Below are 144,179 nucleotides of genomic sequence, written 5' to 3' on the forward strand. Positions count from 1 at the left end.
TTTTTTCTCTACCATTGAGTAACATCCTCAGTCCTTTTTATTTTTTCAGACAGGACGTCACTAGTTGCCAGAGGCTGGCCTCAAACTTGGAATCCTTCTGCCTCAGCCTTCCAAGTTTCTGGGATTCAGGCAGGTGACAAGCTCCTGCATGTTTCTTTAGACTCTCAAACTTCAGTGTGCTTTCAAACCATCTAGAGGTACTTGAAAAAATGAACCTCCCTGGGCTCCACCTTCAGAGATTCAGTAAGACTGAGGAAAGACCCCATGATATGTGTTTTGACCTACAAAAGCCAGGTGTCCTAGTGGTCTGCCGACCAGTCATTAAGAAGATATTAAAAAAGCAGTAGATTCACCATCAGAAAACCTTAATTAGAATTCTAGTGCAGTCACTTAGCAGTACTAGGCCTGTGGCTAATATATGAGAATTTGGGTACAAAGATGACAACACCTGACTACTCATATTAACATTTATTTAGCAATTAATATGTTCTAGGCATTGCTCTAAGTGCTCTTCCTGACATACCTTGTTTAATGTTCTCAATAAACCTGAAGGTTTTTGAAGAAATTGAGGCACAAAATGGACAGCACATAGAATTATACATAGCTAGAACATAAATTACATAAATAATAGAACATAGTAAAGCTGTGATTCAGATACACTTAGCCTGCTCTCTTTACCTCTAAGTGCATCATACTTCAAATTGTCTGGATCAGTTCATTTACTCAATAGTTCTGTCAACTCTGTAACCTTATTGGGTCCCTACTTCATCATAACTAACTATTGCATTTACAAATTCAATTTATTATATTTTTAATTTTTTGTTAGAAATTCATAATTATTTTAGAAGCAACTGATGCAAAGGAGTTCATGAATTATGAAATACCTATGTCAGAATTAGTTTTCTAAACTGCTCCTTGAATCTACTTTTGAAATAATATCCTTAATAGCTTCTAGGATGGAGTATGTTTAGAAGCTGTGGAAACTGTATTCACACAATCATATGGCATCTTTTGTTGTTGTTGTTTGTGATAATAAGTGGGAGACACATGGTAATAGCAGAATGTAGGGTGGTGCCAGCTCACAAAATGACTGTTTATGGTATTATGGTTATTCTTTTTTTCTATTCAGTTTCAGCCTCCACCAACCCACTACACCCCCCCCCACACACACACACATATACACATTCATGTTCACATTTGCATATGCTTCTGCTACCTGGCCAGAAGCTGGCCACCTGATCCATTCTGGACCAATCACAGTGCTTCTCCAACATGCTGGAAGGAAGTTTTTCTTTCCTGTGTTCTTAAAGTTGTTGGAATGTGAATCTAGAGTTGTTGGCAATAGGATCTATGTCATAGAAGGAAAAAAAGCCTGCAAACGGTAGGAGGGAATGAAGCAGTGATCACCATAGTGGCAGAGATGAGAAGATCCTCTTGGTGTTTGCATCTCTAGATATGTTGTCCATAAAGCCAGATACCATTCCTGACTTCCCTGAAATTTGGTTATGAAAACCAAAGCTGTCCTCTTGTCTTTCTTTTTTTCTGTATTGTGGATTGAATCCAGGGATACTTTACCACTGAGCCACATCCCAAGCCCTTTTAAAATATTTAATTTAGAGATGGGGTATCATTGAGTTGCTAAGTGCCTTGCAAAATTGCTGAGACTGGCTTTGAACTCTTGATCCTCCTACCTCAGCCTCCTGAGTGGCTGGGATTACAGGTGTGCACCATCACACAGGCTGTTTCTCATGAATGTTTGAGAAAACATTCTCATGAATGTTCCTGCCATTTGCAACCAGATGCTTACACTGGGCATGGAAAACAGATTTCCCAAAAAGATCAGCTGGTGAAAGTTAAGACTGATCAGGAAAATTCATTATATTTGAGCATCCCACAACATTTGGAGAAATTTGGAAAAAATCATTTTGCTCAAAGACTTACTCTCAAAGATTGAGGCTAAGCATGGTTGCGTATGTCTGTAATTCCAGCGGTTCAGGAGACTGAGGCAGGAGGATTGCAAATTCAAAGGCAGCCTTAGCAACTTAGCAAGGCTCTAAGCAACCTCATGAGACCCTCTCAAAAAAAAAAAAAAGGCGGGGGGAGGCGCTGGGGATGTGCTCCATAATTAAACACCCTAGGTTCAATCTCCAATACCCGCCCCCCCCCCCCATTAAATTATTGACCTGTGCCTGCTGGTACATGCCTGTAATTATAACTCCGGAGGATGACAAGTTTGGGGTCTGCCTGGGCAAATTAGCAAGTCTCTATCTCAAATTTTTAATAAAGGGCTGGGGATTTAGCTCCTCTGGGTTCAATCAATACCAAAAATAACCCCCCCAAAAAAAGGTAAATATTTGAAAAAAGTGAGGAGGGGGAGGAAAGGAAAGGGGACTGAATTGGAGTGGGTCACATTCCATGCATGCATGATTTTTTGGGATGAACACAGCTACCATGTGTAACTAGAATGCTCTACTAAAAATAATAAAAAAAAGAAAGTGACCTGAAATCTACAACAAAGAAATTAATTTAAAAATTATGATAATTGTACTAGTTTGCCACACCTGCTGAAACAAAGTATCATAAATTGGGTGGCTTACACAACAAGAACCTCAGTTCTGGAGGCAGAAGTTCAAAATCAACATGTCAGCAGGGTAGATTTCTTCTGATGTCTGTGAACAAAGGATCTGATCAGGCCTCTTTCCATGGTTGGTAGAATGCTATCTTCACATCATCTTAATGCTCTATATATCTTGTGTCCAAATTTCTCCTTCCACAGGTATACCAGTCACAGTGAGTTAGGGCCTACTGTGTGACCTCATTTTAACTTTATTACCTCTGTAAACAATGTTTCTAAAAAAGGTCATATCATGAGGTACTCTGGGTTAGGACTTCATATAAATTTTAGGGGAGACACATTTCAACTCACAAGCCAGTTCTATTCCTGGATGTATGTGTGGTTTTGTTTTAAATAAACTAATACTTAACTGTCCTCCAAAAGAAGTTCAACTTCTTTCTCAGGTAGTTCTTTCTATACTTCTGTTCGTCCCTCCTAAAACTATGTCTAATTTAGGAATATGATTGTATATGCTTAATGTCTTCTATTCAAAACTTATGGGTGTGGAAATGACTATGGTCGTATTAATTTACCTCCAGCAAACAGGTCTTTGGTTCGTATTACAGTGTGATTTTAATTTGCTTACCTCTCCACTTATATTGTAAGTTCCAAGAATGAAAGATCCATGTTGAAATTTTTTTTCCCATTTTATGTACCCCCAGAGTTTGAACAAAGATGGGGCTCAATTGATACTGAGGAAAAAATTTCTAATTTTACTCTCAATGCCATAGGCTCCAGGGAACAGAAGAGATGAGTAGAAGATCAAATCCTCCTTTTTATTGGGTGAGGCAGTGGCATACAACTATAATCCCAGTTACTTTGAAGCTGAGGCAGGAAGATCACAAGTACAAGGCCAATCTGGGCAATTTAGCAAGACTCTGTCTCTAAATTTTAAAAGGGGACTTGTGGACGTAGCTCAGTGGTAGAATGCTTGCCTTGAATGGCAGAGCCCTGGGTTCAAGATCCAATACACAGAACCTTTTTTCAACCCCATCAGATTTCTCCTTATCACAGTAATGTGTCCTTGGGTCATTCTGTGGGTAAGAATGTAAATTAGTAGCACCACTAGGGAAATTAGCATGAGGTCCCTCCAAAAAAGAAGAATGAAATCACCATATGAAGCTATACCACTCTTTGGTAACTATATAAAAAAAAAATTAAGGTCAGTATATAGATACATGCATACCTATGTTTATAGCAGCACAATTCACAACAACCAAGTCATAGAACCAGCTTAGGTATCCTCAACAGATGAATGGATAAGGAAATTTTGAGCTGTATACACACACACACACACACACACACACACACACACACACACACACACACAAACAGTGGAGTTTTATTCAGCCATAAAGATGAAATTATGCCAATTCCAACAAAAGTGAATGAAGCTGGGAAACATCCTGTTAAGTGAAGTTCAACTCAGAAGTCAAGGTCATGTATATTTTCTCTCATGTGGAAGCTAGAGAGGAAAAGGTGGAGGGAATCTCATGAAATTAGAAAGGAGCTGGACATGGTGGTGCATGCTGTAATCTCAGCTATTCTGGAAGCTGAGAAAGCTTCTGTACAGGAAACAATTAAGGACGTGAAGAGCACCTGGGATATTAAATTAATCAAATTGTTATGTGCATATTATGAACATGTCACAATGAAACACACTATTCTGTATAATTATAATAAAACAATAAATTAAAATAATAAGATTGAAGAAATGAGCATTCTTAATACTAATAAAAAACAATAAACAAGCTGGGTGCAGTGGTGCACACCTGTAATTCCAGTGACTCTGAGAAGCTAAGAGGAGGATCAAAAGTTCAGTCAGCCTTAGCAACATCGACTCAGTCACACCCTGTCTCAGGCACTCATCGACTCAGTCACACCCTGTCTCTAATATTTTTTTAAAGGGCTGAGAATGTGATTGAGTGCCCCTGGGTTTAATCTCCAGTACCAAATCAAACCAAACCAAAACCCACAACAACAACAACAAAACAACAGTAAATAATTTTGAATTTTTATATAAAGATTTTATACATGAAATGTTCTGGATGCTTTATTTGTAAAAGCAAAACAATTAGAAACAACCCAAATGTCTACCAACATGTGAGTGGATAAGCAAATTACAATACATCCATATGATGGAATATTATTCAGTAATAGAAAGGAATGAATTCCCCCATCCCCCGCCCCTTAGTAGGAATCGAACTGAGGGATGCTTTACACTGAGCTATATCCTCAGCCTGTTTTTAATTTTGAGACAGGGTCTCCCTAAGTTGCTCAGGTTGGCTTTAAATTTATGATCCTCCTGCGACAGCCTTTGGAGCTTCTGGGGTTACTGGCATGTGCCATAGCCCCTGACTCATCTCAACGTTTTAAAGAACATTAACTCAAGTAGATATACAGTGTAGACGATCCTGATAACATCCCAAAATGGAGTATACACAACTCCTTGGATTTCCTTCCCCAGGGATTCTCCTTCTCTGATGAATGTACCTTCTACTTAACCAGTTGTTTGGATCAGAGAGGGTAACTGACCCAATGCCAGCTAATAAATCAATTTTCCTGGAAAATACGGAATTGTATCTAAGAATCTAACAATAATCTGACTTCTCCCTTACACAAAAATAAACTTATACATTGTCTACCATGTGGACTAGGAAACAGAAATACAGTTGGAAGACTGAGAAAGAGGTAAGCAAGAGAAAAGCATAATTTCCTGGTTTTTCCCCAGTGTTGCAGTCTGGTTCCAGTCTGTTCTAGAAAAATGACCTTGGGTGTCATGATCCCTTACCACATGACTTTTCTAATAAAATTCACCCTTTGTGAACTTAGATGAATTTCTACCACTTCCAATAAAATATTGTTAAAACATATTTTATCGTTAAAAGAAAACACTGGGTCACTTCATATTGGAAAAGTAATTATTTATTATGACAAAAATAAAACTGTTGACTGAAAACAAATGAATGTTACACTATATTGCACCATGATTGTAAATGACCCAAAACCTGTTTAAAAGATGAACATTCCAGAGCAAATAGCATCCTTTTACTTAGATAAGTAGGCATGCAAGCAACTCATTATGACGTAATTGTAGAAATAATCATGAGAACCAGCCACCTGAACTTAACATATAAAATGCATTTCACAATAGTAATAAAGTATTAAAATGTCAAAAACATGTCTTTTAAACAACCCACCATCAGAAGAACATGCTTTGAACCATTTGCAGGAAGTGATGATGTGAATCATTAATTACCTTTGCAATTTTCTTGGTTAATGCTTATAATCTTGAACCAATGGCATACATTTCAGTTGCTTGGTTAGGGTTCAGAGCAATTTGTGGTGTGAAGGATATTTTTTCTTTCCTCAGAACTACTGCAGGGGGCCCACAGAGAGATCTGACTCAAAATTTTGACCTTATAATGCCATTTGTATTTGTTCAGGCTGATTAACTAAGATATACTGTTTATTGCAAAAAGCTTGAATCTTTATGGATACAATTTAAATTTTAAGAAATGAACATAAATATAAATACACACATTTTAATGTAGTTGTACATTCTGAGGCAAGAAGTATATTGAATATGGGACCTAATGCTTCCTCTTTAATGGTCTAAAGCACCAATTTATGTTAAGATGGCAATGTGTGATTATAATCATTATACTCTGATTAGAATAAGTGCAAGAGCAAGGCTGTAACTGCTTTTAGTTTTTTTTTTTAAATTATGCTCTGTGGACTAGATGAACATGATAAAGTTTATAACAATCCAATAACTGAAAAAAATAACAACAACCATCATTTCACACTTTCAATGAAACAGTAGCTCAACTTTTTAAAAACCAAAATTAAAAAATTTCATAACCCACACTGAAAGTTTACTCCAAGAGAATAAAAGAGGGGTTTCAAGTCCCTGAATTTCCTGAGGGAAAATGTAAGATTAAAATGATTATAGTCTTTTAGGGGATAAAACATGCAAAGAAACTGAGATCAAATGATAGTCATTTGCTATTTTAACCAATATTGACGGAAATATATTCACAGAATACTACAACCACTCAAAGGATTTTCCTTTCCCTTATTCTATTTAACTAATTAAATATTGAATGAGTATTGGCTCATTTGCTTTAATGAAAACTGTATGTGAATCTGATGCATCATGTTAGCCCTGCTGGTAATAAACAATTAAGAATAAAACAAAAATCTCTTAAGGAATGCGATTCCTTAGTTGTGAATTTTGCATATTTCAAACACAGTTTGGGTGAATGGGGTATTATGGGATGGTGTAACATCCCACAAACTTGAGCAAAGCACCTTGTGGACTGAAAAATGAGGTAACTTTTTAATTAAAAATTTACAAGTTGGTGCAAGAAAACATTTCCACTCTTTCAGAACGTTGTTTTCCTTTTTTTTTCTTTCTTCTTCCTTTTCTTTGGGGGGGGGTGAGTACTGGGGACTGAACCCAGGGGCACTGTACCATTAGTGACATCCCCAGCACCTTTTTGTTTTTTTATTCTGAGATGGTCTTAGGGTCACTTAGGGCTGGTCTTGAATTTATGAACCTCCTGACTCAGCCTCTCTCATGCTGGGATTGTAGGCATGTGCCACTGACCCTAGCCAGGACTTTGTTTTCTATTCCAAAAGCCACGCAGAGCACATTATATTATCTCTTCATTTTCAGGAGAACATTTAGATAGATTACTGGTTAAGGGGCGGGGGTGGGGGATAGGTGGCAAGGAAAAGATGCCTGTATGTGACTATAGTTCCAAAATCTGAAAACGTAACCAGTCTTCAATTTTTTGGTGACATTAAAAATAATACAGGTCAACTAGTTCTACAGTAAACTATTATATACTTTCTAGTAATTACAAGTGCCTTAAGTAGGAGGGGGAGAAATTCATTCTTCCATTCACATTTTCTTATCTAATATCCTTTTAAAGATTTTATATCTATCTTTAATTTCAAATATTCAGAATTTGTTTCTAATAGCATTCAAATTAACACTATCCAAACATTTCATCAAAGCACATATATTTAAAGCTGACTCTAGGCCAACTGAATACATTTCCCCCCGCTAAATTTAAAATGTAGAAGTTGAACATATTTTTCACATTGACCTTTTCTAAAATAGCTTTGGTTACCAAAAATTCTTAAACTATACATTTTTTGAGGAGGAGCCTAGCTTTTGGGTTGTCTTCACAGTTAAAATCAATGAATAATGATGAGACACTATTGGAAAATTTAACCTTCAATATAAAAAAGTTTCAAATTTATGCAGACATTTATAAAACAAGAACAGTCTGTCTACAGTATATTTTCAATACTAAAAAGTTAAACAGAATTGTAGTTTGGGGTAGCATTTATAGGCAATAAACTGAACTTCCATCCAATTAGTAAAGCCAGGAAAATGAGCGAGATAAATCTTCCAGAAGAAGGTATTTCCAATATACACCAATGTTTTTTAAGCAGTATATTATTTTCTATGCAATATGGCTTGTTTTCTCTTTTGTATTATCATTAGCCTTTAATTCAATTTAAGTTGAATAGTAGTTATTAAATTTCCTACTTGTTTGAATAATAAATGAGTGATAAGGGGGTAGGAATCAAATAATAAATGAGTATGATTTCAAAGTTTTTTGGTTCAAAGCCATAAATTAAGAATTTAAGAGAAATGCCAATAAAACTTATACATATATATGTACAGGACTGGTACACTTTCCTAAAGTACATTTATGGATTAAGTGAGTGCTATTCAGAAACAATTTCATCTATAATTTGTCCTACAACACTAGACCAAAAAGAAAAAAAAAGCTTCTATTGTTTTCTTCAAAATTTTCTTTGCTTTGAACATTCCATGGCTCTTCAGAGGCTACTGTAAATGGCATTGCATATATTACTGCTTCCATAAGAAAATAATTATTTTCTCTTTATTTTATAGATAATAAAAGTTCAATTATGCTTAATCAAAGTGATTATGGCTATAGGGGTGGTGACATTTAGAAATTTTCAGCACTGAAATTTGTATTATCTTTCCTCTAATGAATACAGAATAAAATATACCTTTAAGCATACTAACACAAGAACTTAAAAGCAAAAATTACATTTTATGTGTGTGTGTGTGTGTATATATATAATATTTCAGGTTTTAAGAAATTAAGTTACATTAACAATATCAAGTATATTCCCTTATTAAAAAAGGACAGTTAATTCTAAAAGAGTTCTCAAGTGAGTTTCAAACAGCAAAATCTCAGAATTAAGAAAGATACCATATTTGAACTTGCAAAAGCAAGTACATTTTAATTTTAACACAATGAAAATATTTTCCTTAAAATTTAAATTCTTTGGGGTTAGGGTAGAGTGCTTGCCTAGCACCTGTGAAGCACTGGGTTCTATCCTCAGCATCACATAAATAAATAAAAAATAAAGGTACTGTATCTATCTTCAACTAAAAAACAAAACAAATAAACAACAAAAAACCCACAAAACTTTAAATTCTTTATCCTCCAATTAAAAATAAAATGTATAATAATCTCCTGAAGGTAATGTGTTTTGGGTTTCTTATTTCCCACTTATTAGAAACTTTGCTAGGCAATATGTGGAGTGATCAGAGAGGGTAAAAGCTCAAATTATTCCCTTGTTGAACTAATTAGCTGCTGACTTCTAAAGAACAGGTATAATACAAAATTAAGAACTTATCTCAAATATGAATAAAGGCACTAATCACAAATTTACATTTTTCAAATAATATATGTTGGCTGTTTATAATGAATAAAATCAATGCTTCAGTATTAGATACTTGCTTAAGTAAAGACATTCTCTTGGAGTAAAGGATGATCAGTTTTTATACTATGTAACAGGAAAGATCTAACAAAAACCTTTTAAAAAGTTTTCTATGAACTTCCTAATTGAACTTTTCCCAATCGTTGGCACAAAGTCTACTTGAATGATGACTTCCTCCTCAACAAACAGCTAACACAGATCACTTCTAATCCAAAAATAACAAAACGGTTTAAAAAAATTACTTAGAAAATTAAATAGTGAATCTTAGACTCTACTAGTATAGCTGTTTGACAAAATACAATCAACTATTAAAAAACACTTTCAATATAATGCTGATGTGGTAATATAAAAAATAAACATGTAATTTGATAGAAGAGAACTGAACCAGCCAATCTTATTGGATACATGAAGGCAGATAATTATTTCATAAGAATACTGGAGTACTAAATATACTTTTTCTCTCAGGATAGGTTCGAGAATTTTCCTTAGTACTTATGGTAAACAACAAAACCAAGTAGAAATTCAGGCAAAGTGTGCTTTAGGCAAATGGTATTTTCTTAATTCCCATCTCCCTCCACCACCATCACTCACAACACACACACACACACACAACATACACACACCCCACAAAGCATCTGTATTGATTTATATCTGCTTTTCTCACTTGTTCTTGATTATGGGTTATATTAAAACTAAACTAAACTAAGCCACTACTTGGTATAGAATAATTAATTAAAAGGTTCAAAATAAAGTTAGTTATTTTCCAAAGTCCAGAAAGCTTTCTCTTGGCCATTTTTCTATTCGAGGGCATGCTACCACTAAACAACTCAGAAAAGCGTTATCAAGTTTATCTCAATTAATTAATCTCAATATAGTAAACAAAATATACCTGAAAACAGCAAAATTTAAATTCATTTACAAATAAAATATTAAAATTAAAATACCACTTTTGAACAGATATTTTGATACTCTTATGAACACTGAATCTTATTTTTGATCCAAAAGAAAAAAATACTGCAAGAATGGAATAATATTCTCTAAATATATGTTCTATACCTTCTTTAGAGCAAAATCACACATTTGAAATAAAAGAATTCAAATTCCTGTCCTCCCTCTTAATTGAAAATATGCAATGCTTACATATTCATACTAGACAACTGCCTCAAAACCTTTTTAATGCTATCCAATAAATAAACTTTTGATTATGACGTTTCCTGCACTTTGATTTCTGAATTTATGTGGTGTTAAGAATACTAACTTTGAGTATTATAGTAATATTATAAAAGCTAGAATTAAATTTAGCAGCTTCCTATAAGATTTTAGAACATGAAGTATACATAACTCAAAGATGGCAACTGTTTCAAGGCTACTCCATACAACATTCTCAAAAATATTTAAAGAAAGCCCCATGGTTTTTTAATATTCTGCTGGTGGCAAAAATGCTATTACAGACACTAAATTTTAAGGAAAATACAAGGACTATTCATACTTCTGCTTTAGTTACTGTCCAAAGCAGATGTGATGTTTTCTTCAAACAATAGCTGAAATTTTGTGGATAACAGAGTTTTGCAAATTGATAGTAAAATAGATTCAGATGTCATATTTTAATTTTAGTGCTGGTGTGGTTTAATAATTTGTGATTATTACCAGATTAATCCAACAGTATTTACCATCCATGCCAGGCTTTCAAATAAATATTTTACCTGGATTAGTTTTTACCAAATGTTGTAAGCACAAAAGTGAACTCAATTTCTTTACATAAATTAATAGTCCACTTAATTTCCATGCTAATAGCAACTTACAATTCTTCCATGAAATGCAATATGTGAGGGAATTAAAGGCAAATATTCATGATGGATAATCTTTCTTATATGTATCTTCTAGGCAGATTTATTTCTTTAGAATAAAGTCTGTCAAAAAGATAAATGATTCATAAAAAGAACAAATATTTAGTGCTGGAAAAATTTGGAAGTAGTACCTGATAATTTCCACTAAAATTCTGTCAAAACTGGAAGGAGGGAGTGGTGATCATGAATGGAAAGAAATTGGTCATAAAGGTTATAACAATACTTTTGAAAACATTAAACATATGACAAACATTTTTTACAAGGCAGTCACTGAATAATTAGAATACAGAATAAGCAGTCAGAAGAGTTCTGTTGCTGAAAACAGTTATGCATTATGTTCATCCAACTGAAGATTAGTGCATTTAAAAAAAGTTAAGAAAAAATCTTTTATGTTCCAGTTCAGCTGCACTTGATTCAAGTGTTGCTCATAGAGGTTTGTGTTGTTATAAATTAAACATGCTGCTGCCTCAGCAGCCAAAGGTACTAGGAAAAATGTTCATGTCATAGAATAAATAGAGCAGTCTCTTTCAAGCTAAAAAGTTATCTTACGCCAATCCGGGAGGTCATCCACTCTAGACCTTGGCATAACCTACACAAAGAAAGAAGTATTTTTAAAATTAATAAAAGATTCACTTAAAATGATTTTAAATCATTATGAGTCATTGTGGGAAACTGCTTTACTTTCATCTTGAAGATACAGCTTTGGCAGTTTTGACATGAAGACTACAAATGCCCCTCCCCTTTAACTGAAACCACTTGGAAAAAAAAAGGGCAAGAACTTCACCTTACCCTCTTAAACTCTCAAGAATGAAATACCTACAGACAACCTTAAAATCATGGGTCAAAGCATTTCTATAACACATCTATTATACTGCAAGCATTTCTAAGGAGAAAACTAAGAAGTTAGGTTGATATGAAGAAAAACAAGTTCCTAGATATAAACTATATAATCTATGTATAACACACCTTGGCTTAATATCCACTTTCAAATTCTTAGAAAAGAACACACCACAATGGCATTTATCTCAAATGTTTCTTGTCTAGAAAAATTTCTTGTCTCCCAAAAAGGCTTCTGATAATAAAGGAGATGTATACTTGTGAAAAACTGGAAGCTTGAGTTTAAGTCCTTGCATAAAATATATAATTTCTTTAAACATTCTGTTCCTTTATAGTTCAGGTGATATAATAGTTTTCTCTCACTCAAAAAAATTATAAAAATTAACAAATGAATAAAAATTTTGGACTGTGAAAATTTAATTCAAAACTTATTATTGCTAGACATGGTGAACCACACCTGTAATCCTGGTGACTCAATAGGTTGAGGCAAGAGGATTCAAGTTTGCTGGGTCAGCCTGTGTAACTTAGCTAGATATAAATAGATAAAATAAAAATTATTGCTTTTTTCTAGCTAAATATTACATTTACATTAAAAATTATAAAAAAGTTATAATTTTGTTTACTAAAATAATGCAACCCTCTAAGTCTGAGATACAGTATAAAAACCACCTTAATAACAGTAAAAGAAACAAAGATCCAAGAAGGAAACAGGTTTGCCTAAAAAAGTTGAAAGGACCCATATCTCCCCTCAGGTTGATTAACACTTACCCTTCCTCCTGTTAAAGCACAGCAAGACTGAATGTGCCATGGATGATCCTTAATTGAACTAAGGGTGAGGTATTTAGAGATTTCAGCTGCCCTCATACACCCTTTCATATCCTGTTTATTTGCAAAGATAAGGACTGCAGCTTTCCTTAAATCCTGCAATCAATAAAAAATCTCTATTATGTGAGATATTATTAGTCAAACTAAAATAATGAAGTAAAAGTGTAAAATATACTCAGCAGACAGTTATAATGGAATGTCCCTACTTTAAAATGATCAGGCACTAATAATTAATTTTAAAATTTTGTTGAAATAAAAATAATCTCCATCACAATTTAATGGCTCAGTCTAACAAAGACAGATTAACATAAATCAGATAGTTAAAAGTTTTATCTTTATATTTGGGCAAACAGAGTTAAATTAAAAAGAAAATATACAGATAGTCTTGGTGGTACACAACCATAATTCCAGCTTCTCAGGAGGCTGGGGCAGGAGGATTGAGTTCAAAGGACCTTCAGTAACTTAGGGAGGCACTATGCAACTCAGTGAGACCCTGTCTCTATTTAAATATGAAAAAGGGCTAGAGATGTGGCTAAGTGGTTAAGTGCCTCTAGGTTCAATCCCTGGTGGTGGGGGGGGGGGGTGGGATATACCAGAATCTGAAATATAGACATATGGCTAAATTTCAATGTTGTGAAAATAACTGAAATAAAAAAATACACATAATAAGTATAAGAGGTTTAAAGAAGAGGTACAGTAAAACACAGTAAAAGTATAAAAATAAGCAAAGAAATAACAATCACTACTTTTAGGATACTGGACAACCTCTGAGAGAAAAATCACATCAAAAGGTTTCATAAGAACATTTGTTAGAGGGGAGTTACGGGAGGCAAGGGAGTATGGGGGTAGGAAGGACAGTAAAATGAATCAGATATTATTACCCTATGTACATATATAACTACACGACCGATGTGATTCTACATCACCTACAACCAGAAGAATGAGAAGTTATCCTCCATTTATGTATGATGTGTCAAAACGCACTCTACTGTCATGTGTAACTAATTAAAGGAGAACGTTACAATGATCTCATTATTCATTAAATAATTTAATAATTATAATACTTGGGGAAAGACTAAAGGTTTTCTTTTTTCATATCTCACTTATCACACTTTATTCTAAGGCATGCATAAGAAATTTCAATGTGGAAAAAAACACTGCAGAAAGAGTAGTAGCCTATAAATTAATGTCAGGCTTTTTTATGTTTGCAAAAGTAATCAAATTTTGATGTCAAGATTTTCAATATGTACTCATGATTTTCTAATATATTGGAGTACCGATTTTCAAAGTAGCTTCTAATTATCAATTGTATTTCAAGCAATGTCTGTGGTGTTATTTCCTTTTCCACATCGGGAATTTTAGTAGTTTGAATATTCTCTCTTTTTCTTCATTAGCTTGGCTAAGATTTATCAATATTATTTATTTTTTCAAAGAACCAACATTTTATTTCATTGATTTTTTTGAATATATACTCAAATAAAATAGAAAATCATGAAGACATCAACAAATTTCTAGACACATGATCTTCCTAAATTGAATCAAGAGGATACAGAAAATTCAACACATAAATTTCAAGCCATCAAAAGCCTACCAGCAAAGAAAAGTCCAAGTCTAGATGGCTTCTCAGCCAAGTTCTACAAGACCTTCAAAGAACTTAAACAAATACGAACCCTTCCAAACTCACTCTATGAAGCTACTATCACCCTGATACCAAAACCAGACAAAGACACATCAAGGAAAGAAAACTTCAGACCCTATAAATATCCTTGATGCACATAGATAAAAAAAATCTTAAAATAATGGCAAATAGCATACAAAACATATTTAAAAGATACTGAACCATGATCGGGTAGGATTCATTTCAAGGATGCACGGTTGGTTCCACATACAGAACCAAATAAAAATAATATATTACATCAACAGACTGAAAGACAAGATCACATGATTATCTCAATAGATGCAGAAAAAGCATTTGATGAAATTCAGTATTCATTCATGTTCAAAACAGTAGAAAAACTAGGAACATATATCAACATTATAAAAGTACCTGTGCTACACCCACGGCCAATATCATGCCAGATGGAGAAAACTTGAAAGTATTCCCTCTAAACTCTGGAACAAGACAGGAATCCCCTCTTTCACCACTCCTATTCGATATAGTCATCGAAACCCCAGCAGGGCAATTAGATAGAATAAATTAAAGGAATATGAATAGGAAAAGAAGAGCTCAAACTATCCCTATTTGTCAATGACATGATTCTATATACAGAAAACTCAAAAACCTCCAGCAGAAAGCTTCTAAAACCCATAAATTATTTCAGCAAAGTAGCAGGGTATGCAATCAACACCTATAAATCAATTGCATTCCAATACACTAATGATGAATCAGCTGGAAAAGATCTCTACAATGAAAACTACAAAACACTAAAGAAAGAAATTGAAGGAGACCTCAGAAAAATGGAAAGATCTCCCATGTTCTTGGATACGCAGAATTAATATTGTCAAAAAGGCAATACTACCAAAAGCGCTATACAGATTTAATGCAATTCCTATTAAAATTCCAATTATGTTGTTCCTAGAAACAGAAAAAGCAGTCATGAAATTCATTTGGAAAAATAAGAAGCCCAGAATAGCCAAAACAATCCTCAGTAAGAAAAGTGATGCAGGAGGTATCACAATACTAGACCTCGAATTATACTATAGAGTTATCATAACAAAGATGGCATGGTATTGGCACAAAAACAGACATGAAGATCAAAGGAATCATACGTACAGTTTCCTCATACTTGACAAAGATGCCATAAACATACATTAGAGAAAAGAGCCTCTTCAACAAATGGTGCTGGGAAAACTGGAAATCCATATGTAGCAAAATGAAATTAAACTCCTGTCTCTTGCCCTGTGTAAAATTCAACTCAAAGTGGATCAAGGACCTAGGAATGAGACCACAGACTCTGAATCTACTAGGAGAAAATGTAGGCCCAGCTCTCTATCATGTCGGCTTAGGAACTGACTTCCTCAATAAGACCCCCAAAACGCAAGAAGTAAAATGAAGAATTAATAAATGTGATGGTATTAAACTAAAAAAGGAAACAATCAAGAACACGAACAGAGAGCCTACAAAATGGGAGAACATTTTTACCACCTGCACCTCAGATAGAGCATTAATCTCCAGATAAAAACTCAAAAAACTTAACATCAAAAAGCCAAATAACCCAATAAATAAAGGGGCAAAGGAACTGAACAAGCACTTCACAGAGTAAGAAATACAAATGGTCAAAAAAATATGAAAAAATGTTCAACATCTCTAGCAATTAGAGAAATGCAAATTAAAACTACACTGGGATTCCATCTCACTCCAGTCAAAATGGCAAGTATCAAGAATACAAGTAACAAACAATGTTGGCAAGGATGTGGAGAAACAGATACACTCAAACATTGCAGGTGGGACTGCAAATTGGTGTAACCACTCTGGAAAGCAGTATGGAGAGTCCTTAGAAAACTTGGAATGGAACTACCATTCAATTCAGTTATCCTACTTCTCTGTCTATAACCCAAAGGATTTAAAATCAGCACACTACAGTGACAGTCACTACAATGCTTACAGCAGCTCAATTCATAATAGCCAAGCTATGGAAACAACCTATGTGTCCTTCAAGAGATGAATGGATAAAGAAAATGTGGTATATATACACAACGGAATATCACTCAGCCATAAAGAACAAAATGATAACATTTGCCAGTAAATGGATGGAACTGGAGTATATATGCCTAAATGAAATAACCTAGTCCCCAAAAATCAAAGGCTGAAATTCTCTCTGACATATGGATGCCAACCCACAAGAGAGAGTGGGAGAGGAAGAATAGAAGTCCACTGGATTAGAGAAAGGAAGGGAATGAAGGAAAGGTAGGGGGAATGAGAAGGACAGTACAAATTAATCAGACATCACTTTCCTAGCTTTGTATTTGAATATATGACCAAGGTAACTCTGCATCATGTACTATCACAAGAATAGGATTCTAATCAAAGTAAGTTATAATCCATGAATGTTTAATATGCCAAAAGACACTCTATTAGTCATATATATCTAAAAAGAACAAATAAATTTTTCAATATGTAAAGTTTTACTAATGATGAAATAACCAATACCACTGTATACTAATCATTATAAAAAAGCAAAACCAATATACAGAGACCTGACACCATTATTTTTTGAAGATATGTTTTCAAAACTTACCTCATGAGCCAACATTCTGTATAATTCTTCTTTCGTAATAGCTAGTCGTTCCCTGTCAATACTATCAACAACGAGAATGATGAACTAGAAGACAATTAAAAAAAAAGAAAGTAAGTAAGTTGAATGTGATGGTGAAAAATTTTCTAATTTACTCAAGTGATATTAGTAGCTTCTTCACATAGCATCGTCATTCCTATAAAATAGATAGTGCTATTTTTAGTCACCAAGAGCTTACAGAGTACAAAATGTTAATAATAAGATGATAATTGATAATTTTAATAAACAAAAACTGTAACCAAGTTTATTTGTTAAAGTGCTTTTTGAATATATACTATGTAATAATATTTGCTTTTAAATGTGAATAAAATTGATTTATAAAAAGAAACAGTAATTTAAAGAATACTTTCACTAAAACATTACTCTATTATTCATTTACTAATAATCAGCTATATATTTATGAGACAGTCTCCCACTTATTGGAAAGAAAAAGTTAAAACACATTAAGAATAATACTAATGTATTGGGAAGGTTTGCATTTCTGTAATCACAGCTACTCCAGAGGCTGAGGCAAGAGGATCTCAAGTTCAAACTTAGCAAGATCCCATCTCAAAAAAAAAAAGTTTTAAAGGGGCTGTGGATGTAGGTCATGCATCATTTGCGTAGTATATATGAGGCCCTGCATTCTATTCAGTACCACATACAAAGAAAGTGCTAAACTATGTTAAATTATATGTATTGGTGTTAATATGCTAAAGGATCATGAAGGTGAGATGAGAGAAAGGCAAGAGAGCCAGAACAACTGGAGTAATCCATTGGTGAAGGTGTACACGAAAAAAAATTTGGTCTTGCAAACAAAAATACAAGGAACTTCAAACTAAAATAAAAACAAAGAATGAAAGTAACTTTGCTAGGTAAAAAAAAAGATAGTAAGAAAAGGCATCTAGCTCAAACACCTTATACAGAAGATAAATTTTAAAAATGAGATTATATGGTGCTAAAGATTATGTAAAGTAGGGTGGTAATCTAAGATAAGATAGAAAAGATGGAGTTAAGTTATAGAAATGACCTTAAAACTAGAGAGAGACAACTAGAGCAATCTAAATGTAAACTGAGAAGGGTTTAAGACAAAAGCAAAGAGAAAGAAATACAGCAAAGGAAGAATGGACAGAATACCAAGAATTACATGTGAGTTAATGAGAGGAAGATGTCAGGAATTAACTCCTTAGATTATAATGTACCTTTTGGATGTCAGTCACTTCAATGCAAAGAATTTTTAAAAGCAAGGGGCTGGGATTGTGGCTCAGCAGTAGAGCGCTTGCCTAGCACATGCAAGGCCCTGGGTTTGATCTTCAGCACCACATAAAAATAAATAAATAAAATAAAGATATCGTGTCCAATTACAACTAAAAATATTAAAAAAAAAAGCAAGATGACAAGAGTGAACAAAAAGATTAGTGAAATACCACACAGATCAGATCCCTGTCTGGAATCTAAGAGTGCAAATGCTAGGTGTCATGCTGGTGTTGCAACAAAGGCCTTTATTTTTCATAGTAATTTTGCTATTCTTACAGAAATAGTTTATTGAAAGAACATTTCATGCATATGGTATCAGTAATAAAATCTTTTTATGAACTAAGGGCAAGTCGCCTAGAGTTTCATCAATTTCAAAAACTACCCTTCTGAAGTGTTTTAAGTACACTTGAAACATCTAGAATTAACTTTGACCTATTTCTCAAAGGTGAACTGCTCTTTCACAGCTGAATTTAACTGAGCTTTGGAAAAAGTATTTATGCTGTTGACAAATGTATATTAATCTAACCTATAACAAAAATATTTGCTTATCTACTCTTCTGCCTCTCCTCACCCCCAACCTAAATAAAATAAGTACTACCACAAGTGCTGAATATTTGAAATAACTCATCCTGGTTTACTACTTACACACTGCATTAGAATACACGCACACATACAGTTATGGTATTACAATATACATCTTTTTCTTAAAAAGGCAACTTTGCACACCAAAAATTATTTCCATTTCACTTTCTCCCAAATCCAGTTTTTAAAAGGCTTCATTTTAGAAAATAATTCCTGAGGAGTACCTCTTTGCAAAGAAAAATTACATGGATTCTATTTACACTAGCATTCTCAAGATAAACCTCTCATCATCACTGTATGACTTTAAAGCAACAACAATAAAAACTTGGCCTCTAAGAAAAAATAAAGCAGAAACTGTAGATAGTCCAGATTTGTTCCACAGGCTATCTCTGAAGTAATAAGATAATTACATAAGTGATAAAGAACTCTGAGGGATGCTGCAAACTCATCTTTTTTTTTTTGGTTTTTAAACATTACAATACAGTCTCACCAAAATTTTAAATATTCATTTGATGCTATTTGAAAATCTTATGTTAATTCATACTTAAAAATATTTTACTCCTTCTTTAATCATGTCTTTTTATTTTTGCAAGATTTTGGGAAAAGTTGTATAATTTCTCCTAATGTTAAATTTCTCCAATACTTAGAGATATTACAATATTGCTAAAAGAATAAACTGTGAGTGCCTACTCAACAGTAAGAACTCAATAAATAATCACTCCCAATACTCTTTTCCTTGCCTTTTCTATTTAAAAAATCTGAATTCTGTATAAAAAAACCAATCTTATTAAAAGATAACTGTCAATAATCCTAATTTACATTCTATTTTCTGTTTCTTTTTCTTGTTAAAATTCAGAAGTATTCTTGGCATACCTCTGTGTTTGAGTAATATGTGTTCCAAGATGACCGTAGGGACTCTTGACCACCGATATCCCACATAAGAAAATGAGTATTCTTTACAACTATTTCTTCAACATTGCTTCCTATAGTTGGAGAAGTATGGACCACTTCATTCATTAAGCTGTTGAAAAAGACAAACACTATAAAAACTCTCTTGTACATTTTGAGAAGAAAAGTAAATTTTATCCCTATATTTTAAGAATGAATCAACCTTTCTCAAAATAAAAACCATAAGCATACAAAATAAATACTTGGAGAACATTTGTGCCAATAAAGATCTAGACAAATGGGGGCTGGGATTCTGGCTCAGCAGTTGAGCGCTCGCCTCACACGTACGAGACCCTGGGTTCAATCCTCAGAACCACATAAAAATATATAAGTAAAACAAAGGTACTGTGTCCAACTACAACTAAAAAGTAAATATAAAAAAAAAGATCTGAAAAAGAACAAGTACTGAAGACTTTTTTGTTGTTGTTTTTTGGTATTGGGGATTAAGCCCAGAGGCACTTAATTGCAGAGCTATATCCATAGCCCTTTTTCTTTTTTTGATTTTAAGATGAAGGCTTATTAAGTTTCTCAGGACCTCGCTAAGTTGTTGAGGCTGGCCTCAAATTTGTGATCCTCCCACCTCAGCCTCTGGAGTTGCTGAAGACTTTTGTTTTTTTAATAGAATGAGATGTAAACTTGATTTGGATAGAAGGGAACACTGTAGTGTGAGTCTGCATTTCTGTGGGAAAAAAATTCATATACCACCAATTTTTTATTATTTAGGTCAGAACCAATGCCTCATCCTCAACCAAGTTTCTAGGTGACTGACCACCAGTATCTGCAATGGCAACCATTGGAGAGTAGGCTATCCATACACATGGTGGTACACACCTGTAATTCCAGTTACTCAGAGGCTGAGGTAGGAGAATTAAAAATTCCAGGCCAGCCTGGGAAACCTAGCAAAACTTTGTATCAAAATAAAAAAATTAAAGGAGCTGGCGATGTAGTTCCATGGCAGAAAACTCCTGGGTTTGATTCCCAGTAACACACACATACGCACAAACATGCACATCAAAGGCTATGTGAGAAATGTAAGACCTAGGTCAGTCAAAAAATTAGTGCAGTTGGGTACAGTGGCACACACATCTAATTCCAGCAGTTTGGGAGGCTGAGGCACGAGGATTGCAAGTTCAAAGCCAGCCTCAGCAAAACAGAGGTGCTAAGCAACACAGTGAGACCCTGTCTCTAAATAAAATACAAAAATGGGCTGGGGATGTGGCTTAGTGGTTGAGTTCCCCTGAGTTCAATCCCTGATAACCCCCCTCCCCCAATCAGTGTAGTACAACCCAAATTACAGACTTAAAAAGACCATGGGCAAATAAAAATCTTACATAAAATGAACTGTATATTTATACTTCCTTAATCATTAAGTTACATTAATTATTTAATTCAACATGTGTTTGCTGACAATATGACAAAGTACTGTGTTGGAAGAGGCTTCCAGTTTTCTCCTGAGTTTTATATATATATTTGAGGCTACATGAAATTATAATAAAGATGAGAAATTTCTTAAATATCTACATTTGTTGTTTAAAGACTTTTAAAATATTAAAATACACAATGGATAATGAATGAAAATGTGTTAAAAGAAGCAGTTACTGAACTCTGAAACAAACCACAGGTAGTAAGTTTTTAGCAAAGTAACTGAAAAATAACATGTATTGCTTAAGTAAATATTTCTGGTGAGCCACAGACTGATGCACATTTGTCTTTTTATTTATTTATTTTTTTTTGTGAGGCTGGGTTTTGAACCCAGGGCCTCCTGCATACTAGACAGGAGCTGTGCTGAGCTATACTTCCAGCCCTAGATTCATATACTTTTAACACAAGATGTGGAGGGAAGAGGTGAGAGCTATGCAATCCTGTAAAGTACTTTATTATTATTTGTAAAAATGCTTCAGATCCTGATCCATTTTTGTAAGTTAACATCTCATTGGCACTGAAAGGATCACTGCATTAACACCGACAGAATAATAAGAGTTACTTGGATGAGTGAATTAAACTCTTAATTAAATTTCTTAAAGCATTAATATATTACTCTTAAAGTTTCAAGTTTCTCCCTTTTGTGAGCTAATAAAGCAATACTTTGATCATCAGTACTTCAGACAAGTCTGGTTATGCTAACTAATTCCAAAGCTATTAGTCAGGAGAGTAGTAAGTTCCCAGAAATATCAAGCTGGTATGAGAAGAACTAAGTGAAATCCACTTTATCCACTTAATATTGGTTCTTTCTTTTAAGGACAGAAAACAAAGTTCTTGTAGAAATATATATTTATCAAAACATGACAGCTTATTTACTTGCTTTTTTGGTAAAATGCTGAAAAAACATATATAAGTCTTCCTATTATATTGAAAAAGTGAATAAAAATGGCATCTCATTTTTGTTAATTACAAAATGTTTCAATAACTAAAATACTAAAAACTATTAAATATCCATACTTACAATTGATAAAGAATGGTGGTTTTCCCCGCATTATCCAATCCCACTATAATTACTTTGTGTTCTACAGAAAGAAAGCAAACCATAAACATTTAATACTGTTGCATACTACAACTACATGTATTCATACAATTACACATTTTCAACAATGATTATTACTTAGCCTGTTAATGAAAATTATTTACTGGATTTCTACTTCTGAACTACTAAAATAAATTTAGAAGCACCCGTCACTTTGGGTATAAACATTAATGTAGACAAAACATATGACTCTGCTTTACACAGCTACTTAAAGTCTCTGCTAATCAAGTTAGCTTTTTGTCAAGTTGTGTTTAGTTGTGATTTTCCACCTACATGTACCAGGATACTTTTCTTCTATTCACTTAAAAATCATTACCCTAAGTACATATATGAAGACCTGAATGGTGTGAATATACTTTGTACACAACCAGAGATATGAAAAATTCTATATGTGTAATATGAATTGTAATGCATTTTGCTGTCATATATAAATTAGAATAAAAAATTTAAAAAAACCCTCTTTTACCTGAAAACTGCAATAATTTCTGTTACCAAGACACACATATTCTTAACTAGTTTTTCACTGCTTGTACTAATTTAGAGAAATATAAGCAGTCACTCAGTCTAGTGCTTTTTTTCAATCTGAATTCAACAATTTTCCTGTGCAGATATTGTTTTTTGTACAACAAAAGTCATTTCAGTGCTTTTCTCCTTCTGGTGCCATGCACTAACTAGTCACTTCTTTATAAGCAGTTATTAAAGCCTGTCTAATTATTCTGGTAAGTGGTAGATAATCTAAGATCTTCTTTGAATGAAAAAGAGAAAACCTCTGGATACCACACAGAATATATTAAAGATTTCATTAATCCAGGGCAGAATGCTTAGAAAGCAGGATATGTATGGAAGCTGTCACAAGAACCAGAATACAAATTATTTTGAAGCCAACAATTTAGCATTTTGTATCCTGTTTCTCTTGATAACCTCTGATGAGTGTCAAAATTCTGATAATACATTTACCTGAATTCAGGTCATATTCCTATTCTAAAGCCTTAATACTGTATCAGTCAAAAAAAAAAAAAAAAAGAAGCTGCTTTGTAAAACAAAACTAAACCAAATGAAACTAGTTTACTTATTGTAAGTCACTATAATTCTTTTTCCATTCTTTTGGTTCATATCCCCTAATTTCTAATGGAGGCACTCTTGACGTGTTGTGCTGTTTGTTCTTGTTTATAATATAAGAATAAGAGCACTCTTAGCACAGGCATTTTAAATTTTGATAGCAGCTGAAAACTTTACTTCCTCAGCATCTGGAGACCAGTTAGAAGAAAGTCACTAATCAAAGGGTAAGCAAAACTTACAAGTATTTATGTATTTCTCTGAAAGTTTCAAGTCTTCTCTTTTGCAAGCTACCAAAGCAGTATTCTGACAATCATGACTTTAGATGATGCCATGCTACTCAGGAGTATCAGGGGAAGAGAATGGACAGACACTACCAAAATGAAGTGAATACCTGGAGCCATTTTCTTTCCATTTTTTTTTTTTTTTTTTTTTGCAGGGTTGGGACAGGAGGAACCTGGGATTGAACTCAGGGACACTCAACTACGGAGCCACATCCCCAGCCTTATTTTGTATTTTATTTAGAAACAGGGTTTCACTGAGTTGCTTGGTGCCTTGCTATTGCTGACACTGGCTTTGAATTTGCGATCCTCCAGAGCTGCTGGGATCACAGGCCTGCACCACCGTGCCCCACCCTGGAGCCATTTTCAAACAATTCTGCTTCACATTTTGATGATCATGACAACTAGAGTACTAAAAGGCCTAACAGTAAAAATCATGCATCATTTTGAAAGTTGGTCTCCCAAAGGTTGGTCTCCAAAGTGAATTAAGGAGAGACAAACTCTGAAGGTGGATAGCATATAGATTTCATTCAAGTTGTATAAAACTGCTTCTAGCCCACACTGACAAGGAATTCTGGCAATTAAAACACACAATTTCAACTCTTATGATGAAGGTATACACAATTATCCTTCAAATAAACTGAATTCTATCTTCTGATCTTAAAATTACCATCAACAATCTGAGTCTATCTATAAGAGAACATCAACTATAAAGGAATGCCTATGTGTTTTTAAAAAGCACAGAATAATAAGGTTTTAGATCTTTGTTCTGAAAAATATATTTATCATCATCTGTACAGTAAGAATAAAAGCAGTTCAAAAGTCATTGATTAAAAACCAATTAAAAATGCACTCTGTTGCATAAGAGTTGAAAATGTGTTTTAGGAAGCTACTAAATAATTGCTAATTGAGTATGCTGATGGTCATATGCTGGTTAGTAAAGTTTTTACCCATTCAAGGAAAAATCAATTTGCTGTCACAGAATAAAAGGTACCCATGCTCAGGGCAGGAATATTTGTGTTGGGGATAGAAATGTGAGTAAAAATAATTTTAGGTTAAGACATTACCATAACTATCAGAGTTACAGTAAATTAGAATGTTTTCTTTAAAAAAATGTGTCTGCATACCATGAGATCATTACCAAGGACATCATTTCACTGGAAATAACTTCCGGGAGAATCTCAAGTTCAAAGCCAGCCTCAGCAACTTAGCAAGGTCCTAAAGCAACTCAATGAGATCTGTCTCCAAATAAAATGTAAAAAAAGAGCTGGGGATGTAGCTCACTGGTTAAGTACTACTGGTTTCAGTCCCAGAAAAAAAAGAAAAAGAAATACCTTCCTGGAAACCAAATTGTGCTTCTTTCTCCAACAAGAAGCTGGGAGAGATTCTTCCAATGTTATTTATCTATGCATCTCCAGACCCCAACATAATGTATGCTTATTTGTACTAAATGAAGGAAAGCTTCAATAGCAAAGTTTTAATTTTGATGAACGTTTTTGTATTCTTGGCTATGGTGTTAGTTCTTTTGGATTTCTTTAAAAATCAGTCCACGTTTTTATTTTGTAAGTTGTACAGGGACACAGACTTACACAATGAGGATCCAAAAGAAATAAGTAAGAGCCCTTGCTTGTACACAGGAGCAGGTTAAAAAACAATGGCTAATAAAAATGAAAAAAGAAACTTCAAAGAAAAAAAGTGGGAGAAAATAAAATCAAAGAAAGAAAAATTTTCTCTTCGATTTTTAAATTTTACTCAGTGGAAAAAGAATTTATAGTTTTAGTATAGAATACCAATTGATGCCCAATAGACTAGCATCATGGGTACTAAACAGTAGTGGTATTAAAAAATAAATTGTAAAATGTGTCAAAATTTATTTTATCACATTAAAATTAATATTGTTAAAATATGATCAAATGTCCAACTTCTCATTTTAATGTGTAAGAAAGATATCATGAAATAGGGACTGCTACATTCTAGTAGAGCACATTTATCCCAATGCTATCATGTAACTAGAGCAAGTACTATAAATATAGTTTGTAAACAACCATAAAACCAAACAAAGGAAAAAAGAATAAAATTTAGTGATTTAGAAAATTTGGGATACTATATTTATAAAATATATGTTTGAATTATTGCAAAGGTGTAGACAGAAAAAAGTTAGACAGTAAAAAAGAGGAAAAAGCCTACATAGCAATGATGGCTGAATCTTGAAAATAAATATGCTCTCAAACCTTCTTTATCCCTGCTATATTAATTATAGAGTCATAAGATGTTATAGTTTAGAACAGACTGTAGAATCTGAGAAATATTTCTCTCTCACATACCTCATCTCCAAATGTACCTCTCCAAATGTACCTCTAATGAACCACCCCCCCAAAAAAAAATCACAAAATTACTGACATAAGAAAAGCTAGAACTTGTTTCTCTGTTAGGTTACACTATATTCACTTCCCTCTCCTTTCCTTTAACCACCAACAATAACCACATTTCTGGATGATTCAATGTTTTCAAACCAACAATATAGATATGATGATTCAACAATTCAACATTTATTGAGTTCACTAAATGCTTTGACTATGGGATATTCATGATTAAAATGAACAGCAAAAGACTTTAACCTCAAGAATCTTAAAAGTAGGGTAAACAAGCACTTAAAAAATAGCACCATTAATACGAAGTAATAGAGGTATAACATGGTAATATTCTTAAAGGTAAGAAAAAGCTAGCGTTCAACTTTCAGATAAGGAACAAAATGTCAAGAATAAAAAGAGATACTGAAGATTGTAATGTCAATAATAAAAAGAGATACTGAAGATTGTCATTAAGTATTTCGCATACATTATCTAGACCAATCTTTGTAATTATCCCAGAAGAAAGTGATATTATTTCTCATTTTACTGACAGGAAACTCGAGTCTTAGGCTGAATAACTTTCCCAAGGGCATACTGCTGCAAAGTAAACAGAACCTCATCCAGCCAGGTATTTGGTTCCAGAGAAGCAATTTTAACTAGTAAGGCAATATATTGCCTTCATGATCATATTTTAACATTATTAGCAAACTACATATACATAAATAAAATGCTTAAAAAGATCTTACTTTTAATTCCTCATATACACTATTTTTAAAGTTTAAAAACATTTAAATATATCTTCATGGGTATTTAAAACATAGTTTTATTTCAAGAAGTATAGAGCATATAGAAAAAGATAACCATGTTCCATATCTTTACTACTTCTCAATTTTTTTTAACAGGGATTAAATTTAGGGGCACACGACCACTAAGCCACATCCCCAGCCCCATTTTGTATTTTATTTAGAGACAGGATCTCATTGAGTCGCTTAATGCCTCGCTCTTGCTGAGGCTGCATTTGAACTCTCAATTCTCCGGCCTCAGCCCCAAGAGCCACTGGGATTACAGGCATTCACCACCGTGTCAAGCTTCTTCTCAATTTTTAAGTAACATTTTACTACTAAAATAGTAAATACAAGGGTATTCATTACTTATCATTTACTCCTTACTACTTAACTTATTAACACTTATTACTAAAATAGTAAATGTAAATAAAATAACAGGAAAAAATTTAAATAGTAGTAAATATAAGAAAACATTTTAGTAAAATGTGTTAATTTTTTCAAGTTTGGCTAATGGTTTCCCAATGTGATACTTACCCACTTTTGTGACAAAATTGAGTTTTATAGTGTTCTAAAAGTTAAAAAGAATCCAAAGATGTACTTCCCCAACTCACTGAATAATGATGAGAAGACTTTAACAAGAACATACTGAAAGAGAGCTGGTGGAACACACCTGCAATCCCAGGAACTATGGAGGCTGAAGCAGAGTCCATAAATTTAAGGCCAATCTCAGCAATTTAGGGAGATATGTCAAAATTTAAAAAGGTTTGGGGATGTAGTTTGGTTGCAGAGCATCCCTGGATTCAATCCCTGGTACCAAACAACAACAACAACACAAAACAAAATACTCTTATTGATCTAACATATTTAGTTATCTAGAAAGTTTAAATGCTGTCCACAGGAATGTAATGATTTGAAAGACAAATGTTAAGGGGCAAAGACAATCTAGTCCACAGCCTTTAAGCTTCTATGACCATGTTCAAAGTTGAAAAAATGTAAATCGTACAAAGAGTAAAAGAGATCACAGATGGGTCACTAAAAAAAATCTCAATAAATTTGAAATAAAATTGAAATCTTATAGAGTATATTTCTAACCACAAGAGATTACATTAGGATCTAAGATTAACCTATCTAAAAATCAACAAATATTTGCTTAACAAAACAACATACTCATAAGTAATCCATAGGTCAGAGAAGAAATCACCAAAAAAAATGGTAAAAAATATTTCAAACTGAATACTGAAATACAACACTAAAATTTATGGAATAAAGTTAAAGCAGTAGTACACAAGAGAGACATTTATAGCTTTGAAACACTTGCATTTAAAGAGAGAAAATCAGTACTACTATGTTTAATCCTTAAGAAGCGAAGTAGCAAAAAAGAGTAAAAATAAGGAAGTGGCAGGAATTAGTAAAATATACAACAAACAAACAATACTAAAATTTTCTATTTTAAAAGATTAACAAACAAAGTTGGAGAACTCTAGAGTACAAATTTCTAATTTTACCACAAAGCTGGGCATGGTGGCATATGTGATGTAACCACAGTAACTAGGGACACTGAGACAGGAGGACAGCAAATTCCAGGCCAGCCTCAGCAACTTAGCAAGGCTCTAAGCGACTTAGTGAGAACTAGTCTCAAAAATAAAAAAAATAAAAAGAGCTGGGGTCTAGCTCAGTAGTAAAGCATCCTTGGGTTCAATCCCTAGTACAAAAAAAAAAAAACCACACACAAAAATTACCCTAAAGTTATAGTATTTGAGATAGTGTAATATGGCTTAGGAGTAGACATAGACCAATGGAAAGGAAGACATATATGATCATTTGAATTTGGACAAAGGCTCCAAAGTAATCCATCTGTGGGAAAAAGTCTCAGAAAATTATGCTAGAACAGACAGATAGCCATGTGAAAAAATAATGAAACCCAATTCCTAGTCATATCATAACCCAAAAATAATCTGAGGTGGTTCACTAGCTTAATCTTCCAGATGAAAGAAGCAGGTAACTTAAAGATAAAAGTTATTGAGCTTTTGTTTGTTTAAGAAACAAAACTTCACCAAAATTAACAATTTCTTCTCAGGACAATTCCCATTAAGAAAATGAACAGAGGTGGAACAGGAGTGCACTTCAGTGGTAAAGCATTTGCCTGGCATGCTTATGGCCAGGGATTTGATCCCTTGCATTGCAGTGGGATGGGGAGGATAAAGTCACAGATTGGGGAAAAATATTCACGAAACATAAATCTGACAAAGAACCCATTTCAGAATATAGTAATAATTTCTAAAATTACAACAAACAGATATATATTGTTTTTAAATAAATAATGGATTTGAACTGTCTTCAAAGATATATATATATATATATACACACACACACACATATATATATATATAAATAAAATGGTAAGAACAAGGAAATTAGCATGCCCACCAGAAAAATGTAGCTTAAGGCTATAATGAGATACATTACACATCCAACAGAACAACTAAAATTAAAAAGACTGACAATGGCAAATGTTGGTAAGGATGTGGAACAAGCACAACTCTCAAACATTGCTGATAAAAGTATAAAGATAATATAAAACAAAAGATGAAGCAGTTTCTTAAGAGAAATAAAAATACCTACAAAAGTTTTAGGGGTAGTCATAGCATAGCCCATCAAAATGCAAATCTATAAAACAGTAGTTGTATTCATGCAAAGGAGAGAGCTATAGGTCAAGTTTCCATTGTGAAAGCTTAATTAAAAAATATAAACATAATATTAGAGAACAGAAAAAAAACCTCAAAGAAACTAAAGAGGGAAAAGACAATATTCATTGAACAGTGGCACAAAAACAGTAAGAAAATATTTAGCAAGTTAGAAAAATTTCTTTTATATATACAAAATATAGTAGCTGAACCAAAATATTCCATGGGGAGATTGGAAGACAAAGGAAATAACCCAGAAAATATAGGTAGGAAAAAAGGCAATATGGAAAGGAATCTTTGAAAACCAATCTAGCAATAATATAATCAATAATATTTCTAGGGAAAAAACCCTAAGAGAAAATTTTTAAAAATTTCCAACAGATGATGGGGTTCGGATTGTGGCTCAGTGGAAGAGCACTCGCCTAGCATGGGCAAGACCCGGGTTTGATCCTCAGCACCACATAAAAAAATAAAAAAATAAAAAAAATAAAGGCATTGTGTTGTCCATCTACCAAAAAAAAAAAAAAGGATATTCTCTCTCTCTCTCTCCTGTTAAAAAAAAAAAAAAAAAAAACTTTCCAACAGAGCTGTTTTTTTTGGGGGGGTGGGGTGGGGGGGGTAATGGGTATTGAACCCAGAGGTATTTTAACACTGAGCCACATTCCCCATCCTCTTTATCTTTTATTTTAAGATAGGGTTTCACTAAAATGTTTAGGGCCTCACCAAATTGCTGAGGCTAGCCTGGAACTTTGAATTCTCCTGCCTCACTTCCCTAGAAGTTGGGATTATAGACACACACCACCACCGCATCCAGCAAAAGAGCTACATCTTTATCTTTAAACTGAAAATGTCATGCCTATAATCTGAGCTACTCTAGGGGCTGAGGCAGGAGGATTACTAATTTGAGGAGAGCTGTGGCAATTTAGTGAGACCCTGTCTCCAAAAAGAAAAAACTAAAACAGCTTGAGATGTAGTAACTTGGTTTAAGGAAACAAACAAAAAACTGTACAATAATGGCAAAGACAAGTTCAAACCAGCAGAGAGGTAAATGTTGGATTTGGAGCAGGAACCTCTTAGCCAAACATGCAAAGAAAACTAAAACAATTTTGTAATTATTTACACTGGGGTAAAAATATTAAAGGAAAAACAGAAACAATTATAAGCACGCTATGGCCCAGGGGTAACAAGACTTTAGTCTTCATAAAAAGAGATTAAATTATACCAAAAACCTATATTATGATGATGAAGGAATCGAACAGGCATAATAGTATTCTCTTCTACCATAAGTTAGCAAATGATAATGTTTAAAATTTCCATACAGGCATAGTATTCAGAAATATGGAAGTATGTTACATTAGAAGAAAAGTTTATAGAGACATGACTGACATACTTATCAGTTTAAGACTAGAATTATTCGATTTTTTAAAAAAACAATTTATATGCTACTTTGATATAAAACTTCATGTTTGCATAAAATAAAGCAAAAAAATTGACAAAAATTAGCACCACCTATTTGCCAGTCACTGTAAATATAAGAGTGAATAAGACCAAGTTAATTCCACAAGTTTATTTCCATTGAAAGAAATAGAACAAGTAAGTAAATAAACATAATATGATTGTGGGTATAGAAAAATATTATTCAGAAAAACAGTAAAGACATAGAGAGTGTTAAGACAGGAAGAGTGCTGTTTTTAATAAAATGACAAAGAAAGTCTTCTAGGTAATGGGGTGATCAGAAATCTGAACAAATTAATGGACTGAACCTTGCTAAGGTATGGATAAACAATGTTCTAGAAGATTCTAGAAGACAGGAAGCAGACAGATAAGTTTGGTATATATGAAACCAGCAAAAAGTCCAGAATTACGAGCAGAATAAGCAAAGGGGGAAAATGTAAGAAACAAGATTTAAGAGGTTAGAAATGTACAGTAACACTCATAAAAAGATGGATATCAAGCTGGATATGGTGGCACATACTGTAATCCCAGCAACCCAGGAGGCTGAGAAGGGGGATCACAAGCTTGAGGCCAGCCTCAACAACTATGCGAGGCTTTCAGCAACTTAGTGAGAAGGGGAAAAAAAAGAATTGAAGATGTAGTATCAGTGGTAAAGTGTGTCTGGGTTCAATCCCCAGTATCCAGAAAAAAAAAAAAAAGAAAAAGAAAGCTAGATACTAATGCTCAAAATGATAACATGAAAATCACCAATGAAAAAGAAATGATTAATGAAATTAATGTTATTGTTATTTGATTATGAAAATGAACAACAAAAAACTTATTTCATTTGTCTTTCTAGATTACACTAGGAAAAAACTGATGAACAGTGTGTGCAATTGTAACAGAAAAAAAGGACCAGGCCTATAAAAGTTAAATGATATGTCAAACTTTAGACGTAAGTTTAAAGATAGCCCCCACAAGTATGTTTTATGAAAATACACATATACAAACACATAAATATATAAAATAATGTTTGCAAAGGCAATCGGATTTTGAAATTATTTCAATGATAATTCTGTCAAAGTATTAACCTTCTAGCTTAAAATTAAAATAATACAAATTTGCAAGGATTAATTATGTTTAAATTGCTTTACTTAGACAATACATACATGTTTTAGTATACTTATTCCCAAAAAGATATTTTGTTTATAAGAAGATGCTTGGGGCTCTAAAATGCTGCGAAACCAAAGAGGAAATATGGAAACAGAGTTAAGGGAAAGGAGTACATAAAATCAGTAGTTCTTAGCACTGCTTTGTATTAGAATTATCTTGGCACCGATGCCCAGGACACCCTCCCTCATTCTGATTTAACTGGTCTAACATGTGATCGTGGGCATTATTCTAATATACAACCCAAATTGAATACTTCCGGATCAGGTGTGTATTGTGATGAAAATGGAAGATACTTCGATTGGTAGTTTTGCTGATATAGTAAAAACAAAAAAACAACCCCACACTGGACTAAGATATAAGTCTCATCATATCATTCTGTTTTAAACAATTATCCAAAGACCAAACTCTTCAATGGCTCTCACTGCTTGCTCTACATATTGAGGCCCTACGTGATTTGGTTCCTGCTGTTAACTCTTCACTCTCATCTCTTCTAATTAAGCAACAAGCAAATCAATATATTATACGACCAAATAAAACTATTCAGCTTCCTTAAATGTACCAAAGTATTTCATTTTTCCCCTTTTGTATTAATTAGCTCTTCTCCAGAGAAGAGTATGCCCATTTTACCCAGCGTATCTAGCACGCTTCCTAACCTACTACTCATCTTTAAGTCCAAGTATACCTTATTCTGCAAAGTATTCCAGGAACCACCTAAGAAAAATTGATCACTTCATTCTTGATGCCACCTACATTTTTAGGAATATCTGGGAAGCAATTTACCATATTGCTTGTTCTATGTCTGTCTACTAATCTTTGAGTGCTCTAAGAGCATGTGAGGTTTGTATTTTTTTTTTTTTTTTGGTTTGTTTTTAATTTTTCTATCTCCTATGCCTAATTCCCAAGACTGGTTTATGGAATATGAGTAAATTTTGCAGAATGAGAATAAAATTAAATAACCATTAATTCTAAATTTTCAACAAGTAAGTTAAATAAAAATTCTAGGTAGAAATGGTGATTTAAGAGGCATAAGCAGTTCTGTGACTATGAAATATAGCCCATGAATGTCTTTTATTTTCTATACTTTATATTTTTTACTACTTTCCAGTTTCAGCCAGAAAGCCTCATACATGATAAATGACAGTAATACAAGAGAAAAGGGAGAAAAGAAAATGGAATAGGGTGCACAAGGAATCAACTACTTCAGTAATTTCTATTTGTTAAGCTAAGGGGAATGATAAACAGAAGTGATTATTAATCTTTATGCTTTCAATTATGTATTCCTTAACATAGTCATTTCTTAGAACAAGATTCAGAACATTTTAGCTGTCAAAATAATAAGTATTAAATTTGTAAATAATATCCACAGGTAGTTAAAATTCTGATCACTTTGAAATCACTTGAAGAGTGATACTTACATATATATGGGTACACATGTTGCATATATGTTATTTTATCTATATTTATAATCTGGAAAGATTAGTGTTCTTACCAGTTTAAAGAACAAGTGAAGCATCACACATTCTAGTTCATGACTTCTTAAATCCAGAAAAAGGATTTGTACATTAACTAACAAATTGCTACTAGCATAATAAAACCAAAATGCTTTAAAAATTATGCCTGGCAAAATGAAACTTGATGAATTTAAAAGTGGTTTCAATTACTAAGAAATCATTCTGCTAAAATAATCCTTAAAACTTTACTGTTGCCCCCCCCCTTTTTTGGTCTGGGTATTTGTTCTCTTCACAAGAAACCACATCTCATTCTGACTCAGAACAGGTTTTACAACTTCTTGCCCCTTTGGACTTGAAACTTCTACTTGTCTCATAACCTGTTCTCGACTAATTACGGACACGTAACATGTTACACAAAACCGAAAACACTGAGGGTTTTTTTGTTTTTTGTTTTTTTTTTTTAAAGCCTAAATAAGGTGGAGAGGTTAGCATGATTTCCGGAAACCGGTATAAAAGAACTCATTCCCTAGCGAAATCGGAGAACAAGTAGGTGCAAAGGCTTACACAGTAGGATGGAAAACAAAACACCGAGTTTCGAAGAAGAAAAAAAAAAAAAAAAAAGGAAAGATAAAGAAGTTTTAGGTTCCTGGGGGAACACTTATCCTGGGGCAAAATACAGACTCAAGGATGCCTAATTGAAATTGAATAGGCCCTCAAATATGCCTCTAGGCATCCTTAAGTGTTTTCCGCTTTGCTCCACTAAAATCCAAAAATACTGTCTGAATTCTGGGAGACCAGATGCCTTCTCTTCTGAGTCCCTCTTTCTCCCCACATGCCAGGTCTCTCCTGCACATTCTCCAGGTCTAAAATACCGAGTTTCTGCCCACCCCCTGGACTAAGTCACTTCTCTGCGTCTAAGAATGTTTCGGTCCACCAAAAGCACTGCCTCCACTGTCCCCTTTCACGGGTCGGACCCCGCTGGCTTGGATTCCAGCCGCTGCGCAGCTCTATCGCTCTCACCTCGGTTACAGAAGAGGCTCCACAGTTTAGCGAAGATCAGCCCCATCATGAGCACCTGGGCGGGCCGCGGGGTCCCTCAGCAGCAGGTGCCGCTGCGCGGGGTCCCCCAACGCGGCGCTGGCTGTATGGAAGCGAGGAGAAACCGGCTGAGACCGCGCCGCGAGGGCACTGGATGACCCAGAAGCCTCGACCCGCCGCTCAGACACTAACCAGAAGGTGCCTAGTCGAAACCCTACCGGATAGTCCTTTGTTTCGAGTCCGCTGAGCCCAACGCCGACCCGTAGTCCCCTCAGTCTGAACCCACCTACCCACCAAAGGCTCGACCAGCCCCAAGCCCCGCCTCCGCTCCGCCTCTCCCCCCTATCCCAGGACCACCCATCGCCGGAAGAACGACGCATGACGTCAGCGCGCTTACGTCAACCCACGCGTTCGACGTGGCGTTTCCTCCAGTTTCACTTCCGGTAGGCGGAACCCAAAGCGGTTAGAAAGTGGGAGATTATTGATTGAGAGTTGGGGATTTCTCTGGGTGCTCGCGTGTTTTCTCGTCACCGTTTGGAAAGTTGATGGGGCTCACTTTACTGCGTGGTCTAGAGTTTTGTCTGGAAACGAGGAAAGTCCTAAGTTTCCCTGATTTAGCAGCTACTGTTTTGCTATTCTTTGTTGCGCTGAAGTGAAAAGTTTTGTCTGTTGACTCTTCCCGTCACTTGGGCAGGCAGTGTTGGGGTTCTGCCACGATTCTTAATTCTAAATAGGATTGATTGGGAGACGAACTATGGAATACCAGCAATCACGGAGTTCAGTTGGTGGCTCCCTCCCCCAACAGTTTTGCCAAGCATCAGGTAGGTTCCTGGAGCCTAAATCGAAATCCGTGCCTAAAACAATTCAAAAGGAGAGCCTCAGCTAGAGGTGTAATTCAAAGGTAACCCCCTTGCTTACCATGCTCAGGGTCTTGGGGGGGGAGGAAGCCTGGAATGAGAGAAAACTGATTTTGAAACCATTTGACCAAGCAAGCTTTGCATAAGAGACTTTGAACTTTAGTCAGGAGGTAGGGTGGCCTTTTAACATGCTAAAATATTTGGTCACCTGTACTAGAAGAAGTGTGCCGTCTTCCCAATGCTAGGGTTTTAAGATCCTTTTAAAACTTCCATGCAGCTGGGCATGGTGGTGTGTTCCTGTAATCTCAGTGGCTCAAGGCTGAGGCAGAAGGATCAAAGTTCAAAACCAGCCTCTGCAATTTAGCAAGGTCCCATCGAAATATAAAAAGGGCTGGGAATGTGGCTCAGTGCGTAAGCACCCCTGGGTTCAATCCTTGGTACCCCCCCCAAAAAAAAGTAGTAATTCTTCAACTTTATGATATTAAAGGCAAGCTTCAACTTATATAGGAAAAAAGGGATGTGCTGAATCTTTGCAAATTAATTTTAATGACCATCCTTTTGACTATATAAACTATCGTGTGTTTGTAAACAGGCTTAATCCGTTCTATCCCTGAGTCCTTTATAAAGGACACTTATAAAATTTTAATTGAACAGCAATAATGTTTTCAGTTTTTATGAGTGTCATGTGGGACACCAGGACATAATGCAATGCGCTAAAGAGATATTTCTAGTCCTAGTTTCTTTGTTGAAACTATAACAGCTTCTTTAGTTGTTAGACAAGAAGATAAACCACATTTTACATATTTTCCCCCCTGGATTTCAGATTTCTAAAAAACAGTTACCTTTTTAAAAAGAACTATTTTTATATAAAGGGAGATCTTTCAAGCAAAACTTTATAAATTTTATTTTGTAAAAATTTTCATGATAGCCTAATGATATTTTAGAGACAGTAATATGAATTGTTCTTTTGTTTTTAATAAAATGGGATTAATAATTTGAGCAGTGCTGTTGTCATTTTTATTCATTTTAATTCTTTAAAATATTGGAAAATTTAGGCTCAGCGTGGTGGAACATGTCTGTAATCCTAGCAATTTGTGATAGGATAGCAAGTTCCAGGCCAGCCTCAGCAATTTAGCAAGGCCTTTATCAACTTACAGACCCTATCTCAAATTAAAAAATAAGGTTGGGGTACATATGTAGCTTGGTGGTAAATAACCCTTGGTTTCAATCCGGGTGGGGTGGGTGGGTTGGGGAAACAAAGTAAACTATTTGAAAATTTTGTTAAAAACTTTGTCGTCGTCTTCTTCTTCTTGGTGGGTGGGTTGGGGAAACAAAGTAAACTATTTGAAAATTTTACCACTGAATCAGCTCCCCACACCTTTTTAGTATTTTATTTTAGAGACAGGGTCTTGCTGAGTGGCTCAGAATCTCTCTTAAGTGCTGAGGCTGGTTTTGAATTCGTGATGCTTCTGCCTCAGCTTCCTGAGCTGCTGGGATTACAAGCCTATGCCACCAGGCCTGGCTATGTTCTGTGCTTTTAAAAACAGTTTTTGCAAAAAGTTTTTAAAATAGAATCTGAAAAAATAAACTTTAGACAAATTCACTTTAGCATAACTTTATTTTTTGATTTACTTGACAGATGTTTACTGAGCACTTATTATATGCAAGATGCTATTGTGGATGTTGATGATACAGTAGAAAAGTTTCACTAAACCACGCCCTTATTTCCTGGGGTTTCTAGTCTAATTGGAGAAGGAAATAAGTTTAATATATTATAAGACAGTAATGCTATGGCATTATGGAGCAAACTAAGGAAAGTAAGATGGGAGAGAAATGCTAGATTGTAATATTTTGGATTTTATGTGGGGTGGTCAAGAAGAGCTTTGCTGACAAGATGACATGTAAACAAATATAAGATTGTAAAGGTGTGAGCAATCTGAGAATTAGGAGAGCTTTCCTATGTGGTGCAGAGATCCTGCAGTGGAAGTCGCCCTTGCATGTTCCAGGAACAGCAGGAGGCCACCGTTTCTGAAGCAGAGTGAACAAGGGTGAGAAGTGTACCTAGGGGGCATCAGAAAGACAACAAGAGACTTGTTGTCTGTATAGGGTCTTGAAGGCCTCCTTCAATTTGACTTTGATTCTTAAGTGATAATGGAGGACATTGGAAAGATTTAGGCTGCAAGGTGACAAGTTTAGAAGGCTGTGATAATGAGAATAGATGGTAGGAGAGCAGGGAAGGAAGCAGGTAGTTGAATTAGGAGACTATAACTGTGATGCAAGCAAGAGATAAAGAAGGTTGGGCCAGAATGACAGCAGGGGAAGTATCGAAGTGGCCAAATTATTGATATTTTAAAAGTAGTACCAGTAGGGTTTGCTGATGGATGATGAACATGATAGAGGATAATCTATTCTATAAAGGATAATCTAAGGTTTCTAGTAGGTTTCAAAGGGTAGATAACAGTTCATTTCAGGACATGTCAGGTTTGATAGTAGCAATTCCAAGGAGGCAGATGAATATATGAGTACAAAATGCAGGAAGAAATTCTGGCCTAAAAATGTCAATTTGTGCAATTTGGGAGTGTTTAACCTATAATTGGTATCTAAAGACATGAAAGTCAGAGTGTTGGTCCATATAGGGTATGGGAGCTCCAAAGTAATGCATCTAGCCTTGAATAAAAGTATTTCATGCTTAATAATATGCCATAGAGAACATAATTTTAATTCTCCCCAATACTTGAAAAATATTGTACCTTAAGGCTATATAATCTTTTCAACTATTTCTGTGGCTTGGTGGTATGTCTGGTCTGACCATAGATTTCTTTAGGCAGTTCAGTTGTTGAAGCCAGGGGGTGTGCTAGTTTATAGCACATGCACTATAACATTGGCAGAAAATGAAGAACAAGTTGCCTGGGCCCTCAAAATGTTTCCTTGCCTTCAGCTTCAATCCCAGGTAAGAGTAATTTCATTTTATCCTCTCTGTAATCTCATGAATCACAGAAAATGAAGTGCAGTGTGTCATATGAGGAAACATGTCAAGTAAAACTTCTGACTCAGATATCATCATAAACAAGAATGTCTCTATTTAGGTCCATTTTAGATACCCCATAAGGAAATTCCTTATTCTGATGACAGTTCTTCCCTGGCTTTTTACTTTGTCATGTCTTAAAATGGCACAGAGTTTGGGTGTAATTTTTGTTACATGTTTATTCTACTTATAGGTGTTGTTCTATTTTACTTGGCACTTTGTTTCCAAAAAGGCTTCCTTCCCCTTTCCAGTCCTATATTTTTGTTATGAAATTCATTAAGAGCATTTTTCTCATGTCAAATCATAGCCCATACTGACTTTACTGAGGGGTATCAAAAGAGCAACCAAGAGAGAAAAAAAAAGTCATTCAGTATTATTGCTTCTTTATAATTTATTATATGAAAAATGTTAATTTTTAAATGTTCAGAGGTTTAGAGATCATAAAGCTGATTTTTATCTATTGCTTTATTGATAATAGTATTCCATTTATTGAGTGGTCACTTTATGCAAGACACAATGCTACCTCTATGAAGTTTCAGAACTAAGTAAATGGGACAGAGCTGCATGCAGTTTTATGGTTCTGTGAAGTTTAGACTTTTTGTAATTTCATGGTAATTGATAAGCATGTAGGACATGTTGGGTACTCTTGCATCAGATGACTATGTGTTATTACTTTCCCACATACTATATACAGAAAACAAAATTTACGTTTCATAAAAGTGAAAGGCATTTATTCACTTTTCTGTTCTTGGAAGATGTGGTAGGTACAACTTGATTTATCTTCTACCTTAAATTGTATCAGTCCTGCTTACTAATTACAGGGCATTTGTCCATATTTATTTGCTCCCAACAGGAACCACAGATTGGAGGAGAAGGAATGGTGGGAGCTGGCCTATCACTTGAACAATTGAAACAGCTGCAGCGATTTGATCCATCTGTTGTGCCATTATCGGATACGGACATTGATTCTCTCAGAGATGCCAGAATAGAAGACATGATTTGGCTGGCAAATAAGGATTGTATAGGATTTTTTATTGCAAAATTTCAAAAGTGCAAAAGCACATTGGAAAAGGAACCACCGAAATGAAAATTCCAAACATTTGCTGCTGTTGGGTATTTTTTTTCCCCCTTACATTGTTGTCAAGCCAACTGAATGATGTCCTGGTAGCTATGGTAACAGACAAAGCTGCCAGCAGTTTAACCAGAGATCTGAGAAAGAAAAAGTATGTGTGTTGGGGGAGGGGAGGCTGAAATTATATTATTGAGTTTATGAAATAATTTTTTCTCTGTATATTCAGTAGAATATAAATAAAAGGAGCTATGGATATCTGGAACATTTTCATGTAGGGTCTTAATTTATAAAGAATACTAGTTATATTTAGTATGAAAAAAGTGGATCAAACCAGTGGAATAAAATTAGCGATATTTAATGTGGTTATTTAAAAAGTTGTTTTCTGTTCCCAGGATCCTAACTAGTTGTTTCCTTAAGAATTCAGGGCCTGGGACATACAACATTTACCGTGTGCCAAGAACCAAGGGAAGTATTTTATCTTACTTTTTCTGCTTATTATTTGGTAAATCCTCTTTTAAATGAAGTTTGGCCTTTTCTAAATGATAGTTTTTAAACAAAAAAGTAAAATGAGTGTTTTCTTTGTGGGTAAAATAAATGAGAACATTTCACATTCTGGGTACCTTTATCATCTGTTGGACCACATTGTACAAGTTTTTAGAAAGTGCTTGGTAAGAATGAGAAAACCAGCTTCTGACAACTGGTTGTCACAGCTGGATCTTGTTCTACTGAACATAACCAGTTTCACAGGAAACAGTCTCAGACAACTATATTTCTGACTGATCAAGACAAAAAAAGACCACTTCCTATAAAACTTGAATTCATGCAAAAAACAAGATCACCATTCAAACTGCATAAATGACCAAACATAGTTCTGTGGTGGCCAGTGCATCTACTTCTTAAAAAAAAAAAAGGCTTGCTTCATTCTACCCAGGTGTTTCTGTGTGTGTTTTGGGGGATAGGGTGCTGGGGATTGAACCCAGGGCCTGGTGCATGCAGGGCAAGCACTAAACTCTAAAAATACTCAAGACCCAACCAGAGTTTTAAGGTTGTCTTATGTGTTAAATACATCAGACTATTTTGTTAGCTTTCATTCAAATCACTCAAATGTTACTGGGCCTTGGGTATAAGAAAGGAACTACTGGAAACAATTCCCTAATATTTGATTCTTTTTTTCCCCTCATCAGTTCCTTTAGGAATTTCTCAAAACTACTTATTGTATCCATAATGATTGCAAGGTCTCTTGGATCAGGTAGGTAAGGTCTCTCCCTTGAACAAATCTTTCTTGGTCACACTCTTCTGAGTTCTTTGTGTATACCTCTGGTACCCATATCTTTTGCTCTCAAGGCACCTAATACTTTTGTTTACCGCCATGTCCTGAGCCCCACTCCCATGCTTAGGAAACATGTTGGAAATGGAGACCCTTTTATATTTTTAATTGAGTCATAGCTTCAGAGTAGATGGTTAATAGATGTTTACTGAGAAACAACTTATTTCAAGCTTTACAGGATTCAAATATGTGACCCCTGCACACTCCTCATTTGGCCTTCTGTCTAGTAAATGTTATTTGAAAAAACATTATTACTTGTGGTACTTCTGTAACAGGACTCCACGTGCTCCCTCACATTTTAAATATTTCCTTTCATGCTGTCTGAAAAGCCTCAGCTGGGATGGATATGGTAGAAGAGCAGTGTAGCAAACTTGTATGAACTTTGGATCAATACCAGTAACTATCAAAATATAACTAATACCAGTGAAATAGAATTGGTATTTGCATATTTAAAGCAGTGAGAACAAATAATATTTTGAAAGTTTTCCTTTAACCTCGGTGGTTTTCAGTGGGTGTTTTTTCATCAAATAATTGCAAATTGGAAAATATAACTGTTCAATTTTAAGGAACACAAAAATGTAAGGAAAATCAGAAATGTATCTTTTAATATATTTTTTAAAATACTTGAATTCAACAGTATATTACTTTAAATCCTATCATTTTACTTTAAATCACAAAATGAAGTACAAATAGTTAAAAATAAACTTTGGCAGAAATTAAAGTGTTTTCTCTAGCAATGCGACTCCTGTTTTAATAAGAGCAGAGCATCTAAGACTAGTAGCAATACATCACTGAGCAAAAGAAAAAGGATGATAAATGAAATACATCATGAAGATGGATCTTCTTCTTAAAACGTAATCCCCAAATCATTGCACATATTAAGGCAGGAAGAAGATCACTCTGCTATAGCTCATACCTTAACAAATCCTTTACGTACTTTTATTATTATTATTATTTTAATCCAGGATAAAGGAACATCAAGTAGTTAGCAGTGCTCCTAAGGAAGATGCTCCACAATGGGAATTGTTGTTGAATATGTAACAAGTTCTTAACTACAAAGATCATTCCTAAAATTGGCAATTAATACTACTACTAATTAACAGTGCAGAAGCCAGCTCTTTATTTGTTTTATATGAACGACTTTAAACCAGGTTTTTTGAACAGTTCAGTGTAGCTGACAGTGCATGTTTAACAGGAATGCATAGCAGACCATGTTAAAATGTGGCATTGTCCCAAAGTACAGTATGACTAAGACATCCTACATTTAGCAGCACCTTTTTGTAACAGTAACTTAAATAAGCAGTAGAGAAAAGCATAGGAAAAAATTGAAATGGGTATGACAAAAACCAGTAAAGAACATTTCCAGCATTTTCTAGGTTGACTACAAAAATCATGATTGTATAAATGTATAGGTTAAGATTAAGCCTCTGCTGTGTGAAGACTAATTTTACATTCCACAAGTCAGTAAATATCCCATTGTTCTTGTGATTATTTCTTCATTTATAGATGTACTACACACATTTATGCATATGCCCACTATACAGTTTTCACATAAATGCTGTATCAGATTCTTCAATATATTTATTTAAGGAATACTCTAATTTATACTAATGTGTTCCACGGTCAAGTGAGAAACTAAGAATCAGGGACAAAATTAAAAAGATGAAATCTATTAGCACTATTGATAGCAGCAGGAAAGGTAAATGCCAGTTATACTTCAAGAATTTAAGAATTCCAAAGTTGTTAATTGGGATGAACTAACATGTAAGAAAGGAATGGATTGGTAATTAATATCTTAGTGTGTGTTTTAAAAGAAATTTAAATTGGAATATATTTTTTTAATCATGTAAAGTTATGTCAAAACTAATGACTTTATATTCTGTAAGTTTTTATAAGCAGTACAGAAGACTAATTCTGAAATTTTTCACTTAGCTGATAAAACTCCAGTATTCTTGGGTGTAGGGGAAATAATGCCCAAGAATATTTGGCAAGAACTTGGAATAATTAGGAAAGCAAAATAAATTACTATAATTATTATTGTTAAATAAATTAATGTACAGATCTATAGATAGGCATTTTCCTGGGACAAGCTTCAAGTGCTAGGTATTTGCACACCTAATACTGTCTTAACACTTGAGAGACAGAATGTTTTAGCATTAGCAAAATAGCATTGGAAGCTCCTATAGCAGTATAATTGAGGCATGGAGATAGTGTCTTCTAGATTCCCCTTCAGAGTAGATGTATGAAAATATTAACATTTCATTCACTTCAAGTCACCCCATTTTGCCCTGATAACTTCTGAAGAGCAGAAACTTTGGTTGTAAGAAGCACTTCTGGGTTCTGACAGACAGTAAAACTATTCAAGTTGGTGGTGGGAGGAATGGTAGGTAACTAGGAGATAAACAAAAAGATTAAAAGGCAAGGTTAGAAAATGAAGTGGGAGAAGTTATAAAAAATTATTTTCCTATGAAATACTTCCACAAGCTATGTAAACGTTTCTTACTAAAACAAATACTCTAACACACAAAGATTGTATATTTCCAGTGAAACACTCACAGTAAAAGTTGCCTGTATTTTTACTCTCTAGGAGCAAAAATAAGGAGCCAGCAGATGAATGCTTTCCTAGTTACCTTTGGCAGCAAGCTTCCTCACCTTCCCTGACTTCTCAATGGATTATTAAAGCAACATATAGCACGATTAAGTACAAAGCCAGGTGAGAATTCTAGATAGCAGACTTTATAGTTTCTTCATTAGTCTTCAGCATCTCAAACATCTCAGTCACTCGTGCACATTCTTACGTACAGACACATGCACACAGCAGGTTCCGGCTCATATACTCCAGTGCCGTGACTAGCTCCTAAGTATGTGTTTGTCACAATCTGGGTGAACTGTATGGAGTAGAACAATCTCTGGAGTTTGGTTATATTTACCATAATTTATGATTAAAATTATAAACTTACAAGGATGGTAGAACATTCAGAAATCAAACCTTTTTAAGTCAAGCAATCACACATATTTACATTATATACAGACTTTTTTTTAGAATGGGGAGAGGTGTCTAGACAACATTATATATAATAAGGTGTTTGCAGAAATAACATTTACAAACTGTCTATACAGTACACAGTACTAGTACATAGAAAATAGAATCTAACTTTATGATCCCCTTTGTATAAGGCAAGACTGAATCTATCCCCAAATTTAGTCAGCCAGAGGTACAAGCAAGAAACAGTGGTCCATGAATGAATGAATATGCCCATCAGGTATCTGGGTGTTAAAAATCTGGAGAACCAAGAAATTCCACTTTTTAATCTGTGCTGAATCTGGCTTGCTGGATGTACATCAACTACATTTCTTAAAACACCAACGTTGTCTGGACGGCAAAAGATTTTGTTCATGTGGCAGCTACCTCAAACAGGTTTTGAAGAGTCTAGCATACAACCAGAGAACTGCTGTACCAGGCCAGTTTATATAGCACTTCCAAAATAAAATAATGGATATTAATACTCTATTTCATGCTATTGCTATTTAAGCAACAGCAATACAAAATATACAAGACAGATCACATGTGATTGCAATGTAGACCCCAAAGATTGTTTGAGGGGACTTGAGGGAGGGGGAGACAAAGGGCAAAAGTCATTGGCGGATGTAAACATCCCTATTCCACTCCCCGGCATCATTCCGCTTTTTGGATATTACTTCTCCATCCTTGTCACAGTAGCGATCCTTGGATTTATGATGGCTTCGTTGTTTGTTGCACTCATTGTGGTCCTGCTCTCGGTCTGTGTCCCTCGACCGGTGCCAAGACTCCCTATGTCTGTGGTCACTGCTCCCATGGGTCTCATCTCTGTGGTTATGGTCACGATGTGGGGCATAGTGGTCCACATGTTCATGGGAATAATCTTCCTTTGGCTCCACATAGGCAGAGTCTCGACTCTCCTGGGTTTCAGAGTCAAAAGTCTCTTGCCTGGAGAGCCCTTGACTCGTACCACTGCGATGATTATGGTGTGTGGCAGAGGAGGAGGAGTGATGCTGGGATTTCTTGACTGGTTCCAAACAAGGTTCTTCTTCAGCTTGGGAAGCAGAACGGGCAGGAGCTGAGCGATCAGTCCTCTGATCACCTTGAGAACCCTGGCAGTAAAGGGAACATGCAGACATTAACCAAGGTGAGTGTGTAAAGAACTAAGATGCAAGGCCATTCAGGTGTAGTTCTTTTTACGTATCTGAAATGTTTGACCTAGGTATTAATTCCTTTGATAATATAGTTACAAACCTTATTAGTGACACTAAGCTGGACTTTGTTGTGTGTGGAAAAGCACACATACTTTTTTTTATTTTAATGACTAAATGAAGGAGGGAGAAAGTTTTTATATATTGTAGTTCCAGTGCAGGTCTGAGGTTTTTCTATATGTGGGTATACACATAACTGCCTCTGTTGGAGTACATGTGAGTGGATTAATAAAAAATTATGAAGTGCTCAAATGGGACATGCCTGCACAAATTTCCGAGGGGGGGGGCAGGGAAGATATGTTCACTTGCCCTTATCATTCCAAGTCCACTGAGACAAGAGCAATTAAGGAACTTGCCCAGGGTTGTCCAGGTGGTCTTTTAGGATCATGCAGTTAGTTTTAAAGTCTATGGATGTTGTGTTCATAGTGCTTCTCTTCAGGTACACAACTTGGTGAACCTGAGTATCCAAGTGACTCACACTTCTTGTCTTAGTTAGGATAGCATTAGTATACCACGGCAGTGGTGTCACCTTGGGCATCCCACTTTCTTTATACAAGATAACTCCCCTTACCTGTGAGTTAGAGGCTAGGGTGGGGCTCAGAGTTGAAGTGGCTAAGGTACGGCTAAGGAGAGGGTTGGGGAGGTTGCTGCTGGGAGGATGAGTGGCCTTCCAATAGGCCTCCAGATAGTCAGCAAGGTGCTCACAAGCATCTTCAAGCTGGTTCTCATCCAGGATCACATCAAACAACTCCTGGGGAGGTAAATATTTAAATAACACACTAACTCAGGACTGAGTTCCCACCACCCTCCACCAACTAAGGAGGAAGAGACTGATAAACCTGTACCACTTGATTTGCTTATGTGTTCTTCTTTTATAAGCTAAGACAGCCAACAGAAATGTGGCATCTCAACTCCTTGTGTAGAACACTAAGTGAACAGGTGTCATAATATTTGGTAAGGGTATAATAGTAGGTTTATCATCAATAATGAAAAACAGTGAACTATGATAGGAGAGATGAGACACAATAAAAATCTGAACAGTATAGGAAGAAGCCTCTTCTTGATACAGTGACTGCAGAAAGGCTTAATTTAGAAGTTAATGAGGTAATATCAGGATGTGAAATTTGACAAAAGCTGCTGAAAGCACTCAAATTGGCATGATTCAAACTTCATAGTAGTTTGTTGTTAATTTTAACAGTGAGGCATGTATTTTCTACAAACATTTTTAAAAACCTTTAATATACTTCAATCAACTTGATAACTTTTATAGCAGCACTTAATGGGGCAGGTAGAAGGGACTAGAAGAACTTTAATAGTTCCAAGGCAAATTATCCACTTAATGGATTAATAATTTGAATCTCCAGCCCAAAGAAATTGTTGGCTCACCATGGACTAACCTTCTGAACCTCGAGCCAAAATAAACTTTACCTTCTTTAAGTTGCTATTTTTCAGGTATTTTGGTACTAAAAACTCCTTGGGCAGTTAAGAGTAGACAACTGGCTCCCTGTGATCAGAAGCGAATGATAAACCAACCCCAAAGAGACCCGTCTTACAAATCAACTATGAGGCTGTAGTCTTGTAGTTGATATTTAAGTGAGTATACCATAAAGATGCACATAGCATTTTGTAAGCCATGATCATTATCTGGCTTATTAATGTGTTCAAAATGTGATCCAGGCAGACAGTTTTTCTTTGGAGAGAATATCACTGTACACAATGAAGATTCTCTTCCCTGACAAGCATTTATTGCCTTTTCAATGAAATTCCAGGTCTGATCTCTTCAACTGGATTCTACCATATACAGACAAAACTTACTGGAGGGCACTGAGCCAGTTTATCTGCTGCTACCATCTGGACATTGAGGTGTTTAGCTTGGGATTTCCCTCGAGATTTTATTAACCTTTGTAAAACCTGTAAAAGAGACAAGTTTTCAACAGAGAAATCTCTTCACTCAGGTAAACTACAAGGTACGTTAGTGACTCCTTTATCTAGGGACCTTTTTATATATAACAAAGATGTTTATAAACAGACTGAGCTATAAAAGACAATCTCTACAAAGTCAGTATGCTAACATAAATCTCACTTGCATCTTTACATACTTGCATAGAGCTTACTGTGTCCTTTCTAGCCTAAGTTTTCAAACTGTTTGCTTCATGACCTCTTCAGGTTTAAAAAAATCAAAACCCCCCAAGAGCTTTTTTATGTGAAATGGAAATATTAATAAAACAGCTACAATTAAAAAATTTTTTGTAGTTGTAGATTGGCAGAGAGACTTTGTTCATTTATATGTGGTGCTAATGATCGAACCCAGTGCCTCACACATACCAGGCTCAGAAGTGCTCTGCCACAGCCCCTAAAACAGCTATAGTTTTTGTCATAGAATACAGTTATTCTGTATGCTTCTACAATGTATCATTTTTGTTGAAATAGGCAAGAAAAATTTAACCTGCTACACAATGTAAATGGAGGAATATTTTAGTTGCACCCTTTTAGATAGCATCAAAGAATATCACCTAAAATTCAACAAGTCGTCTTGCCTTAAAGACTAGTTGACATGTATTATCTGAAACCATATCAATGAACTTCTCTCTCATTAAGTTCCACTGGTATGTTTGTAACATTTACTCATCATTTGGAAAATAATAGTTCACTGAGTTGATCAGATCTATCCAAAACTGTTGACATTTATATTGAATTAAAACATGATACAAATGAGCATATAACACGTAACAAAGGCTGTTGTTCTCCTTAAAGTGATTGGCTTATTGTGCTCAAGAAAATATTGACTACATACAAATGGTATTCCATGGGGGGAAAAATGTAGCTAACTTTGCTTTCCAAATAGAACAGGCTATGCCAAACAGAAAACACGTTTTAGTAAAATCTGGTTATAGAAAATCTAGCAGCAGTGTCCTCATAAATACTTAATTTTATTAAATTGTGGGTCTAGAATCTGTGTAATGAAAATTAACTATAATAGCATGATGGTAATACAATGACTGTTGGTGCTGTTTTACCCATAGTTGCTTTTCATCATTTTTGCAAATATCTTTAAGGTTTACCTCAAGTATCCACTGAAAGTGTCTCAACCCACCAGGGATCTATGGACCACACTTTAAGAATTACTGCTTTAACCCATTACAGTAGTGGTGTTTTGCTTATATCAATCATAAAAATTCCTAATAATATATTTTTCAACCTCCACACCCATCATAAAGGCATAGTCTGTTCTAATTGGAAAGCAAACATAAAACACATTTTAGTAAAATCTGGTTATAGAGCTAAGCTAACAGCAGCAATTCTCCTTACCTTAGGAGACGAAATCTTTACATACACTATGATAGGGGCCAAAGATGTTTTACTGAGTTGAGCTGGATGATTAATAGTATCCGCATCAAGAACTACCAGTTGCAATGTTCTTGCAAGTTCAAAGATCCTTTCGATTTCACTCTGAACTTCCGCTGTAAAAGGGTAAGCAGAGTTCAGTTATTTAAAAATGTCATTTTAAATGGTATATTATTTCTTCAACAGAAAGGTCAGATCAGCCAGTTTGTGTTTATAGGCAGCACAATTTTGATCAGTTATTTTTTGAAAAGAGCTATTTCTTTATAATACCTTTAGAATTTCTAAAATTTGCTTCAGCATAATACTGAGAGCCAAATGTTTTTGCTCTCTGCTGACTCATTTTTCATTCTGTGGAATCATAAAATTATTATATCTTTATTTCTAACCACTTCACCCAAGCAGTCATTGCATGAGCTGATGTACATTTGTGTCCCCTACGATCATGCTGTTGAGATTTTATTAGCAAGCTGAACCACATGAAAGGTACCTATTACAAACTGTCCCCATAACAAGAAACGGTCCTGCAACATTCCTGGTTTATAAGGGCAGTTATCTATTAGAAGAAGCACTCAAAAATCTAAGCTATCACCAAACATCTAAAAATCTACTTGAGTAGCTGGGGATAAAGCTCAGTTGGTAGAGTGCTTGCCTTGCATGCATGAGGCCCTGGATTCGATCCCCAGCACCATAAAACAAACAAAAGACCTACTTGCACTCCAAGAAAATTGCATTCAGCTCATCTACTACTCTATGATCTTTCCAAAGATTCTAAAACCTGTGATGATGAAAATATCCATGCTGCCTAGTATGGTAGCCTAGCTGCAGGGCACTTAAAATATAGCTATTATGAATAAGCAACTGAATTTTTAAAAGTTTGATTTTAATAATTAGCCAGAAGCTGCTAGACTGCATAGGCCTATAAAGTATAACTTGTAGTTTTCACTGCAATTATTGGAAGATCAATTCTATAAGACTCCTTTAAGCCAGCAAACTTGGTTCTATGAATACCTTTGATTCCTCTTATGCATCTGCATTCATACCAGAAGATTCCTAGAAATAATTTTAACTGGCATATTATTCCAGAAAAGCAAGTCATTAATCATCTGGCCTCACAGTGTTATAAATAGAGACCTCTTATTTACCTGAACTTCTTTAAGGAACCAGGGCTCAACATAATAGCTTTAAAATAATATTTGGTGACATACTGCTCACAATAAGGTCTTGCTAAAAGAAAAAAAATACACATTGGACTTCCAAATTAAATAGTTTGTAAGAAACAGATGCATATAAATTATCTCAGTGTAATACAGTTAGGAAAATTTTTACTCTCAGTGCCTTACAGAATAAGTGACAAGGAAAAGATTTATGCAAACCTAAGAGATCTGTGAACTATGATGTATAGATTTAATTTGAATCCTGATTTAGTCAAGTAGTAATTATAATGCACAAATGAAGAAACTCAGCAAATTATGTTTGAGATTTGCTTCTAAATAATCTAGGGATGGTTGTTGATGGAAGAAGAGGCAGGACTATAAATGAAACAGGAATAATGTCTTTTGTTTTGCAGCTACTTGAGAAAAGTGTTCCTGGCATGCTAAATACCACATCCATCATTCTGCTAAAATGTCACTTCCTCAGTGAGGCCTTCACACTATAAAATTATACCTTCCTTCTCAGCTTAACTCTACTCCCTGGCCTGGTACTACTTCAGGACTCATTATCCATTGACTAATGAATGGTCTGTAGGTTTTTGGCCTTATCTCTCCCATGAGACAAAAATCCCTAAGACCAAGAACTTTGTATCCTTCTATGTCTCTGGCACTTAGAATAATGCCTATCACATGGTTGGTTCTCAAGTATTTATTAAATGAATGGACACAAATCTCTACATGGTTCCCTAATACCTTAAGCTCCAAGCTCCTTAATATTTTACCTTTACCTCTTTCTGGTGTCACCTTCCACCTGCCTCTTCTTTCAATGATACACTTCAGCCACAGTGAAACATGGTTTTTTTAAAAATTTTTTTTAGTTGTTGATGGACCTTTATTTCTTTATATGTGATGCTGAGAATTGAACCCAGTGTCTCACACATATTAGGCAAGCCCTCTACCACTGATGTACTTTTTTCTTGACTAAAGTACCATGCATGCTTCAAGTCTCAGCTCAGACCAGCTTCTTAGAAAACCTTCCCTTATGGTTTTTGTCCTCTACTCTATTGAGCTCTTATGTTTTTCTTATTGCCATTAAGCTCTTAGGAGGAAGGGCTTTATCTAATTCATCTTTTTATTTGACTCTTCAACATTGTATTGAGTTAGATACCATTTAAAAATAATGTGTACACAATAGTTTTAGAGAGCGATGACAATCTAAATGCATCTCATTAATTCAATAGTAAGTCTAATTAGTTAACTATCAGTTGAATCTATGAAATGATCATTTTATAACAATTCCTGTGAGCACTCAATATTGAGAGTAGTTGTCAGATAAGGACTCATCAGTGAAGAATTGTTTGGTAAGGGATAAAACAGTTTTATAAAGTACCATAACTAACCTTTGATTTCTAGTAGTTTTTCTACTTACATAATCTTACATCAGACTAAACTAAAAACTTCTCTGTTAAAAGCTAGCATCTCAAAGAATTTATTTAATATATAAATGAAAAAGAACTAAAGGTTAAGTATCACACAACCCTTGGAAAATTTACTTTATAAAAATATAAACCCAACAATCTAGTAAGTTAAATGTGTAACAGTGATTAAGCACATATTTCAAAGAGAAGAAATAGTTGGGAAAGGTCTGAATTTAATCAGTATAGGTTAATAAGCAATTTTCAGAACTACTCTGTGAACAAATTAACCAAGACCCTATACTATTTTCACAAATAAAACAGATATTGGTATCAATGGAGAATAGCCCTGAATTTACTTCCTCATTCTCATCATGTATACAAATTACATTATTCTGAATATGATTTCATTATTGATAATTCAAATTCTCAGCTCCTATTAGTGAAAACAAACCACAACCAAAACATCAGTACTGATAGCATGTGGAATTTTTAACTTGAAACTGTAACAAATCTTCCCACACAATAAAATGAAGATTGTACCACTAGCTACTGACAACACATGCCCCTTTGTTTGTGCAGTACGTGGAAGCATCATCTGGCTAGATCTCTTCATTGTCATTCTTAGGAGAGCAATGTCCACATAGCTTCAGCTCATCAGTATTGCAGACTTACCTAAGCTTGATCTTGTGTTGGATCTTTCTATTATTGCATGCTTACTGGGATTGTTTAATACTGAGCGTTTGGCAAGGGAGATGTCAGCAGTGACCCTTGTGATAGATATCCTGTTGGAGAAAAAAGTAACAAAAGACCCTAAGGTTGTTAATCTTATAAAAGGGAATTGAACTATATGCCCAAAATTCATCCCAAGAATGAAATATATATAATGACCATATTTTCCAACCACATGTTAGGATACTTCATTGTACTTTTTTGCTTATCCTGTACTTGCCTTACTTAGCATTTATTGGTTGTATACAAGTGCCATATATGTACTAAGCACTTTACATGAATTTTCTGATTAAATTATTCCAAAAACTTTTAGGAGAGAAGTTTAGTGGGTATTTACTAAATATACAGATTTAAACCCAGACTTCTGAGCCCTATATTCTTAGGCCCTGCAGAATATATAATCATGAAAAATAAGATCAAGGCAAATCTGATCTTCCTTCTAGTGGCAGAGATGAAGAATAAAGCAATGAAAGATTATGATGATTATTGTGAAGAGAATATATAAGGTATTGTTATATTGAGTGAATTGAGTGGGTTCATTTTAGATAGGGTAGAAATGAGCAAAAAGATCTGGAAGTGGAAATAGTAAAAGATATATTCCAAAAAAGTATTCAATGAGTGTTCAAGTTGGAAGGAGAAAAAACTATGAAACAAAATTGAATGCTGACAATATCTTTGAAGAGGATGGTGAAGTTAGGACTGATTTAAAAATCACTTTTGCACCACTAGCTACTGACAGGCCCAATTTAAAAATCTGCTTCAGAATTAGAGCTCGCCACAAAAAGTGGCCAGGTGAGAATTCTTTTCCTATCTTGTATGAGACCACAAATTATCTGTAGGCAGAAAGAGTGCCATTTATCAGTGAATTTTGGTAGCCAGGCTTATGTTTATATCCTCGAGGTGTAAGAAAGGAAGATTGGGGGAAACTGCCAAATAATTAAGGCATAAAGTTGTGAGCTGGGGTTATGGCTCAGAGGTAGAGCACTTGCCTAGCATGTGTGAGGTGCTGTGTTTGAGTCTCAGCACCGCATATAAATAAACAAATATTTAAAGGCCTGTTAAAAACTTTAAAAAAACATATATATAGGCATAAAGATAATGTATATTGGATATCTTCTATGTAAATTATCCATCAAGATTGTCCTATAGGTGAGCATAACATCGGCAAACTCCACTACCAGCACAGAACTTCCAATTAATTAATTTGAGCACAGCAGTGTTTACTAGGCATCTTAGGAAAACATTTTACATTAGGGGCCACAACAAATAGAAAGGTCATCCATTAATAAGGAATTATTATCTATGAAACTGGAATAAAGTTGTTTAAAAACAAAATAAGATGTTTTAGAAATTAAAAGTGACAGTAGGAAGCAAAATTTAAAAGAAAGATAAGGGGATCTTTAACAAAAAAGCCAAAGAGATAAATAGAAGAAAGTGAAGAAAATTAGAATTGCCCAGGAAGTTCAAATTCCACAGATTAGGAGTTAAGAGAGAATAGGTAAAAGAAAATAATTCCAGAATTAACAGTCTGATTTTTCAAATTGAAAGCATCTAGTGTAGTGATTAAAAGATATACACTAAAATTTATAAATTTCATAATATTTATGGGACAAAGAGAAAACTAAAAGTTTCCAGAAGAAAAACAGGACAGGAGTTGAAGTGCTTTGTATTTCTTAAGAACAACAATGGAAACCAGAAGTTAATGGAGCAAAGGCTTTCAAAATTCTGAAGGAAAGCTATTCTAGTCAGAAAGCCCTGACCATTTAAGTCAACAGTTAAATGGGAAGGTTGATTATATACATTTTTAGGGATGGGGTTGTGGCTCAGTGGTAGAGTGCTCTCTTCGTATGTGCGAAGTGCTAAGTTCAATACTCAGCACCACATAAAAATAAATAAATAGAATAAAAGTACTGTGTCCAACTACAACTAAATAAATAGACATATTTTTAAAAAGATTTTTTTTTGACATTTTGGGTATACAGTTTCATGAGTTTTTACCAATTCATAGAATTCTTCACCCACCAGTGCATTCATGACACAGAATTATCTCATGACTCCACCATTCCCTTATGCTGCCCCTCTGTAGAGAATCCTTCCTCCTGTTCCACTCTGGCAACCATAAAACTAGTAACTGTCTCCATATGGTTTTGACTTTTCCAGAATATCATATAAATAGAAACATATATTTAACTTTTCAAGTTGAGCTTCTTTACCTAACAGATTTGAGATTCATCTTCATTGTTGTAAGTCTGCTTGATTTTTAAAATTTTTGTGCTTTGATGAAAATTTGAGCATTAAAAAGCACAACTAAGCCTGGGATTGTAGCTCAGCGGTACAGTATGTACCTAGTGTGTGTGAGGTTTAAGTCCTAGCACCACAAGAACAAGAAAAACAAAAACCCAATAATAAACCCATAAATTTAAAAAATAATTTATTATTTCAGAATGCATTCACAAGTGAAATCAGGCTAGAGGTAGGAAGAACCAGTGCTCAATGATTACTTTAAAATTCCTATTTACTTGGGGATTGGTGTGGAATGTAAAGGGAATTTTCAGCTGTATGCATGTAATAGGACTCCTTTATTTTAAACACCTGCATAGTGCAAAGATAGTCATTACTTTCATCCATATTTATGGAGTACCAATTATGTGTCGATCATTGTTCTAGGTGCTGTTATGGAACTTACATTCTTACAGAAGAGGCAGAGAATGGAGAGAAGCAAACAGATACCTGATGTCGGGTCATGATAAGTGCCGCTGGAAATGCAGAATAGTGAGGATGAAGATGGGAATGCTGTGAAAGTTTTAATTAAATGTTCAGAGATGATCTTTCAGGTAAGGGGACATTTGTTGGAGACCTGAGGGAGGGAGGGAGTGACCTGGTATATTATTATGGGATGGGGATTCCTAACAGAAATAAGAGTGAGTACCTAAAGTATTAGGCACTTGATTATTACAGCTGTTTGAGACCTGAGCACTGCTGATGACCAGAGCTCTAGTTATATGCCTTGAAAGAGCTCTGCAAACTTATGGGGAGCAGCTGCCCTGTGATGGTGACATCCTGGGGAAACATGACACTGCTCAGCTAGGCTTCTATTGACCTGCTTATGTGGTTATCTGCATATGCTACATGAGACAGGCCACTATCTGAGTTCTTAACAGTCATGATTTGGGCATTGTCTGCCAAGCAGCAGACCTTGAAGATCTAAATAGCAAAATTCATAGGAACAAATCATTTTAGAGCAGTGAGTCTCAATTCTCATGGTATGTCAGAATCACTATATATACTTCTACAGTTAGAAATCTCACAACCTGTCCCCAGAGATTTGATATTAAATAGACAAAAGTGGCAAAAGGCCCCTTGAGTTTTCTTAATGTGATTCTGATAGGTATCCAAACCTGTTTTGAAGATGTTTACTTACACCAGAAAAAAGTGATACAGTGTTTCCCAGGATTATTGATTTCCAATAAGGTTTACTCACACAAGATTCTGGCACTGGTATACAGTATCTTTATAGCAATTCAGTACACATTCCTAACACTTCAGTACTGATATCTGACATTTTAAAAGTCACTGGTGGAGAAAACAATTTGTCCCAAATGGTAGCTTTCCTTATTGTTCATGATTTTGTTAATTTACCTTTCATTGTCCTACAAGGTGAATCTGGAGATTATTTTGTTGGCATGACACAGTTGGTTAGGGGCTATTCTATTGTACACAACAAAAAGAGGATGATTTATCATGTCTTTTTTGACCTGACACACAAAACACTAATAACTGGAAGAGTGATTCCAACAATTCTCCAGAGCTGTTAAATTAACTAGGTTTATTAACAAATTAAATTAACTAGGTTTCAGAACAGAAAAAGAATTCCCAAATACCTAGAACCTTTATTTTCTCTCTTGTGGGCCTAAAGGAATAATCCATTTTTTCCCTTTTACAATATAATGGATACACATATAGCTGGCACCTTCTGATGATTTTCTACTTTCTACTGTTGTCTTGCCTTGCCAAAAACATTATATCTTTTGAAATTATACCTATGGACTTTTGTTACTTCCTTTGTGGATCTTTAATTGGTAGTGAACTCCAGCTCTATGACTCAAGATGGCCCAAGGCAGGTCCATTAGTAAAGCCATATGGAAGTTACTTCTGGTGAGAATCAGTAGATGATCCAACATTCAGATATTTTGTTTCCTAAATGAAATCAATCTGAATGATACCATAGAACATGGTTCCGAGATACACATCCTGACTGGAATTCACCTTCCAATCCAAATCATAGTAAGGGTTACTTAGAAGTGGTAAGTCAATAAATTCCATTCCATTTTAGGAGAGGGCAGTGAGTTAACATATTCATGACAGTACAGTTTCTATTTTAGCAGAATATTTTAGGTGTGCATGTTCATGTAGACAATTCCAAATTGTGAAAAATGACAGAACTGAGAATAAAGAAATAATTGGGCAGATTAGATGTATGCCTTTTAAACTTGGCCAGTGCCTGACAGTCCCAGGCCAAACCAAAAGCCATTTCCTGGCACTTACTAAATGGAACAATAAACATCTAATTAGTATTGATGTAGGTAGAAAAGAATATATATTTTTTTTTTATTTAGAGGAAAACTAGTTTCAATTCCTTTTAGATCTTTGCTTGACGCTTATTAATATCTGTCCAGCCATAAAAATTTCCCTCCCTACTCTTGCCTTTCCTGTCAAAAACCAATATAAGGGCTGAGGATGTAGCTTAAGCACTTTCCTAGCATTGTGAGGCCCTAGCTTTAATCCCTAGCACACCCCTGCCTTAAAGGTCAATGTAAATTAGAATGATAGGAGGAATAAGTATGATCTAGAAAATATTAAGAAATTTATTAGAACACTAAAAACTGTCTTTTGTACTTATATTATTAGGATCAGAGAAAGGAGTGTGGCAAAGAGGCAGCAAATTTATCTTATTTAGAATGGAGAAATATGTACTAGTCCAGCATGTTCCCAAGTCCCCTATAATCTATTCTTAAATTTTGGACTCCTATCATGTCTTTGATATTTCAGGAGCTAACTTAAACTTTACTATGCTACCCATTGATTCAAGGCTGTCTAAGTCAACTTCATGAAATTAAAGCCCTTGTCTGCTTTGACACCTCATAATTCTTGGTACATGGAATATACTCAATAAAGACTTGCTTAGGCTGCAGAGGCATCACAATACCTGATCCCAAATTGTACTACAAAGCTGTAGTAACAAATAGCATGATATTGGCATAAAACTAGATGAGGATCAATGACTAGAATGTGCAGAGAAATCCACAGGGACACAGTCATCTGATCCCTAACAAAGCTGTCAAAAACATACCTTGGAGAAAAGATCACCTTTTAGACAAACAGTGCTGGAGGAACTGATTTCCCTATGAACAAGAATGAAATTAGATTCCATTCTTTTCACCCTGCATAATAACTCAAAGTGGATCAAAGACCTGGGAATTCCACCAGAAACAGTATAACTGCTAGAAGAAAACATAGGGTCAACATTCCAACATATTGGCACAGGTAGTGACTTCCTTAATAAGCTTAAGAATAAAAACCAGAAATAAGTGCGATGGCATCAAATGAAAAATCTTCTGCACAGGAAAGGAAAAGAACATGAAGAGAACCTACAGAATGGGAGAAAATCTTTGAAAGCTTTTCCAAGGGAGGATTAATATCCAGAATATGTAATGAGCTCAACACCAAAAGGCAAATAACTCAATCAAAAATAGACAAAAGAATAAACAGTCACTTCTCAAAAGAAGAAATGCAAATAACTGACAAACATGAAAACATGTTCAACAGCCCTAGCAATGAGGGAAATGCAAATCAAAATTATACTGATATTTCATATCACTCCAGTTAGAATGGCAATGACCAAGAACACAAATAACAACAATTGCTGGTGAGGATGTGGGGGTAAAGATACACTTATATATTGTTGGAGGGGCTGCAAATTAGTGCAACCACTCTGGAAAGCAGTATGGGGATTCCTCAAAAGGCTAGGAATAGAATTCGTGTATGACCCTGCTGTCCCACTATTGGTGTATGTATATCCCAAAACACTAAAATCAGCATACTGTAGTGATATATGCATATCAATGTTTATTGCAGCTCAATTCATAACAGTCAAGTTGTATAACCAAGCCTAGATATCCACAAACAGACTAATGGACAAAGCAAATATGAAACACATACCCCACACCTGGAGTTTTACTCAGTCATAAAGAAGAATGAAATTATGTGATTTGCTAGTAAAAGGAAGGAACTGGGGAATATCGTGCTATAAGTGAAATAACCCAGACTAAAAGTTGAGGGTTGAATTTTATATGTGGAAAGTAGGGAAGGGGTAGCAAAAACAAAAAGAGCTCCCCAAATAGGAAGGAGACTCAATATTGCGTATAGGAAGGGAGGAGGAGAGTATATAGGGAAGTCCTAGGGAATGAAATTCCCAAATTATGCTATGTCCATGTAAAAACATGCTACAATGAGTTTATATATAAGACGAGATCAAGTGGATCAGGGAGAGAAGAGGGAGGAAAAAGGAAGGTATTAGGGAATGAGATTGATGCTTTATAATTATACATAATTTGTTCAATTTAAAAAAATACACAACATTGGCTTTATTGAAGGGAAGGGAAGGGGAGGAAAGGTAATGGATTGAGTCCAAGCTTACTGGTGTGCCATACTAGATACAGCTTCTTGCTTTGTTACTAATCATTCCCTGCATAGGTCCTTGAATACCTCTAGGTGGCTTACTTCACATACAGTACATCATACCCTGCTACCTGCACACTCTACTAGACATGCCCTTCTCCTCTTCCTCCTGGTTCAACTGGTAAGATCGTAGGTCCATTTAAAACCCCATACTATCTGGGGACATCACTAAATCTGTATTAATTGCTCCTATGCTACCTATACCTTGTGCTACACATACTGAGGTGCCCCTTCATCAGTGTACTGTTTTACTGCTAGACGTTTCAACTTATGGTATTCATATGAGTCCTTCATAAAGACAGTAGCTTCAAGATTTCTGCATTTCTTTAGCACAGAGTACACAGCAGACATTGAATCAGCATTAATCCATTCATTGTTCATGTCAAGTAGCATTTTAGGTACCACAGTTCACAAAACTTTAAGAACCCTTATCCTCCTGGAGTTTTTTCTAGTCAGAGAAGGCTGATAACAATATATAGGTAAAATACATAAACAGAGAAGGTAAAGAGTGTGTGTGTACATATGCACATGTTACCAAGGAGAATATTTGAGGAAAAAGTGTTCCTATCAGAGGGAACTACAAAGTGCATATACACTGATGTGGACATGGATCTGAGCTGTCTGGGGACATAGCAGTGAGGAAGTGAGTGGCTGAAGCAGAATGAGCAAGCGGGGGTGTAGTGAAAGATGAAAATAAAGGGTGTGTGCAGGGTTAGATCCCAGAGGTCATACAGGCCACAGAAAGGACTTTGGTTTTCAATCCGAGTGAAAAGTCACGAATGGAAGAATGGTGAGCTCCAGCCCACAGTTAACAGGGACATTCTGGCTGCTGAACTGAGAGCAGACTTTAAGGGAGCATTAAAAAAAAAGCACTAAGACAAATCTAGGGAAAATACGATAGTGTTCAGACCAAAAGGCTAATAGAGAGTAGAAGAGGTATGAGAAGTAGTTAGAGATGGATGTATTTTGAGGATACAGACAACAGCCTTTGGATGGAGGATGTAAAAAAGAACAGTTGAGGATAATTCAGTGATGTGGGGCTGAAGGGTTTGGGGAATGAAAGATGAAAAAGTTATTAAATCAGGTTAGGAAGACGGGGAGGTTTGGGGGGTTTGGAGGTTGAGTTTGAGAATTCCAGTAGACATCTTAGTGGTGATGCTGAATAGGCAGTTTGGTATTTGTGCCTGGAATTCAGAGAAATATCAGCAAAGAATGAAATGATCTTTAAAAGGAGTGAATGTATTTGGAAGAGAGAAAAGTCCAAAGGGTTTAGCCCTGGGCTCTCCAAGATGTCTAGCTGATGAGGAAGAATCGACAAAGGAGTAGCTAGGGCAATAGAAGGAAAACCAGAAATGTGGTTCCAGAAACCAAGCAAACTATTTCAAAGAGGACAAAATGGTCCACCATGTCATCTGTTGCTTGTGGTTAAGTAACATAAGGGGTAAGAATTCACCTCTAGATTTAGCAGTGTGCAGATCACTCTTGATCTTGACTAGTTCTTGTGACAGCATAACTGGAATAGATGTGAGAGAAAAAAGGAGAGCAAGTACAACATACACAAGTCTTTAAATGAGTCTTGCTATAAAGATATGAAGAAAAGACAGTTTGAGGGGAATATGAAGTCAAATATGAGGAGAAAATGCATTTTTTTATGTGTATGGAGTTTCCGTTGGAACAGCAAATACTGATGCAGAGATGGGGAAGGAGTGATAGTTTTTTATCTAGATAGTTTGAATGGGATCTAATGCTAAAGTGATTGTGAGGTGGGTTAGCCATTGCTAGAATGTATCTTAACACTAAGCAGAACATTCTGGTAGATTTACAAGCTGGGATAGGTGTGATGAGACCTACTGGATGTTCTCCTCTATTTGCCCCCATTTTCTCAGTGATATAGGATGCAAGTTCATAAAAAGAGATTGACATTAGAAAGTTTAAGAAGAGATGCTGAAAAGTCTTTGGGAAGAATAGGAAAGTGAATTGAAAGGAATATTTATTTATGATGTCTGGGCAGTGATATGAGAGCTGGTTGATCGTAAACTGAAGGCCATGACCAAGTTCAGCTTATAAATGTAAGTACAGGAACTAGATTTTCCAGGATTGCAGATGTAGAAAAGAAACATGACAAATATTTATTGATTCTGATTCAACTTTGAACAAAACTTATTTCTGTCATCATATAGATATTAGTGGGCAGTTTACCCTTGAGATCATATGCCTGTCCCACCACTGTTTGGTTATCATGAAATCAAAAATCCACAAAGGCCAATATTCTGAAATACTCACCGCCCTTCAAATCTGTGTTTTAAAAAAAATCAAACAATTCTTTTTGCATCATATCTGTGACCTGTGAGAAAGCAATAAATTATGATAAAATATTACTAATTTGATAAAACAATTTTTATAGCCATATCAATGTTTATAGCAGCACAATTCACAATAGCTACATTATGGAACCAACCTAGATGCTCTTCAGTAGATGAATGGACAGGAAAACTTTGGTGTGTGTGTGTGTATACACACACACACACACACTGGAACATTACTCAGCATTAAAAGAGAATAAAATCATGGCATTTGCAGGTAAATAGATGAAGTTGGAGAACATAATGCTAAGTAAAGCAAGCCAATCCCCCAAAACCAAAGGCTGAATGTTTTCTTTGATATGAGCATGCTGACTCATAATGGTGATGGCTGGGCAGCATGGGAGGAATGGAGGAACTTTAGATAGTGCGGAGGGGACATGGGGGTAGGAATAATGGTGGGATGAGTTAGACATCATTCCCCTTAGTACATGTATGAAGACACAAATGGTATGAAAATACTTTGTGTACAGTCAGTAACTTGAAAAATTGTGCTCTACAGGTGTAATATGAAATGAATTGCATTCTGCCATCATGTAACCAATTAGAATAAATAAATAATTTAAGAAAAATAAAATACGAAAAAGGAAAAAAATGAAAAGAACTCTTAAAATTACCTTAACTTTGTATTTGGAAAAAGAAGCATGTGAGGTTACGATATTTTTCTGTTTCTAAGTTCCAATGCAAAGATAATTCAAAAGAGTTCCCCAAACTTATCCTGATACTTTAGTGACAATAAATTAGACTGCAAATGGTTTCAGTTACTCTCCATTTAATATGATTTCCTGGACTGAGGAAACTGTAGCTAGCAGAAATATCCTAAGCAACAACCACGAGAACACACCAAACAACATATACCACAACTTGAAAAAAACAACATGCTTTGCTGCTCTGGGCTCTTTAAGTTCAAACTCCATAGTTTAAAGTGGGAGGTAGAATCACAAAGCAGTTTAACATGAGAAGGTCAAGTGTGCTACCGAGGCAAAGGCTGCTACTCACCTCATAACCCTTCAGAGAGGGGCCCACTAGGACCACTGGCCACATGGAAGGTACAACATCATAAGGAGGAGTGTGCTCTGTCTGCAGAGAGAGAACATGCATTTAGATGTTTCACAGACAGGGGAAACGTAGGATTTTGCATCTAATAAAATAACTTTGCTGAACTCTAATATGAGGCACTGGTTTTCCAGTCATTTAAATTTTTTTCTACTTGCCTCTTTTCTAAATAAACCCAATCAAAGGTTGGTGGGTTTATTTTCCTGAATTTCACGTTACTGAATAGTGCAGAGATTTTCTTGCTCATCTCAAGAAATGCTATTATCATAATAGTTCCAAAAGCATAAAGTGCCACTTTTGAACAAAAAACTAGTTGTAGAACAAACAGAAACATGCCTCATGCAGAATAGGTGCCATAGGCTTGACTGGAAGTTAATATTGCTTTTCAAATGCATTTGAGTTTTTTGAAGAATTGAGATGATCATGGTTAATTACGGAAAAAAGAAAAATTCTATTTTCTTTGTATCTTAGATGTTTGTCTTACCTGCATAAAGCCCAATTTCAAAACATTGTGAATCTCATTACCAAATACTTGAAAATTCTGTTTTGTGAGCATTTAAGTTGGCATGAATGTATATTCCAGTAAACAGTAATTATGAGCACTGTTTCCAGGTTAATAATTAATGCTTTTGGATTTTTAGTTTTTATATGTTGGCATTTAAAAACATAAATGTAAGATTTGTGTCTCAGAAGATGATTAATGTGTAATAACATTCGACAGTGCTTCAGTGCCCTCCAAAGATTAATTATCAACTTGCATATCTAATATACTTCTCAAATGTAGTTTAGTTAGTGTTTCTATTACATAACTAATTCATGTTTTTCTGCAGGAATTTGTTTCTTTTCTGGAAGTGTAGGGGAGGAGATAATTTTTGTTGTAATTTCTAAAACTATCAACATTTTTCAGCTTTCTTCAAATACAGTTTTTTCAAAATAATTATATATTACCTAATTTGATTACATTAAGACTGATTTGTTTGATAGTATTTGTATATTGTATTATTTTAATAACAGAAAATATTAAATTGATCCAGAAATAATCTTTTTAATAAAAAAAGAAATGCAGGAGAGCAATAAATATGGCCTTAGACACTGGGAAAGTTAATATTAATTTTTTCTCTATATAACTCTTTTTTGGTTAAGGAGTACCCTTCTCCACTAAGTATATATATTCATGAAAATATATATACTTAAAGAATTACATGTACCAAAAGAACAATGCTTTTTAAGTATTTTAAGAATTTGGTAAACTAATGTGCAAATGTAATTTTTGTATCAGCCTGTCATTGAAAAACATTTTATTGTTGCTTAAAATTGCTTATTATAAAGTTTCTCACTTTGTTTGAATTTAAGTTGCTTGTGGGAATGATTTAAAAAGCATTTCAAATTCAATAGTTTCTGTCTGAGATTTCACCAATATTTGTAGACAGCATGATCAAGGGGAAGAAAAATATTACTGTGACTGTGCTGTCATATTTTACTGATTAAAATTTTACCTAGCTCTTAAAATTAATTTTAATAGACACAATTAAGGTAGGATACATTTTTGAACAGAAAAAAAAGAGACAAACATAATACAGTGACAGCACCAATGCCACACAAGCACCACTCTAAAAGCAACCTAAAACACAGAAAACAGTCTTATTGTTGAATCTCAGGCTTTTTTTTTCCTGAGCTCTATGTTGAAAGTTACCACAGATTTGATAACATAAGAAGAATGAATACCAGTGCCGAAGGCATCATAAGCATACTTACTAAATTATTATGTTATACCACCTGGGATATTACTGAAAATGTTTAGAAGCCAAGTCCTTATAACTATGCAGTATAAGAACACCTTTCCCACCATCATAATTAGGAATATAAATTGCATGCATTTTTAATAACAGCTACCAAGAAATTTTATTTCCAAGTCTTTAAGTCTAAAGTGGCACAGTGTTTAACAGCTCTTTCGTTCCTCCAATCTGTGACTGCCAACTAGCAAAGGGTTCCCATGCTGGTAATCAATTGGCTTCTTAATAAGGTAGCTACAGAAATTACCTTATTTGATGGAATATTGGTACTTTGTCCCCTATTGATAAAAAGTATGTCTTTTTTGTGGGGGAAGGATGCCAGAGATTGAACTCAGGGGCACTCAACCACTGAGCTACATCCCTAGTCCTATTTTGTATTTTATTAGAGATAGGGTCTCACTGAGTTGCTTAGCACCTTGCTAAATTGCTGAAGTTGGCTTTGAACTCGGAATTCTCCTGCCTCCGCCTCCCGAGCTGCTGGGATTACAGGCATGTGTCACTGCACCCAGCCAAGAATACGTCTATTTTATCTTCCCTTTCCTACTTACCCTATTTTGTTTGAATCATTTAGTGAAAAATTTGTGATAAGCTCTTTTTAAAGTTGTGAAATTTAAGGGTAAGCAAACTTCAAACACTATCTTGACCAGCATCATGGTTTAAGTGGCTGTTCTTGTCCTGTGATGTCCAGAGTGGTTTACCAATGATGGTTTTCTAAGTTCCTAACCTGTGGACACTGCTGGTCACTTGGCTGCAAGATTTAGCTGTGATCAGAAGATAGGACCAGAAAGATAGGCCCACTGGAGTGGATGAATATTAAGTTGGGGCTTTCTGTATTAACACAAAAATCCAGGTGTTTTAAGTTTTGCCTTAAGTTCTGAGGTCTTCCCTTCTTAAGGTATCCTAAATTTATTTTTTTTAAAAAAACAACTAAGTGTAGGGTTCAGTATATGACACAATGAGTTAATTAACCTAGAGTTCCTCTACAGAGTAAAATACTTGTTTGCAGAGGAAAAGATTTTAGTATTGAGAAACTATGGGGCAGAGAGTATTCCCATGTTTGTGCTAGGTTGGTGACATTAGGAAATATGAGTCTAAAAGACAGCAGAGTAGCTTCTGGAAAGTGGCTTATAAATGAAGGGGAAAAAATGGAAATTTGGGGGTATGTGTTCCTTTAAAAAATAATACTTGAAGCTACAAAACATGCTGAAAGGAATCAGGCTATCTGGTATAAAGAGAGCTCAGGAATTCCCTGGAATTTCCAGTCAGGGGACAAGCAGCATCAGTGCGTAGCATCTTGGTTGGCCAATGGCAAAAGCTCTATGCATGGCCACCAGCCCCATTGTCCAACAGGTGAGATGCTGAAATCTGACTGATGGAGAAGGCAAGAACATTGGGAGAGTATTTATATATGACAATAGGAAAAACTCACAGTAAACTGCCAAAACAAGCCTGCAGTTTTGCACTGGTCTTGTTCATCTGCAGATTTTGTACCTAGTGGATTAGAAGTTTAAATACTGACTAAATTAAAAATTGAATCATCTTTTTTTAGTACAAGCTATGTATCTGGATATCATAAATCAGTATCTAATAACTGCTTTAATATGCTTGATTATTAGTTAAATTTCTGGAAAAAAGAAAGAAACAAAGACAGAATAAGCATGCACAATTGAGGTGCATTAGATGGAGTTGTCAGTGTTGGACATCCTTTGAATGCTGAAACAAATTCCCTTGGTGGTAGATATTATTCCATCAAAAAGAATAAGTACTGTAATGGTATTTTAACAGGCCACTGAATTTAGCCGGTTTGAAATGCATGGACTCAATTAGCTGTTGATAGGTTCTTTTCTTAGGACAGAAATTATTGTATTTAATAAAACTGTGAGAATTAATGCTAATGATGCCAGTGGCAGGATAAACACAGCTTATGTCAATGTAAACTTACCAATTTCTGCTTCTGCTTAGCTACAGCAGCGTGGAAAAGAAACAAAGAATAACAGAGCATGCATGTTATTGGCTTGTCAAAGGACACAGACAGTCAACAGGACTAGAAATGTGACACAGTGCAGTTGAGCGGGTGGACAACAGGAGCTGGGAAGTTCATGTTACCTTCTTAAAGAAGGGCATTCTTTTCTCTTTGGAGTGGGGTGACATTACACTGTTTGCACTGGGCTTAGGGGAGCGGTGGTTTGCTGGAATATCATTTTCTTCTGCATCTAAGCCAGTAGCATCTATGTCTATAGCTATATACAGACAAACAATTCAAAAATCATCAGGTGGACAGGAGAGGAAAAACAGGTTATAAAGAAAATAAAATGAAACCAAATAAACTAACCACTGTAAAAGAGCTATCATAAATAAGTGTTCAACACAGTACACAAAGAAAGTAAAATTTAAAGGTACAGCACATTAAGAACACAATGTAATCAAATCTGATAAAGCTGAAAGATACCCTTATCATATCTGTTTGCTTGAGCAAATCTATTCCATGTTAGATCTCTTGAATATTTTGAGAAATGTTTTTAATTTATAGTTTCAGATATAATGTTGCTATTCTCCACATAGATTATATAAAACTACAGTACAGAACATTCTGCTTCACTTTGTACAGTGTCTTAACCCAGCTTTTAGATAATAGGCAACTATATTGAAAACTTAACAGGATTTGCCTCATATTTCTAATTTTGTGGAAAATAGGGGCCATGTGAAAAGATTTACTACAATTGCAACAGGCATTTGAGGGAAAGAGAATAGAAAATCCTCAATCCAAACAGCACAGAGAGGGATTCAGGATAGACAGGATTAAAATAAATGGCAAGTGCACACTCAGAAAGGCCTGATCAAAGACTAATTGGAAAACACTGGATCTGATGATATCCCAATGAAGTCAGTCTAATAAAAACAATAAGGCTTGTGGTGACTTATGAAGCCACTGGTTATAACCCATTAGGCAGAATGGAGGGCACAAAGACCTAAGATAATAGGTCACTGTTCTTTTCCACTGTACAGTGAGGGTTTGGGATTGTTGCTTGACATCCTTCCATTTGAAATCATTCAACATAAAAATACTACTCTTAAAAAGTAGCAAATGGGAAAAGGATGCATAATCTCAGAGTTTATAAAAATGTTTCCACACGTAATTATGATACAATTCTTTCAACTATAGAAGCACTTAAAAATAAGAGGGTTGACGTTGATATAAGATTTAAAGGCTGAACTTAGAGTTTATGCTCTCAGTAATAACTCGGCAGGGCAGGACTCAACCTAGTTCTCCCATTGCAGTAAGTCCATTCTTGTCCCTATACCATGCTGCCCTCCAGTTCAGTCCTTCTCAATCTGGGCACACACTTTCAATTCCTTTTGCTTCTTCAAGGGGGTCATGTCTTTGGTATCAGGATTCAGGAGGGTATCAAGAGTTGAGCTCAGTAGAAAATTATTTTATAGTTGAGATTAGATCAGGAAGATGAAAAGAAAATTTACTTACCATGTGGGAAAACACCATATCATACATGTTAGCCCTCTAACAAAAACCACAGTACTTTCAGATTGAAGGAATGATTTACCATTTGGAACAACAGATTGCTTGGTGTTGCAACACATATACATTCCTGTGACATACAAGCTGAGTTGATGCTCACAATAGTCTCTTTTAACCTTCCAAAGAAGGGGAGATCATCTTATAGGCATGTTATTTTTCAGTTTTGTGGTTATTAAGGATTTTAGATCATTCAGCCATTTGGAAATTAGGATCTCATTTAATTTTTCTGTTTCATTTGATAAGGTCAAAAACCTGTGATGGAGTGAATACCTGGCACTGTTTGTACAGTGTTACAAATACCAGTTTGGGCTTGCATAATAGATCAGGTACCGTCTTCTATCAAGGGAAAGTAGTAATAAACTAAATTAATTCCACATATTTACCTAGTAAATATGTCTTTCTTTTTACTGTCTATGCATATGGAGTAACTAAAAGGTTCAGTGTGTGGTGTGCCAAGAAATTATAAAATGTGCCCAGGGCTTTGAACCTACCCTGGCTTTTATAGCACACTATGGTTAACCCTTTGCTCATATAGGTATGTTTCATTATGGGGTTTATTGAATGATTATCATGGGAAAAGTCTGAAAAATAGAAAGTTTTGAGGAATAATTTTTCTGGAATCCTAAAAAGGAAGACTATTGTTAGTACTTTTCTGGACTAAGGAGAGGATCTGGGCCATTATTTCATTGTTCCTGTAACAGGTCTTAACCAATATTAAATACATTTCCTTTCTGGCCATAGATTTACACATACTCTTTCTTTTTTTCCACCTCTTATTTGGCTTAGTAAGGCTCCAATCAAGGGACAGTTCCCTCTGAATGCCTTTCTGAAACTAAGGGTGCCCAATTGGAGGTCAAAGTTGATAGTACTCTGGGATGGCAAATTTCATGAACTGAATTTTATGCTTTGCCCACTAAACCCTGTCTGCTGTAATCATCAGATGAATTTGTTTTAAAAGGAAGAGTGGAAATGCATAAATGTTGTGATGTGCTCAGATATTTGGCTACCCACACACATAGCCTGAGTGAGGACTAAAATTTATCTTTATTTCAACACAAGGGCCCCATATCCCAAAGAGACAACTTTCCAACTTACTGGTTCTGAATTTAGTTAACTTAAGTCTAAAAGCATTTGGGTTTTCTTTATAACACTGATAATTCAAGAATATGTGGTCACTTTCAGAACACATCAAAAAGAGAATCTTTTTTTCACAGTTCTGTATAGTATGTTGGATTCACATGGTTCTCCTTTTACTAAGAGATGTTACTGCTTTTTAAATTCAGAACTGTATTTCCATACCTTGGCAAACATTAATATTTAGTTGGAAAAAATACTTTGAAAATAGCTTTTTCAGTCCTCCTTAGTAGCATTTATGTTTATATATGTGCATACATGTATATGCATGTATGTATGTAATTATGTACAGAGCCTTGGGAACATTTTTTGAAAGGTATATTTTGTTTTATCTCAGAACTTGGGTCAAGGTGAGCAGAGCTCAAGGGTGATGTGTCTACACACATGCAGGTGTGTGGCGTACTTCCCCATTATGCAAATGTGAAGTAGAAAGTTTTCCTTTCCACACCCTTGAGAACATCCATGCACATTTACTTCAGTCAGATGCTAATATTCCTTGGTCTAGCAATGATTGAGGGGAATTATAGATAGGGCCTCTGAGAAACAAAAAGATGAAATTATAGGCCAATCCACACTTGATAATTGGGGTAGTTGTTCCTGGATCCTCTAAAATTTTCTGAAGGTTTACCTTAGATCTATTGAGCTATTGATGTAAAAATTACCACAAAAAAGATATGCTTATTATTCATTTCACAGTTGATCACATCTCCAAGCCAGTCGGTCAAATGTTTTATTCTCTTGGTATTCAGAGAAGTTATTCCAAAGTCCTGTGTCTGTATAAAACTTTGGTGAAGTTTAAAGTCATCTTTATTTTATTATATTCTTCATGGAACTTATTTTTAGTAATGATAAACATATGACTATAAAATGAAATTTTATTTTACATATACACCAACTTATTCTCCAAAATGCATGCACTGGTTTTCATTATATGGCTAGAATGATTAGATGGCTACAGTCTGGTTAGAGGAAATGAAAGAACTGTACTGGCCAACAAAAGAGGGGCTTTATCACAATGTGATGTAGCATTTTTTTCCATCTTAAGAGCCTAGTAGCAGTCCTCAGGAATCCTGGAGATATTCTTTTACATATATAGGAAATGTATGAGTCTATGTAGGAATCTGTACAGCTTCACACATTTGAGTGGAGCAGGATTAGGTTCCTTTCTTCTGTGCATTCAGGGAAGACCTTCTTCCTAATGCTCAAGGGAAGATACAAGCCTCACATAATAGCTACAGTAGTTTAATCTTCCCTTCAACCACCCTGTTACTTCATTTTGAGCATCTTAGAATTGCTGCAAGTTATAAGCTCATTGCTTTTGAAATCAATATGCATCCTAATTTCTCAATGTGTTCAGATTTTACTCACTTAAAAAGAAATCTGTAGTTTTTGCTAAATCTCTAGTTTCTAAAAGCTGTCCACATTCAGGAACTTGGTATGATTATTAATAGAAGAATCGTGTTCTTAAGACACTGTAGTCAGAGTGCCGACAGTTTCTTACTTTTCTATAGATGCATAATTCTCTTTATGATTTTTTTTCTCATTTCCAGCTTCTTGGAAATCACACACAAGATCATTTTGCTATAACACTCTGGCAGCCAATCCTTATAATCCTACTGACCCCCAGTTATGTTGTATAAAATCCAAGGCACTGATTATGAGCTTTCATGCTAAGACAGTGAGTGTTCTATTGATATAGAAATGTAAGCTCTACTCAAAATGCTAGAGTTGCCACATAAAACAAAATACACTTAAATTTGATTTCCAGATAAAAACATTTTTTTAGTTTAAGTAGGATCCATAAATTTTCAGTGTTAAGTATTTCCCATGAAATACATACTTAGACTAAAGATTATTTTTGTTTACTTGAAATTTTCAGCTTTAAATGCTGTCCTTTATTTTGTTTAGCACTTATAAGAATAAATCCATTGCTTTGGAAAAAATAAGTAGTGTTACTCTGCCTACAAGAGTTTTTGTTGATATTTCTGTGCATTGTCTATGTCTTCCACAGAGCCTGTCTAGTGTTTCTTCTGAGAAGCTGATCACTCCATCTTCACTTAATTGTCCATTCCTCACTCTATTCTAAAGTTTGAATGCTATGTTCTCTTTTTATTTAATTCTGAAGCCCTACAACTCACACTATGCTGTGATAGTTGGTGGGCATTCACTTCTTTATTGCTATGGTCATCTATAGTAACTCAGAGTAAATTGACACACTTTTTTTTTTCACCCGAAGCCAGAAAAAGTTCTCCAAATTCTTGCTAACTCCACAAGTTAGTTTTTTATTTAGTTAGTTTTGATTTCTGATATATCTTAGCATTTGTAGGATTGACAGAGTGATTCAGTGTATGTGAATTCATGAAACTAGATCAGACTGGGGGAAGCATGAAATGCAGTATATACTGTTCAGCACTTATCACCTACTTACCAGATGATGGAGGTGTAGATTTTCTGGAACTAGGAACAATGTCACCCAAACTGGATGAAGAATTTCCTCCTGATTTACTGAAGTAAAGCAAAAACTCATATTAAATCTGATACTTATTTCAGATTCTAAAACATTCATACAGCTTAATAGACATGCTACTTGATTGTATTTTTATTGAACTTTAAAATGTATTTTCTTTTTTCTTTTTCTTTACAAGAATGTGAACAGTAATTTCCTGGTGGAGACTCTGGAGTACTTGAAATGATTATGTGATGGTCTCTGTTCACATTTTCAAATCCGAGATTTTATTTTAAAAAGCCTTCAGAGAATAGAAGCAAACTAGGATAATTTCTGCAGGCTTCAGGTTCTCTAGCCAGATCAGAAGTGACTAAACAACAGAGACTTCTTCTGCTTTTTTTTTTTAATTTGGAGGCCTTCTGAGTTAGTGAATACAAAGAATATTATTGCTAACACCCAAGTTGAATGTTTTCTTCTTGTTTAGTTCCAGCTCCTTTGTCTTAGCTTCATTATTTTTACTATACTAAGATTCAAAGTGCTCAAGCCTTCATGGGCAACCTATAAAAGTAAAACAAAGCAATTTTAAAGCTTGCTAACCTTTCACATGAAAAAATGTGAAACAGAGTACTTTATGATTTAATCAGCAATTAGTACCCAGAATATTTCATAAGCATAGTTAATATGGAGAATTAAACTGGGTTAATTTAGAAATGATCTGAAGAGCATATCCTTGAAAACCACCAAATTCTAAAATTTGATAGAAGATACATTTCTGCATCTTAGAACCTTTGGAGCTAATATTAAAACAATAGCATTGGCCGCTTGGTGGCTCATGTCTATAATCCCAGTGGCTCGGAGCTGAGGCAGGAGGATCACAAGTTCAAAGTCAGCCTCAGCAAAATCAAGGTGCTGAGCAACTCAGTGAGACCTCATCTCTAAATAAAATGCAAAATAGGGCTGGGGACCTGGCTCAGTGGTTGAGTGCTCCCGAGTTCAATCCCCAGTACCAAATAAAAAAGCATTTATGGTTTTCATCAGTGTACAAGAACGGCAATAACATATTACTCAAATTCACAAATGAAGATGGCAATCAGCATCTTTTTCTTTAAATATTTTTAGTTGCTGATGGGCATAGTACCTTTATTTTATTTATTTATTTTTTTATGTGGTGCTAAGGATTGAACCCAGTGTCTCAAATGTACAAGGCAAGCACTCTACAGCTGAGCCACAACCTCAGCCTGACAAGAAATACCTTAAAAGAGGACACAGAATTTGGGCAAAATGATCCCATTGCTTAATGTTTATTATGCATGAGCAAGAATCTAGTTGAAAGAATTCGTCACAGTGTCTGTGAATCAAAGGGCAATATTCACTATATTAATGTTATAGTGAATATTAATATGAAATCTCAGCAACAGTAAATAATAAAAAAACTGAATCATTGCTGTTATTCTAGCATTTTCATATATAAAACAAACATGACATATCAAAAACCTATTAAGTAACTACCAGGGGGGCTCTACATCTATTTTAAGTTTTTAAGAGATACTCCTTTATATTTAATAAGTAACCAGACAGTATGTAAAATTAGTAAGAAGTAGTATTTATAGAGGCAGTTTCTGGCAGTTATGTAAGGACACCTATTACCAAAACCAAAACATTTTCTTCCAGAAGTTTATTGTATTTTCTTTTTCTAAAACACTAAGTATAATTTCAGTTTAAGTGTGGGTTTATTTTACATTCTTTTTGCAGTTTAATAGTCAAAATATTATTTTAGCTGTGTAGTATTTTGACAGGTAATCCTCAGTTAAAATGTCCAGGATGCAAATTTGCCCTTTACTTTTTTGGGGGGACGTGGGGAGGGGTACCGGGAATTGAACTCAGGGACACTCGACCACTGAACCACATCCCCAGCCCTATTTTGTATTTTATTTAGAGACAGGGTCTCACTGAGTTACTTAGCACCTCGCTTTTGCTGAAACTGGCTTTGAACTCATGATGCTCTTGCTTTAGTCTCCTAAGCCACTGGGATTATAGGTATGTGCCACAGCACCCAGCCAGTCCTTAACTTTTACTTGTATAAAAAATGCCGAATTTGTAAACCACATCCAAGTGTAATCGCCTTTTCTGTCCGTTTTGATAGTTTACTGGAATTTTGAAACACTGCTCCAGACTCTGTCTTAATTTTTTTTTAATGTTAGGAGACAAATGAAAAAACCTACAAAGGCAGGAAGTGTTTTTATTCACTTAGGCAAGTTTGTGTTTAGAGATGGGGCTGAATCCTGAGAACTAAAGGAAAGATTATACTTCTATCTGAAAAGTTAACCCTGGAATTAATTATAAGATGCTATGAACTTGACAGTTGTAAATGCTACTTAATGAGGATGGCTATTCCAAACTGACACATTCCATTTCATTTGTTGATACTTGGGTAAAAATATCCTTGCTGACATTTAAAATGTTATCATTGACAAAGGAATTTGCATCATCATATGAACAAACAAGACATAAAGCATAGAGAAACAGAAACCAAGCTGTCCAAATTAAACTAAAATCTTGCCTGTAGCCCATCCTTCATGTGGGGAGAAGTTTGTCATGTATGTCCTTGGACTTGTCTGCATAGGTTTCAGTTTAAAATTCACCACCTGTCTGGGCAGCCCCCTAGTGAGTTGTCCAGTGAAGGGTAAATAACCTCAAGCCTGCTAGGAAGGATTATTCAGCCCCAGCCGATTACATAACTCACATAATCGCTATCTGCAAAGGCAGTTTTAACTTGTTTCATACCTAGTATCTCTTTAAATACTTAAAAGTGGATAGAACTGAAAATTGAGTTTCTTAGGTGAAAATGAAACTAACAGATGACAAGAACTGCTATTTGCCAATCATGTCTGAGACTGTCATCTCTAAAACATCTCCCTGCCATGCCAGGCAGCTAAAGACACTCAGATTAGTCACCACGGCTGCTCTGTGCCAGAGTATTTTCAGCAAATGATTAGGACTTCAGATTTCCTCTGCACTGAAGCTGGAATTTAATACTGTATGACCTTAGCTATTTTCATTAATGATCATATTTAACTTTAGTTCTCTACCAAATGGGATGAAGTTTTTAAAATGCAGTATTTATGCTATCAATAGACCATATCACCAGGCTACTTTCAAATACATAAGACTGTAGAATACAAACAGTATATATATGATGTTATACTCTGAACTTTTTCACAAACTCTTGACATTTTTCTCATACCTGGAGTAGAATTTCCCTTGCTTGGCTCTCTGCTCATGCTGTAGCCTCATGTTTTCTAGTTTAACTGGGCTTGGAATGAATCTGATTTCACAGCCTTCTTTAACCAGTCGCCCTATCCACCAGTCATTATTAAATTTCTAAACACAAAATCAGAAGTGTTAAAATCAGAAGTTCAAATCTTTGAATCCTTTTTCTTCCACATTAACCATTTTCAATGGAGAGAGAATGTGACAATTACAATGAACTATGCCTTAAATATCAAAACTCAAGAAGCCCTTAGGTTTATGGGTTTAATGCGTTTGGTGTGTGCAGCAGTCCATTAAAGGCTTTACGCTTTCTTCTTTTGCTCGGTGCTTGCTGGCTCAGATTCCCCCTGGCCCCCGGGGCTTGGCGCCAGCCCTGGTTTCTTGTGTGCACGCCAAAGAGGCCAGCTCCCAAGGCCTTGAAAGATTTGTGGTTTCTGTTTTCATATTTCAGCCTATAACGGTCATGTGGGAACGTCCTGACCTGCTTGGGTCTGATAAGATTCCTGGTTGAAGGCTTAGTATGAGTCGACAAGAACCACCTATTCCCCTCCGTCCTTGCTCCCGCCTACCAGTAACTTTCCATTCTGTCTGCAAGAAATATATAAGTATGAGCTGAGATAATAAAGTCAGTCTTCCCTGGATGAAGAACCTTGGTGTCCTGTGAACTCTTTTAACCCCGACGTCTCTCGCCGGACTCGGTCCATTTCGCCGGACGCGGCAGGTGCTGCCTTTACGATGGGGTAGAATTCTGTCACAGTTGCTGTTGTCACCATGAGTAGGACAGGCTTTCTAGGTTCAGAGATTAATAGCTCTTCCTAGTGAAAGACCATCAGGAACTAGGAAGAATTAGAGATTTTTCCCTTAAATAATCAGATTAACTAGAAGAATTAAGAGTGAGATAAATACCGGAATCTATCTGAAATATTTTGTGTTTGTAAAACTGCACAAAGGTAAATTTTGCTAACAGAATTCACACATGATTTTTCTTTATGTTGATGCTGATACTTTATCTCCTATAGGTAGAATATTTATCTTTAGTCTGTATAATTTAATTTCATTTTCCTCAACTGAATAAGTCTATTCTGGAACACTTCAAAAAAGAATATTCATTGTTTTCTTTTTCTTTCCGTGGTAGAAAGAGATTCTCCTCTGAGCACTATCCATCAAGAGGAGACCTTATGTTACTCTAATTTCTTGTTATAGTGAGGTTCTAGGCACACTACTACTTCTGAAAACTTTTTCTGTCTTTTCTATATAACCAATATTTTATATCTCTTTTATGTTACTTAAATGATAGTCTTTTAATTGGCACTTATTACCTCTTTATAATGTTTAGTGCATTGATAAGTTAAATTTACATATGTAAAGTGTTACACTATGACATATGTAAAATGCTCCAATTGTAAATCCCTCCAGATCCAAGAAAAATATCATGTGCACACACACAATATTATGTAGGGGGACTTTCTGTCACTTAATAAAATGTCCCACATAGCAGGCATTTCATACATGTTGAGTCCAAACAAAATTTAAACATAAGGGTGAATTGTTCCAATTTTCACATTATATTGTTATTAACTGACAGGTAGAGACATATGGCATAGAGGAAAATAATTTTCCTAATATCTCTTTCTTGCCTCACTGGCTCCAACTTCTGCCATTCTCCCTTTCACTACAGAAATTTAGCACTCAAGGGGGGAAAAGGGCACGCGTAATCTGAGTTTAGACATTGTCAGCAGAGAAGAAGAGTCATGAATTCTGGAAATTATTAAACCTTCCCCTGATGGCTAAACTTCAGACATCAGAAAAATCTACACATAGTCAAGGTTAAACCTTAAAAGAAAAAGTAGAGGTTAAGCATAAAAAAGGATCATCTACTGTAACAATTCCTGATATCTGGGCCACAGAGCCCAAGGGAGCCCTGAAGTTATTGCCAGAAGCCCTTGATTCCTTTCCACTTTAAAAATGTACATTTATATCAGAAAAACTTGAGGGTCATTGATTCAGTGTATATTATACAACTGCAGCTGTATACTCAGGCTATTTCACAATAATAAGAAATGAAAAATGATGTTTCAAGGTGAAAAATAAAACTGATAGAAATTAAAATTATTTTCCTTACTTCCTTAACATGCAGAAAATCTTTTGCTTCAAACGAAATGGCCATGCCTGGCACTGGAACATCATCTTCATGGGCTGCACTATAGCTGACATTTGTCTGAACTGCAAATGCAACGGGTTTTGTCTAAGGAAGAAAAGGAAAAAAAATTAAGGAAAGAAACAATCGCTCCCTTCCAATCTTCCCCATCAAATAAAAGACACAATGAAAAACTGTTGCAATCATTTTCTTCCCCTTTTGTTCTTTATCACATTACAACTTGTTTGTATCCCCAATGCATGAAATAGTTCTCAGCTATATACCACCCATTTTTGAACTAGAAAAAGGCCATTGTTCTCTTTGAAAGCACTACAAGTAATAAAGGTGAAGATGATCTGAAATGAGTGTTTACAGAATAACAGCTTATAGTAATTGGACATCAGGAATCACAAACAGGAATACAAATGCCCAGTTCATTAGTTTGGGAACTGGAAAAGACAGAGTTTGCCTCCCTACCCCTACTTTAAAACATCTAATATAATTAGTAAAGACATGATTTCTAAAGACATAATATTTTGACAAAGGATCAGAGAATATATGTAACAACTTTAACACTATTATTCATGGCTACAGGGAAGTTTGAAAGTGGTGACCTTTCATTCTCTTTTCCCCCTTGAGTTCACTCAGCCACTAAAGATAACATTAATTAAGTCATCCTTCATTATTTGATGTCTTGAGAATTCTCAGATAAGCAAGTACTGCTGATAGAGGGCAAATGCTTATCCTCAAGATGAACAAAGTAAGCAAGCTCAGAAAGGATGAAAAAGGGGTATTGTTCTAACTGGTATCTGTATTTCACATTGTGGACAAGTGGATGTTTTCTGAACAGTTTTGCCCTACTCAACCAGTGCCCATCTGGACCTGCCAGGAAGGACAAGGGAGAGTAAAGTAGAGATCTGTCTTATTTCTGAAAAATCCACAGTTAATCTGTGCTGTTACTGTCTGGGTTGGGGACTAAGCTAAGAGTCCTACTCAGGTCCACTCACAGTTTGCATAGTAGGAAAAGAGGCCCACACTCTGGATATAGGCACAGTAGACACAAAGTGAACTGAAATATCTGACAAGCCAATTTTTGGTATCCATTACGAATTTTAATGACACAAGGGCTACTGCTCCTTAAGTCGAAATTTAAAATACATGCTTATATATGTGTATATATTTTTTTTAATTTGTAAAAATAAGTATCACCCATAGTTCTACCACTGAAAATCTTTTTAAATTTTTTTTTAGTTGTAAATGGATCTTTTATTTTATTTTATTTATTTATTTATTTATTTATTTATTTATTTATTTATGGTGCTAAGGATCGAAGCCAGGGCCTCACACATGTCAGGCAAGTACTCTACCACGGAGCCACAACTCCAGCCCCCTGAAAATCCTTGATAGCATTATGCTACTTCCATTTTTTTCTTGGAATTTTCCTAAATATGTAAATTTTATTCCAAGAACAATAATCATAATATATTTCATTTTTATCTAGTTTTTAATTTGACATTTTTCATGTGACATATTTTGCTATATACCAAAATAAATATATAAGTAAATGTTTCCCCACATTTATTCCTCCTCTTCTAAGGCCCAGCACAAATCACTTCCTTGTACCATCACTATCTTTAGACTGAGATAATTAGCACCTCATAGAAATTAGTGGATCTAACTGATTTTTGTGGCATAAACATTTTGAGGTCAGTAGCCATTTATATTCTCATCTTTCTCTCCCCACTCACACCCCCTATCCCTAAAAAGGAAAGCAATGTCCCCAGAGCAAGAACAGAAGTCAAGAAACCTTGGCCCAACAGAGGCTTCCTGGGGACACAGAACAGAGGGGAGTATGGCAATAGATTGACAACTATGGGTCACTAATGAGGTGTTCTAGATCTTGAGGGAAGCAAAGCTCCTGCAGACCCCAAGACCAAAAGTAATGATGAGCTCTGAAATCTGTGATAAAACTGTCCTTCCCCCCACCCTCTATTCCAAGGTCTTCCAGGTTTTCTGGATGGCTAGAGGAAGAGGAAAGAAAGAAGAAAGGAATGAGGCAGAGGTATAAAAAGAAACACTCTTGAGGAGGGAATGAGACAGCCCTCCAGCCCCATTACAATAACTAATGGCTTGTTAACTATTATGAGTATGTGCCTTTTGCTAATCTCTCACTTGCTTACTCTAAAACCATCTAATCAGCCTCAAAAGTCAGGTGCATCAGTAAAGCCAGGAAATCCTCATTGTGACTCTCATGACAAAGAACAATGGTGGAGGAGTCACCAAAATAGCAAATTCCCAGGACTCTTAACCTGTTGCTCACGTGATTTGTTTCCTTCCCCCACCCTACATATGTGTTGTCCTCACAGCTGCAGCCATGCATTCTTATCCCAAGGCAAAGAAGATTCTACTGAGAGAGATGTAACATTTGGCTGATTGCGCTCCTCCAAGGTTAATGTGTGTGCACAGTGCCCACAAAGAAAACACCTTGGAAGATGTGCTCAAAGTCAATTAAAATTCCTAGATTCTAGTATATCCCTGTGTTCCTTACATGGGAATAAAAACTAGCTACCTTCTTTGTTTGTAGGTCAGTTTGATACTCTCAGTCAATGGTGTATCTCCTGCTCAAGAAAGATGAAAGAGGGCTGGGGTTGTAGCTCAGCAGTAGAGTGCTCACCTAGCATGTGTGAGGCCCTGGGTTCGATCCTCAGCACCACATAATAATAAATAAATAAAGGTATGATGTCCAACTACAACTAAAAAGAGTAAATATTTTTTTAAAAAAAAGAAAGATGAAAGAACTACCAGTAAAGAGTCTTGTTCCTCAAAAAGCTAAACACCAAAAAAAAGAAAGAAAGAAAGCCCAATCAATAAATGGGCCAAGGAACTGGACAGACACTTCTTAGAAGAGGATATACAATCAATCAACAAATATATTAAAAAAATGTTCAACATCTCTAACAATTAGAGAAATGCCAATCAAAACTATCCTAGAATTTCATCTCCAGTCAGAATGGCAGCTATTAAGAATACAACAATAACTGTTGGTGAGGATGTGGGAGAAAAGGCACACTCATACATTGCTGGTGGGACTGCAAACTGGTGTAGCCAATGTGGAAAGCAGTATGGAGATTCCTTGGAAAGCTGGGAATGCAACCACCTTTTGACCCAGCTATTCCACTCCTTGGTTTATACCCAAAGAACTTAAAAACAGCATCACTTCAGGGACACAGCCACATAAATGTTTATAGCAGCAGAGTTCATAATAGCTAAACTGTGGAACCAACCTAGATGCCCTTTAGTAAATGAATGGATTAAGAAAATGTGGTATATTTACACAATGGAATATTACAGCAATAATAAAGAATAAAATCATGGCACTTGCAGGTAAATGGATGCAGTTGGAGAATATAATGCTAAGTGAAGTTAGCCAATCCCCAAAATAAATGCTGAATGTTTTCTCTGATATAAGGAGGCTGATTCATAATGGGGTTGGGAGGGGAAGCATGGGAGGATTAGATGAACTCTCGATAGGGCAGAGGGGTGGGAGGGGGAGGGAAGAGGCCATGGGGGTAAAATCAATGGTGGAATGAGATGGACATTATTACCTTAATTACATATATGAAGACACAAATGGTGTGAATATACTTTATATACAACCAGAGATAATAAAAATGTGCTCTATATGTGTAATATGAATTGTAATGAATTCTGCTGTCATATAAAACAAATTAGAATACATTTTTAAAAATGTAAAAAATATTTTTTAAAAAAAGAGTCTTGTTCCCATTGAAGTTGTACTTTTATCTGCTTCTTCTGATGCAGAGCACAAGAACCCACTGATCCTGTAACAAATGTGGTCCATAATACCACTTTCACTTAACTCTTTTAGTAACATAAGGACTTTATTCTCACATCAGTATAACTTGAGTCTACATTTGCTGTCTCTTTCTACTTAGATTCCTTATAACTTGTTTTGTGGCTATAGAGGAAAAGGCACCTGAGGTCAAGGTGGATTATTGTACTAGTTTTTGCTTCTCCTGCCTCATGCCATGATAAAATACAACTGATTTCTTTCCCTGCTTTGGGTACCTTCTCTTTGTCAGGTGGGCATGCGCTACATAGCAAGTCATATGCAATAGTCATTCATTCTCTCCTGTAACAGCATTGGATATACTGGCTCAATACACTGCAATATCAGGATTCCTTAGAGTCCATCTGGGTGGCTCAACTGTAGAAACTCATATAGTTCTACTTGATATATGACTTTTAGGGTGGGCTTCTTCTGATAAATGATTATACTTAGTCATAAACAGAGCAATTTAGTCACCTTAATGCTGAGGGCCATTGCCAAGTAGGAATGACGCATCGGAATTTCCTTGCCAGCGTACCCCATGTTAAATGGACTTGCCTTGGAATTTCACTGTTGACATTGCATGTAAGGTGACCTTGCTCAAGGACCAGGGTGGATCCAGGATTAGGGTGTATCCTGCAGGTTTGAGGAAGTATCCCGCTCCTTGGGTTTAAGGCGTTCCCGGTTTAAGACTATGGGTTTTAGGGAAGTTCGATGTTGAGGATTATTGCTGCTGGAAATAGGGCGTTCCTGCTACCTGAGCTCCCTTGGAGTTCTCGTGAGATTAAGAAAGTATTGGAAAAGAAAAGCCTCGTGGAGTAGGTGATTGGGGCGGCAGCAGAATGGGATTGCCCCAGAATGTGTGTAGAGGCCGGTGTGAGTTTGGGAATAAAGATTGCTGTTTGAATCTACAAAGCTGTGAGTGGCTCGTGATCTTGTGCCCAGCCAAGACTGCGGCACCTTAAAAATGCTGCTGAAGACCTAGAATGCCTGGCTTCACCACTTTCCTTCCCACCTGGACTCCAATTCTTTTTTTTTTTTTTAAGAGAGAGTGAGAGAGGAGAGAGAGAGAGAGAGAGAGAGAGAATTTTTTTAATATTTATTTTTTTTTAGTTCTCGGCGGACACAACATCTTTGTTGGTATGTGGTGCTGAGGATCGAACCCGGGCCGCACAGATGCCAGGCCAGCGCGCTACCACTTGAGCCACATCCCCAGCCCCTGGACTCCAATTCTAATAACATTTGGTCTGAAGACCTGAAAGGATGATCCAGAAAAAACATGTATTCAGAAACATCTATCCGACTTTCCAAGTTCTAGATGCTTCTGCTGACTCAGGCATTGTAACCCCTACCTTCAGGCCTTAATCATACTGCCATATGCTCCATTTTTTCTACACAGATGCCAGACCAGTCATTAACAGATGTGTATGTGAGAGGGCTGTCTGGCATGTCCATGAGGGTATCTGTGGACAGCTGTGTGCATACAGGACTTGTTTCTTCTTACATCCAAAGGAAGCTCTGTTAGCTCTTCAGAGGCCTGGCCTGTGGAAGCCTGTCAAAGATGTATTATAACAGGAGCAGTTTTATTTGCTCACAACCTTCTAGAATCACTAAGACTTTGTCTGTTTAAAAAGCTATCATTATAAAGAGAAAACAATTAACTTTAAAAATATCTCTGATCATGAAGTAGAATAAACAGATTAGCACAAATTCATGGTTCCATTTCTAGCTTTCTTTCTAAACAATAACTCAACAAGTAGTGAAACTAATAATTTGAACAAATACAACATAATGTTTACTTTAAGTTTACTAAAAAAATGTGCAAGTAGCAGAATATCTACCATTAAAAAATCAAAGTGAAGCCAGGTGTGATGGTGCACATCTGTAATACAAGTGACTCGGAGATTTAGGCAGGAGGATTACAAATTCTAGACCAGCCTCAGCAACTTGAGAAGACCCTCAGTAATTTAGCAACACCCTGTCTCGAAATAAAAAATAACAAAGACAGAGGATGTAGTTCAGTTGTAAAGAACCCCTGGGATCAAGTACAGTATTAAAAAAAAAAAAAACCTAAGTGAAATTCACTTAAAAATTAATTTCTGATCATGATGAATGAATAAATAAACAAATGATTAATAGTTAGGCCAGGCCCAGTGGCTCAGGAGGCTGAGGCTGAAGAACTGTGAGTTCAAAGCCAGTCTCAATATCTTAGCAATGCGCTAAGCAACTTAGTGAGATTCTGTCTTTAAATAATATTAAACTGGCTAGGGATATGGTTCAGTGGTTAAGTGACCCTGGTTTCAATCCCCCGTATTTAAAAAAAAAAAAAAAAGTTAGTGTCCCATGTATTGACTCCTTAATTTCTTATTACAAAGATTTACTATGTGAAATAGCAAAGCATGCATTCTCATTTTCTTTATTAAACAATATAAAAGAAACAATATAAAATGATATATATTGGATTTGTCTTAAATATTAACTACTCCCAACTTGCAATCTTTTTAAGATAAACTTTAAAAATATTACCCAAATATCTATTAGACAATAGAAAAGAGGTTTTAAAAAAATCTTAAGATTTTAACACTTATTTTCTTATGGTATATCATAACTTATTATAAATCTTAGTCTATGCTTCTAAAATTTTACTCTATTGTATTTTTCCCTAAAACAGTCATATCCTTTTGAATTGCTAATTGCAGCATAACCTAAATCCATCACAGAACTGAGACAGAGTCTTTCTAAATTGCCAAGTCTGGCCTAGAAATTGCAACCCTCTTGCTATAGCCTTCCAAATTGCTGGAACTACAGGCTTGCCTCATGGTATTTGACCAGGATTTTTGATTATCACAAGTTGCAAAATGGTACTGAAAAGTTGTAGAGAAGGACTCTGTCTCAAAATAAAATAAAAAAAAGGTTAAAGATGTAGCTAAGAGTTGAATGCTCCTGGGTTCAATCCACAATACAGGGAAAAAAAATCCTTGTAATATAAGAAATATTTCAATTTTATTTTATCCCAGGTAGATAGGCAAAAGTTTCTACAATGTGTTGTGAAAAATCTTACCTGGAGTTCTGCCAATCATTGAACTTTCAAAAATCTTTGCTTTATTGATTACAAATGATCAAAGGCAATTTTAGAATTCTTCTGATGGCAAAACATCAAATCATAGGGATAAAAAGAATGTAACAATTACTTTTGTAACCTGATAACTAAACACTGAGTCAGACTGAATAAGCAGATAATCACAAAAATCATAAGATAAAAATTATACATGCTGCTAACTGATTTGAGAAATCCAAATGTCTTCTCCAGAATTCCTTTAACTAATATTTACTGTACATGCTATAACTGTCTCAAGTCACTGCCCTCACGCAACCTGTAGAAGAGATACTGTAATTGATATAATTTCCAATAACAAAGAAAGTGAACTAAAGTGATGTGAATAGAGAGTAACCATGGAGAAGGGTGGACAGGCAACTTGAAATGGAGTGGTAAGGAAAACCTTCTTTGCATTCTCCTGTGAATCCATCCATCAGTTCATTCATTCACACTCATTACTCATATATCAGACACTGTTTGGGCCAAGTTTGAAATATATCAGTGAATGATTGATAGCAATAGATTCCCTACCCTCTGGAGCTTACATTCTACAGGGGAGAGGTGGATAAGCAAATGCAGTATATAACATGTTAGAAGGCGATAAGTGTTGTTGAAAAAAGGATGAATAGAAACACAGTATGGAAATTCAGGATGCAAGGTGAGAAAGGAAGTGTAATTTTAAATGAGGAGTCCAGGCAATCTACATCAAGGATATTTGAAGAAAAGCGCAAAGGTAAGGGAATGCATGTATCTGAACTCGAGGCAGAGGGGACAGCCACTGCGGAATGGCTACAGTTGGAGCAGGACAGCTGAGTTTGCTTCTGAATGGCTGAAGTGGAGAGAGCCAGGGAAAGGAATAAAAGATGACAGTAAGAGCTCTCGGGTCATAGACAAGATGTTTGGCATTTTTTTCCAAGTGAGATGAGAAGTAGCTAGAGGCTTTCAAGCAGAGAAGTGATTTGGGCTGATATGTTGACAGGACTAAGAGGACTATGAAGTTGAAAAGGAACATGACAGGCAGGAATGGAAACAGATTGCAGGCAGAGGCTACCACAGTAATCCAAGTGTAGAAATGATGGTCACTCAAGGCAGAGGCAATGGAGTAGTGAAAAAAAGGTGGGGCTATAGATACAGTTTCAAGATAGAATCAACAGGATTTCTCAGACTTTATGTGGGTGTGAGAGTCAAAGATGTTGTCACATGTTTTGGGTCTGAGCAATCTGAATGATTACCCATCAAGGGATGTGGAAGATTTTAGATGATGATGAGGCAAACATCAGAAGCTTTGTTTTAAACAAGTAAGAGATTGTGTGCAACATTTATGTAGAGTGTGGCAGAGTCCTCAAAGTGAAAGTTTGGGAGGAAAATCTGGGCTACAGACAGAAGGTTCTAAGTCTTAGGCATAGTGATGACATTTAAAGCCACGAGTCTGCTTGAGATCACCAAGGAAACAAGCACACATAGGAGCCCTCCAGCCTGCAAGAGAGGCTCAGAAGGCTCAGCTGTAAGGAGAATGACTTCTTAGATTAGGAAAGACAGTGTTCCAAATAGCAGAAAGCAATCAGCTGTGTCAAATACTACACAGTATTTGTCAAATAGGTCAAAAAGATGAAGGCCTAGAACTGCCACGTTGACTTGACAAGCCAGAAGTGACTGTTGATTCAGACAAAAGCCAAGTCAGCAGCTAGCAGGGCATGAAAGTCCTACTGGAGTGAAGAAAGGAGGAGAAGAATTGAACTTGGTGGGTATAGGCGATTCTTCCAAGGAGGAGAAAGATATGGAGTAGTAAATGGCAGGGAAAATGTTGTAACGTTTTTTTTTTTCTTTTACAGTAGGAGAAAAAAACAGCTTATTTCTATGCTGATGAGGATGATCCAGTATTATACAGGATAAGAGAGGACATGATACGGGAAAGAGAGGACAGAATTGTAAAAGCAGTGCCCCTGCTGAGACAGGAGGAAGCAGTAGGATCCAACACACAGGTCAAGGACCAGGTCTTAGAGGGAGACAGAGCATACACATACATGCACAGATGGTCATCACTGACTGATTGGTAGGCCATCATCTTCTAATTGTTTTTAGTGTCTCTGCAAAATAGGAAGGTGGAATTAAAGTCAGGGAAGAAGGTATTAGGCATTGGAGGAGACAGGAGGTGATACAATACAGACTTGTAAGAATGTGGAAGATTAAATGGACTAGTGAATTACTACGGTTGCTAGCCTGGCAGCATCAGAGGCCCCGGGAAGAGGCAAGGTCATGGATTTATAGTACGATAGTCATGTCATGCTAGAATGCAATGAACATCATCACACAGGTAATAGGCATAATCTCTCACTAAGATAACATGGCTGGAAAATCACCTTTTCCTATTTCACTTTGAATTTTCTACAAATATATTCTTTCTGCGTTTGAGGGCATTTTTATCCATTTCCCTCGATTTTTTTCTGAAGTAGGTTATTAACCCCTTTCAAGCAAGTGATTTATACTCCTTTTTGCTTTTTATCCCAGCCTCCAAGTATTTCCTATAGTGCTAGATGTGCATTAGTAACTGCTATAGGAATCAATTAAGAAATTGATTCCTTTCTGTTAGAAGAACTGAATGTTAGGCACCAATTCAGTAACTACTCTGTGCAAAGCTCTGGGACAAATGGCAAAATCACCATAAAAATCAGGTTGGTTTGCTCAGGATTTTGTCTCAGAATTAACATTCACATATGTAAATGCAAATGTACATATATTTATTAAATTTAAAGTAGCTACATTCATTAGAACTTTAAAAAGAACTAAATATCTAAATGTTTGAAATCTGATCACTCTAAAAGCATGAAACTTAGAAGTCAATGTTGTATATGAAGCAAAAAATATAAATATTTTATAAAATTATAAATAAAAAAATATCCTACATCTTTTTAAATAGATGATTTAAAAGGAGATAAAAGTCTTGCCAAGTTTTTTCAACGTAATGACTAATAATTCTTCAAAACTGTAGTAACTCTAAAAAAATACATTTGAAAGCAAAAATAAAGGCGATATTGATGAATGCAGAAATCAAGATAGTGCTTACAGTCACAAAAACAATATACACGATGAATCGAACTTGAATAATGACAGACATAAAGAAATGTAGCCCAACTCTTTCCTTCTGCCTATCAGAATTAATCAATCATTTTTAGGTCTGAGCTCCTCAGCTGAGGTATACAAAGGCTCAACTGGTAGTGGCTTTAGACTGCTTATGGTAAAACCACACCAAACCCTGTTTAAAAAAAATTATTGATTTACCTTAAACAAATTAATATGATGCTTCATATTTCTAGGGAAAAACAGATCTTTTATTTGTATTTTTTATATCAAAGTTGTTAATAACCAAAGATTATTTCTTTATCTTAAATTCTTATGTGCTTTTTTGGAAAAAATTAGGCAAACGTCATGTCAATAAAAATCTCCTCCTCCTTTCAACACACATCAACTTAGCATCTATTAACATCCAACACTGAAATGACAGGACAGTGCAGGACTTCCTTTCTTATGATCCTTGAGACCCTATTGGGGGAGTTCATGCCTGTATCACTTTAAGACAAAACACTTAAGCTAAAGCTTGGATTCCCATATGTGGTTGAGTTCTCTAGTATTGGTTGGCTGAACCATTTCTGTAGTTGCTGCCTCCAATTCTTAAAAAAAAAAAAAAAAAAAAAAAAAAAAAAAAAAAAACTTTTCATTAATATTCTTTCTCTTTGCTTTTCTAGTACACTTTGTCAACTTAGCTGTCCTGTTTCTTAGGTGGTTTTCCCTACTATTGTTTTTATGTTTTGCAAAGTACATAAAAACTCAAAAAAGCAAAAAGAGGAGGCTGTTTCTTAGGCTCAGGTGGCACCATTCTTTGAAGTCCCTTGGCCTGGCACTCATTCAGACCCTCAAGCACTGAGTAGTTTTCCTTTGCCATCTTGGTTTCTCTCCATTTATATTCTGTCACAAAGATGGAAGAATTAAGAGAAACCAATAATGGTATCCCTTTTAAACTACTGCTTAACATTTAAACTGCTATAAAATGTCTATTCTGTCCTTATTTAGAAAATTACACACTGCAAAGAATTTTCAAAGAAGCATTCTTAAACAAATGCAAGGAAAGCCTTTACAAAGTACATGCTGACAAACACAGGCAGACACATTATATTTTGTGTTAATTCAGTAATCTTCACTTGCTCCTCTGCTCCAACAGCTGCGGACGTAGTCAAGTTCACAGACTTCCAGTGATTCAAAGACATGCAGTTTTGGGTACATTTGTTTTATTGTTTATTTTGCATTAAGTGTCTTGTTTTTCTTAAACCAAAAATACTAAGCACAGTATCTCCATGACCAAAACCTTTTTTTTTTTTTTGCAGGAAATAAAATTAGTCTCTTATTTTTCCAGATGAATTTCATGATTACCTTTTCTATTTCTATGAGGAATGTCATTAGAATTTTGAGTGGAATTGCATTAAATCTGTATAGTGCTTTTGGAAGTATGGTCATTTTGATAATATTAATTCTAAGAGCAAGGTAGATCTTTCCATCTTTTAAGGTCTTCTTTGATTTCTTTCTTTAGGGTTCTGTAATTTTCATTCTATAGATCTTTCACCTCTTTCGTTAGGTTGAAAATAAAGTAGTTTTTCTCATTTCCCTTTCTGAGGATTTGCCACTGATACACAGAAATACCTTTGATTTATAGGTGTTGATTTTATATCCTGCTACTTTACTGAATTCATTTACTAGTTCTATAAGTTTTCTGGTGGAAATTTTAAGGTTTTCTAGGTATAGAATCATATTATCAGCAAATAGTGCCAATTTGAGTTCTTCTTTTCCTATGTGTATACCTTTTTCTTTTGTCTAATTGCTCTGTCTAGTATTTCAAGAAGTATGTTAAATAGAAGTGGTGAAAGAGGCCATCCCTGTCTTGTTCCAGGAAGAGTGAAGCAGGTGGTATCACTATATCAGACCTTAAACTATACTACAGAGCAATAGTAACATTAACAGCATGGTATTGGCACCAAAACAGACTGGTAGACCAACGGTACAGAATAGAGGACACAGAGACTAACCCACAAAACTACAATTATCTTATATTAGACAAATATGCCAAGAACATGCATTGGAGAAAAGATAGCTTCTTCAACAAATGGTGCTGGGAAAACTGGAAATCCATATGCAACAAAATGAAATTAAACCCCTATCTCTCACCATGCACAAAACTCAACTCAAAATGGAACAAGGACTTAGGAATAAAACCAGAGACCCTGCGTCTAATAGAAGAAAAAGTAGGCCTTAATCTCCATTAGTGGGATTAGGCCCCAACTTCCTTAATAAGACTCCTGTGGCACAAGAATTAAAATCAAGAATCAATAAATGGGATGGACTCAAACTAAAAAGTTTCTTCTCAGCAAAAGAAACAATCTGTAAGGTGAATAGAGAGCCTACATCTTTGGAGCAAATCTTTACCCCTCCCACCGTGGATAGAGCACTAATCTCTAGGGTATATAAAAAACTCAAAAAGCTAAACACCAAAAAAAATAACCCAATCAATAAATAGGCCAAGGACCTGAATAGATGCTTCTCAGATGATGATATACAATCAGTCAACAAATATATGAAAAAATGTTCATCATCACTAGCAATTAGAAAAATGCAAATAAAAACCACTCTAAGATTTCATCTCACTCCAGTCAGAATGGCAGCTGTTATGCATACAAATAACAATAAGTGTTGGTGAGGATGTGGAGAAAAAGGTACACTCATACACTGCTGGTGGGACTGCAAATTGGTGTAGCCAATATGGAAAGCAGTATGGAGATTTCTTGGAAAATTAGAAAGGGAACCACCCTTTGACCCAGCTATCCCTCTCCTTCGTCTATACCCAAAGGACTTAAAAATAGCATCCTAGAGGGACACAACCACATCAATGTTTATAGCAGCACAATTCATAATAGCTAAACTGTGGAACCAACCTAGATGTCGTTCAATAGATGAATGGATAAAAAAAAATGTGGCATATATACACAATGGAATATTACTTGGCAATAAAACAGAATAAAATTATGGCATTTGCAGGTAAATGGATGGAGTTAGAGAAGATAATGCTAAGTGAAGTTAGCCAATCCCAAAAAAAACAAATGCTGAATGTTTTCTTTGATATTAGGAGGCTAATTCACAGTGGGATAGGGATCGGGAGCATGGGAGGAATAGATGAACTCTAGATAGGGCAGAGGAGTGGGAGGGGAAGGGAGGAGGCATGGGGTTATTAATAGTGGTGGAATGTAATGATCATTATTATCCAAAGTACAGGTATGAAGACAAAAATTGGTGTGAATATTTTATATACAACCAGAGATATGAAAAATTGTGCTCTATATGTGTAATAAGAATTGTTATGCATTCTGCTGTCATATATAAATAAGAAATAAATAAAAAAATAAAAGTAGTGCAGACAGTTGTGGGTGGCAAGTTCAGAACATGAGACCCTGTCTCGTTGCTCACTTTAGAAATTCTTTAAAATTTCTGCAATTACCCTTATTTCAGTATCCTGAGACACATTGCAGCAAGGCTTGGTGACTGATTGACATTCTCCTTGAGAGGGCAGAACAAGGTCTATAGGATCAGACACCAGAGAAAATCAGGTGAATAGAGGAAGAGTTGTCTAATAAGGATACATGTTCAACAATGACTAAGTCATATTTTTAGATGCTAACTTATCATTTAAACACCTACAAATGAATTCTGGTGGCAACTTGTAATGATTTTAAAAGGTTAAAGATGTTGCAAATATCCCCCAAATCATCTGTGATCAAATTAGGGGATATTTCCAAATTCCTTATAGATTTCTGTGAATTAAGGTTTCAAACAAAGCAATTAGTTACTGTAGACAAATCTGAGGAGTATCAATTCCAACTTTGAACAAATCTGTAGCACTTACAATGGTATGAGTTAGCTTGGTACACACCTTTTTCCTGATATTATTAAAAAGTGGTAATTAATAATTATATTAGAGTACTTGCTTCATATAGAATCACTGCACTTAAACATATTTAGTTCCCATAAAATACCTAAATTGTATGGCGTTACTTCTAATTACTACAAAGAAAGATTGGGTCACCCATGATCATGTGTCTAGTGAATAAGAATCCAGAATTCAAACCTAAGGGTTCTTTTTTGTTGTTTTGTTTTTAACTATAAGAGCATATGCTCTCTCAGAGCCACTATACTGTCATTAAGAGAGATCACAGCTTCTTTGGTAATACTTTACTTTCATTTATTTTTACATATTTTCCAATTTTTACAAAATTCCTACTATATGCCATAAAAACTAATGAAAATACTGTGAAGTTTACAATTCATAAGCTCTTATAAAATTTTACCAATTTATATTTATGGTAACTCTTCAAAAAATTTTAATTTACTGTTCCTTGGTTACAGCTTTTACATTATAACCTTTTATATTTTCCAGTTGAAATTCTTATAGAAAATATACCCAACTGAATTTTCCCTTAAAAAGTTAATAAAAGTAGAAAATTTAGGAAATGCAGGAAATCAGAGAAAGAAAATAACATCTGTGCTCTCATTATCTAGCTAAGATTTCAGAAATTATATACCTGGTTTTAAAATAACAAATACAGGATCATAAAATAGACTTTTGTAACAATTATCTCATTTAAAAAGTCACTGCCTCCCTGCCCCTCGATTTTTCTTTTTTTGGTACCAGAGATTTAACCCAGGGGCGCTTAACCACTGAGCCATATCCCTGGCCTCATTTTATTTTGAGACAGGGTCTTGCTAAATTGCTGAGGCTGACTTTGAACTTGGGATCCTCCTGCCTCAGCCTCTGCTGAGCCCATATCATTTTTAAAGACTGCACTGATCTGTATCTCTTTCCAGAGATAACACAGCTTCTTTAACCAATTAGACAATTTCTCAGTTCCCCGGGATTCCCCAGGAATCAAAAGCAGAAGCAGAAGCAGGGGGTAACAGTTTAAGTAGGTATGCAACTGCAGGAATGGAAGTAGTGGCAAGAGGAGGAGGCAAGAAAGACAATGTGAGCCAGTTGCAGCTGGGTATGATTGATTGCTTATCCTTCTGGACTATCCTCTGATGAGCCATGTAAACCATGCCTCAAGACAGTCTGTTAGGGGAGATGTCATTTATCAGCCCAATCCGCTAGTCGAAGCTTTGCCTATTGGCCGCGACTCCCCTGTGCATCTGTGTATTCAAGGGCCATGAGTGGAATCCTAAGAGGGAAGACCTGTGGACCCTGGTTATGGTAATCGCCACAGAGATGGGTGGCCCCAGAGGCAGGTGAGGCCAAAAAGATTTCAAGAGGTCTATTCTGTGATTACCATTTTTTTTTCAAAAGGTCAAAAAAGCCAGGCACTGAGGGGCACGCCTGTAATCCCAGGGGTTGGGAAAGCTGAGGCAGGAGGATTGAGAGTTCAAAGCCAGCCTCAGCAATTTAGTGAGGCCCTAAGCAAATCAGCGAGACTCTGTCTCTAAATACAATATTTTTAAAAAGGCTGGGGATGTGGCTCAGTGGTTAAGCGCCCCTGAGTTCAATCCAAGGTACCAAAAAAAAAAGGGTCTAAAACTTTTTATCCTTATTTCCTTAGACAAATTCTTAGGATCGCAAGGTGTGAGATTTTAATATGTGTTACCAAATTTCCTCCCAGAAAAGTTGACTGATTCTGATGCTCCTCAGCAGGGGATAAATTTACCTATGTTCTCTTTGCCCTAAACACAGCTCCTAAGCTCTAGCCAAATTGATAGGCTGGAAACATAACAGTTCCGGATTCTGCTTTCTGTGGTTGAACTAGTTATGTTTGGTAGAATGAGTTCAAAAATCAAATCATTTTCTCTTCATCATATGTTTATTAAGTATGTCTTCCATGCAGGACACATTCTTGGCAATGGAGAGATGGAGTTTGTTCTGTGAGGCTGGTACTCTAGCAGGAGAGAAACATACTCAACTGACAGCTGCGTCATTCTTGCACTTGTGCTTGGTTTTACAAAGATAAGTTGCAGAGGATGGCACTGGATTGCCTTATTCTGGAAGGGCAAGGAGAACCAGCTTTTTAGTAATCAGCGTGGCAACCAAAAGAGGGGGAGAAAATTCACACTTCTACTGTAAAAAATTCATGCTCTTTAAATAATTTGAGTAATTTAAAAAATCAAGTATATACAAACTTATCAAAGTCAATGTTGGTCTTTTCAAAAAGGTATCCTTGGAAAAACACAGATATATTCCAGGGTTGCTTCACTGTTTGAAAAAAAATGAATTTTAAATAATTTTCAAACATCACCAGAACTAAAGGCATAATATTTTGAATGCCCTAAACATTTAGTTCATTTTCCTTGGAGAAAAACTTCACTCTCTGAAATAGCCCAGAGTCATTCAAAGCCAAGTTCAATTGATGAGGCCTATGATCAACCTGGGAGATAAGCTTTTTAAATTAAAAACATTGCCTGACTTTTAAGAGTAATGAGCCCCGTCTTCCTTGGGTACTTAATGAGCCGTCTTCCTTTGGTACTTCGCGCGCTGTCTTAAGACAGTCAAACAATGTGTCAACATTTTTTTGAGAGAATGTCAGGCCCTTCTAGGGGGTCCCAGAAGTTTTCTTAAATCTTTTATGGTTCCCATAAAGTTGTGCTTCTGAAATTTTTATGAAGAACTGCAGGTACTCCTACAGTAATTTCTCAGCACAGATCTGTCAAGAGATAGTATCCTGGAATCTATGGTCCTTTGTGCTCATTCTTGGCAGAAAAACAAGAAATGAGGGAAATGGTTTCAGGATATAAAAGATATCACGTCAAATATATGTTTATATATCACAGAATCTATCTTTGCATATACACACGAAAAATATGTATGACATACAAAACCAAGTTTATCTACTTTTTAAAAGGAATACTGAATATTAGCCATAATCTTACACACCCACGTAGTCAAAGACTTCTAGAACTTTCTCCCCTCCAATGCAGAATAGTAGTTGGAAGAAATACTAACAAAGGAATGTTCTACAATTCAGTTTTTTCATTTTGTATATCCTGCTCTCTATTTAAACTCAGGTGTCAAGCTAGGTCTTTTGTCCCTGGTTTGGGCTGATAAACCTCAGTGATCTGTAGTGCTCTTGAGTAAGAAACAACCTTGATGACCATTTTTCCTGATAAATGGCTCTGCTTAATGGGTGGGCCCACTATGAACTCCAGAACAGATATCGATGTTCCTGGATCAAACAAGGACTTAGAGAAGCTGCCTTTGCTAACAGCAGCAACTCTTCCTAGTCCTGAAGAAACCTAATGGCTAACTGAAAGTAGGAACAGCCCAGCACCTCTGCCTTTATTTTGTATCTGGCTTCTTTATTACCTTAAATTTTGTGAACTACTCATCTCTCTGCTCACAGCTAAAAAACGAATAATACAAAGTTTATTAGCCCTAAATTTTCCTATGCCTATATCATTCCCCTTCAATACTGAGACACAATTTGTAGCATTCTGTTTCAGACTCCTGGAAGTCATTGGTCATTGGCCTACACCTTCCAGGAAATGTGCCCCCTATACAGAAGCAATCATTTGATGGGGACTGAATTACTACTCCTGCTGGGTTCACAGGTCTGGCAGATAAACATATTGAACAATAAACAAAAATTGCCCCCCTCAAGTGACTCTTACTTTTCTAGAACTGCCTTGCTTAACCAGAATTGAAATGTTGATCATCCTGACCACAGTCTGACTGAGAAGGCTAAATCTTGCCTATGACTCACTCCCTGTCACAGTTCTCCATCTATTGAAACCTGTAGCTCAAGTCAACTACCTGAAGACAGAGCTGGGATGCTGCATCTCACTCTGCCTTCTCAGTATGGCCAGATTAACTAAAGTTTCCTTTTCTTCTTTTCACCATTATCTATTCTGTTTGCTTTTGGGGGCAAGTGGCCAGACCTGGTTTGTTGGGATCCCCAGAGTCAGTAACAGGGAGGGATTTATTTTGTACAAATAAAATATCAATTTTTTATTGATACATAATAATTATACATATTTATGGGATACAGTGAGTTGTTTTGATACATGTATACATTGTACAACAATTAAATGAAGGCGATTATGTGATCACTTCAAACCTATCATTTGTGGTGAGAACATTCAAAATTCTCTCTTCTAGCTATTTTGAAACATACATTATTGTTAACTGTAATCTCCGTCTGAGCAAAAGAACACCAGAAATTACTCTGGAGAGAAATTTTCATCTGAATCTTGATTGCAGACAACAAATGGATTAAGAAAAAAATGGAAGTCTCATTATAGAATTAAATCCATATGCAACATATATAATTATCCTTGTGTTACAGCAAGATAAGCAAATTATAAATGGCTTATTTCAGAGTTTTATATTAGTTGCCACTTACTCCTGCCTATGATTCAGTGGCTCACAAGTTGTCTTATCCTGATCCAATACAGAACTTCCTTTCTCACATCTCAGGGTTCAGCTGGTTCATTTCTGCCCAGATGACAGTCTTTGCCTACAAGGGTCCCTTTTTACTCATGGCAGCCTGTCTGCAGCTGCCTGAAGTTCATTATAAATATGTACTTTATCAGTTTTATTCAAAGGATGTTGCTTTCCATTAGTGGTTGCCATAAGACAAAAATCTGATGCCAATTTGTTGAGGAACCTAAAAATAACTTTCCTTTCTAAGTCAGTGGCCCCTTAGCTTTCTGTGTCTGACTGCTCTCTGCTTGATGCTTCTGTGTTCCTAAAGTCTGCCTCAATCTTAAAAGTGGCCCAATTTGTATCCATACTTTGCCTCTCATGGTGGAAAGAAGAACTTCCCACAAAGGCCCTACGTGAGTAAAAAACATGGATACCACCATCACTGGGCTCCCAGCCAACATGCTGTCCTTTGTTTTAGCAGATTAAAAAGTTCATGACTTATGTATCTCATGTTTAATACCAAGTGGCCACACCAATACACCACATATTTTTATTATATGCATTTTTAAATATTTTTAACAAGTTCTGAAGACCTCACAACAGAAAGCTGTTCTTAAGGGAAAAATCAAAACCACAATATCAGAATTGAAAATTGTGGTCAAATAGAAGTCAGGGCTCTACCCAGTGACTCGGTGAGAAAGCAGATGAGAATGCCGCCATTGTTTGACTAAGCCCTGGGTGACTCCAACCTTAGCCCTGGACAGGCTGTGGGAGCAAGTGCAGCTAAACTGTTTTAAGCTAGTTTCCTTCCCCTTAAAGGGGCTTTTGTGAATGTGTAGTAAGGCAAGTCACAAAAAGTTGTCAGCATAGTGCTGGAACAGGGATATACAACAAATGGCAGCCATCAATACATGAAATTTCAGAGATCCCTTTCTAACCAACCTTGAGTTCTGCCACTCCAGTACTAGTAGATAAGTAATAAGATTTGTTCTTTGGGAGGGAGATTTAGGGGAAAGATCAATGAGGTATCCCTGGAGCCAAATCAATAATAGTCCATACTCAGAATGTGGTCCAAGGGTGAGCATAAATTCATCTACTGTGATAGAGTAAGAAATATATTTTTGGAAAGGGCCCCTACATCCTGAAATACATTTCCTAAAACTCACATATAAAAGTGTCTTTTATATGCTAATGAGGCTAATGAAGTGATCTATGGCCAGTGGTGCTGGTGTGTGTGGTTCCTTAGCCTGAAAATGTGGGGTGGTCACCAAGGATTACCAGGGGAACCCACCAGTGAGAAAGGGTAAACTTTCAGCTCCACCCTCTGACCCTGCAGGAGGGGCAAAGGGGTGAAGACTGACTTAATTACTAGTAGTAATTTAATTAATCATGCTCAAGTAACAACACCTTGAGAAAATCCCAAAAGGAAGGAATTCAGAAATCTTTCAGATTGATGAACACATGGAAATGATGTACCCAGAAAGGCATGGGATCTCCACAACTTACCCTGATCCCTTACTTTATGCATCTCTTCCATCTATCTGTTACTGACTTGTATCTTTTTATAATAAACCATGTTCTGGAATTCTGTGAGCCATTCTAGTAAATTCCAACCTGGGGTGGGGAGGTGTTGTGGGAACTTCCAGTTGATAGTCATGTCATGAGAAAGTTGTGGATAACATGGAGACCTGCCACTTGGGGTGGGTGTCTGAAGTAGGGTGCAATCTTGTGGGACCTGAGACTTTAGCCTGGAGGGTTTGCACTAACTCTAGTAGATAATGCCAGAGTTGAATCAAACTGCAGGACACTATTATGGTTTAGATATAAGGTGTCCCCAAAAGCTCATGTGTGAGTCAATGCAACAAAGTTTAGAAGTGAAATAACTGGGTTAGGAGAGCCCTAATCTAATCAGCACATCAATCCACTGATAGGGATTGACTGGGTAATAGCAGTAGGCAGGTAGGGTGGGGAAGGAGGAAGCGTATCACTGGGGATGTGCTTGGGATCTATATGTTGTCTCTGCTGAGTGGACCTCTCCCTCTGCTTCTTGGTAGCCACGTCCTGAGCTGCTTTCCTCCTCCACTATCTTCCACCATGATATTCTGCCTTACCTTGGTCCCCAAACAATGGGGTTGATGTCTATAGACTGAGACCCCTGAAACCCTGAGTGACAAACTTTTCCTTCTCTACGCTGTTCTTGTCAGGTCTTTCGGTCAGTGACACAGAGCTGACTAAGACACCAAGCTGATACCTGCAGAAAACTCTCCAGTTTATAGTATGCTTGGTATGCAGAAATCCCACATCTGGTACAAAAGGTGCAGATAGTAGCAGGAGGTGAGGGAGGAAATAAGACTTTTCTTTCAGCACTCCACCCTAGGCTAATGTGGCCAGCACTGAGTTTGATCTTTCAAAAGGCAGTAAATGCTTTTACGTGCTTCACAGCTTTAAGCTTATCCACCTAGGCCCTCTGCCCAAAAGTCTGAGCTGTTACTAAGTGCATGAACCAACAGGTCACAACTCCCAGGAAGATAGATGCAAAATTGGCATCTCCACAGGCCTTTCAATTCTCATGTGTGGTCACCTTGCAAGCTGTGGTCATTCAGATTTGCCATGTTCCCCCTCCCAACCACAAGAGTTCCTTCCCACCCCTAAGTACAATTCTCTCTTCTGTGTTAGCAGTGTCAGTGAAGTATCTAGAAATGTTATGTCTTATCATTTTGACTATTAGATCCAACAAATAACAGCCATATGTAATAAATGTGTGTGCCTAATGGCACACACTTAGAGATTGATTAATGGCATCTTACTTCATGAGCCCAGCAAAGCATGGGGCCTGCTGCTAGAAGATGGCTAATGAACCAGAGTCCATTGGTGCTTTCTCTCAAGCAGCTGGCTTCCTTGTATGTTAGATGAGGGGTCTGCAGGGCGCCCTTCAATTCTAATATGTTGTCATTCTGCAACCTCTGGTCATGTTCAGATTTGCAATGTTTCCCTATCCTACCGTGAGAGCCTCTTCAAAAAGGCCCCTTTTCCCTGTGAGCAATTTCAGTCAAATATATGGAAACATTGTGTTTCAACATCTTGACTATTAGAGCCAGAAGAGCCCTTCACCTGAGAATCCAAGCTTTCATTGTAAAAATGAAAAAAAAACAAAGCCTAGCAATTTTGACTCACTCAAGGTCATGGAGAAGAACAAGACAGGGAACTGCACTTGGGGCTCTCTGCTTCTTGTCCAGTATTCCAGTATTTTCTCCAGAACCCTAAGCCTAGTTCTGCAACATGAAGCCAATTATTTTTCACTTTAGAGGACAGCTTTTAATTGCTACTTTACAGCCAGGAAAAGATAACATATTTTAAGAAGCAGGAACAAACTTAAAGTCAATCTCGTTCTCCACTTGGGCTCTTTAAAGCCAGTTACGTTAATTCACCAGTGACTGATAGGAGAAGGCACACCAGTGCCCCAGATGAGTATTGACTGATCACTCCAGACACTAATAAGTCCAGAGTCTGTTCCTAGGAAAATGTTTTGCATGTGTCATTAAGGCTATTTTTGGCCTTGCTGTCTTAAATTGAATGTAAACCAGCACCGGTGACTCTGAATTTAAATGTGATTTCAGTGAGGAATGGAGAAAGCACAACATTACTTTCAGTGTTTATGCTGTGGCAATATATATATATTTTTAAGGCTGTAGTAAATCTATAGACTTTCATGGGACTTTTTCTAAGTCCTGTGGATAACTCAAATATTATCTTTACACTTATCAATTATTATCCTAAACAGAAACGCTACTATTCAAAACATGCATTTATTTCTGTTGCAGATGTATCTTACCATACTTCTATAATTAAGATTAAAGCTCAACTATGAACAGAGCAGGGAGGAAGAGCAGGAAGAAAAGATTAACATTAAACAGAGACATGAGATGGGAGGGAAAGGGAGAGAAAAGGGAAATTGCATGGAAATGAAGGGAGACCCTCATTGCTATACAAAATTACATATAAGAGGTTGTGAGGGGAATGGGAAAATAAACAAGGAGAGAAATGAATTACAGTAGATGGGGTAGAGAGAGAAGATGTGCGGGAAGGGGAGGGGGGATAGTAGGGGATAGGAAAGGTAGCAGAAGACAACAATTACTAATAGGGCATTATGTAAAATTGTGGATGTGTAACCAACGTGATTCTGCAATCTGCATTTGGGGTAAAAATTGGGAGTTCATAACCCACTTCAATCTAATGTATGAAATATGATATGTCAAGAGCTTTGTAATGTTGTGAACAACCAATAAAAAACAGACTGTCTTGTAAAAAAAAAAAAAGATTAAAGCTCTTCCAAAAGCTCATGTGTTAGAGGTTTGCCTGCCAACCTATAGCACTATTGGGTAGGTGGTAATACCTTTAAAAGGTGGGTCCTATTAGGAGGAAGTAAGGTCATTAGGGGTGTGCCCTTCAAGGGGACTTTGGGACCCCAGCCACTTTCTCCCTTATGCTTCCGTTGTTATATGATCCCTACTATGATATATTGCCTTGTCACAGGCCCAAAAAGCAATAGACTAACTGACCATGGACTGAAACCTGAAACTATGCATCAAAATAAATCTTTCCTTTTTATTTGATTATCTCAGGTATTTTGTCACAGCAACAGAAAGCTAACACATATACCAAATGTAAATCATCTGTAATTTTTTTTTCCTAACAGAATAAGGGAGATAGGACCCACCTGAAAGTAATGTCCTGAATAACCAGTGAGTGGGTGAATGCAAAGGATGAATATTTTGCACTGATGATATTAAAAGCACCACAACTGATTTTTCATGGATGTCTTTGATTAATAACAACTGATACAACAGAACAGCCATGAAAATTCTGCTGAATCACTTTAACATCTCACCAAGTTTAGAAACAATGTAGTGACACTAAAATTTTATTTTTTCATTTGATTCAGCCACAGTGCTGAATATTCTTAAAAATGCAGAAGGCAAGTCTCAGCCCTAACCTAATAAACTGAAATTATGTCACAGAGGTGGGCTCAGGTACCTAAAAACTACATTTTAATAAAGTTATACAGAAAATTCAGAAGCACACAAAACCTTAAACCCCAAACTTCTGGAAGCTTTCCTAAAGGTCCACTTGTTTTCCAAAGATCAAACAGAAAACAGTAAACCAAGAAGTTAGTTAAGGAGATGTTGTGTTAGACACAGTTCTAACCTAGACCTAAATTTAAACCAAGGGTAATAAAGCTCTTCTACCAAGTCTCCAAACCCAAATTTGGGGAGGTTAATATTTGGTTAAATAGGTTGCTTGTATCATGGCACCAAATTAGGCAGTTGGGTGGAAGGATGGGTTGGGTGTCAAAGAAATTGATTCTCCTATTGAAGAATGGTTTGTCTGGTCGACTGTGGGGTTCAAGAAAGACAGAAAAGAAAGTGAATCCAGGGATATCTGATCCACAGAAGGAAAGTGAAGGAACATAAACCTCAGAGCCACATTCAAGATGGAACGAGGGCTGTGAAGAGCCATGCAGAGAGAGGTCTAGACTTAAAAAGGGAGATCCTGGAGCTAAGCCTTTCTGGGGTGAGACACATCATTCCTTTATGTCTAGGTACCCTAAACTCAGTTAAGCAGAAAACAAATGAGTGGTGGTGTCATGATGTTCAGTGACTAGTATTCAATATTTGATAGGAATTCATAATTCATAAACCACATTTAAGACATTTCATCTTTTACTATATACCTGTCTCCACCTACCAATTTCTTATTTACCTCAATGATAAAATGAAATATTTAAGGTCCTTTTTGCATGATAAAGCCAAATACTTTCAGCAGGTACATTAGGCATGTTTATTCCCACTTTGGAAATGAAGAAAATCGGACAGTAAGATCCAAACCAGATGGTTGTATGTGCAGAAACCCTAACCCATAATTCCAACTCCAGTACCCCATAATTTCAGCTCCAATTTTAGGCTCTGGCTAAGTGGTGCTCCAGAGGAAGTGGAAAATCCAAAAGATTGGGGGCAGAAGGGTAATGGCTTCCTGTGTTTGACAAAACAACACTTACCAACAAGAATGAACTTCCAATGTATCAAGACAAACATTTTATTAAAATTTTGGGATTTAAAAAAAAAAGTCTTTGTTTTTGTCATGGGTAAATAATTTTCCAATTTTAAGGTCTTCCAGGAATGTTCATTGGACAGATTTTCCAATTCTGTGTAGCACTTTATATTTGACCTAAGATGGCATCCACCATAATATCAATGCTCTAGTTTGGAACAAGAGAATGGAAACCAGTGTATTTGGCTCAAACATTCATAACCCTTCCTGCCTTGGTCTCTGTAACCAGACTGAGTTCCTTTAAGGGTAGATGGTGCTTCCTTTATTTGTTTATTCTGCACCACCACCATTTACCACCTCCAACATTCAGCAAATATATGAACAAATATTTGATTGCTTCCCAGGGGCCAGACACCGAACACTCTGAGCTGAATGCTCAGGTAGAATCAGTTTAAAGGAGTACACAGACACAGTGTGATAGGATCTCATGAACTACATAAATCTGTTGTGAGCAAACTGAAGTAAGTCTAGAAGAGAAGATAGGAAAGAGAAGAGAAGACAGGAAAGAGATAAAGACTATACACTTTTTGACTACATAAGCCTTTTGCAGTTGAGAGGTTTTTATTTTTTATTTTTGTTTTTTTGCTGGGGTACCAGGGATTGAACTTGAGGCTCTTGGCCACTGAGCTACATCCCCAGTCCTATATTTTGTATTTTATTTCGAAACAAGGTCTCACTGAGTTGCTTAGTTCCTCACTTTTGCTGAGGCTGGCTTTGAACTCATGATCCTTCTGCCTCAGCCTCCTGAGCCTCTGGGATTACAGGTGTGTGCCACCATGCCTGGCCAAGAAGTTTATATTTAATAGATGTAAATATATACATTTGTATATTATATATACACATGCAAAAATCGTGAACATGTTTAAGCACATGAAACTAAAATACTGAGCATTTAGTTTTTTAAAATCCAACAACTCAGAAGAGGTAACATTGTTATTTAGCTTTCCCAGGTATGGTATTGGCATTTTAGCCCCAGAGGATGCTATCTATCTCTTTTATTAGAAGTTTTAAGCCACTTATTATTGTATTTATGATAGACCCATTATATAATTTTAAAGTTTTTTTCATGAATACATTTAATAATTTTTTTGTATTCATAGAATGGGCAGAATGCCTTTATTTCATTTGTTTATTTTTATGTGGTGCCAAGGATTAAACCCAGTGCCTCACAGATATTACGCAAGCACTCTGCAACTGAGCTCCAGCTCCAGCCTCACATTTCTTTTTAACTAGAAATCTTTTGACTAGTGCAAGCATCTGGCTTCATTAAATAAAGATGACAATATATTTTCATAAATATATTTCCAAGCAGCAATTCCTAAGATGAATGCTCTACTGAAAATATTTATGATTTACATATTTATTATTAATTGAAAAATAGATCTGTAGCATGACAAGAAAAATACTTTGAGCCAGTTTTAAGTTTATGGGCTATATACAAAAATGAACAGAACCAGGACCCTTAATCTCAAGATCCTATGATTTGTCAGGGTGGGGAAAAAAATCTTTAAATAAATAAGTATAGATGTGATTAATTATGTTTTAGTTTAAAAGCAGACACTAGAGAAACTGTATCAACCATTACTTGTTTTTTTCTTAATAACCAGATATTCCTTCTATGGATGTTAAGATTTTATAGTGATTGCTGGCCCAAACCATGAAAACTCTGTTGAATTTGGTTTATTAATAACAACTCTCCCATCTCAGGTCACTACGTCTCCCAGAACTTCAGTTTGCTTATGTTTAAAAGAAAAGGTAAGAATCAAACTTTTAGTAATCTCTTCTAAATAACTTATTCTACGAACCTCCCATTTAAGGAGTCAAGATTTCTAGGTTTGGGTGTTGTCTAGAAACTTTATACCATTAAGCAAGAGAGAATTGAAGCATCTAAAATAAAATAGCCCTTTATAAAGTTCCTGAAGTCAGGACTGTAGCTCACTGGCAGAATGCTTGCCTAGCATGTTAGAGGCACTGGATTCAATCCTGAGCACCACATAAAAAAATAAATAAAATAAAGGTAATGTGGTCATCTACAACTAAAAATATTTTTTAAAAAAGTTACAGAAGTCCATGAGATTGACATCATTTCAAAATATAGTTGCTAATAAGCCAGGTGACCTGTTGGGCTTGCCAAAAACATTAGAAGCATTAGGTAGGACGGCAGAGGAGGCAGGACAATATCAGCTACTGAACAGGATGTCAGGAGACAGAATAACTGAGAGTCACAAAGGAAGGAATGAGACCGCGTGAGGTTTGAGAATTCCTGTTCTTTGCACTATTTATTCTTCTTTATTTCTAATCCCTGTGTACCTGGTAAAGATATGTTACCTGTTGATTTTTAAGTGCAGGGTTATAATCTTCCCTCAGGTCCTACCTCATATCTTGTGTATTCATTTTTTTCCTTTAATTATTCATAAAAGAAATACTTAGGGGGGACACTAACAATATCCTCGGTACCATGTTAAGCAGTGGTGGGGATTCAGAGACAAACGTACAACATTTGCAGTCTCAAGGAAGTTGGAATCTTATAGGGAATCTTTTGGTTGGAATCTTATAATATACTCTGAGGGCTTCCATATAATTAAGGAGGACTAACAGAAGCATTACAAAGAAGGGGTTGATCAACTGTGCCTGAAGAGGAGGAGCAAGTTGCTGGGCATGATGGTATATACCTATAACTACAGCTTCTAGGAAGTGTAAGGGAAGAGGACCCCAAGTTCAAGGCCAGTTGGAGCCACTTAGCAAACTTTATCTAAAATAAAATGAAGAGGGCTGGTGTCGTAGCTTAGTGATGGAGCACTCACCTCATATGCACAAGGCCCCAGGTTCAATTGCTAGTGCTACAAAAATAAATAAACAAACAAGTAAATAGGAGAAGTTGGCAGAAAAAATGCCAAAGCGAGAAGTCATTTGAGTTGAGTAAATATACATAGGGGTCCTGGTTTTCAGGCTGCTGCTGTTGGGTGGACACCAGTAAATTATTCTCCAATTATTTGAACAGCCTATCAGAGGCTCCCTTCTTTAAAGTCCTGAAGCACTTCAAGTGTATGCTACTCAACTAGCATATGTTATATACTAGTTTGTATTGCTATGTATCTTGAATGTGGGTTTTATCTTAGCCAGACTGTAAATTCACCAAACTGAAGGCTTTCTGAGGTAGGAACAATCTCTTATTTATCTTTGTTTTTCCAATACCTGGTATACACTGGACACCAATTGATATTACTTGACCTCAAAGTTAGACTCTTAAGATTCTTCGAGAATACAGATGATATTCAAGTATAAAGAATTCAACACTAAAGTTTGAACATAAATGCTAACCACAAGCAGTAAATATTTTAATGTTGTAGCAAAAGGTTAATGCAAAGAGAATTTATCACTTCAATTAAGACTACGGAACAGATTATTTGATACTCTTCCAAAACTAAGAATGCCTTTCTATCTCATCTGATTCTATTTAAAACATATATTCCATATTATTTGGACCTTACTGAAATTTTATCTAGATTTATTTCAATCTGGTAACCATTTCATTAACACACATTTCTAATAGTTGTTTGTCTAGAACTTATCCAACCACCAGCTAGAATTTTAGATCAACTGTGCAGTACCATTAAATTGAGGGCAATTGCTAATATTCGTAATGGATTATAACAATGACAATAAAGGAACCTAATTTTCTTCCTTCTCCCAAAACACCAGGACAAAACATTATATGTAGGACTTTCATACAGTTCATTAAATAGGGACGAGAGGTGCGTGGAAATGGGAGAGAGAATGAGAATTGCACGGAAGATGGTAGGAGATCCTCATGGTTATGCAAAATTACATATAAGATGGTGTGAGGGGCAAGAAAAAAGAGAGAAACATGTCACAGTAGATTGGGTAGAAAGAGGTGATGGGAGGGAATGGGAGGGGAGAGGGGATAAGAAGGGCAGCACAATACAATAGACACTAGTATGGCAGTCTGTATAAATGTGGCTGTATAACCAAGGTGATCCTGCAATCTGTACACGTGGAAAAATGAGATTATGTACCCCATTTGAATCAAATGTATGATATGTTAAGATCATTGTAATGTTTTGAGCAACTAATAAAAAAATTTAAAAAAAAAAGATTATGGAGGAGAGGGGGGGGAGGAGGGTGGGGAAAATAAATGCTTAATTACATGTCATTGCACAAAAAGGCATGTAAATTTTACAATTTTAAGTTAATATTTCAATTGAAATTTTATAATTCTCAATTGATAAGAATTCTCTTTATACCAATAACAAATTTGCCTCGATTTTTCTGTGTATATTCATTTATGTAAATTTCTTCCGGAATTTTTGGATAAAATACCAAAATACAAAAGTAAATAAAGACATTAAAATATGCAAAAAAAAGAGTTAACAGCCATGGTCAGAAAAACCAACCTCGTTAGAAGTATAGGTAACTTTCCTATGTTCATATATGAATATACACGACCAATGTAACTCCACATTATGTTCAATCACTAGAATCTGATCCTAATTAGAATAGTTTTACTCCATGTGTATGTACGTCAAAAATACTCTACTGTCATGTATATCTAAAAAAGAACAACAACAAGAAAAATAGAAGTGAAAAAACAGACTCCAGTTTTGGTGCCTCCTCCATGTTGTAATTCTACCAGGATGGTTGGAAGGAGAATTCTAAGTAGATGGCTGAAAGGTTTTATTTGCTGCTTTGGGATTCTTGGCTTCATGGGCCATCCACTAGAATGTCAGATAAGTAATCACCAGGGTGGGGAGGTGTGACTGTATTTGTTTGTCAAGTGTTGTACTCTCTTGCTGGCTCCCGATAACTGAAGATTATCAAGGGTCAAAATGTTCAGCCACAAAACCTTTAATAAGAAGGTGGACGTAGGTGCTTATCATTGTGAACAACAAGACTGAAAAAGACATGGGGCACTGTGCTTCCTTTTGTGTGTATCCTGAGAAGGGAGTGACTGGGGTAAATGAATATGGTGCAGAGCTGTGAAGAGAAGAGGAATGAATGCTTGGCTCTAGACAGAGACTAGATGGGAAGTACAAGAAGTCAACCTGAGGCTGACAAGCAGGATTGACACTTATTTTTCCATGGGTACTTTTTTCCTTGGTGATTTTATCTATCTTCATAACTTCAGGTATAACCTGTAATGGATGATTCCAAAGTCTATACATTTAGTCTTCAAGTCTTGGTTCTAGTTGTGTATATACAACCACCTCCAAACATATCCATTTCATCAAATGGAACAGACATTTCATAAAAGAAGTACAAATGACTAGTAATCATATGAAAAACTGTTTAACATCTATAGACATCAGGAGAATGCAAATCAAAATTGCATTGGGATTCTATCTTACTTTAGTCAGAATGGCTACCAAGAACTTAAAAAAAAAAGAATTAAGAAAAAAAAAGAAAACCAGTTAATTCTGGTGAGTACTCAGAGGAAAAAAAGATACCTGTATGTACTATTGGTAGGAATATAAGCTAGGCAGCCATATGGAAATCAATATGGAGCTTCCTCAAAAAAAAAATAGGACTACTATCTGATCCAGCTATAACACTCCTGGGTATACACCTGAATTAAGTCTATATATTACAGACATACTTGCATACCCATATTTACTGTGGAAAAATTCATAATAGCCAAGCTATGGAATGAGCACAGGCATTCATCATTAGGTGAATGCAGAAAGAAGATGTGGTATATTTATAAAATGGAGTATAATTCAACCATAAAGGAAAATGAAATCATGTCATCTGTAGGAACATGGATGGAAGTGGTGATCATCCTGTTTAACAAAATGTCAGACTTGGGAAGTCTAGTATCATGTTTTCTTTCATATATGGAATCCAGGGGATAAAAGACAACATGGAATTAGAAGGGAGATTGTCAGAGAAGAGGAAGGCGCCCAGAGTAAAGTGTGTGGGGAGGGTAGTGGGAGTTATGCGGGGGGTAAAAATGATCAAAGTACATAATACACATGTACAAATATGCCACAATGAAATACATTATTCTGTATAATTAATATTCATTAAAAAAGAAATAGACATTTGATGATCCTACAGCTCAACAAATCCAACAACTAAGACTTCAATTCAAAACCTGGCCTCTTGTAGGTTCGGATCACTTTTTTGTATATACCTGTAATCCCAGAAACCTGGGAGGGTAAGGCAGGAAGATTCCAGATTTGAGAGCCAGTCTGAGCAACTTAGCAAGGCCATCAGCAGCTTCATGAGATCCTGTCTCAAACAAAAAACCTGGCCTCCACTTCTTTCCCACTTGTTTCCTATCACCCGGATTCCTTCCGCATGGTTCTTTCCCACTTTTCACTGGTTCAGTTATGTTGAAGTCTGTGTATCCTACCAGCTAAATACATGTTTTTGAACTGCATCTCCTTATCCCTCATTCCTACAGCCCTGCTTAAATACAGTTGTTGCAACTTTTCTCCAATTTTAAATATTAATGTGGTCAATTTTCTCCAACTTTATTTCTTTAAAAAACTGGAAAGGAGTGAGAGTAGAAGCTGAGCCCAGATGAGAGATGATGGTGGCTGGGACTCATGCCATGGTGATTAAGATGGGTAGGTTTGGGAAATAAAACTATGGAACTTATTGATGGCAGGACCATTAACCAGAAGGGGAAGCATGAAAAAAGAGGAACCTGTTGAGGAACATAGGTGAGCAAACAGTGCTGTGATTTAGACAAGTTCAGTTTGACATTCATGGGAATGTGTAAGCAAGAAAGCTACATAAGCAGTTGAACAAACAGACAAAAAAAAATCGAAATCCAAACAGTGGGAAGTTAGAGAAAAGATAGGCAAGTTCTGAGTGCCAAAGTATCCTCAATTTGAGCAGTTAAATAGAAAATGAGGAGTCTGTCTCCCTCTGTCATCCCAGAAAAAGAAGAAAACACAAAACCCCAAAGCATCCAAGCTGGCATGGGATGGCCAGAGAACATGAAGTCACAGGAGTCAAGAGCAAAGAACATTACAAGTTGGAGGGAGGGGGCAGCTATTTTGAATGGTGTTGACAGCTTGAAAAAGATAAGGTAAGGTTTATGATTTACTTGACAGCACAGAGATTGCTAGTGACCTTGTTGGGAGCAATTTGTTGGAGTTATTGGGGTTTATGGAGTTGTTGGTCTGTTTATGAAGAGGTGAAGAAGGGAGAGGTTAAGTGCAGACCACTTGTTTATGAAAAAATCCAGCTGGGAAGGGCAGTAGAGGCTGGAGCTGATGATCTGATGAGGTCTTTTTTAGGATGGGCAACTCCATAGTATACTTTATGCTTGGAATGATCCAGGACAGGGGGAAAGATTGGATGCTGCAGGATTACAGAAGATGACTGAATGCGGGAAATCTTAGGAAGTGAGAAATATAGAAAAAGAGGACCAGATAGGAGGAGAGAATGCTTTTCTTTAAGATCGGGTGTCGGGAGTGGCAACCGAATTATGAGTATTGAAATTGTCCTGTAACAGAGGTGATGGCCCTCTGGAGAATTCTTGGTGCAAAAGTGCCCATGGAGATAGCCCAGTTGCTATGGTAACAACCTGTGCAATTGTGGGTTCTATGCCAGTCAGAAATATTATGTTCTTAACCTTGGGTTTAAGATGCCAGCTGCTTGGGGTAGAAAGTTACGGGCACAAGCTGATAATCATAATTAGGCTGCTCATACTCATGACCTTGGCTCTGCTTGTTTTGGAGAGACTTCCCCACAATATCGCTTTCTATGATAAAAACTTACATAATAAATGTGTTGATATGACTCGTGTCATTGCACTCCATCTGAGTGTGGTGTTCATGGGATATCCCAGGTTTTTCTCTATTTGTGTGTGTGCTTTATTTTCTAATCTCCCATTGCCCCTTGTCCAGTTTTCTGAATTAATGGTCATGCAGTTCATGACAATGGGGGAAGCGGGAGAACTCAGGAGATGGAGACAGGTTCATAGACTTGGTGGGGACAAGTTGAGTGCATGACTGTTTTTTTAAGCTTTTATCTTCCCAAATGGAGGAGGAGATAAGGCCAATCAAATAAATGAAAAATATAATGAAATACTAAAAGTGAATTACTTTTTTGTTTTTCTGAAGTAAAAAAAGAGATACTAAAATAACAAAGTGAAAGAAAAAGAAATTTGAAGAAAAGGTATGAAAATCATCTTGAACCACAGGAAAGTAAGCACAGGTTGTTTAATACACAGATCCTATTTACTATCTATGGACAGTGTGAGAGCTATTTTTAGACATCTTCATAATTTCTAACAGTAAATATTCTGTCCCAGGATCCTTGGAAATTCTGCAAAGTTATGAAGAGAGGCTGGGAAATCAAGGTTGAAGAGAATCTCATGAAAGTTAAGTTTCCATAGATTGAAAATGACTAAGATGGAGAACCCATTCCCCAGAAATGGATGAATTTTTGCCTGAAAGAGAAGCATCTCAGATATCTTTCTAGAGCTCTGGAAAGATTTCAGTATTCTGAGGTAGCCATGTCCTAGCAGGTATTGGGTGAATTCCCTTGAAAGGCAACAATGGAGAGATTGGGAGCCTCCAGCACTTCCCAGGCCTACTAGCTGAGAGTCACAGATGTGGGTAGAGGTACATTGTCCCAAAATAGGGAATTTTTTTTTCAAAATGTTAAAGGATGTATAGTCTGAAAATATGGAATGTTTTTGGTAGACTCAAGGGGGAAACAGTGTCCCTGCATCTAAAGAGAACTGGAAAGGGAGAGGGCAATCAAGGAAGTTAAAGCCTGAAAGGGGATCAGTGCAGAGCAACATGTCCATAAACAGAACATTCTGGACAAAGTTCAGAAGATAAGTGCAGAACAATCCTCAGCACCTCAAGGACAGTGGCTTACAGAACTGAGGGTAATTAAAGAAGGCACTCTGGTCTTGAGAATTAGAAGAGAAATCTCTTTTAGGAGAGGGTTTTAAAGGCTTTGTGATCTTCAAAAAGAAAATTCTCCCTACAACACTCACTGAACACTCCCTCCAAATTTCTGCATGTCAGACTTCTTTCAGAAAAGAAAATGGTGAATAATTTTGAAATATTCCTACAGATATAAAAGAACCACCAGTCCTGCTTAAGCACCGGAGTTGTGTGTATACATTCTGTAAAGTGATAATTGATTGTTGAGTTTAGGCCAGTAACATTCAGGGTTATTACTGAGACATGATTTGTATTCTCAGCCATTTTTGTTTATTTTTAGTATTTAATGTGACTTGTGGTTTCTCCTCTGATTAGATTTTCCTTTACTGTAATCCCTCCCTCTGCTAATTTTCATCATTGTTTTTAATTTCCTGTTCTTGGAATATTTTGCTGAGGATGTTCTGTAGTGCAGGTTTTCTAGTTGTAAATTCTTTTAACTTTTGTGTATCACGGAAGGTTTTTATTTTATCATCAAATCTAAAGCTTAGGTTTGCCTGGATATAAGATTCTTGGTTGGCATCCATTTTCTTTCAGAGCTTGGTGTATGTTGTACAATCTCCTGGCTTTGAGGTCTGGGTTGAAAAATCTGCTGATATGGGTTGGTCTCCCCCTATATGTGATCTGATTCCCCTCTCTTGCAGCTTTTAAGATTCTATCCTTATTCTGTATGCTAGGCATTTTTATTATAGTATGCCTTGGTGTAGAACTGTTGTAATTTTGTACATTTGGTGTCCTGTAACCTCTTGTATTTGGTTTTCCGATTTGTTTTTCATGATTGGGAAATTTTCTGATATTATCTCATTGTAGAGATTGTGCATTCCTTTGGCTTGAAACTCTGTCCCTTCCTTTATCCCAATGACTTTTAGATTTGATCTTTTGATGCTGTCCCATAATTCTTAGATATTCTATTCATGGTTTCTTTCTTCACTGTGTGATCAATTTTATTTTCTAGATTGTATACTTTGTCTTCATTATCTGGTGTTTCTTCCAAGTGATCTAGTCTGTTGTTTATGCTTTCTATTGAGTTTTTTGATTTATTGTATCCTTCATTTGAAGGATTTCTGTTTCCCCCCCCCCCCAGAGTGTCTCTCTCTCGGAGTAATATTTTGCTACTTGTATTTGCTCTTATCTCATTGTTGGAAGGATCAATTTTTGCTTGTATTTGCTCATTTAGGTCATTCTTTAATTCAAAGATTATTTTATTTATTTATTTATTTTTTGAGAGAGAGAGAGAGAGAGAGAGAGAGAGAGAGAGAGAGAGAATTATCTTAATATTTATTTTTTAGTTTTCGGCAGACACAACATCTTTGTTTGTATGTGGTGCTGAGGATCAAACCTGGGCCGCACGCATGCCAGGCGAGCGCGCTACTGCTTGAGCCACATCCTCAACCCAAGATTATTTTAATTATGAATCTCTGAACTGCTTCTCTGACATTTCATCAACTTCACTGATATTATGGGTTCTGATATTATAGCATCCTGGTTTGTTTGGGGGCACTTTCTTCCCTTGTTTTTTTATGTTGTCTATATGTGTCTGCCTTTCTTGCAGTGTGGATCTGAGATGTTAGTTTCTTTTCTATATTTTTGTCATACCTGTGCAGAATGTCTTCACCTCACCTTGATGTTGGGCTTCCAGACCCTTCTGGTGTCCTCAATAAATGCTACTACATCCTGGATCTGGGTCCTGCTTAAGTTGGAATGGGTGGGTCTGGGCCGCTGGGCTTGACCTCCTGTGGTAGTCTGCTGGTTGGAAGGGGAAGTCCTGCACCAAAGGCTAGACTCTGGTGGTGTCTGCACTGCTTGTGGAGGAGTAAATCAGGACCACTGAGAGCAGGGATTCTGGGTAGGTTGGTGTGGGTGGATCTGGGCAGCTGGGATTATAGGTGGCTTATAGTACACTTTAATGTTTTAATATGTACTATATCACAACTTGAAAAGTTTAGTAATTATTTGTGTATAATTGGTTTTCTTTGGAATCATATGTATGTGTATATATATATATATATATATATATATATATATATATATATATATTGTCTTTAAAAGCATTCTGAAAATCAGGATTGATAGCTTTGGCAGACGGCTAAAGAGATCCATGTCAGTGCTCCTGTCAGTGGTCAGGAGCTGGGATTTACTATGTAATAAGCATGAGTTGGTGGGTCAGGGTAGAGCTCAGTGGTAGAGCACTTTGCCTAGCATGTGTGAGGCACTGGGTTTGATTCTTAGCACCTCATATAAATATGTAAAATAAAGGTCCATTGACAACTTAAAAAAGAAAAAAGTTAAGAACCCTAGGCAAAGCTGCTCTGTTAGTGAAGTTTGATTTCAGTTTTGCTTTATGGTGTTATGGCTTGAAACTAGGGCCTTGTGTATGCTAGGGGAGCACTGCAGATTTAGTTTTTAAACTATAGACTATTGAGAACTGCTGTTGCTAAGTACTTGTCCATCTGCTCTTTTTTTAATTTTTTAAAATTCATTCTGATTTGTTATACATGATGGCAGAATGCAATTCATTTTATATTACGCATGCAGAACACATTTTTTCAAGACACTGGTTATACACAAAGTATTTTCACACCATTCATGTCTTATACATGTACTTAGGGTAATGATGTCTAACTCATTCCACCATCATTCCTATCCCTCTTGCTCCCTCCTCTCTTTTCCCCTCCCTCCCCTTATGTCCATCTGCTTTTGTCATGTGTCTACAACAAAATAGTCCTGAATGGCAATCATTTTAGCTTCTGGTTCTTACCCACAACTCTCCTCCACTTCCACTAGCTGTTTTAGGATACTTTTGCTATGTTTAGAAATCCTCATACTGAAGCCCAGCTGCTAATATTGAAACTTCCAAGAATGTACAACTCGTTACTATGCTTATTTGTGTTGATCTAAATCATAGGACATCAAAATCCTCCAGACATCAGCAACAAATACAATTCCTGTTTTAGTGAGTTGCCATGTTATTGGAACACTCTAGATAAAGAAACAACATCTGTGACAGCTTCCCACTCTGAATTGTGTTGGACAGCAGGAATTCTGTTTCATTCTGCTGAAATCTAATTAATAAATTTAGATTATTTGAGCTAAATGATTTTTGTGTCATAGTGGGCCACAGATTGTAAAGACATACCGTTAGATACATGTAAAACCAAATGTAATTGAATAAATATGGCTTTTAAGAAATATTATCCTTAGATATAAGTTGATGGAAAGGCAGAGGGAAAACCTTCATAGAAAACCCTAATATACAATTATATGAGGACAACTTTCTGTTTGAATCCTAAGGTCTTGCGTATTTAAGATAAGTAATTTATGAAGATATGCACCAGGAACTATATGGCTCAGTTAAAAATGAAGAAGTTTCAAATATAGTGTGGTGAAAATGGTGAAGTCATTTTTATTTTCAGTGCTTTGACAAAATACCCCATAAAATTCAAAACTTCTACCATTATACAAAAATAGGTGTCTACAAGTGATATCTTCTGTCTTCATCACCAGTAGCAAATATATTAGGCAGAAACATCTAATTTCAGTAGCCTTAAATGAAAAGTGCAGGACACCGCAAGCTACACATTCAGCAGTATCATATCGGCAAAAGTTTAATCTTTTCACCCATTTGATAAATACACAAGGTTTATAATTTAATCATTTAAATTAACATTCTGCAAATATACATGTAATTTAGTGATTATTGTGCATGAATACATACACAATGCTTGTATGTACAAATTCCAGTTTGTTTTCATGTGCAAGAGATCTGATACAATCATAAGCTGTGTTTGTTTTGGTCCCATTAAATATTCACAATATAAAAGCACAAAAGAATCTTCGATTTACAAAAGAGAATTTGTTTAAAATCACTTCAACTTTTGATGTTTTTAAAGTATTATCTTCTCATACCACTATGAAATGTAGTAGTTGAACCTGTAAGAGAAAAACAAGACATTTTGCATGATTTTAGATAACAAAAAAATTACTCTTAACTCTCCATCAGAAAAAATGCCCTTTGTTCCTTAAACGTCTTATTTATAGTTCAACTGATTTTTAAAGAGATTTTGACTATACTTATAAGTCATCAAGAGTGGTTCTAAAGCAAGGAATCAAGACTCATGCTAATATAAAGTGTTCTAAAGGTTGAAGTTCTATATATTTTTAGTATATCCTAAAAAATATTTTGGTCTTCAGATTCTGGGTCTTGTGAAATTTGGACGCTTAAAACAAAACAAACCTTTAACCAACAAACAGACTTCAACTATAATAATGAGAGTTTCCTAGTACTACAAGTTACTTGTGTTAAACACATGAATTTTTTGAATGAATGAATGAAGAGATAACTACTAACTCAATCTGATATTAGTCCACAGTTTGTGGGACTAGTAGGAAAAGAGAATCATTAATAAAAGTTAAAAAAACCTGTAAAAGTAGACTGAATACAATTCAAACTAAAATGATTCAAAATCTCTGGATCAGAAGTGAACTAAAGGAAGACAGGGTAAAGAAGTTTTCTCATAATGAATAGAAAATCCACTTCTGTTATCAAGTATGACACTTTAGGTATGTTTTTGAGGAAAGAAAAGTAAAAGATCATTGTTAGGATTTTTTTTTTTTGGATCACTCTTAAAAGCACCAGGCAGTAGTAGGGATAATGGTTGTACTAAGTGATCAATCCTCTTCCTCACCAGTATCTGTATGCCTCACCACTTTCTACCATGCATTACCTCAGAGCACCTTCCCACATTAGTCTTCAATCATGTATTTTCTATGAGCAATCTACTGAATGAAGAGGTAGTAGGGGAATTATTTTGGGGTGGGCAGGATTTGAGGTGATAAATCATGTCTTGAATACTCTAAAGTTAGTTGTGCTGCTGGTTACAGTTTAAGCTTTACCTAACTTGGTAAGTGAAGTAGATTTTATTCTAAACAATGAGGGTTAAGGAGTTTCAAAATGAGGAGAGCTGTGGGTCTAGCACTATGGCACTACCAATAAGTGGTTAAACTTAAGCACCTGTCTGTACAGTTCCAAGTCTTCTTTGTAGTGCCTCTAGCCAAGTGATATAATCTGCCAGGGCTCTATCAGGATCATAATTCTGAAGGTGAGAGCATGCTGTGGAACCAGGATTTAAATCAGCTAGGGTGCCTGGAGACCTAAGGATTAAAAGCAATGTACATATACCAAATTACCCAGAAACAATGCAATCACATTACACACCTGCCTCCTCCCCCACCCCCGAAAGGCAGGCCACGTACATATTATATGATCTATATCCCCAATGCTTCTAAGTTTGGGATGGGAAAGAAATTGGTCTTCAATAAATTCAAAGAAGCTAGGGCTTCATGAAAATGCCAAGTATAAACCCTGTCAGTTTGTCAGTAAATGTTGGATATGTAAAAATGCATCTGTCATGCAGACTAACATTTTCTCTAACGGCCAGGGACTTATCAATTTTAATCAACACTTTTTCCAATGTCTAACTATGGCATATAGTAAGCAACATTTGATCAGCTCTGTTTCCGTTAACCTTAGAAACCATTTACAAATTTAAAACCTAGCTTTGATTCTGGGCTATAGGTTAAACAAATTACAACTAAAGATGTCCATCTGCCAAAGTCCTATCAGTGTCCATCTTTCTCTGTTAAATATTAATACATTTAATTCTTACCTATTTTGAAACGGTAAAAGGCACCTAGGAGAATCCAGATCTGATCTTGAGCGGTATGTTGTATGTCTTGGTTCTCCATCTAGCTCTAGTTTATCAGAAGAATGATAAAATGGGTCAGTCTTTTCAGCACCTTAATGTAATGCAAGATGTTAAGAAACAAAGCAAAACACACCAAAAACTAAAAACCAAGCCCTTGAACATTTCTACAAAACAGTATTATACCATGTGTATATAGTGTATTATACCATGCTGTCTTACTTATAATAATAATTTTCAATTATTCTTGCTAAAGAAGAGAACAGTACAGATAAAACTTAAGCTTTCAATATTGTTATTGAAATTGAGTATTTCTGATATCTGAACTATGCTTCAAAGAAAAACTACTGAATTGGAGTATTTTATTTCTAAAAGACCTCAATCTTAGGGTTTCTGAATGTGTTATCATTTGGGGGAAAAGATAATGTGGATAAGAAAAATTAGACTAATGTAACCAGATCCTTTATGACTCCACTCTCCTTTTATAGGAAAAAAAATGCAATCAAGATTTGCTAATTTTTGGTATGACAGAGATAAAAATTTCTCAGTGCAAGCATTTATATTTCAAAATACTTTCATGGAAATTTCCCTTTTCTCTGTACTCTGTGCTCTCCCGCTTTTGACCTCATCCTTATATCCCAAATGTTCAAGCCCTAATGTTCTTTCTACTTCATTCTAGGTGTAGAGAGAAGGAATTTTAACTGTTCTTATTTTTATACAATGTAGTAGTAAACTCAAATGATTCGAGTGTTATTAGATCATGAAAACTTCAAACCATAACCATTTTACATGACTAATAGCTATTCTCTCTTGAACCCAGAGCCTTAAGTGCCCCTACAGGGCAGCACTACTGGGTAATCTGGGACAAATACCATGTGTTTTCCAGTGCTCAATTTTTCATCTGTAAAGTGAGAATAATAGTAATTGTGATTACATCAAATTGGCAGAATATATGAAAAAAGCAGGGCTTAGTGTAGACCAGCGCCCACAAAAATCAGCAATTCTTATTCTCTTTAAAACAATGAAGTCCCTAGCCTTGTTAGTAATAAGGTCCTTTATCTTTGGAAAACACTGGCTCCAGAATTTGCTATTTGGAAGATATTACATTTTCAATAATTTTAGAGGGCTGTAAATGTAGAAAAATGCTATTTTGACTTTACCTGGATTCAGTTCAAAGTCATCCCTGTTAACATTGGTGGAACCAGAACCTGTGACTTGCTGCCACCGTTGAACCAAAATTTTCATTCTAAAAAAAAGATTCCAAGATAAGACATCACAGCATATCTATAAAGATCATAAAATATACCGTCTACAAAAATCATTTAAATATGAACACAGATCAGATTTCAACATAATCACAATTTCCTAATCCAAAACTATGTACATGCGCTTGGGTTGATGGCAAAATTAACTGGAACAGAAGAACACAGTTGTAAGCTCCCCTCACCTCATTTTCAAGGGGAAGCAGAGGTCTTTGGTGTTGCCAGAATCAGGTTCTAGCTTTACGGATTAATGAGACAGGAAGAGATGGAGGGCAAAAAATACACAGAAAGAAAGTAGCTGCAGGAAACAGAACAGTGGATGAAAGGTAGATGAGAGGAAAAAAGAATAAAAGGACCCATAAGAGGGAGCTGGGAAAGCTGGAGGATGGGTGAGGCCATGTGACCAGGAACAAAAAACAATGCTGGCTTTAAATGAATGGGGGTATTAATGTCATCATATAGCTGCATTAGGTTTGCTGCATGGCCCATCTTGGCTTAGAGAGCTTTCTGGAGTGCCAGGGCTCTGTCAGGATCATAATTCTGAAGGTGAGAGCACACTGTGGAACCAGTCTGTTTCAAGACTCAATTTTAAGAGAGTCAAAATATAAGTCTCCCCAAATTCCTCTAATCAAAATGACTTGTCTAACTCCTGAGACTTCACATGAGTGTCTCCTAAGTTCTGTGTATATGGCCCTTCCCCAACATAAAGTGAGCTGTCTTTGGATTTTAGGCAGGTATTACATCTTTTTCATCAATGTATCTGCCAGTGCTTACCCTTTGTTTGCCAGACACAAGGTGACATTGGGAATGAGAAGTGGGAAAGGAGAAACTGGAGTGTGAGACTACAATAAGAAGAAGAGGCAGGCACAGTGGAAGACAAACAGGCCAGACTTGAGCTGTTTTTAGAGAGCCAGCATGGGTGCAATAGAGAGACCAGGCTAATTGTCCCTACTGGGTTTATAACCCCTCCTTGTCCCATTTTTTTCATTTGTGAACTGACATTTGGAACTAAGGAAACTCAAGTTTCCAGTTTAAAAACACAGAAACAAAAGCAAAACTCATATTTTTCAGAAGAAAAAAAAGAGCAAAATCCTTTGAAGAAGCATCAAATGTGACCTGGCAAGAACTACTTTAAGAAACAAAATTCCTTTGGGACTCTGCTGAGTTTCAGAGAAATAAAAAGGAGGGTACACATGGAGAAGCCTAAGTGTCTGAGTGATCTTTTTAAAATTTATTTTATTTTTTTAGTTGTAGATGGACACAAACCTTTATTTTTATGTGGTGCTGGGGATCAAACCCAGTGCCTCACACATGCTAGCCAAGCGCCCTACCACTGAGCCTCAGCCCCAGCCTCTGATTATCTTATCTACTAGTTAAGAGGACAGTAGTGGTTCATGACTACAAGGTAGTTTCAACCACATATGGAATGAATGCCAAAGTTCCTAGCTTGTAACTACTAGGAAAAGAGTGACAAAAGCACTAGCAGAATCCCTGAAGGCCAACCTTGGACTTGAATGCAGAGGTAGAACAGGGCTTTCCAGAGTTGGGTAAAAAACAGATTATTTTAGTAGGAAAGGAAGACAGATGTATGCCGGCCTGAGGTGTGATTTTTCAAAAAAAACTTTTCCTTTTTATGACCTCTCTTATGTCTATGTATGTATAAGCTAGTTCATGGGTCTATTCAAATTAAAAAATGACAATTGGACTGGATATGCCAGCTTGAGTCACCAGCTGCATGTACCTAAGCAGGCCCTTTCCAAAGGGTATATTTACACAGAACAGAATAAAGAATCCTTGCTAAAAGGATGAAAACCCAGAGAGAAATTTATATTTTAGGGATGGCAAAGAAATACTATACAAACTTTTTTTTTTCCTCCCTATGGTACTGGAGATTAAATCCAGAACTGCTCTACCACTGAGCCATATCCCCAACCTCTTTTGCTTTTTATTTTGATATAGTGTCTCAATAGGTTGCTGAGACTGGCCTCAAACTTGCAATGCTCCTGCCTTAGCCTTCTGAGTAGCTAGAATTACAGGACAAATATCCCTTTAGAGGGTCTCTGAATAAAATCAATTTTCTTTGAAAAACTTTACCGTGAAATTGCAATGGACACTCTGACAGCTGAACGAAATCTGGATAAGCCCTTTGGGTGGCTGATGAACTCCAGATTGGTGAAGGCTGGCTGACCCCCCATCCGGGCAAGCAGCGTTATGGTGGCATCCTCACATTCTTGGAATTCGCCCAATAATTGCAGCAGGTATTTCTTCTGATAAATGAGAGCTTTTCGAAAACTTTCTGCCCTCAAGTATTTACCATAAGTCCTCTACATTTAAAGAAGGGAAGAACATAAAGTCATTATTAAGAAATCATTCAGATGTTGAGAGGGGAAGATGGCGGCGGGAAGTGAGTAAGCCGCTCCGTGCTCCGCGCCGCCGCGTCTGAAAAGATGAGGTAAAGATCATTAAAGGAGATCTGTCAATAAAGACCCAGCACCGTGTCAAGAAAGGGGCCTAGGTGGAGTGAATCCGCCACGACTCCAGCCAAGGTGGAGTGAGTCCACCATGACTTCAGCGCGAGCAGTAAGGCTGCAGCCCGAGCTGCCCGGCTCCCTCGGCCCCTTCTCCTTCTCCTGTCCGCCTTTCCGCTTTGCTTCTCCCCAGCTGTCTCTCCTCCCACGCTCAGTCCCTAAATCTAGATCTCAATTTCTTTCCCCCACCCCGCCCGCACTCCTGCATGTCCAGTACCGGCCCGCGTGGCCCCGAGGCGCTGCCTCCCCTCCCCCAGCCCGCACCCCCTCCCCGGGTGTCCCGAAGGCCACAGCTGAGCCGCCACCGCCACCTCCCACGGAGCACCATAGAGCAGACTCTTCACCGTGCGAGTGAGCTGCTGAGTTAAATGGAACAGCTGATAAGATGAGTGACAATTTAAAATCTAAGTGATCCAACATGGCGGCGGACGCAGAGAGATCAAGTATCTAACCCCTTCAGCTGCGCGAGCATAGGGAGAAGTAAACTGTCAAAATACTGTTCGCTCAGGACCACTAGGCACTGTTGAGCTGAAGGGGATCCCGGGCAAACAGTCTGCCCCTCTCAGAACACACCGAGCCCGGATTGGGCTGCATTCTAGTTCTGGTTCGCCTGCTTCTAGTGACTCAGCACTAATGATCCCGCTGAAATAACTAGTCGGCCCACCTGAACTCACAGAGGTAAAAGCCAAATGAGCAGGATAGTCAGACCCAGGGTATCCCTCTGCTGACAACAGGTCCCTTACACCAGCTACCAGGGGAGTTGCTACCTGAGGGCAAACAAATTTGCTGGGGGTCCTCAGCCCCAAGCCCTACAAACTTAGGGTCTGAGGGAGGCAAACAGAAAGGGTGTGCCCAGGCATCCATGGAAACAGGGCTCCCAGGAGCAGCAGACCCGGCGTGTAGCCAGTATTGTGGCGAGCTTCACAGGTGAGCGGGGCCTGGCTTAAGGAACCACAAGAGAAGGCCCTAGGCACTCAGGATTGGAGACCCGCACAGTCTGGGAAGAAGAGCTGAGGAACAGTGATTGGTTCCCACCCATCAAGAAGAGAAGCCTGGCCCAGTTCCCACCTACTGGAATAGAAGTTAATTGAGCTCTATGACTGCATTTAATATTATTATTATTATTATTATTTTAAATTATTATTATTGGTATTTTTTTTTTATTTTCACTTTTTGTTGTTGATGTTGTTGTTGCTCTTCAACTTTCTTATTAATGGTTTCAATTTTTAAAATTCTTTTTATTTTATTATTATTACTATTATTTTTTAAACTTTAATTTCCATTTGTTTATTATCATTATAATTTTTTTTTGGTTTTAAATTTTTATTTTTTCATTTTTTCTTTCTTTCTTTTCACTTTTTTCTTTTGTCTTTTCATTTCTTTTCAATTTTCCTATTCCCCCTTTCTTGAATTCTACCTGCCTACACTCACTCTCTTTAGTGACTTCTTCCCTTCCCTTCTAATACCTCTCCTCCCAAGCATCAAATAAATTTATAAGAGTAAACAGTAACTCAGCAGTCAAACAGAACAAGAAGTATCATGAGCATAAAAAAGCAAGGAAGAAAAGGAGTACAAACAATGAAGGACAGCCTAAATATTCAGGAGGACCTGGAGTCATCAGAAAAATGGCCACATAAAGAACTCAAGGAACACCTTAGACAGATGGAAAGGAACCTTAAAGATCACATTCAAAATGAATTACATAAACAGATAAAAGAAGAAGTGAAGCATCTTTATCAGGAGATAGAGATTATAAAAAAAATCAAACAATAATTCTAGAAATGAAGGAAATGATAAACCAAATTAAAAACTCAATCGAGAGTATCACTAACAGAGTGGAGCAAGTAGAAGCCAGAACGTCAGATAATGAAGACAAAATATATCATCTTGAAAAGAGTCTAGCCAACTCAGATAGGCTGGTAAAAAATCACGAGAAAAACATCCAAGAGATTTGGGATAACTTAAAAAACCCAAACTTATGAGTCATCGGGATAGAGGAAGGCACAGAGATTAATGCCAAGGGAATGAGTAACTTGCTGAATGAAACAATTACAGAAAACTTTCCAGAAATAAAAAAGGAAACAGATATACAAATTGTAGATGAATACAGGACACCGAGCACACAAAATCACAGTAGACCAACGCCAAGACACATTGTTATGAAGATATCCAATATACAGAACAAAGAGAAAATATTAAAAGCTACAAGAGAAAAGAGGCAGATTACATTTAGGGGTAAACCAATAAGGTTAACAACGGATTTTTCATCACAGACGCTGAAAGCGAGAAGATCCTGGAACAACGTATTTCAAACACTGAAAGACAATGGATGCCAACCAAGAATTCTGTATCCAGCAAAATTAAGCTTCAGATATTACAACAAAATAAAAATCTTTCATGATAAACAAAAGCTAAAAGAATTTGTAGCCAGAAAACCAGCATTGCAAAGCATCTTGAGCAAAACTCTACGCGAGGAAGAAATGAAAAACAATAACCAAAACCATCAGCGGGAACTGCCTCGGTAAAGACAGAGGACGGGGGGAAAGATAATCATGGAGAAACAAACTAATTTTTTTTTTAAAAAAAGGATAAATAATCAAACATGGATGGAAGTACAAACCATATATCAATAATAACTCTAAACGTTAATGGCTTAAACTCTCCAATAAAGCGACACAGGCTGGTAACATGGATTAAAAAAACAAATCCAACAATATGCTGCCTCCAGGAGACAATCTTATTGGAAAAGACATACACAGGCTCAAGGTAAAAGGTTGGGAAAAAATATACCACGCACACGGTCCTCATAAGCAAGCAGGGGTGGCCATTCTCATATCGAATAAAATCAACTTCAAGACTAAGTTAATCAAAAGGGATAAGGAAGGGCATTATATACTGTTAAAAGGAACCATTCACCAAGAAGACATAACAATTATCAATATTTATGTACCAAATAATGGCGCTGCGATGTTCATAAAACAAACTCTCCTCAAGTTCAAGAATCATACAGACCACAACACAATAATTATGGGTGACTTCAACACACCTCTCTCACTATTGGACAGATCCTCCAAACAAAAGTTGAATAAAGAAACTATTGACCTCAATATCACAATCAATAACCTAGACTTAACTGACATATATAGAATATATCAACCATCATCAAGTGGATATACTTTTTTCTCAGCAGCACATGGAACCTTCTCAAAAATAGATCATATATTATGCCATAGGGCAACCCTCAGTAAATATAAAGGGGTAGAGATAATACCATGCACTTTATCAGATCATAATGGAATGAAACTGGAAATCAATGATAAAAGGAGGAAGGAAAAATCCTACTTCACATGGACAATGAACAATACGTTACTGAATGATCAATGGGTTACAGAAGACATAAAGGAGGAAATCAAAAAATTCTTAGAGATAAATGAAAATACAGACACAACATATCGGAATCTATGGGACACGATGAAAGCAGTTTTAAGAGGGAAATTCATCGCCTGGAGGTCATTTCTCAAAAAAAGGAAAAACCAACAAATAAATGAGCTCACACTTCATCTCAAAGCCCTAGAAAAGGAAGAGCAAAACAACAGCAAATGTAGCAGAAGGCAAGAATTAATTAAAATCAGAGCAGAAATCAATGAAATTGAAACAAAAAAACTATTGAAAAAATTAACAAAACAAAAAGTTGGTTCTTTGAAAAAATAAATAAGATCGACAGACCCCTAGCCATGCTAACGAAGAGAAGAAGAGAGAGAACTCAAATTACTAACATACGGGATGAAAAAGGCAATATTACAACAGACGCTTCAGAAATACAGAAGACAATTAGAAATTATTTTGAAAACCTATCTTCCAATAAAATAGAAGATAGTGAAGACATCGATAAATTACTTAAGTCATATGATTTGCCCAGACTGAGTCAGGAGGATACTCACAACTTAAACAGACCAATATCAATAGATGAAATAGAAGAAGCAATCAAAAGACTTCCAACCAAGAAAAGCCCAGGACCAGATGGGTATACAGCAGAGTTTTACAAAACCTTTAAAGAAGAATTAATACCAATACTTTTCAAGTTATTTCAGGAAATAGAAAAAGAGGGAGCTCTGCCAAATTCATTCTATGAGGCCAACATCACCCTGATTCCGAAACCAAAGACACCTCAAAGAAAGAAAACTACAGACCAATATCTCTGATGAACCTAGATGCAAAAATCCTCAATAAAATTCTGGCGAATCGGATACAAAGGCACATCAAAAAAATTATGCACCATGATCAAGTAGGATTCATCCCTGGGATGCAAGGATGGTTCAATATATGGAAATCAATAAATGTTATTCACCACAACAATAGACTTAAACATAAGAACCATATGATCATCTCGATAGACGCAGAAAAAGCATTTGACAAAGTACAGCATCCCTTTATGTTCAAAACATTAGAAAAACTAGGGATGATAACAGGAACTTACCTCAACTTTGTAATGTTGTTCTTTTTTTAGTTTTTTAAAAATATATTTATATATATTTATAGGTGGACACAATACCTTTGTTTTATTTTTTTTATGTGGTACTGATAATCGAATCCAGTGCCTCACGCATGCTAGGTGAGCACTCTACCACATGAGCCCCAGCCCCAGCTCCAGCCCCCAATGTTCATTTTAAATCTTCTTGAAGTATAACAGAAGGGCTCCTGGTACCAGGAAAGTATTCTTTTTACCCTTCTTTAAGAGGAAACAGGAACCAAAAAACTACTTTAGTATTAAACTGACATAACTGCCCTATTTATCAAAATGTGTGTGTACTAATTCATATCCCAAAAATATGGTGCAGCAGAGCAATCTGTCTGCTTCCTTGGATGTAACAAAAATTTATCGTACCATTAACATTTCTTCATAATTCAGTTTAGATAACACTACAACAATATTCAACACATACAAGAGTCTAAGGTTGTCATTTTTTTAAAAATATCTTTTTAGTTATAGAGGGACAGAATACCTTTATTTATTTATTTTTACGTGGTGCTGAGGTTTGAACTCAGTGCCTCACACGTGCTAGGCAAGCGCTCTACCACTGAGCCACAATCCCAGCGATTAAGGTTGACATTTTATTTATTTATTTATTTATTTATTTATTTTAAAGAGAGAGTGAGAGAGGAGAGAGAGAGAGAAAGAATTTTTAATATTTATTTTTTAGTTCTCGGTGGACACAACATCTTTGTTGGTATGTGGTGCTGAGGATCGAACCCGGGCTGCACGCATGCCAGGCGAGCGCGCTACTGCTTGAGCCACATCCCCAGCCCAAGGTTGACATTTTAGACAGAGAAAAATCTCAAGAGTTTAGAGTTTCCAAAAATAGAAGGGCAAAGAGAATACCTCAAGTTGTTCTTTATCACTCTCTTCATTGCGTCCCAATTTGGCTTTTTCCTTCTCTAAGGCCCACTGGAGCTCTCTTGATTTTTTCTGTTCACTTGCTAGTGTATCATTAAGCAAACGTAGTTTATCGGTCTTGTCTTTTACTTCCAATCTAAATAAAATGAATAAATGAACTTTCATAAAACTATTCTATGTATTGAGAGAAACAGGCAACATTTTCACTAAAGGGCTGAGGCATATTATAAACTACCTAATAGAAAAATATAAACTATTTAGAGATTAAGGATTAACTGTGGTTTATTTCAAATTACCTGTTCCTAGTAGTACAACTACCATTATTTACCAATGTAACAATTATTCAATCTGTTTCTAGAAAAGAATATTAACAAAACATTTCCCTTGTCTTTTACTGAACATGGGAATTGTCATGCATTTTTACAAACAAAATACCTTAGTATTTACACCAACAAATATATCCTTTTCATAAGCGTTATATCTTCAAATACTGTGTATTTTAGCTAACTAAATTCTGAAACATATTGAGATCATAAAGGTTAAGTTCATATTGGCTGCAGGTAAAATAAAGATCACAAGTATATCTTATACAAGTCTCAAATAGAACTGAGGGCCACAATACAGATTGGGCCAAAAAAATCTTAAACTTATAATTTGGAAAAATTGGGGATTTTCACCCTCTACTGTAGTTTTTTCCTATGAATAACAAAATCACATGCTACTTAAACAACATGTATTTTATTTTTATAATATCTGCATAATATTTATGACAAATTTACTCCAATTCCTTCACTAATACATGTTTATAATAAGGAAGTGTTGTATACCTGAATGCTTCTAATTCCTTTAGATGCTTATGCTGTGCCTTGAGTGTTGTTTCAAGTTCCGATTCCGTTTGCACAAGTTCATTTTTTAGTTCAGCAACTACCATTTTTTCTGAATTCAGGTGTTCTTGAAGTTCACTTGCTTTGTCTTTCATATTGCTGAGCTCCACTTGCATCTCCAGAATTTGAGACTGCTTCTGCTGCACAGTATATTCCAAAAGTTCTAAAGAAAAAATGATCAATATTTATAATTTTACCTAGTAACTCCTATTTGGTTTATAAATATTTTATTGATAAGAACTGATTTGTAGCATAGGAGATAACTGCAAAGCAATTATGAAAGGATTACAGTCCCCAAAGTTTAATACAAATAAACTTTATGCATGTTTTCCTCATAGTGGTAGTGGCCAAGATTTCAGAAGTATTTATGAAAATAATAAAAGTTTAACAACAGGGGCTGGGGTTGTGGCTCAGTGGTAGAGTGCTTGCCTAGCATGCATGAGGCACTGGGTTTTATCCTCAGCACCACGTAAATGTAAAAACAAAGATATTGTGTCCACCTAAAACTAAAATATATAAAAAAATAAAAAAAAACCCAATTTCTTTATTTATTAATTTTAGTTGTAGATGGACACAATACTTTTATTTATTTATTTTTATGTGGTACTGGGGATTGAACCCAGTGCCTCACACAGTTAGCCACAACCCCAGCCCTCCAAGAACTTTTGAAAATCGCACATAGTACTTGTAGGAGTCATTCATGTATCTATGACTATAATGGTTGCTTCTTTTGTTCAGCCTCTCTTTGCAGACAGTCCTTAGGAACTTTACTTTTATAATTGTTCCAGAAATGGAAGTCCAAACTCCAGTTGAGATCTTGTTTTTTTCAATAAAAACGAACCAAAACCTCCATAATACACATTTGTTACAATGAAAACAAACTCAAGAATTTAAATCTCGGCCAGGTGTGTGGTGAAAGCCTGTAATCCTAGTGGCGCAGGAGGATCATGAGTTCAAAGCCAGCCTCAGGAATGGTGAGGTGCTAAGCAACTCAGTGAGACTCTGTCTTTACATAAAATATAAAAGAGGGCTCAGTGGTTGAGTTCAATCCCCGAACTAAAATCTTATACATGTTAAATAAGAACAGGTTACAAAATATGCATCAGGATCCTGTTTTTATGACAAAAAATATACTTATGTACATATGGACATTGAAAAGGTCTGTAGACATATTTACTTGGGTGTTAAATAGTCATTATTTTAGGATTTATGTGACTCAAGATGTGATTTTTACTCTCTTGTTTTTCTATCCCACCATAAATATGTAACACTACATATTTAATAAGAAAAGTTTTTACTTAAAATTCTAGCAAAGTTCATCAATAGACATTACAATTAGTAAGAATGATATTACAAGAAGGACATAACATTGACTTTAGATGATAATCATGTTAATTTAGCTTTGAAAACTATTTCTTAGGGGTAGAGGTTAATAATTTACACATATAAACATGAATCTACAGAGATAAGACTTCAATAGCATTCTATATAAACAATATTAATTACCTTTAAAACTTTTCAATTAAGCCTTTGTCTACAGGGATATGTTTAATTTAACTTATTATACCTGTTTTCTCTGAAGAATTTTAACATGATTCAGCTTTTCAATGACAAATTTTGAGCTTGTGTTGTGATTTTAAAGTCTGCAAAAGCACAGGTGTTTCTATCATCACTACATGAAACAGTTACTAAAGATGCATGTGTCCTCAATAGATACGATAAGAATTTAATAACGATTTCCATTTATAGTTAAATTAAATAGACTTTTATCAGAAAGTGGGGAAAAGATCCAAGCAAGTGTATCACAAAAACAATAATCCAAATAGTTGATAATCATATGAAAAAGCACTAAGCCACCTGAATAATTAAAATAAATTAAAACTACAATTATGTACTGCACACCAAACGGATTGGAAAGTTGGCAAAGTTGTATATAACATAACTCTCACATACTGCTAGTGCATGCACAAATTGACAAAACTACTTTTTAAAAAAATATTTATTTTTTAGTTGTAGTTGGGCACAATATCTTTATTTTATTTATTTTTATGTGGTGCTGAGGATCAAACCCAGGGCCTCCAATGTGCTAGGTGAGCACTCTACCTGTGAGCCACAACCACAGCCCCTAACAAAACTACTCTTTAAAATAGTTTGGTGTTCTCTAATAAATTTAAAGATATGAATCCTATGACCCAGCAATTTCACTCCTAGAAAGACATAAGCACAACTGCATTAGAAACACTTTGCAACAGTGTCCACAACAGCATTGACTCTAATAGCTAAAAAGCATAAACAATCCAAATCTAATCAACCACAGAATGAAATATTATATAAGTTGTAGAATATCCAAACAAGAGAATTCTATATGGTAACAAAAATGAACTATAGATAAATGCAGTAAGTTGGGATAATTCAGGAAGGTGACAGAAGCAAGACATAAAATATACAGATAAAGTTCAAAAATAGAAAAACTAACATATATGATTTTGGAATATATAAATTAGTAATAAAACTAAAGAAAAATCAGGATAACCTCTAAGTTACTAAAGAGGGGGCGGCTTTAGGATGTGGGCAATGTTCTACTTCTTAACACAAGCAATGTCTCCTCCACAGACATTCATATAATAATGTTATACTGGGGCTGGAGTTGTGGCTCAGCAGTAGAGTGCTCGCCTAGCATGTGCGAGGCCCTGGGTTCAATCCTCAGCACCACATAAAAATAAATAAATTTAAAAAAAGGTATTAAGTCCAACTACAACTAAAAAATAAATATTAAAAAAAATTTAAAAAATAATGTCATACTGAAGAGTTGAATTGTTCACTTTTCTGTATGTTGTTATAGTTAAATTTTTAAAAAGAGGGATTAAAAAAGAAATGACTACTTTCATTATGGATTTCCTTTTCCTTTAGGTAGTTATCCTCCAGTATGTAAAACACCTTTCTTAATGTACAGCTTTAAGAGAGTTCAACATCTCTAGCAATTAGAGAAATGCAAATCAAAACTACTCTAAGATTTCATCTTACTCCTGTCAGAATGGCAATCAATCATCAAGAATACAGGCAACAACAAATGTTGGCGAGGATGTGGTGGAAAAAGCATACACTCATACATTGCTGGAGGGACTGCAAATTGGTGCAACCACTATAGAAAGCAGTATGGAGATTCCTCAGAAAACTGGGAATGAAACAACCCTTTGACCCAGCTACCCCATTCCTTGGTTTATATACCCAAAGGACTTAAAATCAGCACACTATAGTGGTGCAGCTGTATCAATGTTTATAGCAGCTCAATTCACAATAGCTTATCTATGGAACCAACCTAGGTGTCAATCAACAGATGAATGGATAAAGAAAATGTGGTATATATACTCAATGGAATATTACTCAGAGCTTTAAAGAAGAGTGAAATTATGGCATTTGCCAGAAAATGGTTGGAGTAGGAGAATATCATGGTAAGCAAAATAAGCCAATCCCATAAAACTAAAGGCCAAATGTTTTCTCTAATTTGTGAATGCTAATTCACAATAAGGTGGGGGTTAGTAGGAAAGAATAGGGTTACCTTAATTAGGTAGAGGTAAGTGATGGGAGAAGAGGGGAAAAAATTTGGGGATAGGAAAGATAGTAGAATGAAACAGATATTATTACTGTATGTATATATGTGACTACATGACCAATATGATTCTTCAACATGTATACTCAGAAAAATGAGAAATTATATCCCATCTATGCATGATATATCAAAGTGCATAAATGAATTCTACTGTCATGTATAACTAATTAAAACAAACAAAAAAACAAAAAGAGACCATGAAATTAATTTGTTTAACTTGGTCAAGGTAAGGCTACTGTATTTAAAATTAGATACAGTTGTTTAAAACCAATTTGACAATCCTCTAGCCACTACAGTAATCAATATAATTAATGTTATGAAAATGAGAAATCAATACACTAAAAGGAAATGTTTTAACTGAGTAATAATAATGTAAAGTGAAATATTTTCACCCATTTGTGTAATTATATGAGTCTGTTTTGTAACATACCTAGGTTTGGTTTATCATTTTCTTGTTCTCTTTTCAAGGTCATTTTCTTGTCATTAATTTGAGCACGTAGTACTTCAATTTCAGATAATAAGCTTCTTCTGTCTATTTTTTGGAGATATTCCATAGCTGCTTGATATTCAATACCCTTTTTGTAACAAAGGAAAAGAAAAAATCAAGTGAAGAGAGTTGTAAAGATAATAAAATTAACAACCAGAAGTCTGAAGAATAAATGAACCACACATGCTAAAGTTTTTTTCTTTTAAAAATTTCATTATTTTTCTTGTCTAAAATGTGGGAAGATTTCTTGCAGATAGATGCTTCTTTACCTCTAAATACTGTAGTGTATTTCCTAAAAATAAGAGCATTCTTTTACATAACTGCAGTACAATGATCAAAAGAGTAATTAACTTATCATAATATTATCTGGTATAGAGAGTTTATTCAAATTTTGCCAAAAGTTCTTTAAGAAAAAAAAAAGTGATTCATTCCTTTGTCTTTTGTGATCTTAAATTTTTTTAAAGAGTACAGACAGGTTATTTTGTTACATGTCCATTAATTTAAAAAAACTTTTTTGGACTAATGTAAGTCAAACTACTTGAGGGGTTCAGCCAGCTTTCCCCAATAATAGCTTATATAATCAGAGCACATTATCAAAACTAAGAAACTGACATGGATAAAATTCTATTTAAACTATAGGTTTTAATAAAATTTCATTTGTTTACATGTACTCATTTTTTCTCTTGGCATACAGTACTATGAAATTTCATCACTTGAACAGGTTCATATATATGTACCACAATAAGGGTACAAATTATTTCAATCACCACGGAGACTACTCTGTAGTCCTACCCTCTCTCCCTAATCCTAACCTCTGGCAACTACTGATATGTTCTCTATCACTATAATTTTGTCATTTTTAGAAGTTACATAACACACAGGAAGTTTAGGGTATTGATTGTTCCTTTTTTAATTGGTGAATAGTATTTTATTGTATGAATATATCACAGTTTCTCCATCCATTCACTTACTGGAAGACATCTGGGTTGTTTCAAGTATTTGATTATTACAAAGAAAATTACTGTGAACATTCATAAATAGGTTCATAAATAGACACAAGTTTTCATTTCTGTTGATTAAATATCTACAAGTGTGACTGCTACGCTGTGTAACAGATGTACGTTTACCTTTACAAGACACTGCCAGATTTAGTTTCCAGAGTAGCAGTCCTAGTTTACACTGCTTACCAGCAATGTATGTGACATGCAGTTTCTCTCCCTCTTTACCAGCACTTGGTGGAGTCACTATTTTTTATTGTGCCCAGTCTAATAGATGCATGGTGGCCTCAGTTGGTTGTGGTCTCATATTTCCCCAAGTGGATTCTGATTATGCATTTCATAGAAGTACAACAAATTAATTCCTTCGTATTAGGAAGTACTCGATGTCTTTCTTTCCTCATTACTGGTAATATTGATTCTGATCATTTGGGTGGGGTTTGCAAGGTTTCTCCAGTGTAAAGTTACTGTTTTTCCTTTTGTAGTTAAAAATGCTCTTTTAGGAATTTTACTTTTCTTATCAACTTTTTCACATTAGTTTTAGCATCCACTGTTGATTATTGCTGAATTGATCGTTACTATATTGTTGAATAAAGTATGATCTTATAATTCCTTTGTTCCTTCTACATTTAATAGCTGGCATTCAACTGTGATAATATATATCCATCTATATGAGCTCATGAATTCTTATTTTACTCTTAACTTTAAAATCTGTCACTTTCATTTTGTTTGATCTTTTAATTTTCTAACTTTGGCCAGTGAGGGAACCTTCAACAGGCTTCTGTGACCTTCTGTCATATTCCCTTATTTCTTTGAATAATTCTTTACATGCTGGCAAAATGAGGGATTCCAGGTTTACCTTATTGTCTTCCTACTCTATTCTTGGAATCACCAGATTCAAAAGGATTCCTAATTCTTTTTAATGGATAATATATTTAAAAAAAACAAGTCCTGGGTACTAAGTATTGTGAGAAGATTTAAAAAAATTTTGTTTTAGTTGTAGATGGACACAAAACCTTTAACTTTTTTTTTTAAAGAGAGAGTGAGAGAGGGGGGAGAGAGAGAGAGAGAGAAAGAATTTTTAATATTTATTTTTTAGTTCTTGGCGGACACAACATCTTTGTTTGTATGTGGTGCTGAGGATCGAACCCGGGCCACACACATGCCAGGCGAGCGCGCTACCGCTTCAGCCACATCCCCAGCCCAAAAACCTTTAATTAATTAATTTATTTATATGTGGTGCTAAGGATCTAATCCATCAATGTACACTGAGTTGCAACCCCAGCCCTGTGAGAAGATTTTTAACTACTGATTTGATTCTGTTGTAGGTCTTTTCAGGTATTTTATTTCTTCCTGCATGAATTTTGATAAGTGATTTTTTTAAAATTTCACCTCAATTTTTTTATTTTTATAAATAAAATAATTTATAATATTTTGTTATTTTATTTGTTGCATGTTTAATTATGATCTCATCTTCATTTATAACATTTAAAAATCATACTGAATTCTCCAGAAAAGATTTTCTTATTAGCATTTTCAAGGAACCAATTTTTAATGTTTTATCCTCTATATTGTACTGGTTATACTTTATTATAGTTAATCCTCATTATTAATGGATCCTGTGTTTTCAGATTTGTCTACTTGATAAAAAGTTTTTGTAACCCTCAAATCAATACTTGTATTGCTTTGTCAGACATAGTTAGAGTAGTAAAAAATTTAAATTTCCTCATGCACATGTTCCTGGCTGAGTTAAACAAGGGCATACTCTACCTTTGTATTTTAGCTCTCATATTGTACACAAATGTCCTGTTTAGTAACTTGTTTTTCCATATTGTGCTTTTTATTTGTGATTTCATGGTTTTAAATGGCCCACAAGTGAAGGGCTTGGTGTTCCTAAGTGCAAGAAATCTGTGATGTGCTTTAAGGAGAAAATTGTGTTAGATAAGCTTCTGTATGATTGCTCTTTGCTGTGTTAAACATTAATGAATAATATACAACACAGAAATTATTTTTTTTCTTTTTTTAATGGCACTGAGTACTGAGCCCAGGGCCAAGAGTATGCTAGGCAAGCATTCTACCACTGAGATACATCTCTTTTCCCCTCCCCATATAAGATTTCTTTAAACACAACCACACAGAAAATAAGATCATGTATTGACTGGTTGATGAAAATACTGTGATTGAGGCTTGCAGTAATCTATTCCTGTATTTCCCACAGGAGCAATGACTCCTTGTAGGTTTATAAAATATAACTACTGCAAATAATGAGAAGTGACTGTATCTTATTCCTTCTCTTTTCTTTAGGTTTTACTGCTCTTTTTAACTTTCCACGTTTGAGGACTATCTCATTAATTTTAAGTTTTTCTTACTTTCTAATATAAGACAAAAGGTAATGTTCTTCTCCTTAATACTCCTAGTGGCCCCTGTTAAAAATGCTAATCTTCATACTTAAATTAAGACTCTAAAACAAATCAGCAACTGATTTTCTTATTACTATTAAAAATAGTATTCTTTAAAATAAAATTTTGTTTTGATACCTGTTCTTGTATTCGCTGTTCCAAACACTTTAATAATCCAACTGCATCTTTAGTACCTAGAGCTGTCAGTTCAGTCTGAAATGCAGCTAGCAAAACATTGCGCTCCTTTAAGAAAACATGTTGGAGAGCAAGTAGAAATTCCCCTTGCCAGTCCGGGAGGCTCTCATGAGATTGAGAATTATCATAAACCTAGCAGAGTACAAATAACAAAAGTTAGGTTTCAAATAAGCATGTTTTTAAAACATTCCACTAACCAAAATAGGTATTTAAAAGAACGTATGTATTTTCAGACTCAAAAATACATACAATAATTTATGTGAAAATTCATATAAAAAAGAATTTAATTTACAAAGTTCATTATTGTCATTAAAAATAACAATGCTACATAGAATATAATATTCTTTGGGTACCTCAGATTCCCTTTGCACTTGTATTTTGGTAATTAAATCCTTAAGAGATGAGATGATCTTAGGGTAAGCTCTTCTCTCTTCTAGCCAAAATTCTGAAACCTGTTGAATAGAATGATCTTCTCCATCACCACATGGTGACTCAGTAAGAGAAAGCACCTGCATGCCCTCATTATGAACAGCTCTCAGTAATCCCTAGAAACCAAAATCCAAAAGCCAAAGTTATGACAACTCCTCCAAATACTGAAAAAATGAGAGCTACAAAGAAAAATAAATATTAAGCAATATAGCATTATGAAGCAAAATAGATTTAGAAAAGCAACTGCAGAAAAGAAACTCCAGGCACCTTTACTAAATGCCTTCTTCCTGTGGAGAGCTAAGTCAATTGCAATAGATGGTCTATGATTTCCATAGCTTTCATCTCTTAAGTTCCTTCAGATTTAATGATTAGCCACTGATTTGATCAAAAGAAATACTGTGAGAAAAACTTCCATTCCTTGAGACTGCTTTTATAATTTTGGCAAACAAAAACACCAATAATAAAAATTATTTTTTTAAATCTTCATAACATAATTATTTAATATATTGTATTTTATTATCTGTGGAATATGGGAATAAAATGAAATAGATTCTCATGGATTTTTTTTTCTTTTAAGTCATTTATTTTAGCCTGTTTTCATTTGAAGCATGAGGTGAGTGCTACTCTTTGCTTCTATTTGATGGGTAGACTGTACTAGACTTTGTTTGAGCAACCAGGGATGCTACTTCCAACATCCTTTTTCCTCAATATCTAGTTAACAGAGAATTGACAAAAAGATCTGGTCACTCACTAATCCTGGAAGAAAGGAGGGTGTGGAGGGCAGCATATTTTCTCCCTCTCTCTCTCCCTTCCTTCAATATTTCTTGCTATACAAGTTTTTTCAGAGATCCAGTATATAACTTTAAATAAACTACAATGTTCAACATAGAAATTATATAGGCTAAGTTTATTAAAATATATACCTTTATTTTCTTTGGAAATGATTCTGTTAAATTTTCACCTTCTTCTCCTCGTCCTTCTGATGCTGTGTCAAATCCCTGATTTTGTGTAAGATAAACTCCCTGACTCCAGTCTGATCCAGAATCTAAAATAAAGAAAACAATCATTTGTTGTTAAACAAACAAACAAACAAAAATAAAAAAAAAATACCCTCTCCAAACAAAAATAACACGTTTTAATCAAATACTATAAACATTCCAGAATTTTATATAACTTACCACTGGAATATATTTCTCTAGTTTGGTAAGCATTAGAATACGTTAATTCAGGTATCAAGGATCCCTAATTAGAAAAAAGAAACAACATACATAAATATTTTTGTTTTAATAAAAACAGAACCCAAGGAACTATTTTGCTGTTGTAATGCTGTAAAAAGAAAAAAAAAAGGAAAGAAAAAGAAAAAAACTCAATCTAAGCATACTTGAAATGAAACTATCTATGATTTATAACAAGTCTATAATTTTTTCCTTATGGATTTTACCATAGTAAGAAGAGATAGTTATTATTTAAGAACCATAACAAGTTGCAAATTTACATAAGAACTCTATTATCTAATACAATGGGGAAATTTAAATTCTAATAGTATAAAGAAGAGATATTTCCCAAATTTCTTTTAAAATTTTTGCTTAAAAACAGATTGTTGACAACAGTGGAAACTCCCCCCACATGACAACAACAAAATAAATACCTCTTTAGGTCTCAGACACTGTATCACTGCCTTCAATGTACCACACTCCTCTGTCAGTAACTCAACAGCAACATAATGTTCCCTCTTTAAAGTTTCAGTTTCTGAAATATGTCTGGATTCCATATCCAAAATTTCAGCGGCATGAAGTTCTTGTATGTGTTCAATTATTTCAGTAAATTGCCTAATTATTTCAGAGACTTTTTCTGAGGAACAGCTAGTCTGTATATCAATTTGAATTCCTGCATTTTTAACAAGAATTTGTGGAGTCTGGTTGCTCATGTTGACCTTGAGTATTTGGTCCATTTGGGATGCAGTGTTTTTACCTACTTCAATAGGAAGTGGCTCTAAGCAGATGTTTCTGTTTGTTGGTACTTCAGACTTATCCTCTTTTATTAAGAAGTGGGATAATTTCTTTTTTTCCTCATCAAGTTGATTCTTAACTTGGCTTAAATCTCTCTGAAGAGATGCCATATTTGTCTCTTTTACCTGAAACACAGATAAATTAAGTTGAAAATCTTACAGTGGAGAGGGAAAGAGTATAATTTCATTTATATGTTCACTTGCCTCAGAATAATAGGAAAAACACTTTGGAAACTGTAATACATATATACTTTTGCATGTATGTATGGTCACAGGTTACTACAAAATTGAAATAATTTTATTAGCCTTTACTTTTGTTTCTCAAGGGATTTAAGTTCTCTTTAACAGCAGTTTTTCGCTTCCTTTACTAAAAGACTAGAGATTAAAAGCATTCTTCTAATATAAAGATTCCTAGCAAAACAAGCAAGGAGATGGTGAATAGATTTATAACAATGGAATTTTTCAAAAAGACTTGTAAATTTAGTTTAAGTTATGGCTCTGGACTTGTTTCTATAGGACATTTTGAAAGGGAATTAAGATGGGTAGAAATGAATGAATTAGGAGTTATGTTACTTGTCTTACCAAAAGCTCTTTTTGAAGTTTTTCTGTCCTTTCTTTGAAAGTGGCAAGTTCTTCTTTGGTAGCCACCAACTCGATTCTAAGAGCCTCAAGTTCTTCAAAAAATCCACTTTCTCCACTGGCATTTATTAACTCAGTAGTTGTCTGGATAACAGTAGAAAACATAAGAAATACACCATTTAAAAAAAAAAGCTAAGTTCAAAGCATTTACACATTCTAATGAAGCTTTTCCAAGACTGACTGCCTAGGGGTTTTAGTGATAAATGCTTTTTCAACTAATAGTGAAACATTTTAAGAACTATCATTTTGTATTCTTAAGGAAATAAGAAAGATTTTCTGGGAATGAAAGACAAATCATGCCATTAATATATATATATATATATATATATATATATATAACATTTATAAATTATTGATAAAAGTATTCTTTGTGCCACTCAAAAGTTTCATATTTATATTACTTTCCTCAAAAGATATGAGCTCAAAGATAATTATTATAAGTTATACCTAAAAAGTTATATTAATATTTTAATAATTATTACCTACAGTAATATGCAATTCCAATGAGCTAGGAAGAAGAAGTATAGTGAATGAAATTATTATCCTTTGCCAATATAAATTAAGTAGACATAAAATCCCAATGTATCAATTAATCTTCTGGGGCAGGTAAGACTGAACTTCTGGTACTTGAAATTGTAAGTTTATTAAGTGAGGGAACTTGAAGGAAAAAAGTCTTTGTCATGTCTGTCATACACTAAGAAATAACTGCAATTTCTGATCTTGTAAGTAGACTTAGGTCAGTTACAAATTTTTCCTAAGAAGAATAAAATCTATTATGAGGCATAAAATTTGCCAAGCTAATAACTTGTTACTCATATTAATTCAATATGAATATATTTTGATATTTTTATAATTGTATCTCACCTACGTATCTTTCACAGATTTTATGCCAAAATTGTTTTTGCAAAATTGTGGTATGACCATTTTATGAAGCTCTCCCCCAACCAAAAAAAAAATTGTGCTGGTATTAATTAAAAATCATCTATTAATAAACTGTCTTCGGTTCAAGATTAGAATGTATAGAATACTCATGAATATACATTATTGTGGTGGTGATGATTATGGGGTGCACTATGGCACTTAAAAGAGATGATGACATAACATACTTAGTAGAGGTACATTAAGGGGGAAAATATCCACAGAAATTCTAGAGGACATTTGCTAAATTTAATGTTTCCATATTTATTTGAACTATTCTAATTAATGACAACCCTGATTGAATAAAGATGTTTGAAGATCACAAAATGTAATTTGGGCCCATTATTCTAGTGATAATAAAATGACCCTATAGTGTTAAATTTAATCTGGTCTCTATACCTTGAGTTTCTGTGTAAGAAATGTTACTTGTCTGCAATATAACTTGGTAGGAAATCAAATGAACAGAGTATAATCAACTACTAAGTCTCAGCCAATGATAGTAGGCAACTATGTTTCAGCCAATCATAGGCAATCAACCAATCAAATCACATCCAAACAAGGTCTAGCCATGACCAATCAAGCAATTTCTGAATTTTATGTGTGAGTTCTGCCTCTAAATACCACCCACTGTTGCACAGTGAAACTATTTGAATTTCTTCTGGTTCTGAGTGTTGCACAATGCATGTAGCACTTTTTGCTCAAACAAATTCTTTAGTTTGTCTAAAGTTCTTTAAGAACAGTATGATTTTTTTTTAATAAAATCCCATTATGTATAAATTGGTAGGTGTCAGCAGAACTGTTTGACTTAGTAAATTACCAATCAGCTTAATAAGCAAAGGAAAAAAAAAGAGTTTCTTAGGGTATTTTATGTGAAAAACTCAAATATAAAACTAACCTTGAGAACAAAATCTCCGTGAGGGCTTCTTTTTCTTTCTTTTCCTTCAAGTTTTTTCTTACTGTCCTCCAATAACTTCTGCAGTTCTATCTGCTTCTTTTCTTTTTCCAAAGCATTTTTCTCTACAGTTTCTACTTGTTCTTTTTTTGAAATCAAAGTAGTATGTATTTCAATCACTTGTCTTTCTAAGTCTGATATTCTCAAGGTTAATGCAGACATATCTGACTCCATCTTGTTTTCTGTTATTTGATTTAAATTCTGCATATTTTCCTTTTCAAGTTCTGATGAATCTACTCCTTTATCTTGATAGAATTTCACATATTCCTGAACTGCCTCAAGTTGGACTTGACTTACAAGAGCAGCAGCTACTTTCTCCTCAAGTACTTTCTGTAGGTTTACGATCTTCTTCTGAAGCATCTCTGTTTCAGATTGGCCTTGTTCTTTTATGTCTTCTATCTGTTTATAACACTGGATAAGTTCTATGTCCTTTGTGCTAACAGAGCTCTCAAGCTGTAGCAGTTTCGTTTCCAAATTTCTGGAAACTTTGGTGCTTTCTTCAAAAGATCTGAGATACATCTTGTTCTCAGGGGGTTTAAGAACATCTTCAATATGGATTACTTCCAGTTCGGGTTGGTCTTTGCTGATATCATCTATAGTCATGCTAACACTTTCATCTGGTATACTTTGGATTTTTTCCTTAGGGTCATGTTCTCTCTTCAAGTTGACTAATTCTTGTGTTAGCTGATCCATTTTAAAATTGGTTTCTTTAAGTACATTTTTTGTGAAGGCCATTTCTTCATTAGTGATTTCTACTTGCTGTTCCAAAGCCAGCTTTTCAGCTATAACCTTTTCTAACTGATGTTTCAAGCTGTCCTCTTGTTCTGAGGGGGAACTGGTATCCACCAACATATTCTGTTCAATATATGACAATTCCTCCTGAAGTTTTTCAATCACTTCATTGAGCTTGTTTGTTTCTTCTTCTCTATTTTTCTTCAAACGTTCTTGATCACTCTTCAGACATTCTATTTGGGCTTCAAGATCCCTTATCAGTTCATTTTTTTCTTCAAAATCCTATTAGTTAATGAAAAAGGGAAACACAGAAAAGTATGTATTCATATTTTAAAATTTTGTTTTATTTTAGGGTAAAAACTTAAAGATGATCAGGCACAAAAGCTGTATGCTTGTCAGACACATTATGTTACAATAATAGACCAACAATATAGACCAACACCTCCCTTATCACATCAAACAAAGACCTTATTTAGAACATCATTCTGGAAGTTCTATTAAACATAAGTGGCTTATGCTTTTAGTATTTGATTCTCTATTAGGAAAATGTCAACATTAGTACATTTTATTGGAAAGGATAAAATACTGAATTAAGTCTATAACAGATGGCATCCAAAGCTAATTACTCTATTTAACTATATTAGATTTCAGATAATAACCAATTTTAAATGAGTATACCTTGTTATCTGTTGTAAGTCTAATTTGTTGATGAACGTCTCTAATTTGCTCATTTAATCGATCAATTTCTACCTCTTTTTCCTGTATTATTTGAGCAAATTTCCCAAATAGCATATGCTGGTCAAGAGTAGAGATAGCCTCAGGATCCTTCATGGCAAATCTCAATTTCTCCATTTCATCCTAGTGACAAAAATAACCATCATAGTTGGATGTATTCATGACATGGCATTTTTCACAACATTGTTTCAGTTAAGTCTTATAAAAAATACATTTCCTACAATGTACAAGTAAAAAAATTAGACATAATGTAGATCAATAATTCTTGAAATATTTTCATAAAAGATCTCAAAAATTTAATTATGAACAGAAAATAAGTTCCATGCAAATCTATTTGCTTGCTAGTGTTCTTCGAGTGAGTATTATTTAGATCTGGACTTAGTAAATGTTTATTATAACTACATAGGAGCAAAACTTATTATCTCTTTACAGAAAAAAAATTTTCTAAAATAGTTACCTTGAATAATTTATTTTCTTGTTCAAGTTCCTGTAGATGGGTAGTGGATTCCTTTTTCTGTATTTCCAATTGCATATGTAGTTGCTGAACTTCTTCATTTTTATTTTCAAGCTCATCTCTAAATTGCTCTAGTTGTTCTTCTAAGTTTGTTATCTTTAATATCAAAATTATGAAAAGTAAAGAAAAAAAACTTTACACAGATGTTTGTCAAGATAGAATTAAGAATGTTGGGGCTGGGGCTGTAGCTCAGTGGTAGAGCGCCTGCTGTGCACATGTGAGGCACTGGGTTCGATCCTCAGTACCACATAAAAATAAAGATATTGTGTCCAACTACAACTAAAAAAAATTTAAAAAAAAGAATGTTGTATTTGCTTTACAAAGTACATATGCTTAATTCATAAGAATAAAGGAAAGTGGTTTTCTAAGCCAGCCATACCTGTATGGTTCCTAGACATGCTCACACTGCACATTCTTTTTTTGTTGTTGTTTTTTGGTTTGTTTATTTTGTTTTTGATTTGGCACTGGGGACTGAACCCAAGGGAGCTTTATCATGGAACCACACCCCCAGCCCTTTTTTTTCATTTTATAGTTTTTAGATAGAGTCATGCTAAGTAAGTTGCTTAGGGTCTTGCTAAGTTGCTGAGGCTGGCCTCAAACTTGCAATCTTCCTGCCTCAGACTTCTGAGTTGTGGGATTATAGGTGTATGCCACCGTGCCTGTCACACTGCACATTCTTAAACCATCTTGCCCAATTAGAAGACACCTTAAAGAAGGACACCAGGAAACATTTTCTACCATAAGCAGAAAGAGTCACAGAAAGGATCAGTCCACATGCTAACTCTTATGTTAAATTCAGTTAAAATTAAGTTAGTTGCTATTGAAAAGCTTAGAAAAATTGTAGAATTAATTCAGTTATCATAGTATCAAATAAAACTAACTTAATATAGTCCCACAAATATCTAATTATAATCCATTGAATGCCCTGGCTGCTTTGTGTTTTGATTAAGCAGATGGAATCAGAGATACACAATAAGGTCAAGAGATCATTAGGTCTGAATTGCAGAGTAAGTTAACAAAATAATTTTAGTAGAAAATCAGAGAGCTCTTACTTATAGGAAAACAGAAATTTAATTTTTGAAGATAGATTATTAGTAATAAAAGTAAAATAATCCTCTTTGATGGTTATCCAAAAAAAAAAAATGAACCTGATGACGAATATTAAGAGCTGATTATTGCTCTATTTAAAAAAATGGGTTTGAGGACATTAGCAATCACTTTAGCTCACTGCTTCACAGCTACTTAATATTTAATAAATGAATTTATAAACATATATTTACTTGATGATCAAAAATGTTGCATTAACAGCAACCTAAGATGCAGAAGCAGTGTTTAGTAGTAACTGGCTCAGAGCCAACTTTAAATCATTTAGTGCCTTAAAGTTGAAAAGGGGCATATCTTGCTTATATACTGATACATCACATAATTAGAATCATTCTAGCACAGGCAAGGCAAGGCCTTAAAAATCAGCCTAAAAAAAGAAATCAGCAAGGAAAAAAAATCAGCCTAATATTTCTTAAACAGAAATGGTATCAATACTAAATAATGGCTATTATTTATAGAGAATTACTGCTAGGCATGGGTACAAAGTACTTTATATATTGTTATTTTTTAAAAAGCCTGTAACAACCTTAGGAGCTCTATTCTATGATTAACCCCATTTCAGAACTGAGGAAGGGAGTTACAGCAAGGAGTAACTTGTCCTGAGGTCACATGTCTACTATGTGGTGAAACCACCTTTTGAACCTGGGGAGTTCCAGTCCTAAACTATAATTTATCCTGTTTCTAATAACTAATGTCTAAGACCTCTACTTAAATTTTTTTTTGTAACACTGATATTGAACTCTGTAGACACTAAAATACATTTAGTGGTTGTACATATATAATTTCCAGGTTAGTTTATTGAAAATTGTGATGACTGTATCTTCTTCAAAGTTATCTGACAGTATTTACACCTATTCTCTTCTATAACAAATTTTAATGACAAGGTATTATAAAATCAACATACACATATTTATTTAAGTAAAATTGCTGCCCCACCTCACATGACCTTTTTTTTTTCTTTGTAATATCACTTAATAGTCAAATTCTTAGCTCTATGTCTTAAAAGCCCTGCTACTCAAAGTGTAGTCTCTGAAGCAGCAGAATAGGCATCATGTGAGAGCACGTTTGATGCACAGAATCTTGTGCTGCACTCAAGAGCTGCATTTTGGAAGCTGAGGTTGTGGCTCAGTGGTAGAGCACTTGCCTAGCATGCGTGAGGCACAGGGTTTGATCTTCAGCACCACATTAAAAAAAAAAGGTATTTAGTTTCTCTACAACTAAAAATTAAAAAAAAAAAGATTAAAAAAAAAAGACCTGCACTTTAACAAGATCCCCAGCTGATTCATATGCAGAGAAGGACTGATTTAAAGTACTAACATTTTTTATTTTAAGTAGCTGAACTTTAGACATCACATCAGACTTTAGTTTCTCCAAATGACACTATGGAACATTCTTGTTATTCAAGCAGACTCTAGTTTCAGGCTGTCTTATAACAACACCCAAACCAGAACATTAGAAAGGTTTAAACTTGTTTTACTTATCTACCAATTGATATCTAGACTATTTGGATGACACTGATTTGTACCTATTTGAGTCTTATTTTATTTTGTAAGTGTTTTTTTTCTCTTAAAAAAAAAGTATAGGGGCTGGGGTTGTGGCTCAGTGGTAGAGCATTTGCCTGGCATGTGTGAGCCACTGTGTTCGATTCTCAGCACCACATATAATCAAAAAATAAAATAAAGGTCCATCAACAACTTAAAAAAATGTTTAAAAACTTATATATGTTCCACTAATTAGATAGCATATTCCTTGAAGTCTGGTGTTGATTTCACAACTGAACAAAAGTGCTCTACATTCAGAAACAGCTTAATAATAAATGTTGAATGACAGTCTTTAACATTTTTCACTAACAAGCAAAATATATTCAGTGTTCTGGCATCATAGCATCATAGGGTTCCAGAATCAGTTCTTTCTGTCTGTACTAAGTACTAACCTCTCTTAAGGATCAGGTCACACATTGGCAAATTAGGAGATTTTAGAACAGAATCTATTCCCAGGGAGAGTGTTAAGGGTTAATGGGAAAAGGCATTTAATATACTTTCTAGCCCTCAGCCCTCAGCAAAGTTAACTATTATTTACTATTGCTATCTGTAAACTAGAGCTCATTAGTTCTACAGAGAGCTAAAACTTACTGATCCTTTTCTCAAAATAACTATTGTCTCCACAATATTTCCTTCTCCTATAAGAAGCTGTTTTCTTCTTTTTATTCATCCCACATTTCTAAATAGTCTAATGAACTTTCAAAAAATGTTTTATACAAATCTAGGTTTTAGGAGTATTTGAACGTCTCAACTATAATGATACATAAAGATATCTTATGTTTATACTCAATAGGATATCTGAAAACATTTGCCTAGTTTTCAGGATAGAATGCTTAAGTTATTTTCATTAAAAAACATATGCTTTAATTCTACATTCATACCTCTCATTATTCAGTTATAGGTAAGGGAGTGAGTTCTGATAGAATACTCATTATAGTTATTTAAAGCAAGTAAATGAAGGTCAGCTGTTATTTTAATTTGTATATATTCACTCAACATCTTTGGCTCTGGGTCTCTATCTGCAAAAACTGAAAGTCAGTTAACAGATGCTCTCTCTATGGTTTCTTATAGTTCTGTACTACTAGTACTATGATCCTGAGTAAAAGGTAGATGTTTATTAGAAACTTAATTCAGGAAATTAAGGTGTTAGTAGATATATATTACATTCAAATGATAATAAAAATAATAGGGCATGGTGGCACATGAATGTAGTTCCAGCTACTCAGGAAGCTGATGTGAGAGGATTGCTTGAACCCTGTAATTTGGAGTTTATAGTCAGCCTGGCACTATACTTAATGGCTTCCATCTCAAAATACAAAAACAAAAAAACCTGTGTGTGTGTGTGTGTGTGTGTGTGTGTGTGT

General features: G+C 35.5%; 2 protein-coding genes, 2 long non-coding RNA genes and 1 pseudogene across 6 annotated transcripts in view; 2 read left to right on the forward strand and 3 right to left on the reverse strand.

Annotated features, from left to right (window-relative positions):
* Window positions 1-11,773: 11,773 nt before the first annotated feature.
* On the reverse strand, window positions 11,774-35,059 carry LOC308640267 (ADP-ribosylation factor-like protein 5B; the record flags this gene model as incomplete). Its single annotated transcript, XM_081312233.1, has 7 exons — window positions 34,957-35,059; window positions 34,721-34,841; window positions 22,408-22,468; window positions 19,890-20,037; window positions 17,142-17,225; window positions 12,847-12,999; window positions 11,774-11,830 (listed from the first exon to the last, which is right to left on the reverse strand). Exons 2-7 carry the CDS (start codon window positions 34,767-34,769, stop codon window positions 11,774-11,776), a joined length of 552 nt encoding a protein of 183 aa, XP_081168359.1. The 5' UTR covers window positions 34,770-34,841; window positions 34,957-35,059.
* A 5,830-nt stretch (window positions 35,060-40,889) lies between these two features.
* LOC308640272 lies at window positions 40,890-44,997 on the forward strand. Its single transcript, XR_014020208.1, has 3 exons — window positions 40,890-40,941; window positions 43,607-43,732; window positions 44,942-44,997. It is a non-coding gene; the product is annotated as an uncharacterized lncRNA (long non-coding RNA).
* Window positions 44,470-76,465, reverse strand: LOC308640270 (voltage-dependent L-type calcium channel subunit beta-2-like; annotated as a pseudogene). Its single transcript has 11 exons — window positions 76,347-76,465; window positions 74,199-74,335; window positions 70,937-71,013; window positions 65,946-66,079; window positions 61,990-62,070; window positions 60,914-60,974; window positions 51,836-51,945; window positions 48,559-48,710; window positions 47,065-47,160; window positions 45,821-46,000; window positions 44,470-45,150 (listed from the first exon to the last, which is right to left on the reverse strand). The product of its transcript is annotated as a voltage-dependent L-type calcium channel subunit beta-2-like (transcript).
* Window positions 45,052-76,498, forward strand: LOC308640271. Of its 2 annotated transcripts, none has more exons than XR_014020206.1 (4): window positions 45,052-45,185; window positions 47,019-47,216; window positions 54,560-54,726; window positions 76,362-76,498. It is a non-coding gene; the product is annotated as an uncharacterized lncRNA (long non-coding RNA). The 2 variants fall into 2 exon arrangements; XR_014020207.1 differs by having other exon boundaries at window positions 47,019-47,204.
* A 36,825-nt stretch (window positions 76,499-113,323) lies between these two features.
* The window catches only part of LOC308640268 (A-kinase anchor protein 9-like), a 63,263-nt gene continuing 32,407 nt past the window's right edge, over window positions 113,324-144,179 (reverse strand). Inside the window, exons 15-32 of the mRNA XM_081312234.1 lie at window positions 140,114-140,266; window positions 139,600-139,779; window positions 138,268-139,203; window positions 138,133-138,228; window positions 136,263-136,403; window positions 135,321-135,806; window positions 134,851-134,914; window positions 134,596-134,717; window positions 133,597-133,788; window positions 133,187-133,375; window positions 129,598-129,742; window positions 125,501-125,720; window positions 124,659-124,809; window positions 118,845-119,074; window positions 116,649-116,734; window positions 115,453-115,582; window positions 114,798-114,937; window positions 113,324-113,716 (exon numbers count right to left, since the gene is read on the reverse strand). Of these exons, the coding sequence (XP_081168360.1) occupies window positions 113,679-113,716; window positions 114,798-114,937; window positions 115,453-115,582; window positions 116,649-116,734; window positions 118,845-119,074; window positions 124,659-124,809; window positions 125,501-125,720; window positions 129,598-129,742; window positions 133,187-133,375; window positions 133,597-133,788; window positions 134,596-134,717; window positions 134,851-134,914; window positions 135,321-135,806; window positions 136,263-136,403; window positions 138,133-138,228; window positions 138,268-139,203; window positions 139,600-139,779; window positions 140,114-140,266 (3,699 nt within the window). The 3' untranslated portion in view covers window positions 113,324-113,678. The remainder of the gene's footprint in view (window positions 113,717-114,797; window positions 114,938-115,452; window positions 115,583-116,648; window positions 116,735-118,844; window positions 119,075-124,658; window positions 124,810-125,500; window positions 125,721-129,597; window positions 129,743-133,186; window positions 133,376-133,596; window positions 133,789-134,595; window positions 134,718-134,850; window positions 134,915-135,320; window positions 135,807-136,262; window positions 136,404-138,132; window positions 138,229-138,267; window positions 139,204-139,599; window positions 139,780-140,113; window positions 140,267-144,179) is intronic.

The sequence above is a fragment of the Spermophilus citellus genome, assembly GCF_964194105.1.
Source record: "Spermophilus citellus genome assembly, contig: SCAFFOLD_217, whole genome shotgun sequence".
In the NCBI taxonomy this organism is placed as follows: domain Eukaryota; kingdom Metazoa; phylum Chordata; class Mammalia; order Rodentia; family Sciuridae; genus Spermophilus; species Spermophilus citellus.